We start from the raw sequence: 144179 nt of genomic DNA, 5'->3' as shown, positions 1-144179 counted from the left end.
GGAAATTAATCACCAGGAAAGTCGGTGAATACTTTGCACCAATAACATTGCAAAAGAGTACTTACTAGTAACTTGCATGTCTAGGTTTCAAACATTGAGATTTGAGAGCTAATATAATCTACTATTTTACTAGTTTGTCTGATAAATAAAAATAGTTGAACTGATCGAATGAGTATTTGGTAACATTTTTTGGTGGTGTATATATATAGGATGCGGCGAATAAGCTGGCAGTGGACAGGGCGGTGACGAAAGAAGACGCAGAAGCTGTGTATGATGCAGAGGTGCATAAGGATTCATCAACAAAACAAGTGATGAATATTGCTGAACCTGGTGGAATAGCTGCATCCATGGCTACAGCAGCTAAACTCAACCAAGAAACATGAAGAACAGAGTCATGTAAATTACTACCCTAGTTTTCTTTTCTTTTTTTGGTTTAAATAAATTTAACTTGACATTATGCAAACAGAGTCATGTAAATTACTACCCTAGTTTTGAATTGCTGTTTTAATTAGTAGTTACCAGTGAACTTATTTACATCTAATTAGTTGTAGGCTACAACTTGTAGCCACTGAGTGATTTTACATGTGAAATTTGAGAGTAGTTTGGGAACTTATTTTTCACTTGGGATTTTGATGTAGCAATGCCACAACCATCTTCATGCCCAATATATAGAATCAATGTGACTTGCAATTTGCAACAGAGTATATTCGAAAGTTTCATATAAAATAATAAACAAAAGCAGCATAAGAATAACAATTCGGACGCTTACAATAAGTCAATGTAACACAAATTTAGTGAAAGAGACCACACTCTTGCAACGTAGCCAAATCAGCCAAATCAAAGATAGAATTCCGGTTGATGGAGCTAACCATGTTTAGCGTCCGATACGTTTCAAATATGATTACTTTTCCTGAAAGGAATCTATAGTCAAATCAAAGATAGACTTTCTTTTGAGAGAGCCTCTGATGCGTTTCTACGATTACTTTTGCTGTTTCAAATATGATAACTTTTGCTTAAAGGAATCTAGTCAAATCAGAGATTGAATTTTGATCGAGAGGTAACATTGTTTAGTGTCCGACACGCTTCAAATATGATTAAAAAATATCATAACTTAAAACATAGTCATGCTGTTTAACAAAATATTCAATATGACTAAAAAGACTTATTTCTATAATAATGGCTTGATAAAAGGGACCAAAATGCAACTAATCTATGAATACAAGTATACAACATATTCTTTTTTTTTTTTTTTTTGAAATTCAAACAACTTCATTAGATGGCAGAAGTGAAGTTGAGTAATACATATGAAGTAGATATTTCATCAATCATTGAAGGTTAAATATGCTGAAGAGCATAGTTCCAATTGAGATTTAACAATGGTTCAAAATCGGATTAGTATTGCGTATCTCTTATTGATTAGTAATGCATACCAATTATTTTGCATTTCATAATTAATTTGGCAAAAGACAATGATGTATAAAGTTTTTTAAATATCTTCTAAGAGAATGTATAAAAATTTATTTCTTTATGTGATCCACAAATATTTTCAAATAAAGCCATTCTTCAACTCAGCTACACCAAATTTAAGCATCATAAAAGGAACTGGTATGCGATTGAAGTTATTAAAATCCAAATTTTCATTATAACAATCTAAGAGATCCTTAATATTGTCAAGTTTTAATCTATGATACTTTTAATTTTCATGCAATGATTATAAAAAAAAAAAACTCGACTCAAACTAATACTTACTTTCACAATTCTAAAACCATGTTAAATTATTAATCAATAATGAGAAGATAGTGAAACTCAATTTTTGTATACTTTATTAACTAGCTTTTGCTGCCATTTTCAGAATCCATGCAATTCAATTCAAACACTTCCACATTCTCACATCGCAACGAGTTATCCATTTCTGTGTATGATTCTCAATTTTCTGATAATTTTTCACTTGCATGTGATTTTTTATTGTACTCTTTTTGCATGATGCATGTTGTTAACTCTCAGAAGTTATGCTCAATTTAACTAACTGATATTTACGTTTTTGATATCAACAGTCACACATGTATGACAACAACCTTGGTTTCCTTCTGCTCTTGGCATTCATGTTCCTCAACAGATTAGGCTAGCACAGTGGATCACATACCCGGATACCGTGGCTAAGGATTTATTCAGTGTCACATTGTGGTTGATAAGGGTTGGACCCAATTGATTTTTAACAAAACACCTTTCTGTTGTGTCCATCACTATGGAGGAATCCAGATTTTCTGCAGAGTTTTTTAACGCTAATCCCTCGAAGCTGAAGCCAATCATAGTTTCAGAGCCAAAAATCTGGGAGCAGCCGAACATTGGCACGACAAAGATCAAAGTAGATGCAGGATGTTTTCAAAATGGCACAACTGGTTGGGTTGCTTAGCACGGGATCACACTGGTTTGGTGTAATGCTGCAGTAAAGAATCATTTCACGTTAGTTTCAGACAATGTATGTTTGTGCGATTGTTGCTGTTATGCGGTTTCACTCATTTAAATTTCGATTTTAAATTGTATTAGCCTCTAGGAATTTAAACATTGCTTGTTGTTCAAGATAAAGACAAAACTTCAGTCCATTTTGTTCTGTGAATCAAACATTATGTTTCCATATTTTCTAATCAATGCAGCGCTTAGTTTACTTTACATTACCACATAAATATTTCTTTATATGGTAATCATTTGTCATTTGTAAACCTTTGCTGCACTGACCTATATACATTGTGAGTGAGTTCAATTATAAAGTTTCAGTTAATAGTTTGACATATCATTTACAAAGATACCAGAGACACGTGGAAAGAGTTTTTGGGTCAATATGTATAAAAATTAAATAAACTAATATGGTATCATAACCTATTCAATTAGACCACCGATCAAATTATTCACGCACCAAACCCAATAGTGCTTAGCCGACAATCAAATTATGAAGAAATCTAACACCAAGTCCATGTTTCGAGCCAAGCATGGTGGAAAAGCACTGTCCATTCATTTTTCTGATAATTTCAACAAAACTGAAAATTGATGAATGTAATTAGTTGAGTTGTCATCAAGAAACAAGGTCATGTATGGATTCCTATATCCAATGGTGGTTGCTTGAGAGTGATTCCCCGTCTCTACTACGAGATGAATCGATTGGTTGGGATCATACACTGATGTATCTTTCTAAAATGCTTATGAACAGCACTTGTCTTCAACACTTGGAACTCTGGAATATTCCATCTGTCACTACATTCCCAATGGATGGTCTACCCCCTTCAATGCAAGTACTTGAGATTGTTGATTGTGAGAATATATCGTTTCTTCCTCTTGATACATGGAGCAATTACACGCCTCTTGTGTTTTTGAACTTACAACATAGCTGTCGTGGGCTTACTTCCTTCCCATTGGATGGTTTCCCTAAGCTCCAAAGGCTTGAAATTAATAGTTGTAGGATTCTAGAATCCATTATATTTCAGAAAGTTCTTACCATTGCTTGTTAGCCCTCGAATCATTTTCAGTCATGTCCTGTAAGGCACTTAGGTCACTGCCTAAACGGTTAGACGCCCTCACCTCTCTTCAAAAGTGGACTCTTTTCAATCTTCCATAACTAGAGTTTTCTCACCATCACTATTCTCTTTAAACAGAAATTCTTAGAAGGAAATATTCCTCAACACCTTTCCTCTCTTGAAAAACTTGAATAGTATGGTCGAAGACTTGAGTCATTGCCGGAAGACACTTTTCCTTCCTCTCTTGAGGTACTGAGCATTAAGGAATGCCCTGCGTTAGAAGAGAGGTGTAAAAAGCAGGAACATTGGTCCAAAATAGCTCACATCCCTGTCAAAATAATAAATGACCAAATCACAATATGAGCCGCGCGAAGAGAAAGATGAATAGCACCCCTATTTCAGGTACGTCCTTTTATGTTATATCGTATTAAAAGTAGCTTAGTCTTTTTTCATTTAGTATTATGTTAAAGTCTATATTCATCAGCACTTCATTAGTTAGCTTGCGCTGCGAATTAACCTGTTACTCATCCTTATTACTATGGAACTGCACCTAGAGTAGCAAAAGCTCTTGTAATCATTGTTAGTTAGTTAGAAGCTAGATGAGTTAGTTAGAGTTTTTTGCTTCTATATAACTTCCATGTAACTAACTTGATTCATTGATTCCATAAGAAAATTACTTTCTCTTTCTTTCTTCTTCTCCAAGCTTCCATTTTCTCTGATTTCACCATGTTTATGGTGAACTTTATGATATTATACATTTCCATCGCTTTGTATTACAAACAGTTTTCTATTTCATTGAAACCCTAAGGCTACATCTGGTTTTTAGTAAACAATAGGAAGCTCCATTAGTAATCTCTTAACTTGACATTATCACAATTAGTCAAAAAGCTTAATACATCATACTCATACATACTTTAATCATTGAACATGAAGTGGCAACAACTTATTTTAATATACTACATCATATACTGAAGTTGCATTCTATTTCATTATTACATTAATGGATAATATTTAGTGACATTTAGGCCCAGGTTCAAAATCCTTCGTAAATTCCTCATTTTTCTCCATATGCTGAAATATTCGGCCTTGGTTCAAAATCTTTGGCAGCTTTCTCCTTTTCCTTGGTGTCAATGTCATTGTTGCCATAAGCTGAAATATTTGGTCTTGGTTCAAAATCTGAAATGACATTATTCTTTTTTCTGTCATCAATGTCATTGTCTCCGTAAGTTGAAATGTTGGGTCTTGGTTCAAAATCTTCGACTGGTTTCTTTGTTTCATCATCATTAATGACATTTTCTCCATATGTTGAAATGTTGGGTCTTGGTTCAAAATCTTTGATGGCTCCCTTCTTTTCATCAACATCAATGTCATTGTCTCCATAAGCTGAAATGTTTGGTCTTGGTTCAAAATCCTTAGTGGCTCCGCTCTTTTCCTTAGCATCAATGGCATCATCTCCATAAGCCGAAATGTTGGGCCGTGGTTCAAAATCCTCAGTGGCTGCCTTCTTTTCATTAACATCGATGTCATTCTCTCCATAAGCTGAAATGTTGGGTCTTGGTTCGAAATCATTAGTGGTTTGCTTCTTTTCTTTGACATCATTGTCATTTTCTCCATAAGCTGAAATATTGGGTCTTGGTTCAAAATCTTTAGTGACTCCCTTCTTTTTCCTTAAATCAACGACATTGTCTCCGTAAGCTGAAATATTAGGTCTTGGTTCAAAATCTTTGACAACTTTCTTCTTTTCCTCAACATCTATGGCATTGTCTCCATAAGCCGAAATGTTGGGTCGTGGTTCAAAATCTTTAACACCTTTCTTTTCCTTAACATCAATGTCGTTGTCCCCATAAGTTGAAATGTTGGGTCTTGGTTCAAAATCTTTGACATCTTTCCTATTTTCCTTGGTGTTAGTGCCATCATTTTCATATACTATATTAGGTCTTAATTCAATATCCTCTCTAAACGCCTTCTCTTGTGTATTGAGATTACTTTTGGTGTTGGCGTTAAGGAGTCCCTGAATTTCTCCAGGCATGTCTTGGTCTTTCATGACTAGTTTCCAATATTCTCGCAGATCATTTCTTGATTCCACAATTGCTACAAACTTTATTGCAAAAAATAATAATAAGCCAAAAGAAAAAACAATGGTCGAAATGCTTAGTAAATGTAGTGTTGATATCTTTTAAAATAGTTTTGTTAAGTGTTTCCCTCAAAAAGATTATGATATCTCTGTTTTTATTTTATATTCAACAGAACAAGAAAAGATTATTTAAAAAAAAAAAAAAAACAGAACAAGGAAAGAATATGGAATATGATAAAGAGTTGGGAAACATGAATCATTTGAATATTAATATTTGTTTAGAAAATGTATTAGAATGAAAAGTTATTTTAAGTAGTAGTTTATGTTGAACCTATACTTCTATAATATATAAATTCGAAAAATTAAAGATGATTCATTAATTTGGATTGAATTTTTCCCTTTCATTTTTACTTTTCATTTTAACTATTTTATTTACTACTTTGTCATTTTTATAATAGTATTTGAATAATTAATTTAAGTAATATTTAAATCTAGGGACGAAACCAAGTTGAAAGTATGATTTAGTGAAGAAAAAAAAATGTTTTAAGTGCACAACATATAAAAGATATTTGAAAAAATAAAGATATATTCATAATAATAAAAAAAAATTCAAGGATATAAGAAAGATGAGAGCGCCTTGGGGCATCCGTGCGAATTACGAGATTAAAACGATTTTTTAATACATAGTGAAGAAAGTAAAAACTCCCTCCGTCCCTATATGTAAGCACCCTTTTATTGGATGCAAAAGGTGCTTACATATAGGGACGGAGGGAGTATGAAACAACGATAATGCAAGTGTAGGAGGATGAAATGACCAATGAATCGTTGGTAGTGCACATAGAAAATTGTAGACAATGATTCGATATTTCTAAACGAAAGTGCAATAAAGAATCATATATTGAAAGATAGAATTATTACAAGTTAAAGAAAGATAGTAACAATTTTACCAAATTAACCTTATTAGTCATTGATTAATTCTCATTATCTAAAGTAAAAATTGAAAATTAAGTAACATGTAAGTGATAGACATAGTATTGATTAGTGGGTACAATTAAATAGAATATTGAAATTAAATTTGAAAACTAGAAGTGACTTTGTTTTTACGATAAATTTTATTTTTGAAAACTAGAAGTGACTTTGTTTTTACGACAAATTTTATTTACAAAGCTGACAATTATTATGGGATAATGAAATAATAAATAAATCGTGCAAATACTCCATTTGTTACTTTATAGTTGTCATTTTTAACTTAATACACTTGTGAAGAAATGTAAATTTTTTGTTATTTTTATTAAACTATTTATTTATTTCGTTAATATATTTAAATAATTATTCTCATTCCACCTGTGTTTCAATTGCATCAAATACTTAAATGTATTATTGATAAAATAATCATTAATTTTTGTTAATTGAACTTAAAAAATAATAAATAAATAAATAAAAAGAAACTACAAATAGTGACAATTAAAAAGTAACATATGGAGTATATATTAGAGAGGGAAGAAAAGTGTAACTTACCAAGAAAAGCAAGAGAGGCAATAAAGCAAGAGCAGTTCTCATCTTAAGAATCGAATCAAATCAAATCAAATCAAATCCTGAATGTCTATGAGTTTAGTGTTGGATGAATGATCCTATAAGTAGTTAATCACTTATTTATAGCTAGATACTCAACAACCATAAGAAATAACTCGTTTATTATGCATACCACTTGGAAAATGATTGAAGCTATATTTTACACGTTAAACAAATTTCACACGTTCTAATAATAATAATAATAATAATAATAATAATAATAATAATAAGAACAACAATAATAATATCAGAGTTTAATTGTGGTGGGTTGACGGTCTAAAACAGTTTTTCACACACAACCAATCAAAACATTTAGAATCGCCACATCAATTAATGATTTTAATTTATATTTAACAAACACGATAATTCATAATGTTTTGGTTGGTTATGTGTGCAAAACTGTTTTGGACTGTCAACCCACCACCATTATACTCTAATATCAATGTCTCAAATTATATGTCATTTTAACAATCTCACATAAATTAAAAAACCCAATTAATATTGTTTAAACGAGAGTAATTATGAGTTATTTTCCAAAAATATCTTTCATTAATTATATGAAAAATATAAATTAAAAGAATTGAAAAAGAAACATTTATATTATAAAATGACATCTAATTTAAGACATACAAATTTTACTAAAATGATATATAATTTGAGATTGATGGAGTAACTAGCTGTGTGTGAGACATTGTTTAACCAATTTTACAACCAGTCAATGTTTGTCAAACTTGCGAACATCAAGATCATGTTTCTATTTTATACTTTTCTTTTTAAAAAATTGTTCCTGTTTTATTGGAATAAATAATTATTTTGATGATTCAATGTGCGAAAAGTTGTTATTATTGTTCTTTTATTTTGTTAAAGTTATTATTGTTCTTGAATGTGTCAATATTGCATATACGTTTTTAGTATTTCTTTTGTTTGTAATTTTACGTGTATTGGACTGGAAGCAAAAATGAACATAACATGCATTCTTCCTTGCAGTGAAGATGAAGAGAGAACGAAGAATTGAACTGGAAGAAGAAGTCAAATTGACGGTGTAGAGACTAGAGAGAAAAGAAATAGTTAAAAATAGTAACTGAAGTAGCTGTAACTAAGTTAAAGGGACTAAATAAAGTGACAAAGAAAGAAGTGACAGAAGATGGGAAAGGACTAAACAAGTGGCTGCTACTATGTTACATGCATTTTAATAGTAAATATTAATACTATTGGTGGATGTCGGCTGGGTAAAAAAATATGATAAATGTTATTTGAACAACCATCTGGTTGACAATGTATGAGACAACTATAAATTTATAAAGAAAAAATAAGTATTTACACGAAAACTAAAGTAATAGAGAGATAATGTAAATAATAATGTGAGTATGAGAGAGAAAGTTGTCACAAAAGTTATAATAAAATGGATATTCAAATATCATTTCTAAAAAAATATTAATCTGAAATCGATTGTATGAAGTCATCTTAATCCGGGTTTGTTAAACCGTTGAACCTGGTTCATCCGTTTGAACCGACCCGCACACCAACAGGCCTGTCAGACCGAATGGTTTGGGCCGAACATCTTTTTTTTTTTTGTCCACCCCGGCTAACAAGTGTTAAGGGTATTGTTTAAGGAATACTTAAAAAATTTAAAAATATAAGTCAAATACATGTCAGAGTCATAGTTACATCAATTTTTTATGTAAAAGTTGATTATTTTGAATCCTTAAACAATGTTCTTAGAGCCATTTATTAGCATTTTTCATTTTATTATAGATAACTTTACATTATCATTCAATAATGTCATTTTAAAAAGAGAAATGTTATTTGTACAACTTTCTCCCTCATGCTCATATTATGTTTTTACTTTCTCTCTATTATTTAGGTTTTTGTATCAATACCTCTTTTCCTTTATAAAATTATGGTTGTTCCAAAAATTGTCTATAAAATAGTTGTTCAAATAACACAACTCCTCTAATAAAATATTGAAGCAATTTTTGCGTGTTAAACTAATTTCACACGTTTTAATAGTACATCTCATCTCAATAATTTTAAAGAGCAGCGCGTGAGACGTTGATTAGAGATATTTTTTATTTTTTCACTGATCAGACATTTTTACAAACCACTCAATGTGTACCTTCTACAATATCATGTCACAATTGCGAACATCAAGATCAAGTTTCTGTTTTTTATCCCTAGTATAAGTTCCCGTTTTTGTTAAAAATGTTTTTTTTTTTTAAGAAAAAAAGTTCTTGTTATAAAGAAATGATATTTAAATAATAAGACAACTCTTTTTTCATACTTATGTTATGTATTTTTTTCATGTTTTTGACCAATAAAAAAAAGTAAACATTGTCTCAAAATTTATCATCAAATAATTGTTCAAATATCATTATTATATTGTTATTCCTTCGAAAAAAATTCTTGTTTTTTAAAGATGTTCCTTTTTTTTTCGTTATTTCAATGTGTGAGACATTGTTTCTATTGTCTTTTACACTGTGTTTGGTTGAGGTGAAATAGAGAAGAGAGAAAGAGTAGAGAGAAGTTCAAAACTTCTCCTGTTTGGTTGCAAAGAGAAGGAGGGAAGAGAGATAAAAACACGTGGGACCTACGGCTGTTCTTAGTCTCTCCAAAATAGAGAAGAAAGAGAGCAGAAGTCCACTTTTTTATTTTAATTCTGTTAAGAGTCCCGCCTTGGTTAGGAGTTGGCCTGACAATTTGTTTATAAGTGGGGGCAATCCTCACCTCACAAACCGGTTTTGTGAGGTTGTGTTAGGCCCAACCACGATTTCTAAGAAATTCCACTAACACCTTTATGAAATTGTTACAAGTTTGCAACATGTTAACACAACTACACAAGTATTGGCTGATGATAAAGCGTTACTTTCCTAATAACATATGCCGAGTAGTACAAAACTGCCGAGTAGTACAAAACTACAAATAGTAAGTAAAGTTTTTAAATTTTCTTCATAATCGATTAAATTACATAAAAAAATTATAATTAATTTAACTTAATTCAATTAAACTAATTAATTTTCAATTAAACTAATTAATTTAATTTAGCACAAAAAAACTAATTAATTTAATTTAGCACAAAAAAACTAACTAATTGATTGAATTTCCTCTCTCTTGTTACTTTCATCACCAAAAACATAATTTTTAATTGGTTATTCGAAAAGCAATTATAGTGACTCATATCTTAAATTGAATTATATACATATCCATTGAATTTTCACAACAGTCTCATTTTTTTACCCTTCATTCTTTTTTCTCTAGGATACGTCTCTAGGAAGTATCTTATAAGTATCTGTGTGTATCTGTCGAGTATCTTATAAGTATCCGATAAAATATATATTTAAATTAAAATAAATAATTCCGATACTCCGTGGATACGGTATCCTGAGTATCCGCGGAGTATCGGTATCCGATACGTATCCGACACGGGTACGACACCATTTTGGAATATCCGGGCTTCATAGTTTCTCACAAATTTCTCTCTTCTCACTCTCTCTCTCACCTATTTCTCTCTTCACAATTTCTCTTAGCCAAACACACCCTTAATGTAATTTTAGTGTTTCTTTTATTTGGTATATAAATTTCTAGTGTTTCTTTTATTTGTAATTTTATGTCACTAAATAAGCTAGCGTGTGGTACGGGTTTTGCATATGCAATAAATGATTAAAAATTGCTTTTCTCACATTAAAAGTTTCCTAAACATACATTGAGATGACGCAAATATCTTTGGTGGTAGTTAATTACCGCTGAGCAAACCGACAGCAGTTAACTACCGTTTGATCAACTACATTTAATTATCAGGAAGTGAAACGCTTAAAAGGCAAAGAGATAGGGAAGTGAAGCACTTAATATATCGTTTAAAATTAGTGAATATGCTTTAAGGTAGCAATCTCATGAATAACAAGTGGAATTTTAAAAGATGGTCTCTCAATTCGTGTGTGAGATAATTAATTGTGTTATGGATTTTATGAATTATATTATACATGATATTGTATGTGGTATAAAGAATAGAGAAAGTGTGTGAATTCATAATCTCAATGGTGATCATTTAAACGATCAATTATTTTTTTTAATCTATCCAAATGATGTTGTTGTCTCGATATCATGTTTTTCTAGTAGTTGATCTTAGAAGGATTGAATAGTATAAATTGGATCACAAATAAAGATGAGGTAGGTTTCTTTGTGAAGTGCTTATTTATCTCATGATGATGTGATATCTCTTGGAAATAAATAAGCAAACTATGCATATTCAAATTTACTAATGGAATCAAAATTCTCAGCTCTTGAATTTGTAGGTCAAGAAGCATAGTAGTTGAAAGACTTGGTGTGAATGAGATACCTTTGTTGAGTAGATCTGCACCTTCTCTTTTGTGATTTTTGAATGATGAAATTTGTGCTCCCAATTCAAGTGAATTTATGGGTATTATAAACTTCATGAAATTGTTGCGTCATGTGCTTGAACTTCATAAATGTTTATTTATGTTTGTGTGTTGATGGGGTTTGAATTGGTGTGGTTGTTTGTGAAGTTTGAATGAAAATTGAGAAAATTGTGGGTTTTGGTGGAAAATGAACTAGGTGATGAATTTGAGGTGAATTGGTGTTATGATTCCAAGTTTATTGTTGTTTTGAATGTCTTTTTATGTTTATAATCTAATGTACTTGTTTTGGGGACAAATTTGGGTCAAAAGAGATCAAAATGGGGGGGGGGGGGGGGGGGGGGGGGGGGGGGGGGGGGGGGAAAACATAATTGGTGATGATTATTATGTTGATGTATATATGTCGGTGAGTATGCATTGTCGAGTCCTTACTTGAAGTCCATACATTCATAGTCATTTTGAGGCGAATTGAAGAATGTAATTGGTGATGTTTGTTAAATAGCTTATGCAGAACATAATTGGTGATGTTTATTATGTTGGTGGATTCATTAACGGTAAAATTATCTCCGGAATCCTATGGTACCACATGCATCTAGATGAGTCTAGAACATTGCATGCATTTAATAATTGGTGAGTCGAGTCATACTTGAATATGTAAAACGGTGTATATGTGCATTGGTTAACTTTTGGTGATTGTTGTGAATACTTGAAAAAGATGAATTGCATATCTTGCTTGATTGTGCTTGTTGATGACACCTTGTCATTACGTAATTTTATATGTATTTTCATCACAAAAAGGAGTTCACAGAAGACTTATGCAGCAAAAAGAGCAGAAAAACTGAAGGAAACGCAAAGAAATAAAACGTGTCAAAATTTGGTACAAAGGTGACACGATTTGGGAAGCACAAGAAGCCTTGTTTCGACATTATGAAAATGTGTCACGATTGGTAAAACGTGACACGATTTGGTGTAACCCTAATTCAGTTTCTTGCTCCAGAAGGTAAAAACGTGCCACGATTCACTTAAAACGTGGCACGATTTGGGCGATATTCTGTGCCTATTTAAGTTGAAGTCTATTCCAAAAACAAGGGTTACGAATTCTGGAGAGAGAAAGTGCGATTTGCAGACCTGGAGACTGAAGAACGGGGCAATTTCCTCCATTCTTTACCAGTTTATGTATGTTTTAATTCTTTCATTGATTATGCTATTTGTAAACTCAATTATGAGTAGCTAAATCTCTTAGAGATTAGGTCTGAGATGATTCTTTGTAACCCTAATTGATACATGATGCTGTGAAACTCTATTTATTGTGAATGATTATTTAGTCTTTATTCAATTCAATTCAATTGTTCTTAATGCTTTTTATATCCTGATCAAATATAAACATGATTTTGTGAGAACGAATGACTACTGACCATAGCTTTCAACTTAGACCAAATTGAATTGTTCTAATAAACATGGTTAGTCTAGGAATAGATAATCGTTTGTTAGTGATATTAGGTTAACGTGCTTAAACCTTCAAATATTATTAGACCACCTAAGGGATTAGGGGCTGTAGTGTGAGAAGAGGGTCCTAACTCAAGGGATTGATTAGGACTATTTTGTTAACTATCGTGGGACTAGGAAATCAGTCATAAGAATAGGTGCAGTATACCAATTAGGGGAACATAGATGATTCGAAAGACCTGATCTCATCTCTCTATTATTTTCTAACCAAATCTTTATTTTATGTTATTTAATTTTATGCAATCAAATCTACTGCCTAGTGGCAAACCAAAAATAACTTTTACGCATCCTAAATATTTTACCTTATTGCTGAATTGAGATTAACACAGTCCTCGTGGGATCGATATTTTTACTACTTCGATAGTATTTGGTGCACTTGCCAAACGTCTATCAAGTTTTTGGCGCCGTTGCTGGGGACTGTTGATTTATTTCAACAAGGCAACTACGTTATAATTTAGGATTTCTGCAATTTAATTTTCTGTTTTTAATTTTTATTTTTCTGTTTCAGTATTCATTTGATTACTCTTTATCGTGCAGCGCTACTAAGGTATTTTGCTGTTTATGCGAGGTAAACAGAGCTCTGACGACTTAGAGTACGATCCGGAAATTAAAAGAACTGCTAGAGCACTTCGAAAAGCTGTCCGGTCGCAAAGGTTAGCTCAGTCCGTTCCACCGGGTGTTCGTGAACAAATACCGGAGCCACTCTCAATTGAATCTGAAACAGCTGCTTCTCCTAAATCTGCAACTATGGAAGGCGAAGGAGTTGTACCACCGAGACCTAAGCTAGGAGACTACGGGTTAGCAACTCATCGCGGTCAACTGACCCATACTTTTCAACCAGCTAACCCCATTGCTTTCGACATCAGGACAACTGTCCTCAACGGTTTGAGGGACAAGCAATTCGATGGCACCGAAGCCATGAGCCCACATGAACACTTAAGCCGCTTTGCTGAAACATGTGAGTTTTGTGTACAACCAGCCACTGTGACCGATGCACAGAAGAAACTAAGGCTGTTTCCTTTCACCTTGACGAGAAGAGCGAATGATTGGTTGTTAACAATACCCAATGGGACTGTTTAAACTTGGGAGGAGCTAGAGCTTAAGTTCCTCGAGAAATATTTCCCTATGTCTAAGTATTGGGAAAAGAAGATGGAGATCTCTAACTTCAAGCAAGGGGAGAATGAGTCGCTATATGATGCTTGGGAGCGATTCAACTTGCTTCTTAAAAGATGTCCAAACCACGAGTTCACCGAGAAACAATACCTCCAAATCTTCACTGAGGGGGTGACACCAAACACTAGAATGTTCTTAGATGCTTCCGCGGGAGGTAGTCTCAAGAGCAAAACTGATCATGAAGTCCAGGCTTTGATAGAAAACATGGCTGGAAATGAGTATCGTGCTGAAGCTAAGAAGAAAGAAAGAGGAGTGTTTGGGGTGAGTGAACAAACTGCTATCTTGGCCAACCAAGCAGCTATGAACAAACAAATAGAGGCTCTAACTAAGGAGTTTCAAGGGTTCACTTTGGCTCATAAGCAACAACAAGTGGCTGCAATCAAGTGTGACTTATGTGGTGAAGAACATCCAAATGGTGAATGTGTTCCCGAAGGATCTAGTGAGGAAGCAAACTACATGGGGGGCTACCAAAGACAAAATCAGTACTATAATTCAGGTATCAACAAGCATCCCAACTTGAGCTACTCAAATAACAATGCTTTGAACTCTCAATTGCTTGCTCCTCCACAACAACAAAGAAAGCCTTCAGCTCTTGAGGAAACTATGATAAACTTTATGAAGATGACTCAAGGCAACTTTGAGGAGATGAAGAAGAGTCAAGAAGCTGAAAGAAAGAGCAATGAAGCCTCCAGGAAGATGCTAGAAACTCAACTTGGGCAATTAACGAAGCAACTGGCTGAACAAAACAAAGGCGGATTCTCAGGTAATACTAAAGAAAATCCTAAGAACGAGTCTTGTAATGCTATAGAATTGAGGAGCAAAAAAGGTTTTGACACCTTTAGTCTCAAAAGCTCCAAAGAAAGTTGATGAAGTAGTAGTGGAGGTGGAAAAAGATGGCGAAGTTGAAAAAGAAATTGAAAATGGTGTAGTAGAAAAGGAGAATGATCAAGGAGTAGTTGAAAATGAAAAGAAGAAAAAGATAGATCGAGAAAAAAGTGAGAAATTGATAGATGAAGATTCAATCTTGAGGAAGTCAAAGAGTCAAATCTTGAAAGATGGAGACAAGCCACAAATTATTCCATCATATGTGAAGCTTCCTTACCCTCATCTAGAGAAGAAGAAAAAGAAGGAGGAAGGACAATTCAAGAAGTTCATGCAACTTATTTCACAACTTCAGGTGAATATTCCTTTCGGTGAAGCTCTTGATCAAATGCCTTTGTATGCCAAATTCATGAAAGATTTGCTAACGGGAAGAAGAAAGCCTAAAGATGATGAAAACATTTCTCTTTCCGAGAATTGTAGCGCCATTCTTCAAAAGAAGCTACCACCTAAGCTGAAAGATCCTAGTGCCTTTACCATCCCTTGTTCTATTGGACCGGTAAACGTTGGAAGAGCTCTATGTGATTTAGGGGCAAGTATCAACTTGATGCCCCTTTCAATGATGAAGAAGCTTGGATGTGATGAGCCAAAACCAACACGAATGACCATTACTTTAGCTGATCGGTCAATCTCTTATCCTTTTGGTGTGCTTGAAGATGTGTTAGTAAAGGTGAATGATCTTGTATTTCCAGCAGACTTTGTGATCTTAGACATGGCTGAAGATGAAGATATGCCACTCATCTTAGGAAGACCTTTCCTTGCAACTGGTCGTGCTTTGATTGATGTTGAGATGGGAGAGCTAATGCTGAGGTTCCATAATGAGCAAGTGGTGTTCAATATCTTTGAAGCAATGAAGCACCGAGAGGAAAACCCCAAGTGTTACCGGATTGATGTTGTTGAAGAAATAGTAGAAGACAACTCTCGTGAACCTCAACCACCACAACCTCTTGAAAGAGCAATTGTAAATTCTGTAGAGAGTTGTGAGCCTGATGAAGATCTCGAGGTGAGTGATTGTGTCAAGCAACTTGAGGCAAGCAAGCAAGAGTTAGGCCCGGTAAAAATTGAAAAGTTAATTGGTAAAGACTACACCGTGGCATCTACTTTGAGTAGAGAAGGAGAGAAAAACCCAGAATTAAAAGAACTACCTTCTCACTTGAAGTATGTTTTTCTCACGAAAGATGCCTCTAAGCCAGCAATCATCAGCAACACTTTGACACCTTTAGAAGAAGAAAAATTGATGAGGGTGTTGAGGAACAATCAAGGAGCTTTGGGGTGGAATATTTCTGATTTGAAGGGTATTAGTCCAGCTTATTGCATGCACAAAATACACATGGAGGCTGAATACAAACCCGTTGTTCAACCTCAAAGAAGGCTCAACCCAACAATGAAGGAAGTGGTGAAGAAAGAGGTGCTAAAGTTACTGGAAGCAAGTATGATCTACCCTATCTCTGATAGCTCATGGGTAAGTCTGGTCCACGTGACCAAAGAAAGGTGGAATGACGGTGGTGGCTAATGAAAAAAATGAATTAATACCCACCCGTACCGTTACTGGTTGGAGATTGTGTATAGACTACCGGAGGTTGAACACCGCAACAAGGAATGATCATTTCCCGTTACCATTCATGGACCAAATGATTGAGAGGTTGGCTGGCCAAGCCTTTTATTGCTTTTTGGATGGGTATTCGGGGTACAATCAGATTGCGGTAGCTCCAGAAGATCAAGAGAAGACAACCTTCACTTGTCCATTTGGTATATTTGCTTATAGGAGGATGCCCTTTGGGCTGTGTAATGCGCCGGCGACCTTTCAAAGGTGTATGCTCTCCATCTTCTCTGACATGATAGAGAAGAATATTGAGGTATTTATGGACGACTTTTCTGTGTTTGGTAAGTCTTTTGATCAATGCTTGTTTCACCTAAATGCTGTCCTTAAACGATGCACCGAAACTAACCTTGTTTTAAACTGGGAAAAATGTCACTTTATGGTGACCGAAGGTATAGTTTTGGGCCATAAAATAAGTGCGAAGGGCATAGAGGTGGACCAAGCCAAAATAGAGGTTATAGAGTAACTCCCTCCACCTGTTAATGTTAAGGGAGTAAGAAGTTTCTTGGGGCATGCTGGTTTCTATCGACGTTTCATAAAAGATTTTTCAAAAATTTCCAAGCCCCTCTCTAACCTCTTGGTCAAAGAAACTGAATTTAATTTTGATGATGAATGTTTGAATGCTTTTTCTTTGATTAAAAACAAGTTGGTAACTGCACCAATAATCATTGCACCCGATTGGGATTTACCATTTGAACTTATGTGTGATGCAAGTGATTATGCTGTTGGTGCAGTCCTAGGCCAGCGCAAGAACAAATTTTTCCATGCAATTTACTATGCAAGCAAGGTTTTAAATGAGAATCAAATTAACTATTCCACAACTGAAAAAGAGTTGCTTGCGGTAATTTTTGCATTGGAGAAGTTTCGTTCTTATCTAATAGGCTCCAAAGTCATTGTTTTTACAGATCATGCAGCTCTTAAATATCTCTTGACCAAAGGGGATTCGAAGCCTCGGCTGTTGAGGTGGATCCTTTTGTTGCAAGAATTTGATCTTGAGATTCGTGACAAAAAGGGAGTAGAGAACGTAGTAGCTGATCACCTCTCAAGGCTGGAGAATGACGAGGTGACAAAGAAAGAGAAGGCCATTGAGGCCGAGTTTCCAGATGAACAACTGCTTGCTATTGGAGAAAGGCCTTGGTTTGCTGACATTGCGAACTTTAAGGCCGGTAACATAGTTCCTGATGATATGACCTATCCTCAGAGGAAAAAGTTCTTTAAAGATGCAAACCACTACGTGTGGGATGATCCTTATCTGTTTAAATTAGGCATTGACGGTTTGATGAGACGTTGTGTTGCAGGTGAGGAAACTCTTAGTATCATGTGGCACTGTCACAGCTCAGCTTATGGGGGCCACCATAGTGGAGAAAGAACTGCGGCGAAAATTTTGCAAAATGGATTCTGGTGGCCCACCCTTTTCAAAGATTGCCACGACTTTGTTGCACGTTGTGACAAATGCCAAAGGACAGGTAACATCTCTAAGAGGAATGAGATTCCCCTATCAGGAATCATCGAAGTTGAACCATTTGATTGTTGGGGCATCGATTTTATGGGACCTTTCCCTTCCTCTTACTCTTTTCTTCATATTCTTGTCTGTGTTGATTATGTCACAAAATGGGTTGAAGCGATACCATGTGTTGCTAATGATGCTAAGACAGTTGTTAACTTCCTGCATAAAAACATTTTCACTAGGTTTGGAACACCTAGAGTCTTGATCAGTGATGGGGGAAGCACTTTTGCAATAATTTTCTTGAAAATGTGCTCAAAAAGTATAACATAAGGCACAAAGTTGCAACTCCCTATCACCCACAAACAAGTGGTCAAGCAGAGGTTTCAAACCGTCAGCTGAAACAAATCTTAGAGAAAACAGTTGCGTCAAATAGGAAGGATTGGTCTAAAAAATTAGACGACGCACTGTGGGAATATAGGACTGCCTTTAAGACTCATCTATGGCTCTCACCCTATCAGTTAGTCTATGGAAAGACATGTCATCTTCCAGTTGAGCTAGAACATAAGGCATACTGGGCCATTAAGGCCTTAAACTTTGATCAAGAAGCCGCTGGTAAGAAAAGACTCTTGAAACTTAATGAACTGGAGGAGATGAGGCTTAAAGCATATGAAAATGCGCTCATTTATAAAGCCAGGACTAAAAGGTATCATGACAAAAACTTAGTGTCTAGGGATATTAACTGTGGGCAACTAGTTTTGTTGTATAATTCCAGATTGAAGTTGTTTCCTGGGAAGCTCAAGTCAAAGTGGTCTGGACCGTTCTTGGTAAAAAGTGTGTCACCTCATGGAGCTGTTGAGTTGATGAAACCTGAAGGTGACCGAAGTTTCAAGGTGAATGGGCAAAGAGTTAAGCCATATCTGAGTGGCGACCTACCGAAAGCAAGGGTAAGACTTATTTTGAATGATCCTTAGGGGTCATCAGAAGTCAAGCTAGTGACGGTAAAGAAGCGCTTGGTGGGAGGCAACCCACATTTAAATTTCAGGTAGTATTTCTTATTTCTTTTTTTTATTGCTTTCAAATATTCAAAAACACAAAAAGATTTTAGCTGAAACAGACAGAGGAAAGAAAATTTTCATGACCAGTACTGTGCAAATCGTGACACATTTTGGGCAAAACGTGACACGATTTGCCCCTCTCTGAAGCTCCTCTCAGAAATTTTTCTAAGTTAAAAAGGTGCCCATTCGACATTTTCAAAAACGTGTCACGATGCTGAAATTGTGACACGATTTTTGGCACCTAAAATTTTTTCTAAGTCTCAAACTGGTGCATTTCGACATTGAGAAATCGTGACACGTTGGCCAAAACGTGACACGATTTCTGGGCAAGAAATTTTTCAAAAATGAGCAATCGTGACACGTTTTGCCCAAACGTGACACGATTTTTGGCAGTTTCAAAAATTAAACCGTTACAAAACCAAATCGTGACACGTTTTTGGCCAAACGTGACACGATTTTCCCAGCCTATAAATATACCCAACACGATTTTCATTCCATTCACTTCCAAAAGTAGCCAAACTCTACCAAAATTTTCCCAGAACCCTAACCTACGATTTTCTAACCCTTTTCTACCACAAATCTTCATCTTTTCATCTTCCAATCATCAAACCATCACCATAAACCTTCATCTTCGCCCACAAACAAACCAAATCCAACATCTCCATCATCTCCACTCCAACCCTAACCCTAACATCCATTTTTTTCTCCAAACCTTAACCCTAACCGTGGTGGAAACAAGGAACAAAGGCAAGTCCCAAGCCACATCCCAACCATCCAAAAAGGCCAAAATAGCCCCCAAACGTAAACAGCCCGTTAAACCTAGCCCTAACACCGCACCACCACCGTCCATAAACCACCGGTTTTACAATAATGCTGCCCGTGACCGTTTTAAGGACATCTGAGGCTATAGGGTGATCCCGGAGAGAGGATTTGATTTCACCAAACTCATCTCCAACCCCGAGTTCCATCAGGTGATCACTGAGAGAGGGTGGGAGTCCCTTGTTAGTATGATTTTCGAGCAGGCCAACAAAACTATTGGGATAGAATTCTATTCCAATGCTAGGTATATGGGGAGGAAGTATGTATCCTATGTGAGGGGGAAGGAGATAGACTATAGCCCGGAGAGGATTAATCAGTTGCTGGAGATTGTGCCTCCGGAGACTTGTGATGTGAAGAGGAGGATGGAGGAGTGCAAGAATTGGAATGATGATAGGTGGGAGGAGTTGCTATTGTAGATTTGTGTTGAAGGTGCTAAGTGGCATGGAGGGTCACATATGCTGTTGAGGGCTGAATTCAAGCCCCATGCAAAGGCGTGGGCATCTTTTGTGGTGCAAACTATTGAGGGCACCTCTTGTACTTCAGAGATTCCGCTGCCCCGCTTGTTGACGCTGTCTGCTATTCTTGATGGTGCACCCATCAATGTTGGTGAGTTAATTGCCGACAATATTTATATGTTTGCTTCAGGTACCAAGAAGGCACTCCCTCAGTTGAGCCTTATCAATTGGCTGGAGGAGTGCGATTTGTTTGCTAATGATTTGAGTGCAACAATGATGAAGCCCATCACCGACACTTACATGGATGGCTTTGTCAAGGATTATCATGGCCGTATGCAGGCTATCATGGTTGCCGAGGCAGCAGCAGCAGGACAGCCGGCACCACCACATCAGCCACAGCCACCATCTCAGAGTCAGACTTTTGCTGGAGAGGGGAGTAGTCAGCAGGGTGCCTATGCACCTATTCATCCTATGATGCTGGACTACATGTTCGGCCATGCCAACTGGATGAATGAGGTGTCAGATCAGGAGTATTGGAACCGTCCGAGGTTTGGTCAGGAGTTCACTGAGGTGGTCTGCCTCAACAGGAGGAAGATGACTGGGTCTTTCGAGTGCTTTGATGGGTCCGAGGAGGCTATGGACCATTACTTTGATGTCACCAGAGGTCGAGCTCAGGATAGAGAGCAGGAGATCAGAGCTGACTTTGCTGCTGGTGGAGCTCAGTCTAGGCAGCACCTTGGGGAGGATACCTATGCAGAGGAGGACCCCAACACTTGGATTCCGGAGGACCAGATGCATGATTAAGAGGGCTACTGATGGCCCATTCTTTTATTATTTTTCTGTTTTTGTTTCAGCACTTTGGTTATGTAATTTAATTTTATGTTCGAACAATTTTAATTGCTTTTAATTAAGTTTAACTCGGTTTTACCCCCCGTTTATGTAATTATTCCTGCACTTGTTTATTATTGATGAATTTGTTTGTTTAGTTGACTTTTTACAGTTTGATAACAAATAGCTGTTCAAGTGGTATTCCAAAAGTTCAAAAGGAGGAGTGACTTGATTCAAAGGCGAAGTGTACGGCAGTAAAGATAGGTAGTCACAACTCCCAGAAATCTCAGCCATAAGGTTCATTGCCAAATGTTGTTTTTCAATTTACATATATTAGAATTTTCCATGCAACTACATTTCTAGAAATTGCATTGTTTCTCTATTATTGATTGGTCTTTGTTAATTACACACTGAGGCAAAAGTGCTTGGTCCTGTGAGCCTTTTGAAGCCTACCCTGATTGTTTATTAAATTTATCCTTTTTGAAAGCCAATTTGAGCCGGTAGGATTAGAACTTTTTATTCGGTGACAAACTACATTACAAACTTAGAGACTTTTAGGACTTGTCCCTTATTGTTTTTTTGAGTTAGGCATTGTAGAATGTTGCTAATAATTAAGTTTGGGGTTGCTATTGGAATTTGCAACCAATTAAGTTTGGGGTGGGGGTACTAGAGAATAAGAGAACAAAAAGAAAAAGAATTGTCATGCAAAATGCAAAAATACACTCAAAAAAAATGGTGCATGAAAAAAAAATGAAAATGAATGATGAAAAAGGGACCAAACTTTGAACATCCGAGTAACTTCAAACTCGATTGTCCCTAATGTTATAAATATTCTCTAGTACCTTTGCAATTGTTGTTCTATTAGGTGAATGAATGTGTTGGATTTAATTTGTGCTTTAACTTCCGTAGGAATGCCTAACTCAAATTTTGTGTAGCCTACTTATCCAAATATATCCCACCTTTCACCTAAGCCCCGTTATAACCCTAAAGACCTCAAAAGTGTGTAATGATATTGACTTTGATTGATGTTTAGAAACTTTTCAAGTGTATGGTAATATGTAGACTTGCATGTCGACTGGTAGAACCCTATTTCAATTATTTGCGTGGAGTTGTGAATTGGTGGATGCATACAAGTCAAACTAGCTCATCTTTAGCTAGTAAGGTGTTGAACTTTTGGGCACTACTGCTTGAATAGGTAATTGTTATTTTACTGTCGATTGTCAGCTTTGCAAGTAAATTCCTTGAGGACAAGGAATGGTTTAAGTTTGGGGTTGTGATGACACCTTGTCATTACATAATTTTATATGTATTTTCATCACAAAAAGGAGTTCACAGAAGACTTATGCAGCAAAAAGAGCAGAAAAACTGAAGGAAACGCAAAGAAATAAAACGTGTCACGATTTGGTACAAACGTGACACGATTTGGGAAGCACAAGAAGCCTTGTTTCGACATTATGAAAATGTGTCACGATTGGTAAAACGTGACACGATTTGGTGTAACCCTAATTCAGTTTCTTGCTCCAGAAGGTAAAAACGTGCCACGATTCACTTAAAACGTGGCACGATTTGGGCGATATTCTGTGCCTATTTAAGTTGAAGTCTATTCCAAAAACAAGGGTTACGAATTCTGGAGAGAGAAAGTGCGATTTGCAGACCTGGAGACTGAAGAACGGGGCAATTTCCTCCATTCTTTACCAGTTTATGTATGTTTTAATTCTTTCATTGATTATGCTATTTGTAAACTCAATTATGAGTAGCTAAATCTCTTAGAGATTAGGTCTGAGATGATTCTTTGTAACCCTAATTGATACATGATGCTGTGAAACTCTATTTATTGTGAATGATTATTTAGTCTTTATTCAATTCAATTCAATTGTTCTTAATGCTTTTTATATCCTGATCAAATATAAACATGATTTTGTGAGAACGAATGACTACTGACCATAGCTTTCAACTTAGACCAAATTGAATTGTTCTAATAAACATGGTTAGTCTAGGAATAGATAATCGTTTGTTAGTGATATTAGGTTAACGTGCTTAAACCTTCAAATATTATTAGACCACCTAAGGGATTAGGGGCTGTAGTGTGAGAAGAGGGTCCTAACTCAAGGGATTGATTAGGACTATTTTGTTAACTATCGTGGGACTAGGAAATCAGTCATAAGAATAGGTGCAGTATACCAATTAGGGGAACATAGATGATTCGAAAGACCTGATCTCATCTCTCTATTATTTTCTAACCAAATCTTTATTTTATGTTATTTAATTTTATGCAATCAAATCTACTGCCTAGTGGCAAACCAAAAATAACTTTTACGCATCCTAAATATTTTACCTTATTGCTGAATTGAGATTAACACAGTCCTCGTGGGATCGATATTTTTACTACTTCGATAGTATTTGGTGCACTTGCCAAACGTCTATCACTTGTATACTCAATAATTTATGATGATGTTGAGGTTTTTTTGTTAAGAAGCTAAATTAACCCACACAAATTGACACCAAGGAGGATTGAACATGAGACCTCAAGGAGGAGCATACTCCCAGGTCCCAAGCCAATACAAAATGGACAAAAAATTAGAAATTATCAGAGCCTGGTTATTAAACATGTGACTTTAAATTATGCTATTTACTTTCATTTGATTATGTTTAATTAAGAATTGTGGACTAACCCTTAGTGGTCACCCATTTATTTTTTGCGGATGACCGTTTTTTATTTTTTAAAGCCACTGAGAACTAGGTGCAGGACATGCAGTCTATACTTGCCACTTATGAAGCAGCTTCTGGTCAGTCTATTAGTTTACCAAAATTCGAGATTTTCTATAGTCGAAGAGTTTCTGAAAACTTGAAGCACTTTATAACTAACATAATGGACGTTCAGATTGTTTTAGGTACGGGTAAGTATCTGGGTTTATCTTCGATGATTGGTAGGAATCGCACAGCTGTTTTCTCTTACGTTAAAGATCGTGTGTGGCAGAAAATTAATACTTGGAGCAGTAAATGTCTTTCTAAAGCGGGTCATGAGGTTATGATTAAATCCGTTCTACAAGCCATCCTGTCTTATATCATGAGTATTTTTATACTGTCATCGCATATTATTTCTACCATTGAGAAAATGATGAACGCTTTTTTGTGGGGTCACAGTGGTTCTAATAATCGAGGTATCCACTGGTTATCATGGGAGAAGCTCTCGATGCACAAGACCAATGGAGGTATGGGTTTCAAAGACCTTGCTGCTTTCAACCTAGCTATGCTTGCTAAACAGGCAAGGAAGTTTATGACTGAACCTCATACTTTGGTCTCCCGTATTTTTAAGGCGCGCTATTTTCCTAATAATAATTTTCTGTCAGCATCTTTGGGCCATAATCCAAGCTACGTATGGTGGAGTATTTTGAAAGCTCGTTTCATTGTTAGAGGATGATCTCGGTGGTGCATTAGGTCAGGTAGCTCCATCTCTATCATTGATGAACCATGGTTAGGTAATGGAACTAAACTTGACACTAATATTGCCAATGCGCATCTGTTGAGGAACTTTGGGGTAGACAGTTTAATTCACACTCATTCTAAGACGTGGAACGTGGAGGTCATTCACCAAGCGTTCAATGATACCTTAACTGCATCCATTTTACAAACTTCCTTGATTGAGCAAGTGACTGAGGATGCTTTGATTTGGAAGGCGAAGAGGAATGGACTATATTGTGTGGAAGATTTGATTGATATTTCTCTTCTACGGAGAGCCGGAAATTGGTCTGGGATTTGGAGGTTAAGAGTTCCTCCGAAGATTAAAAATCTAATCTGGTGTATGTGTGGAGGGTGTCTCCCCACCCGTGTTCGTTTTCAGGATAAAGGAGTTCAATGTCCTCTAAGTTGTGTTGTTTGCGATGGACCATCTGAAGATCTTCATCATGTTTTCTTTGATTGCTCTTTTGCGGTGCAAGTGTGGTTTAGAACCGTTATTCGGGAGAAAGTGCAACATGCTTGTGTTAATTCTAAGTGTGTTGCCGACTTGATTTTTCTTTTGGTGCAGGATCTTTCACGCGATGAGAGCCAACGTTTTGCTGCCCTTTTGTGGAGCATGTGGAAACATAGAAACTTATAGCTCTGGAAAGGCGCGTGTCGGAAACAGTTGCGCAGGTTGTGGACAGTGCTATTCACCTTGTTGAGGACTGGAGCATGGCTAATACACCTTCTGCTGCAGTGCACAGCATCAACAACCTTTCTGCAGAAGCAAACAGCAGCTGCGCTCTAGCTGTAGCAGCGAATAACAACAATTCTGAGATGAACAGCTCTCGTGTGCAGCCATATGCAGCAGTTGCGTGTGTCACATCTGTTGCACTTTCTTCGTCATGGCAGAGGCCTCACCAAGGTAGAGTCAAGTGTAGCATCGATGCTGCATTTTTGAATGAGTTGAATATCACAGATTTGGGCATGCGTATCCACGCTGAAGGGGGACTTTTTGTGCTTGCTAAGGCTATTCCGTTGCCGATTATGCATGCTGTTCATGTAGGGGAAGCTATGGTCCTTTACTATGCTTTGGAGTGGCTAAGTGACATGAGATTCGATAATGTAGACTTTGCCTTGGACTCAAAAGACTACAGTGGATGCTTTTAATAATTCTCGCTTAGATGTCTCTGAATTTGGGCTCATTATCTCCGCTTGTAGAAGTCTCTTCAACTTGAAACTCACCAACTCAAAGGTCGAGTTCAACCGGAGACAAGCGAATGAGGTAGCTCACACGCTAGCTGGGGTTGCCACATTATTAGCTAGTCACACTACTTATTCTTATGTAGCCCGTTGTATTGAACACCTGATTATTAATGAAATGCTATAAGCATCTTTTATTAATAAAAAAAAATGGTTTCGCTTCTTTGAATTTATTCTTTTGCCACTCTTAAATCTTAATGTTTAAATAACTTTTTCAAAGTAAAATTTGAATTGCAATGCAATATTATGGTTTGACTATGTCCCAACTAAAGTATTTCAAACTAACTGATTTCTGAGGTTCACAATTGGGATGTCATCAAGCAATGGATTTTTCTTTTAACGTGTAATTTCAACTAACTGATTTCTGAGGTTCACAATCTTTGTTTTTTATTTTAGCTGTAATATCTATTATTGAATTTACATTTGTACCTAATATTCCTAAGTGTTTTTGAATTCACGATTGATTTATTTCTTTTCACAGACTGAAAGTCTTCATTTATTTAAGGAAGCTTTGTTATATATCTTTGAAAGCTCATGATGACAATGAAAATTTCATGTGCAAGTGTTGAAGTCCAAAATTCTTATACCAAATAAAACAACATGATGTCAATTGTGTGCTCAATACTTATTCTAAGAACAATTTCTCTTCTATTAATTTTGCAGCAGATTTATTGGTTTGATGTTCAATTTTTTTGTTGACTTATGACCTAAATCATTAGGTACAGTTTAAGTTTGTTTGGTTTCCACTTGCAGCTGTTATTATTGATTGAAGAAATATTTGCTCTACATCACGATAACTTTGCGATTGTTGAATCTTTTTTATTATTTGAGATTTTTCTCCAACGGATTGATGATTCACAAATGTAATGATGATTCGGAATCAATTAAGAACAGTACTATATCCAGCAAATGATCATCAGCATAGCAAATGTCTCGAAGTAACATGTTTTATGTTTTATTTGTGGTTTAAATGTGTGTTTAGTCTCTGCACTTTCATTCAATTTTTTATTAGTGGAAACATGGGAGGAAAATGGGGAAGCTGAGCAGCTAATGCACCTTTGCTAATTTTCACCAAAAATTCTATTTGCTATGTACAACATTACACTTATTTTAAATACAAAAACAAGATTCGTAAACTTGCGATCAAATTTGTTTGCGAGATATAGCATCACTCATTTTATAAATATTTTATGTAGTATTTGTTGAAAATTGTATATTTTTTAAATAAACAAAAACGAGATATATTAAATGCATTGGACTTAACTAACAGGATGTTATCATTTTTTTAAGGGCAGTAAATTTGAGAAAATTTATTGAGAAGGTATGGTGGCAAATATTTTTTTTTTTTGACGAAAATAAGCTTATAGCTTTTCATTATTAATCAGAGAATCAATACAAAATGGTATGTTATGATGAATATGGAGACTAGCATGAGATGGGGCTGCCTTTGCTAAACTATGGGCAACACCATTGGCTTGTCTCCGAATGAACTTAACATCAGAGTTCGCTAAATCGGTCATTAGGAGGTATCTGCAATCTTTTATTATAGCTATGAAATCAGAGACACCATCAGTATTGTTGTAAATACTATCCGCCACCACTTTGGAATCTGTTTCAAAATCCATGTTTACCAAGTTGAGCTCTCTTGCCCATTGCATGGCAGATAGAAGTCCCAAAGCTTCTCCCAAATCCACATCCAAAATAGGCTTCATCCATTCAGTTCTGGCCATGACAAAATTACCTGCTGCATCCCTAATACATGCTCCAAAACTAACTATATTAAGGGAATTGGAAAAAGAGGCATCTGTATTACACTTTAATCTTCCTGCACTTGGCTTAATCCATTTCACCAACTCATTTTGAACGGAACTGCTAGCACCTTGACGTCGCATCTCTTGTGCATTCCACCAACTGCTTAAGAAAGCTTCAGCACGGCCACAAATCTGTTGAGCCGTTTCAGCACCATTCTCCCATATTTTAATATTTCTACTCTTCCATATAATCCACAATGTTACCCCAAATCGCTGTTTTTGATGATTATCAAGTTTGTGGAGAATTGCAAAAATATTGGTGGAACATGAGGACAAGTTCTGCCAAACCTGTTGAATGGCCTGCCATAATCCCATCTGCTGCCAGCATCTAATACTTTTAGGACACCCAAAGAACAGATGTGCGCTATCTTCGTTGTGCTCATCACAAATTGCACACATCGATGGACATGGAACTCCTCGGCCTTGCAACCTCAACCGAGTTGGTAAACAATCCCGACACACCCGCCATAAGAAGTTCTTAACTTTCGGAGGGAGTTTAATTTTCCAAAGCATACTCCAACATCCAGGGATTCTATGCTGCACAACATGGTCATCATTATTCATGATATTTCTATATGCACTCCGAACCGAGTAATGACCATTCTTTTCAAACTTCCATGTGGCAGTATCGACACGAATTGAAGCTAGAAGTGGCGTGTTCAGAATCTGGTCCGCTGTTTCAGTATCAAAAACATAGGTAATGAAATTCTCATTCCACTGTTTTGTGTTTGGTTTAAACAGATGAGCTACCGTCAGTCTGTCCCACATGTGTTGCAACTCATTTATGGGTGTTAACCGCGTTGAATGAAGGTATGGTGGCAATTGTGTCGCTAGATGTGATAGGATTATATTTTTTTAATTGATTGATTTATTTATTTATTTATTAGCCAACATCAGCATATAATATAAAAGCTTTAATACAAAGATTTGGCTTCTCGTAGTAGTTGGTGAATAATTGTACGAAATACTATATTTTTCATTGCCGGCCTAACTCGGATTGGTGAACCAACATCTTTATTTCTCAAATAGTTAATTATTAGACAGTGACACAGTCTCGTTTACTCCTTTATATCATGTTCATCATTTTGTTTGTTCCCCAGCACATTTACTATCCTATTATAATTAGGGTAGTGCTAACTTGTGCCTTTAGACACATGTTAAGAAACTCAAAAAAAATACTCCTTCCGTCTCACAATAATTGTCTCTTTAGCATTTTTTCTTTTTCTCAAAATAATTGTCACTTTAGAATATCAATGCAGCATTTATTACTTTTTTCTATTATTATAGCCTTATTTATTGAATTTCATTCAACTTAACTACTCCACTAACTACATTTAATAAGGGTATTTTAGTAAATGATATTAATTTTACCATTGAAATCAACACAATTAATCATTTCCTTAATAATCGTGCACAAACCTTAAACGACTATAATTTAGAGACGGAGGGAGTATTTTCTATAATTTTGTGCATTCAATTCATTAAAAAGTTAAATATTAAATGCAATGCACACATTTCAATAAATTATTTATATATTTGAATCATTAACACGTGCCTTAAGGACACAAGTTAGTAGTATTTCCCTTATAATTACAATGATTGTGCTTAATGTAATAACTTATTCTAACTCTCTATAATTTGTGCTCCTTAGTTGTATCAACGAAGTTTCCCTGCATAAAGGTACCTTACCAAACTTGTTTTCCACTTTTCTTTGATAGATCTTCCAGCTACCTTACCTTTATTCAACATTCAGTAAAACAATTTCACTTGGGAAAGATGGCTGCAACTTTGGTTGGTGGTGCATTTCTCTCTGCTTCTGTCCAAACCATGATTGACAAATTAACTTCAGAAGAGTTTCGTGATTTCATCAACAACAAGAAGCTTAATGTTTCACTCTTGAAGCAGTTACAAACAACGCTGCTGGTTCTTCAAGCTGTGCTGGATGATGCTGAGGAGAAGCAGATCAACAATCGTGCTGTCAAACAATGGCTTGATGATTTGAAAGATGCTATCTTTGATGCTGAGGATTTGCTCAACCAAATCAGCTATGATTCATTGCGATGCAAGGTGGAGAATACACAAGCTGCAAACAAAACTAATCAGGTGTGGAACTTCCTTTCTTCTCCTTTTAACACCATCTACAGAGAGATCAATTCCCAAATGAAGATCATGTGTGATAGCTTGCAACTTTTTGCACAACATAAAGATATCCTTGGTTTGCAAAGTAAAATTGGTAAAGTTTCTCGTAGAACCCCTTCAAGTTCAGTAGTTAATGAATCTGTCATGGTTGGTAGAAATGATGATAAAGAGACAATAATGAACATGTTGCTATCAGAGAGTAACACTGGCAATAACAATATAGGCATTGTTGCAATTTTAGGTATGGGAGGTGTCGGTAAAACGACACTTGCACAACTTGTTTTCAATGATGAAAAAGTTCAAGAGCACTTTGATCTCAAAGCAAGGGCTTGTGTATCAGAGGATTTTGATATTTTAAGAGTAACTAAAACTCTCCTTGAATCTGTCACTTCAAGGAGTTGGGAAAACAATAATCTTGATTTTCTTCGAGTTGAACTAAAGAAAACTTTGAGAGACAAAAGATTTTTGTTTGTGTTGGATGACCTTTGGAATGACAATTATAATGATTGGGATGAACTTGTAACTCCTTTGATTAATGGAAACAGTGGAAGCAGGGTCGTCATCACAACACGCCAGCAAAAAGTTGCAGAGGTTGCACACACGTATCCTATTCATAAATTAGAAGTTTTATCTAATGAAGATACATGGTCTTTACTCTCAAAGCATGCATTTGGAAGTGAAAACCTTTGTGACAATAAATGCTCAAACCTAGAAGCAATTGGTAGAAAGATTGCAAGAAAGTGTGCTGGGTTGCCCATAGCTGCAAAAACACTTGGAGGAGCATTGCGTTCGAAAAGAGAGGCTAAAGAGTGGACTGCAGTTTTGAACAACAAAATATGGAACCTACCAAATGACAATGTTTTACCTGCATTGCGTCTGAGTTATCAATATCTTCCCTCCCAATTGAAAAGATGTTTTTCATATTGTTCCATTTTTCCAAAGGACTATACACTTGATAGAAAGCAACTGGTTTTGTTGTGGATGGCAGAAGGCTTCCTTGATTATTCTCAAGACCAAAAAACCATGGAAGAAGTAGGTGATGATTGTTTTGTTGAACTGTTATCCAGATCATTAATTCAGCAATTACATGTTGATACTAGAAGAGAAAAGTTTGTCATGCATGATCTTGTTAATGATTTAGCTACAGTCGTATCTGGAAAAACTTCAGGGTTGAATTTGGTGGTGACACCTCCAAGAATGTTCGTCATTGCTCATATAATCAAGAAATGTATGACGTTGCCAAGAAGTTTAAGATTTGCTACAAATTCAAATGCTTGAGAACCTTCCTACCATTTTTCCCAATGTGGGATTTTAATTACTTATCTAAAAGGGTGGTTGATGATTTGCTACCCACATTTGGAAGGTTGCATGTGTTATCATTATCAAAATATAGAAACATCACCGTGCTTCCAGATTCAATTGGCAGTTTGGTACAGTTGCGCTATCTAGATCTCTCTTACACTCAAATCAATAGCATGCCTGATACAATATGCAACCTCTACTATTTGCAAACCTTGATTTTATCATATTGCTCAAACCTCACTGAATTGCCAGAACATGTCGGAAAGTTGATTAATTTACGTTACCTTGATATCCATTTCACAGGTATAACCGAGATGCCAAAGCAAATTGTTGAGCTAGAAAATCTTCAAACTTTAACTGTTTTCATAGTAGGCAAAAAAAATGTTGGTTTAAGTGTTAGAGAGCTTGCAAGGTTTCCAAAGTTACAGGGGAAGTTATTTATCAAGAACCTGCAGAACGTCGTTGATGTTGTGGAGGCATATGATGCTGACTTAAAGAGCAAAGAACATATTGAGGAATTAACGCTACAGTGGGGCGATGAAACTGATGACTCGCTTAAAGGGAAAGATGTGCTTGATATGTTGAAACCCCCGGTAAACCTAAACAGATTGAACATTGACTTGTATGGTGGGACAAGCTTTCCAAGTTGGTTGGGAGATTCTTCATTTTCTAACATGGTGTCACTTTGCATAAGGAATTGTGGATATTGCGTGACATTTCCACCACTAGAAAAACTATCTTCTCTCAAGGACCTAAGTATAACAGGTATGTCAATATTGGAGACAATTGGTCCAGAGTTCTATGGCATAGTTGGAGGAGGTTCCAATTCTTCATTTCAACCTTTTCCATCCCTTGAGAAGTTGCAATTTGAGAACATGTCAAATTGGAAGGAATGGCTTCCCGTACAAGATGGCATGTTTCCTTTTCCTCGTCTTAAAGCTCTGAAGTTATACAAGTGTCATGAACTGAGGGGACATTTGCCTAGCCATCTTTCTTCCATAGAAACATTTGTAAATGAACGTTGTCCTCATCTGTTGGAATCACCACCTACTCTTGAATGGCTCTCCTCAATAAAAAGAATAGATATTTTGGGAGATTTACATTCTACAGAGACTCAATGGCCGTTTGTTGAGAGTGATTCGCCATGTCTACTGCAATTGGTAACACTATGTTTATTTGATACAATGTTCTCTCTTCCCAAAATGATTTTGAGCAGCACTTGTCTTCAACACTTGAGACTCCATGGTCTTCCGTCTCTCACTGCATTTCCAGTGGAAGGTCTACCCACTTCTTTGAAGTCACTTAGTATTCATGATTGCAAGAAGTTATCATTCTTGCCTCCTGAAACATGGAGCAATTACACATCCCTTTTGGAGTTGACTTTAAGCAATAGCTGTAACTCACTTTCCACTTTTCCATTGGATGGTTTTCCTAAGCTTTTCATCAATGGATGTACTGGTCTGGAATCCATTTTTATTTCAGAAAGTTCTTCCTATCACCCCTCATCCCTCCAAAGACTTGGTGTATCTTCCTGTGAGTCCCTAATATCACTACCTCAACGGATGGACATCCTCATCGCTCTTGAAATTTTGTATCTCCACCATCTTCCAAAACTAGAGTTTGCACTATGCGAAGGAGTTTTCTTACCTCCCAAATTACAAACAATTTCTGTTTCATCTGTGAGAATAACAAAGATGCCGCCATTAATTGAATGGGGTTTCCAAAGCCATACTTCTCTTACAAATTTGTACATTGAAGATAATGATGATATTATTCACACCTTGTTGAAGGAGCAATTGCTTCCCATTTCCATGGTGTCTCTGTCAATAAGTAATCTCTCTGAAATGAAATGCTTAGGTGGAAATGGGCTTCGACACCTCTCCTCCCTTGAAACACTTAATTTTAATAACTGTCAAAAACTTGAGTCCTTGGCAGAAGTCATGTTACCTTCCTCTCTCAAAACACTTTATCTTTATGACTGTCAAAGGCTTGAGTCATTTCCAGAACACAGTCTCCCTTCCTCTCTAAAGTTACTGAGGATTTCTAAATGCCCTGTTTTAGAAGAAAGGTATGAAAGTGAGATAGGGGAGAATTGGTCCAAAATTGCTCACATTCCTGTGATAGAAATAAATGACAAAATGACAATATGAACAATGGGGACGGAAGGAGGCGTGCCACCTTGTTTCAGGTATGAATTTCTTTCACGTTACTAGTCGAGAATAATTTCATCATTTCATGATTTTGATTGTCTTTATAAGCTACTCGAGTATTAATAAATGAAAACCAACAGGTCCAATGCTTTGTTGGTTTTTGCAACATGAAGTATAAATAAATGGACCTAGAACTAGTAGATTAACAAGATTCCATGTTTATGATCTTGTTTCTTAATTTCGTGTACAATGTCATTTATATGATGTCAATTACATTCATGTGGATTGACCAACATGGTCCTCTCATTAGAGACCGGAGAAGTCAATTTTTATTGAAGAAAATTGATTTGTCTCAATTTTTTATTTAATATTAGGGGTGTTCAAAACCGAACCAACCCAATAGAAAAACCGCAAACCAAACCAATCCAAACCGAAACCGCAAAAAACCGCACTTGGTTCGGATGAATTCGGATGACTTTTGCACCGAACCGCGCAGTTTGGTTCGGTTTGTGGTTTGCATCTCAACAACCGAACCAGACCAAACCAAACCGCAGAAATAATGAATATTACTTAAATTCCTTTCCAATTACATAGCTCAAGAATAATCTCTTTTGATTCGATTTTTTCATTGTTGCACCATCAGGTTCGATTCTAATTCCTTTCCATCTCTTTCAATTCATTTCCAATGATGAATTTGTTTCCTTTATTTCCCAATAATTTGTTTCATGCTTATGTTTCTTCTTAATTTTACCTATTTTGATATAAGTTTTACCTAGTATTTTATCATATAAACATCAAAATAAAATGTCCTATGTTTATTTTGTAACAAGTTGGCAATATTAGAGTTAATGTAATATTTTTTTTATCTCGCGATAAACCGCATAAACCGAACCAATCCAAACCGCATTGGTTTGGTTTGGTTTGGTTTGGATGACTTTTTAAAAATCAACCGAACCAAACCAAACCGCATGCTTTTTTATCTCGCGGTTTGGATGATTTTTATGCTCGAAACCGAACCAAACCGCACCGCGAACACCCCTATTTAATATAATCATATAAATTTGAAATACACAAATTTCTTTGGAAAATTAGATAAAAAAGGTAGATGTCTTTTTGTTCCTGTAACTGATTTGCTTTATTCTTATTCCAATATTGATCTTCCGGCATCTCTTATCTTGAAATTAACTATGTCACTAGTAACTTGGTCTTTCTACCTATATCATGTTACAGATTGAAGATCTCAAGTGACTATTTTCGCTATCAGAACATGTGATCACATCATATCTTCGGAACACAACATTGAGGCAGAGGTACTGTGTTTTTTCCGATTTTCAAAGTTTTAAATAAATTGCTTAAGATCTTGATGCTCTATTTCAGCTGTATGATACTGAAATCTTAATAGTACTTTTCTTGATTTTGTTTGACAATCTCAAGTTAGATTTCATAGGTATTGTAACATTCATTTTATTACATATTTGGTATAAATAATTCTATTATATGGTTGTATATCTTTTGCTTCCTCATAAAATTATTCCAGCTCCGCCGCTGCTCTTTTGCTTTTCCTGGACTCATACTTGCTTCTTGTTGTGTAGGTTGCTTGCTGATGTTCATCACAAGAGTTTTGGCATATTGAACTGTGAAAGATCTAAATTGTGAGCTTTGTTTTTCGTTTTATCGAATTACTACCCACACTTGGTGTAATCGGCCCCTTTTATTTATAAACTTTGTATAAATATGTAATAATTGAGGTTTTGTGTAGGACATATCAGCTTATAATATAGTTATGTCATTATAAGATTGATTCACAATTGGAAGAAAAAAAAATAGGTCTTCTGATCATGATTTGAATCTTGATTTGATAGTCGTGTTATTGAATGTGTCTTTTTAAACACTCTGCAGTGTGCAAGTAAATCATCGAGTGTTACATTTGACTAGAAAATTATATACAATTTAAGAATCAAGCAATGGATTATTTTTTCTAGTTATTGAGTCGAAAGCTGTAACATCCCGCATGTCAGTATCAGAACTGTATCAGTCGATCGTCCCGGAGAACTTATTTTGGAAGAAAGTTTAATGGAGAATATTCATTACGTAATATCAGCTTATTACGGGTTAAGTATCAGAGGCGTATATAACACGCTTAAGTCAAGGGCAGTTTGGTAATTGCACGAGAGGAAGATATTTATTGGGTGGAGGACCAAAAATATCTCATTTCCTCTTCTCCATTCTCTCTCCTAAGATGTTGGCAAGGCTTTTCTCTTCCTTCCCTCTTCTCCATCGGTTCCCTCTCTTCTCTCCCTACCACACCATGTTATCAAATCTTATCCCCCATGGATCAAACATCATAGTTTCCTTCTCCTCCTCTCTCAAGAACAACAAGAAGCTTTGGATTGATATCTCTATTTCCTCACATAGAGATTCCTTTGAGACTAGGGTTTTGGTTAGAAAGCTTTGGGTTGGAGTAAAGGTGATCAAGCAAAGATCAATATGCTATGGATTGTAAGAAAATAACAAGATTGGTTTGGTTTGAACAAAGAAAGCAAAAAGGGGCAAAAAGCTAGGGTTTGGTCATGTGAAGTGAAGATGATGCTTGAAGCTTGGGAATCATGTTAGGTGAGTTCCTTAGATAGCTTTCCCACCTTGAGTTTATGTTATTGACTTGTAAGATAAGAAATGAAGTTTTTAGGGTTTGCATATAGTATGTAAGCACCCCTTTTCATGTTATGCTTGCTATACTTGCCAATGCTTGCCATTTAAATGTTTTATAAGTTTCCTATGACCTCTAGAATCATACTATGCATAAAGATAATTGGTTTTGAGGCTTTTGGGTCAAGAACACCTATTATGCAGGGCTGGACTGTCACAACTCGCCTCGCGAGCAAGTGAGCTCGCCATGGCGAGCAAGACAGCCGAACCAGGGGTACTGCTCGCCCCTAGCTCGCCTCGTGAGCAATGCAACTTGCCACGGCGAGTAATGCTGCTCGCCTCGCGAGCAAGACAGTGCTTACGGCATTGTTTGCTCGTCTCAGGTCTTGTTGACGTCCTATAAGCCGGTGTTACCCGAGCAGTCTTTTATGAAATGAACCCCTCAAACCAAGATTCTATTGGCTAATTTTAAGTAAAGTTTTCTTGAGAAGAAGCAAGTATTTGGCATAGTTAGCAAAGCATGGCAAAGAAAGAATAGTAAGATAAGAACGGGTAGCAAGTCAACCATTAATAAAAGGGAAGAACTAGAGCCTCGGTATAGTTATCGAGAACTAGTATAGTTAGAAAGAATAGAATGCTATGCATTAGTAATATGCTTGATAAGACGCGAGGTAATGTGAGTATTATCTTTGCATAGAAGCATGTGCCATACGAGTATGGCAAGACGTGAATCGATTTCATATCCATTCACAAGTTAAGTAAAGAAAGCATATAAGTTTACCTCTAGTGGGATCGTTTAAGGATCCGAGGTATAAGAGATAGTATGTATAGATTTTCATACATGCATAAGACTAAGACTTTTAAGAAAGAAAGAGTGTTATGTCTCTTGTTATCCAAATTGGATTCAAGGGGTTCCCCAAGGGGAATGGTTAAGCCGCAAGGGAGCCGCATTTCACTAAGTTAAGGTGTCGTGTCTTTTGTATTCCATCCAAGGTTGGGTACAAAAGGTTCTTCAAGGGGAACGGGGTAAGCCGTAAGGGACCCGCACGTTCACTAAGGGAGTCCGGTGCGCTCTTGCTAAGCATTTCACCGGTAGTAAGGGATTATCTTCCGGGGTTACTCCACTCGGGACTAATCCATAAAATGAATTCAAGATAATTGTTTGTTACACGCTAACATAATCAATGAAGTTGACTATGCATAATCATCATACATTTATGTGTGTTGTGTCATAGAGCCTTGACATAGACTGTCAAGAACTAGAAAGAATAAGTAAGTATAAAGTCAAGAGCTAGCAAGCTAGAAAGAGTCACTTTGGTGGCAAGATTAAGAATGTTTTTAGATACAACTTATTCAAGTAAGCAAGTTAAGAGAGTTATACCGACGACGATCCTAGGTTTCCCCTAATCGTCCGGTTTAGAGTCGTGTCATGACTTTAGCAAGTGAAGGCCATGATGCGTAGATCGTATCTTGGCATTGCGGTTTTAGTTTCCCCTTAACCGCCATGACACATATAAGAAGAGAAGCCTATAACAAGTAAGATAGGACTAAGACGGGTCTAGCATGCACTACCGTCTAGGGAAGCAAGACTCCACACACGTATAATCAACCGTCAGGTTGTATTGTAGACACGTGGCGACTATAGGTTTTTCCCAGAGGTTGCCTATAGCCTAGGGTTAGGTGGAACTCACTGAGACATTATGTCTCATCCCAATCCTTATTTGTTTCAGATATCAGGATGGTTTGCAAGCTAGTAGCCGAATGGATGCTGCGACAAGTGTTGGTTCGTACCCGATGCCGGATGATGTTGACCTTCAAGGATGTATACATTATGTATTAGGAAAGTTTAAGATGTAATCTCTTGTACGAACGCATGTTGATGCATAAACATTCATTTGAAGTTTTATTGTTGTAAAATTTAATGTATCCAGTACTAAAGATAACGCACGTGCTAGACTTTCTAGATACGTCTAGTATGGGTGTTACATTTGGTATCAGAGCAGGTCGATTCAGATCGTGCCTTGGGTCATTAAGTTACAACAAAGGTAGTGGGACCATTGGGTTCCGGGTAAATGTTCTAGTGGTTGATGTTAGTTGAGCCTGATCAACTCAATTTAACATTCGACGATTAGGACGGATGCCTGAGAGCTGAATAGGACCCAGGAGGAACGAAGCATAAGATGAAGAAGTTGGATATAGCTAAGCATGACTTGAAGCTTCGGCAGAAGTCGTAGGTAGAAAGGAATTGATCCTGAAACGTAAGCGCAAGGCTTTAAGATAAGGAGAAGTCGACGTATGTTGACGGAATTAGTGAGCTCCCAAGAAGTGGTTAAGTGATGGAAATTAAGAGCTTGTGTGCTCAGAGTGGACAAGGTTCTAGTGTTCGGAGGAAGTTAAGAATTTAAGCTAGAGTTTTATGTCATCAGGACTAAGACATTGAATTCCAACGTGCCGAATATTGTATCGAATTAGGTTGATGCTTGCCATGCTTAGATGTTAAAATAATTTTTTTATGAGGTTAGGAGTGATTTATGTGCATTGAATTACGTGAGAAATGATAATTGTATATCAAGTATATTTCCAGATAATTGAACTTGAGAAACTCACCAATAGCAGACCTGGAATGAGATTTTCTATTTCAAAAAAAAAAAACTGTTATTCCATCGCCAGGGTTTCTTTGACTATTGGAGGGTTGTTTTCATAATCCTTTTGTATCACGAAAATCTTTTTATGACATCAAGTAATAAATGCATATCACACCCTAAGATTCCCAAGGGAAAAGGGCATGGGCAATCATTAACGGAGTTGATTCGACTTGAGGTAACCTTGGAAGATAATGTATCAGGAGTTAAGAATGAGTTTAGACCAAGAATTTAGAAGTTCTGATAATTTGAAATGGACGTCACGGATGTGAAAACATGATGCAAGAAGTTAAGTGGCGAAGAGTTACGTGAAAGCACAAGGTTCTCAGTTTCTGTGGAACTAAGAATATTCCCCGAGTCTACGTTTTGTTTAATTGACTTGCTAAGGCTTGTTAGGATGTTAAAGCGTAAAGTTTATATAATTTTAGAAATATATATGTATATGGGTGGTAAGAAGTTGACATTTTCAAAATTTAAAATTTAATTTTTGTAGGTACCGATTTGTTACAACTCGCGTAGAGTGGACTAAACTCACTAGAACCAAGATTTGATGACACATGAGTGTTAACAACTTGTTCTGTGATTTTAGAGTAACAAATGGGGCCTAGGTTTAGTATATGTTTTAATAGTAAGGAATCGTCAACGTCCATGACCCATGTGCTAGTTTATAAAGTTTTTTTTCTAAAAGAAGAACTAACGAGCAAGCATAGGAATGATTAAACAAAATGTAGAATATGAATATGCAAGGTTGGATGTTTGAGGAGGATATGCCCGAGAGCAAAAAGGAGTCTACCATGGGAATCGTGAGGACGACTCATGAGGATAGCAAGTATGTAGTAGCAAGGAGGTACACCAAGAATCAAGATATGCTCTCTAAGTTAAGATCGCTCGGAAACAAGTTTCGGAATGACGAGTATATTAGAAGGTAAAACCAACCAGTAAGAACGTAAGGTCTATTCCTAAGTAAAATGTTGAGAGTACAAGATAAGTTCATCGTGAGTTTTGATCTTACAAAGCAGTAGTAAAGATTAGAGAAAGGTTACATCATGGGAGATTTTGAAATAGTTCAAGAAGATAGAAATCATGAGGTAAACAGGATTGTGGTGTTTTACTCGTCACAACAGAATAGAGTATTGGTTTAAGCCAATCGGTGGAAATCAGAGTAGCGCAACGAAAATCAATTGGTAGTCATGGAATGCGGATTTGATAAGAAGAATCTTTGTGAAGAATGTTTGAGATAGTAATGCAAATTCAGTGAGAAGTATCTAGTAATGAGCAAGGAGTTTTCAATATGATAAGGAAGAGTAGAGATATCACTAGCGAAGTAATCGGTTTGTCCACTTGGTAAGGTTGAATGTGTTCAGGAAAGGTATGTACTATGTTAAGAGAAATATGTCTCACTAAGGAATCAGGTTCCGTGTACTCGGAGCAAAGAAATGAATTATGGTCAAGGATCTTATGTGATTTATGTATTTATAGAAGTGTACCTGAGATATACAAGTAAGAAAAGAAGGGTTTGGGGAAGCATTTGCTTCTGAAGCTCAAGAGTTTTATTCCGTAAGGATACGGTTCATGAGTTAAGCATGAGGAAGTATATATCCTCTTGTACCATACTTGTTGAAAGATAACGATGCTGGCTAGAAAAATTTTAAGACATGATTTTATAGCTTTAAAAGCTGAAAGGGGTATTAAGGAACTTGGAACGATGTTTATTCCAGAAATTAAAATATTTCTCATTGTTGAGACCGATGAGATACGTTTTAAGTGAACAAGCTCACCTAAGACGTACAGACTTCAGGACCGACTTGCTATAGTCAAGTTTGGGGCGAGTTGTAAAACCTTTTTAATAAAAAATTTAGAGACTCGTCCTGTGGTTCTGAGGTACCATTACAAACTTGGTTTCAAAATGAGATTTTCTTTCAATCAAGTAATTGTTCGTTCCAAGAACCTATGTACCAAAGTTTAGAAATACTAGAAGCAAAATACTAGAACAAGTATCGTTATTACTTAACAAGGAGTGGTATTAGAAGGCATGCAGATGCTATAGAGATGAGATTTCATGAAGAGACGACGACGTTCGTTGATGACATTAGTATTTGGGATGCATGTAATTTTCGCCAAGAGTGTTCAAGTACCTGTGCAAATGGACTTGGCAAGAATTTAAGAGCAAGTGAACCACCAGACTGGTTAGTAGTTTGTCCGAGGAATCGGTGTAATTGTTTACATTTCTCCAAGACAAGTTATTGAGTTACCCAAGAGTTCGGGTGCAATGAGATTGCAAGTTTTCTTTAAGACTCTGAGAAAAGACAAGAGATTTGTAGCATCATTAAGATAAGTAACGTAAGTAAGAGGCTTGAGACTCGAAGTACAGTGAGAGAGGTTATGTGTGCATGATAAGATGTTTATGATGCAAAGGAGCACTGCGGGGCAATTCCTGAGTGTTTTAGGTAATGAAGGTTATTCAAATTAATGGTATATGCCAAGTAACCAAGTTGTGGATACAAGATGACCAAGTTGCATGCAGTAAAGATGTGGTTCAAACGCGATGTTTTGAGATAGCTCAGTGATTTAAGAAGAAAAAAAAATAAGATTGAGAGATTTTATTCGTTTTAATGCGGATAAAGAAAGAAGTTAAGTACGTGTTTTAATGAAGAAAGTATGCTACGAGATCTTTCGAGTGGGCTTGGACAAAATTTGATATGAGGATTAGTAGGTGATCTCTAAATTTCGAGGACGAAATTTCTTTAAGGGGGGTAGAATGTAACATCCCGCATGTCAGTATCAGAACTGTATCAGTCGATCGTCCCGGAGAACTTATTTTGGAAGAAAGTTTAATGGAGAATATTCATTACGTAATATCAGCTTATTACGGGTTAAGTATCAGAGGCGTATATAACACGCTTAAGTCAAGGGCAGTTTGGTAATTGCACGAGAGGAAGATATTTATTGGGTGGAGGACCAAAAATATCTCATTTCCTCTTCTCCATTCTCTCTCCTAAGATGTTGGCAAGGCTTTTCTCTTCCTTCCCTCTTCTCCATCGGTTCCCTCTCTTCTCTCCCTACCACACCATGTTATCAAATCTTATCCCCCATGGATCAAACATCATAGTTTCCTTCTCCTCCTCTCTCAAGAACAACAAGAAGCTTTGGATTGATATCTCTATTTCCTCACATAGAGATTCCTTTGAGACTAGGGTTTTGGTTAGAAAGCTTTGGGTTGGAGTAAAGGTGATCAAGCAAAGATCAATATGCTATGGATTGTAAGAAAATAACAAGATTGGTTTGGTTTGAACAAAGAAAGCAAAAAGGGGCAAAAAGCTAGGGTTTGGTCATGTGAAGTGAAGATGATGCTTGAAGCTTGGGAATCATGTTAGGTGAGTTCCTTAGATAGCTTTCCCACCTTGAGTTTATGTTATTGACTTGTAAGATAAGAAATGAAGTTTTTAGGGTTTGCATATAGTATGTAAGCACCCCTTTTCATGTTATGCTTGCTATACTTGCCAATGCTTGCCATTTAAATGTTTTATAAGTTTCCTATGACCTCTAGAATCATACTATGCATAAAGATAATTGGTTTTGAGGCTTTTGGGTCAAGAACACCTATTATGCAGGGCTGGACTGTCACAACTCGCCTCGCGAGCAAGTGAGCTCGCCATGGCGAGCAAGACAGCCGAACCAGGGGTACTGCTCGCCCCTAGCTCGCCTCGCGAGCAATGCAACTTGCCACGGCGAGTAATGCTGCTCGCCTCGCGAGCAAGACAGTGCTTACGGCATTGTTTGCTCGTCTCAGGTCTTGTTGACGTCCTATAAGCCGGTGTTACCCGAGCAGTCTTTTATGAAATGAACCCCTCAAACCAAGATTCTATTGGCTAATTTTAAGTAAAGTTTTCTTGAGAAGAAGCAAGTATTTGGCATAGTTAGCAAAGCATGGCAAAGAAAGAATAGTAAGATAAGAACGGGTAGCAAGTCAACCATTAAGAAAAGGGAAGAACTAGAGCCTCGGTATAGTTATCGAGAACTAGTATAGTTAGAAAGAATAGAATGCTATGCATTAGTAATATGCTTGATAAGACGCGAGGTAATGTGAGTATTATCTTTGCATAGAAGCATGTGCCATACGAGTATGGCAAGACGTGAATCGATTTCATATCCATTCACAAGTTAAGTAAAGAAAGCATATAAGTTTACCTCTAGTGGGATCGTTTAAGGATCCGAGGTATAAGAGATAGTATGTATAGATTTTCATACATGCATAAGACTAAGACTTTTAAGAAAGAAAGAGTGTTATGTCTCTTGTTATCCAAATTGGATTCAAGGGGTTCCCCAAGGGGAATGGTTAAGCCGCAAGGGAGCCGCATTTCACTAAGTTAAGGTGTCGTGTCTTTTGTATTCCATCCAAGGTTGGGTACAAAAGGTTCTTCAAGGGGAACGGGGTAAGCCGTAAGGGACCCGCACGTTCACTAAGGGAGTCCGGTGCGCTCTTGCTAAGCATTTCACCGGTAGTAAGGGATTATCTTCCGGGGTTACTCCACTAGGGACTAATCCATAAAATGAATTCAAGATAATTGTTTGTTACACGCTAACATAATCAATGAAGTTGACTATGCATAATCATCATACATTTATGTGTGTTGTGTCATAGAGCCTTGACATAGACTGTCAAGAACTAGAAAGAATAAGTAAGTATAAAGTCAAGAGCTAGCAAGCTAGAAAGAGTCACTTTGGTGGCAAGATTAAGAATGTTTTTAGATACAACTTATTCAAGTAAGCAAGTTAAGAGAGTTATACCGACGACGATCCTAGGTTTCCCCTAATCGTCCGGTTTAGAGTCGTGTCATGACTTTAGCAAGTGAAGGCCATGATGCGTAGATCGTATCTTGGCATTGCGGTTTTAGTTTCCCCTTAACCGCCATGACACATATAAGAAGAGAAGCCTATAACAAGTAAGATAGGACTAAGACGGGTCTAGCATGCACTACCGTCTAGGGAAGCAAGACTCCACACACGTATAATCAACCGTCAGGTTGTATTGTAGACACGTGGCGACTATAGGTTTTTCCCAGAGGTTGCCTATAGCCTAGGGTTAGGTGGAACTCACTGAGACATTATGTCTCATCCCAATCCTTATTTGTTTCAGATATCAGGATGGTTTGCAAGCTAGTAGCCGAATGGATGCTGCGACAAGTGTTGGTTCGTACCCGATGCCGGATGATGTTGACCTTCAAGGATGTATACATTATGTATTAGGAAAGTTTAAGATGTAATCTCTTGTACGAACGCATGTTGATGCATAAACATTCATTTGAAGTTTTATTGTTGTAAAATTTAATGTATCCAGTACTAAAGATAACGCACGTGCTAGACTTTCTAGATACGTCTAGTATGGGTGTTACAAAAGCCATAAACTGATTCAGCTCTCTGAGTCATCACATAGTCAAATAGTCATCCACCTATGTGCTTATATCATGGATCATCAAATACGTATCTTCCCTACCAGCACCAAGTCGAGCAACAAAATTGTTTATCTCTTTGATCTCACTAAAGCAAGGCATTTTCTTTACTAGCTTTTCGCTGATTTTAGGATCAAGCGTGGAAACTATAGAATTTTCAAACCCACCAGCAATTTTTCTTAGCTCCATGTATATCTTGCAATCACCATATAAGCAAGACAAGAAAACTCCACATACCCTAACTTCAATACTCTTACCAGAAATAATCTTTGTTTTACCATAATGTGTGTGAAAAGATTTACCAAAGTTGGTGCTAAAACACCCTGCTGGTTGAATCGCTTTCAAATGATTTTTAGCCAAAGAAAGTGATTTCTTATTCTCCACCATGAGCCAAAGAAAGCCTTGCATGGCCAAGATGAGAAAGAGAAGAAGAAATGGAATTCAGAATCTCCAACAAACCCATGGTATAGTTGAGATAAACTATACCAAAATCCAATGCTAATTGGTCAATGTGTTTGGAAACATGGGAGTGAAAGTCATGTAATGATGAATATGATAATACTTCATTGGGTTGAGCAAATTAACATTTTGAGCCACAAAATCATTTATTTTAATTCACAAAATTTAATTTCATATGTGATTCATAAATTAAAAAGTATAATTTTCGCAAAATACACTAAACTCATGTATAATTTTAAAAGGAAAATATTAATTTGGTCATTAGATCAAGATCCGAGAATTCAAATATGTTTTAAATCATGACCATCGGATCAAGACCGGATGGTAAGATTTAATAAACAAGGGAAAATCGCTTTCACGGTTAGTAAATAAATAAGCAGATGGCACATTGGCTTGGCTTGACCTAGTTGTGTGGTTTGAGGTTGACGGCACAGAAAGCAAAAACAATGTAGGAGTAATTCTCTTTACTAATGATTTTCCTTTTACATTTTGTTTTTCACTGAAAACAACAACAACCTTTCTTTTCTGTGACCACCAATTTGAGGGTTTTTGTAACAGGGCACCTCGTCGTAGCGGTGATTCTTTAGGCAGTCAAGTTCGTTCCACAATTCCTGATCTACCATTTGACAGACCCCATTTTTTCGATGCTGAATGGAATATCAACGCAGTGCTGGATAAGAAATCGCTCAAGTTTAAGACCGTCAGCACGCTTATCTTAATCTCGTTTTCTAATTTGTCTACTTAGAACTATTTTTAAATATGGTTTTGGTTTAATTAGGTAATTACCGCACCTAACAAGGTGAAGTACACCACCAAAACAAGTAAGCTTAAGGAGGCATCCTATTATGCTTTCAATCGGAACCCGGAGGGTGGTGAGGTGGGTTCTTATTTGTTATTAGATTTTATTAGATTATTAGATTATATGCTATGAAGCACGGACACTTTTCGGATTAAACGTGTCCCGGTGTCCGACATGTGTCGTGTTCGATACAGATGCGACACCGACACTTGTAATTACACTACGTTAATTATGTAATTTTCTCAAATTATGTTGTGGGTCGGTGTCCGTTTCCGTATACATGGTATTTATTTATTTATTTATTTAATTTTTTTTTTTCACTAGTCCCAAATCTGGAAAATCGATGAGGTTCTGAAGAAGATAACCGAGGCTTTAAAGGTTGCTGAGAATGAATTTGGTGATTCTAAAATTGTGCTGGAGATGAAACGAGCTCTGAAACTGCTATCTTCTCGTCAAGAGAAACTCAATTCACTACATATCGAACTCAAAGACTTGAATGTCAAGATTTATGAAGAAAAAAAGAAGAAGGACACGTGTGGTGATTCTTCTTCTTGAATAAGAGTCTTTGCAAATTTGTCAACTACCATTGATAATTTAAAGTTAGAACAAAAAAATGATATAAACTTTGTTTGCTCCTAACTCCCTTTGGTTGAAAACTAAAATTCAAAATGTGGTATTGGTTTGTTTGGCTAAGCTATATATCAAGCAAGTTTGTATAGATTAAGGTTGTGTGTGGATTAATTGATTTTGAGAGGCATAAGAGATGAGTTTATGGCTTATATAGGCATGTTCATGTATAGAAACTTTCAAAGGTCGTAGAAAATTGTCACGTTGAAAACATGATAGAAACAAGTGGGATGGTCAAATGTACTTATCCGTTTGTGTTGAGTAACTCGGTTTTGTGTTCAAATTTAGAAAAAAAATCCATAAATTGAAAAGCCTTGTTAGACTTCCTATAAAGCCTCATATTTCTTGACCCCTTTTGTGTGAATTTAAACAAGGCTCTTGTGTCCTCGCGAGTTTAGCTAATTTGGTAGAGACAATATATGATATAAGTAAGGTCTGGGGTTCAAATCCGACCACCACCATCAAAAAAATAAGGCTCCAGTCGCTCTTCCGACCACCACCATCAAAAAAATAAGGCTCCAGTCGCTCTTTTGTTGTTTTTACTATATGAGAAATCTTTGAATTAGGATCATGTTGCTGTGTTTTTTTTTTTTTTTTTTTTCAATTTCATATATGGCAAAAGTTATGGTGCATAAGGAGATCCTTATGCACCGTGCATAATTGCTTTCTACACCCAACATAATTGCTTTCTACACCCCAAGTGAAAAGATTTATTTGAGTCCACTATAAAATCTATTTGTTTGTGGGCCTAATAAAGCCCCATATTATAATTTTTTTTTAACAATTTATTTATGCAAAATAGCTTATTCGAAATAGTTTATTTATGCAAAACAACTTATTAGAGTGATTTTTTAAAAACCGCTTATTCAAAACAACTTATTTATGCAAAACAGCTTATTCCGATTAATTTTAAAAACCAACTTATTCAAAATAGCTTATTTATGCAAAACAGCTTATTCGAAACAACTTATTAGGATCACTTTTTTTAAAACAACTTATTTATGCAAAACAGCTTATTTGTTCAAAACAGCTTATTCAAAACAGCTTATTTATACAAAACAGCTTATTCCGATTTCATTTTAAAAAACAACTTATTCAAAACAACTTATTTATGCAAAACAACATATTCATGCAAAACAACTTATTCAAAACAGCTTATTTATGCAAAACAGCTTATTCGAAACAACTTATTTATACAAAATAGCTTATTTGTGCAAAACAACTTATTCAAAACAACTTATTTATACAAAACAGCTTATTTGTGAAAAACAGCTTATTCAAAACAGCTTATTTATACAAAACAACTTATTCCGATTTCATTTTAAAAAACAACTTATTCAAAACAACTTATTTATGCAAAACAACATATTTATGCAAAACAACTTATTCAAAACAGCTTATTTATGCAAAACAGCTTATTCGAAACAACTTATTTATACAAAAGAGCTTATTTGTGCAAAACAGCTTATTCAAAACAACTTATTTATACAAAACAGCTTATTCAAAACAGCTTATTTATACAAAACAGCTTATTCCGATTAATTTTAAAAACCAACTTATTCAAAACAGCTTATTTATGCAAAACAGCTTATTTGTTCAAAACAGCTTATTTATACAAAACAGCTTATTCCGATTTTATTTTAAAAAACAACTTATTCAAAACAACATATCTATGCAAAACAACTTATTTATGCAAAACAACTTATTCAAAACAGCTAATTTATGCAAAACAGCTTATTCGAAACAACTTATTTATACAAAATAGCTTATTTGTGCAAAACAACTTATTCAAAACAACTTATTTATACAAAACAGCTTATTTGTGCAAAACAGCTTATTCAAAACAGCTTATTTATACAAAACAACGCATTCCGATTTCATTTTAAAAAACAACTTATTCAAAACAACTTATTTATGCAAAACAACATATTTATGCAAAACAACTTATTCAAAACAGCTTATTTATGCAAAACAGCTTATTCGAAACAACTTATTTATACAAAAGAGCTTATTTGTGCAAAACAGCTTATTCAAAACAACTTATTTATACAAAACAGCTTATTTGTGCAAAATAGCTTATTCAAAACAACTTATTTATACAAAACAGCTTATTGCGATTTCATTTTCAAAAGAACTTATTCAAAACAACATATTTATGCAAAACAACTTATTCAAAACAGTTTATTTATGCAAAACAGCTTATTCGAAACAACTTATTTATACAAAACAGCGTATTTGTGCAAAACAGCTTATTCAAAACAGCTTATTTATGCAAAACTGCTTATTTGAAACAACTTATTTATACAAAATAGCTTATTTGTGCAAAACAGCTTATTCAAAACAACTTATTTATACAAAACAGCTTATTTGTGCAAAACAGCTTATTCAAAACAGCTTATTTATACAAAACAACTTATTCCGATTTCATTTTAAAAAACAACTTATTCAAAACAACTTATTTATGCAAAACAGCATATTTATGCAAAAACAACTTATTCAAAACAGCTTATTTATGCAAAACAGCTTATTCGAAACAACTTATTTATACAAAATAGCTTATTTGTGCAAAACAGCTTATTCAAAACAACTTATTTATACAAGGCTCTTGTGTCCTCGCGAGTTTAGCTAATTTGGTAGAGACAATATATGATATATGTAAAGTTTGGGGTTCAAATCCGACCACCACCATGAAAAAAATAAGGCTCCAGTCGCTCATTTGTTGTTTTTACTATATGAGAAATCTTTGAATTAGGATCATGTTGCTGTGTTTTTTTTTTTTTTTTTTTTCAATTTCTGCCTCCTTCACATTAATTGCTCATATATCAAAAAGGAAAAAAAAAAATTGATACAAGCTCATATATGGCAAAAGTTATGGTGCATAAGGAGATCCTTATGCACCGTGCGTAATTGCTTTCTACACCCAACATAATTGCTTTCTACAGCCCAAGTGAAAAGATTTATTTGAGTCCACTATAAAATCTATTTGTTTGTAGGCCTAATAAAGCCCCATATTATAATTTTTTTTTAACAATTTATTTATGCAAAATAGCTTATTCGAAATAGTTTATTTATGCAAAACAACTTATTAGAGTGATTTTTTAAAAACCGCTTATTTAAAACAACTTATTTATGCAAAACAGCTTATTCCGATTAATTTTAAAAACCAACTTATTCAAAATAGCTTATTTATGCAAAACAGCTTATTCGAAACAACTTATTAGGATCACTTTTTTTAAAACAACTTATTTATGCAAAACAGCTTATTTGTTCAAAACAGCTTATTCAAAACAGCTTATTTATACAAAACAGCTTATTCCGATTTCATTTTAAAAAAACAACTTATTCAAAACAACTTATTTATGCAAAACAACATATTCATGCAAAACAACTTATTCAAAACAGCTTATTTATGCAAAACAGCTTATTCGAAACAACTTATTTATACAAAATAGCTTATTTGTGCAAAACAACTTATTCAAAACAACTTATTTATACAAAACAGCTTATTTGTGCAAAACAGCTTATTCAAAACAGCTTATTTATACAAAACAACTTATTCCGATTTCATTTTAAAAAACAACTTATTCAAAACAACTTATTTATGCAAAACAACATATTTATGCAAAACAACTTATTCAAAACAGCTTATTTATGCAAAATAGCTTATTCGAAACAACTTATTTATACAAAAGAGCTTATTTGTGCAAAACAGCTTATTCAAAACAACTTATTTATACAAAACAGCTTATTCAAAAGAACTTATTTATACAAAACAGCTTATTCCGATTAATTTTAAAAACCAACTTATTCAAAACAGCTTATTTATGCAAAACAGCTTATTTGTTCAAAACAGCTTATTCAAAACAGCTTATTTATACAAAACAGCTTATTCCGATTTTATTTTAAAAAACAACTTATTCAAAGCAACTTATTTATGCAAAACAACTTATTTATGCAAAACAACTTATTCAAAACAGCTAATTTATGCAAAACAGCTTATTCGAAACAACTTATTTATACAAAATAGCTTATTTGTGCAAAACAACTTATTCAAAACAACTTATTTATACAAAACAGCTTATTTGTGCAAAACAGCTTATTCAAAACAGCTTATTTATACAAAACAACGCATTCCGATTTCATTTTAAAAAAACAACTTATTCAAAACAACTTATTTATGCAAAACAACATATTTATGCAAAACAACTTATTCAAAACAGCTTATTTATGCAAAACAGCTTATTCGAAACAACTTATTTATACAAAAGAGCTTATTTGTGCAAAACAGCTTATTCAAAACAACTTATTTATACAAAACAGCTTATTTGTGCAAAACAGCTTATTCAAAACAACTTATTTATACAAAACAGCTTATTGCGATTTCATTTTCAAAACAACTTATTCAAAACAACTTATTTATGCAAAACAACATATTTATGCAAAACAACTTATTCAAAACAGTTTATTTATGCAAAACAGCTTATTCGAAACAACTTATTTATACAAAACAGCGTATTTGTGCAAAACAGCTTATTCAAAACAGCTTATTTATGCAAAACTACTTATTTGAAACAACTTATTTATACAAAATAGCTTATTTGTGCAAAACAGCTTATTCAAAACAACTTATTTATACAAAACAGCTTATTTGTGCAAAACAGCTTATTCAAAACAGCTTATTTATACAAAACAACTTATTCCGATTTCATTTTAAAAAACAACTTATTCAAAACAACTTATTTATGCAAAACAACATATTTATGCAAAAACAACTTATTCAAAACAGCTTATTTATGCAAAACAGCTTATTCGAAACAACTTATTTATACAAAATAGCTTATTTGTGCAAAACAGCTTATTCAAAACAACTTATTTATACAAAACAACTTATTTGTGCAAAACAACTTATTTATACAAAACAGCTTATTCCGATTTCATTTTAAAAAACAACTTATTCAAACAACTTATATATGCAAAACAACATATTTATGCAAAACAACTTATTCAAAACAGCTTATTTATGCAAAACAGCTTATTCGAAACAACTTATTTATATAAAATAGCTTATTTGTGCAAAACAGCTTATTCAAAACAACTTATTTATACAAAACAGCTTATTTGTGCAAAACAGCTATTTTGCACAAAATAAGCTGTTTTGAATAAGCTTTTTATGAGTTAGAGAGAGAAATGAGTATGGATTATGAGTTTCTTTACTGGAACGTTGTTTAACATGTTATACACTGCAATTATTACAGAAACCATAATTATGGTTTAATTGTTTTGATAATCATGTATGTGAAACCAAGATAAATGTGTAATGATTTTTAATGAAATTATTATTGTTAGATGGTTTTGAATAATGATTAAGATGTTATACACTGAAATTATTACTGAAACCATAATTATGGTTTAATGGTTTTGATAATCTTCTATGAGAAACCAAAATAATTGTCTAATGGTTGCTGAGGCTTTCATTTACGGTTATGCACGGACTGGACTCTCTTTCTACCACTGTATCATAGGAGTTTCAACTAACAAGAAAGGAGTGTTAAGAAAAGTGTTAGAATGAGAGTGTTTCTAACATTTCTTTTCACAATAATGTCTTGAATTATTTCTAAAAACAGTTTCTAAAAACAGTTTGGATGTTGTTGCTATATGAATCTGGAAAATTATTTGCGTGATGAGTGTTATTGTGAATGGATTCGTGTTAGGTTTTGAGTTTATCTGGAAAATTATTTGCGTGATGAGTAATATTTTCAAAGAAAACCATTAAGTACATCTAATGGTTTTGGAGTACAACTCACATAAACCATTTTCACAGCAAAATGGTTTTGGAGTACAACTCACAGAACTGAATGATGGCAATGGTTTTGGAGTACAACTCACAGAACAGAACTGAAAATTCAAAACCATTTTCACAGAAAATTCAAAACCATTAAGTACACATAATGGTTTTGGAGTACAACTCACAGAAACCATTTCGACAGCAAAATGGTTTTGGAGACCAACTCACGGAAACCATTTTCACTGCAAAATGGTTTTGGAGTACAACTCACAGAAACCATTTCCACAGCAAAATGGTTTTGAAACCAACTCACAGAAACCATAGCCATAACAAAACCATTAGACAATTATTTTGGTTTCTCATAGAAGACTATCAAAACCATTAAACCATAATTATGGTTTCAGTAATAATTTCAGTGTATAACATCTTAATCATTATTCAAAACCATCTAACAATAATAATTTCATTAAAAACCATTACACAATTATCTTGGTTTCACATACATGATTATCAAAACCATTAAACCATTATTATGGTTTCAGTAATAATTTCAGTGCTAAACAACGTTCCAGTAAAGAAACTCATAATCCATACTCATTTCTCTCTCTAACTCATAAAAAGCTTATTCAAAACAGCTTATTTTGTGCAAAATAGTTGTTTTGCACAAATAAGCTATTTTGTATAAATAAGTTGTTTTGAATAAGCTGTTTTGCACAAATAAGCTATTTTGTATGAATAAGTTGTTTCGAATAAGCTGTTTTGTATAAATAAGCTGTTTTGAATAAGCTGTTTTGCACAAATAAGCTGTTTTGTATAAATGAGTTGTTTTGAATAAGCTGTTTTGCACAAATAAGCTATTTTGTATAAATAAGTTGTTTCGAATAAGCTGTTTTGCATAAATAAGCTGTTTTGAATAAGTTGTTTCGTATAAATATGTTGTTTTGCATAAATAAGTTGTTTTGAATAAGTTGTTTTTTAAAATGAAATCGGAATAAGCTGTTTTGTATAAATAAGTTGTTTTGAATAAGCTGTTTTGCACAAATAAGCTGTTTTGTATAAATAAGTTGTTTCGAATAAGCTGTTTTGCATAAATAAGCTGTTTTGAATAAGTTGTTTTGCATAAATATGTTGTTTTGCATAAATAAGTTGTTTTGAATAAGTTGTTTTTTAAAATGAAATCGGAATAAGTTGTTTTGTATAAATAAGCTGTTTTGAATAAGCTGTTTTGCACAAATAAGCTGTTTTGTATAAATGAGTTGTTTTGAATAAGCTGTTTTGCACAAATAAGCTATTTTGTATAAATAAGTTGTTTCGAATAAGCTGTTTTGCATAAATAAGCTGTTTTGAATAAGTTGTTTTTTAAAATGAAATCGGAATAAGTTGTTTTGTATAAATAAGCTGTTTTGAATAAGCTGTTTTGCACATATAAGCTGTTTTGTATAAATGAGTTGTTTTGAATAAGCTGTTTTGCACAAATAAGCTATTTTGTATAAATAAGTTGTTTCGAATAAGCTGTTTTGCATAAATAAGCTGTTTTGAATAAGTTGTTTTGCATAAATATATTGTTTTGCATATATAAGTTGTTTTGAATAAGTTGTTTTTTAAAATGAAATCGGAATAAGCTGTTTTGTATAAATAAACTGTTTTGAATAAGCTATTTTGAACAAATAAGCTATTTTGCATAAATAAGTTGTTTTGAATAAGCGGTTTTAAAAAAGTGATCCTAATAAGTTGGGTTGGAAGCAGTTTTAAAAAATTATAATATGGGACTTTATTAGGCCCACAAATAATTAGATTTTATAGTGGGCTTACTTGGGGTGTAGAAAGCAATTATGTTGGGTGTAAAAAGCAATTATGCACGGTGCATAAGGATCTCCTTATGCACCATAACCATTCCCCTCATATATCAACTTTATTTCTCGTGAAAAAATTATTATGTTGTGATTTTTTGCAATTTCAACCTCCACATGTAGGCCCGTCTTTGCGGGTCCAACTTTTGGAAAAATCTCTTCTCCCAATAAATTTTGCTCACTCCCAACCAAACTTTCAAAAATACCTCGAGCGTAAGTTAAGTCGCGCTGAAAGGTAAGCGTGAGTTAACTCACGATGCGTGTCTTTTTAAAAGTCAGACAGAAACTTATTTTCTAATTTACTCTTTCACATCTAAAATCTCCAAAATCTTTCTCAAATCACCCAGATCCAAAATTTATTCAAGTTTAAATTAAACAACACTCCAGCAACAAGTAAGTTTTCATAATCAAACATCATCAACATTTTTATGTTTATATGTTAGATGAGACAGGATCCGTTGACACTACGTGTCAACGGATCAACGGATTCGTTGACACCAAATCTCAACCGTACATTATATTTAATCAAAGACTCACAATAGTTTCTAAATTAACTCAATGTGTGCACCCTTTCTCTCAATCTCACACTATTATTGTTTTCAACCATTCAAAAACTCAGATTGCATACATGATGCATCATGATTTATTCTTGTTCACATCTCCATCTATTCTCTCTTGGTTAATTCCTCAAATTGAACTGTTGTCAATTCCTAGTGTACAAACAAAAAATCAAGAGTTATCTATCCCATCCCATATGGATTGCAATTTTCATGGGATTGACCCCAATTTGAGGAAGCTAGTGAAACTAGGGCAATGTAGATGAGTTTTTTTACTACCGAAGGGATTTTTGGTGTCGAAATTGAAACAAGTGAGAAAAAACATCATTTCAAGGAATCTGATTTTGAATTTTAGCATATGATTTGTTTCAATTGATAACATAGAAAACCCTTTAAATTAAATTAAGTAGAAACGTGATTTCATGGAACTTTGGTGCGTGTTGATGGCAGATGGAGTATAAAAACAAGTTGCAATCAGATGAGTTGCGGGGAAAAGATCACACAAATTAATTTAGCAAATAATTACTAACCATTAGATTAAATAAAATAAACGGCTCAAATTTGGTGTCAACGAATCCATTGACACCTGGTGTCAATGGATCCCGACTCATGTTAGATTTTTCATCTTTTATTAGAGTTTTTTAGTTTTTGGGTTTGTTTAAATATTGATTTTTTTTGGCAAGAAATCATACAATGTTACATGTAGATGAGTTATATTGTTTAATTGTTAGATGTTTGCATGTTTATGTTGTAGTTATGAGTTATCGGGTTTATGTATAATTTTCAATCCAAGTGTTTGATGAAATATTTGAATGAGTTTTTCATTGATTGTTTAATTTTTTATGGTGTAGATTTGAAATAATGGCCGATTTGTTCTATGTTCCCATACGCTTCAACGGTGAAAATCCTCAGTTTTTCAAGGTTCTGTACATTAATGTCACATTGAAAGGTCTCAAGGATCAACTGAATGAAATCAACCAAGGACTCAACCGGGAGACACAAGGAGGGTGGAATACGTTTGGTTTGAACGTCCAACGTTCGACGAGGGGAGAATAACGTTCAGTCGGCTAGAATTAACGAACGACGACGTGAGGATCGATTTTTTTGTCAGCACATCATGTTCCAGTGGATCGATATGTTTGTTACATTGCTGAGATCGCCTGAAGATATTCTCAAGAGTTTGATTCCGCAAGAAGATTATGTTTAGGTAGCATCATTATTATGTAATGTCTTTATTTTGTTGGAATTTAAGTTTAATTCTTGTTTGTTTGCTGAATATGTCAGTGTTGAAGTGTCTTATACTTAGTGTAGAGACTTGAAATATCCTTTGAAAAGTCAAAGAATGAAGAGAACACAACATGTATTTTACATAATCAATTACATATGTTTTCCCATTGAATTCCTTCGTATAGGAGGACTGTCATGCATGGGAATGCACTTCTAAGATGTTGTTTTGTACTTGATCGTGCTTCTCTGTCAATCGAAATTTGTCAGTTGGCAGGACAGTAAGATTAAGTTCAAAGCAACCTCTTGGAATACAATATTCCTTTGTATGACTATTCATCCTATATGAAAGGATTGGATGTGAAAACATATATAGTTGATTATGTAGAATATATGTGTTGTATTCTCTTAATTCTTTTGAATTTTCAAAGGATGATTCATAGCTCTACCCGAGGTATAACACATTTCAATGCCGACATTTTCAGCAAACTTTCAAGAATATAATTAAACCCAACATCATGATGATACCACATATATTTAGGGAAAATGTAATGTAATGTAATTTAGATGAAATAAAATTGTGTATTTTTTGATTTGATTTTTTGTATTTGTGCAACTTTATTCAAATTTATTCAATACGTAGCTTTATTCAAATTCATGTTGGGTTTAGTTAGTCTTTGAAGACATTATATTTTTTAGATGAGGAAATCATAAAATAACTGCAAATATAAAATAATAAAATAACAAAATTGATACACATAAAATCTCATTTTATTATTGTGACGATACATTTACAATAAGGTATGTTTCTTGTTTAGGAAAGGGGGATTAGGGTAAAACTAAATCTGCTCCAGAAGAATATGGAGGTGATGGGGGGTAAAGCTAAACCGATGGTGCAAAGTGATAGGGCGGAAAGGGAAGGGGATGGAGAAATAGATGGTGGGGGAGATGGGGACCGTGGTAAGATATGTTTTTTGTCTAAGGCGAAAGAGACTTTGATGGTCAACATGACACCCTGACAAACCGCGCTTCTTTGCAGAGAGTGAGGAGGAGAGAGTGTGAGATGAACGTGTGAGAAATAGTGAAGGTTGGAAGGGTATTATAGGGGGAATGACTTACATAGGTTATAACTACACTAAATGCAGTAAAAAAACATGTAAAAACGTGTAAAATCAAGTTTGAATAACTGACCACCGTCCAAAAAACGAGTTTTATGTTCTCAGACCGTCGGCTAAAGCAGCGTGAGTTCAGTCACGCCACCGGCCAAACCAGCGTGAGTTAAGTCACGATGACTTATAACAAGCATGAGTTAACTCACGCTGAAAGTACCTAGCGTAACTTAGGTCGTGCGAGGGTACTTTCGTCCATTCAATTGGACACGAGCGTTTTTTTGTTGGGAGAAGTACATTTTTCCAACTTTTGGCTGACTTCTCTCCTTTGTATTGTTGGATTACCCCACATGAGTATTATTGGAAGACTATTACTTTTCTTACCTTGTCATCTTCTCGCGCGTCCTATGTTTTTTATTTTAAAATACCCTTTGTTCGTATTTATAAATCGGAAGGTATTTCGGATTATAGAATCTGAAAATAGTAAAAATTGAAGTCCAACATGGAACCAGACTCATACTTGAACAGAGTTGTTAAAAAAACTTTTGGATCATATAAACTGAAAGTTTTTTTACACAATCCGGAATATAGAATCTGAAATATGATCTGAAAAGTTACCTTTTAAAATGAGTAAAAAGTTTTGGATTATATAATCTGAAACCTTTCAATATCTAAGGTTTGTCTAGAAGCTAACAGAAATTCACTGCCTTTAGCAGAAGTCCTAAAAAAGCACACCATTTTAAACAAAAACATGATTTGGATCGGCAGCAATCTGGTCATCAAGGAGCGTTAACAACATCATTTTGGTCAGAATGAAAAGATAATGTTCGACGGTAGTGTTTTGATAGTCTACCTTTGATCTTATTTTGATAGAATACAAAAATCGGTGAACTTGTAAAATCTTGAAGACATCTAGTAGGACAGTTCAGCAATAGTATGTACTGTGATCAACACTTCTCGAATTGATTTCTTTTATCATTAAATTTTGTTTACTGCCTTGCATGTGATTCTTGAGTCATCCAAGGAGTTCAGTCAACAAAAATGAGCTTCACAATATTATTATAATCAGTAATTGTAATTAATGTAATAAGTTATTGGGTATTACTGCAACTTGTTTTCATGCTTTTAGAATAAAGCACTTATTCCAACTATCTCACATGTGCTTCATTGTCTCATCTAAGTCTCCCTTACTATAGTTACCACTTACCAAACCCTCATTTGTTTTCCACCTTTTTTTTCTGATACATCTCAAAGCTACATCAACATTCAGCAAACAGATCCACTGAAAAAGATGGCTGCAACTTTGGTTGGAGGTGCATTTCTATCTGCTTCTGTCCAAACCATGCTTGACCAACTAACTTCAACCGAGTTTCGTGATTTCATCAACAACAAGAAGCTTAATGTTTCACTCTTGAAGCAGTTACAAACAACGCTGCTGGTTCTTCAAGCTGTGCTGGATGATGCTGAGGAGAAGCAGATCAACAATCGTGCTGTCAAACAATGGCTTGATGACTTGAAAGATGCTGTCTTAGATGCTGAGGATTTACTGAACCAGATTAGTTATGAATCACTGCGATGCAAGGTGGAGAATACACAATCCACAAACAAAACTAATCAGGTGTGGAACTTCCTTTCTTCTCCTTTTAACACCTTCTACAGAGAGATCAATTCCCAAATGAAGATCATGTGTGATAGCTTGCAACTTTTCGCACAACATAAAGATATCCTTGGTTTGCAAAGTAAAATTGGTAAAGTTTCTCGTAGAACCCCTTCAAGTTCAGTAGTTAATGAATCTGTCATGATTGGTAGAAATGATGATAAAGAGACAATAATGAACATGTTGCTATCAGAGAGTAACACTGGCAATAACAATATAGGCGTTGTTGCAATTTTAGGTATGGGAGGTGTCGGTAAAACGACACTTGCACAAGTTGTTTACAATGATGAAAAAGTTATAGAACACTTCGATCTCAGAGCCTGGAGTTGTGTATCAGATGATTTTGATATTTTGAGAGTAACCAAAACTCTTCTTGAATCTGTCACTTCAAAATTATGGGAAAGCAATAATCTTGATTTTCTTCGAGTTGAATTAATGAAAAATTTGAGGGACAAAAGATTTTTGATTGTTTTGGATGACTTGTGGAATGACAATTATAATGATTGGGATGAACTTATAACTCCCATGATTAAAGGAAACAGTGGAAGCAGGGTCATCATCACAACACGCCAACAAAAAGTTGCTGAGGTTGCACACACTTTTCCTATTCATAAACTAGAAGTTCTATCTGATGAAGACAGTTGGTCTCTACTCTCAAAGAATGCATTTGGAAGTGAAAACTTATGTGACAATAAATGCCCAAACCTAGAGGCAATTGGTAGAAAGATTGCAAGAAAGTGTGGTGGACTGCCCATAGCTGCAAAAACACTTGGGGGACTTCTGCGTTCAAAGGTAGAAGCAAAGGAGTGGTCTGCAATTCTGAAAAGCGAATTATGGAAATTAGAGAATGATAATATTCTTCCTGCTTTGCTTTTGAGTTACCAATATCTCCCCTCTCATTTGAAAAGATGTTTTTCCTATTGTTCTATATTTCCAAAAGACTACCCACTTGATAGGAAGCGGTTGATTTTGTTGTGGATGGCTGAAGGCTTTCTTGAACATTCTCAAGGCGAAATATCAATGGAGGAGGTAGGTGATGACTACTTTGCTGAACTGTTATCGAGATCATTAATTCAACAACTGAATGGTGATTCCGGAGGACCAAAGTTTGTCATGCATGACCTTGTCAATGATTTAGCTACAGTCGTATCTGGAAAGAGTTGTTACAGGCTTGAATGTGGTGGTGATGTCTCTGAAAAGGTTCGTCATTTTTCATATAATCAAGAAATGTACGACATTTTCAAGAAGTTTAAGATTTTCGACAAATTCAAATCCTTGAGAAGCTTCCTACCCATTGAATACTATTGGAAACAAAATTTCTTATCTATAACGGTGGTTGATGATTTAATACCCACACTTGGAAGGTTGTGTGTGTTATCATTATCCAACTATAGCAATATCACCATTCTACCGGATTCAGTTGGCAATTTGGTTCAGTTGCGCTATCTAGATCTCTCACAGACTAAAATCAAAACTTTGCCTGACACAACATGCAACCTCTACTACTTGCAAACCTTGATTTTAGCATGGTGCTCAAATCTCACCGAATTGCCAGAACATATTGGAAAGTTAATTAATTTACGTCACCTTGATATCGATCAGACAAGTATAACAGCGTTGCCAAAGCAAATTGTTGAACTTGAAAATCTTCAAACTTTAACTGTTTTTATAGTAGGCAAGCAAAATGTTGGTTTAAGTGTGAAGGAGCTTGCAAGGTTTCCTAAGCTACAGGGGAAGTTATTCATCAAGAACCTGCAGAACGTCATTGACGTTGTGGAGGCACATGATTCCAACTTGAAGAGAAAAAAAAATATTGAGGAATTAACGCTACAATGGGGCGATGAAAGTGATGACTCGCTTAAAGGGAAGGATGTGCTTGATATGTTGCAACCCCCAACAGACCTAAAGAGATTGAACATTGACTTGTACGGTGGGACAAGCTTTCCCAGTTGGTTGGGAGATTCTTCATTTTCTAAATTGTTGTCCCTTTGCATCGAAAATTGTGCGTACTGTGTGACAGTTCCACCACTTGGACAGCTACCTTATCTCAAGGACCTACGTATAACAGGTATGTCGATATTGGAGACAATTGGTCCAGAGTTCTATGGCATAGTTGGAGGAGGTTCCAATTCTTCCTTTCAACCTTTTCCATCCCTTGAGATGTTGCAATTTGAGAACATGTCAAATTGGAAGGAATGGCTTCCCTTACAAGATGGCTTGTTTCCTTTTCCTTGCCTTAAAGCTCTGAAGTTATACAAGTGTCCTGAACTGAGGGGACATTTGCCTAGCCATCTTTCTTCCATAGAAGAAATTGACTTAAGTTGGTGTGACCGTCTCTTGGCAACACCACCTGCTCTGCATTGGCTCTCCTCAATAAAAAATATAGATATCTCTGGAGATTTACATTCTACTGAAAAGTTCCAATGGTCGTGGCTTGAGAGTGATTCACCGTCTCTACTGAAGGATATAACAATACGTTTCTTTGATAATATCTTCTCTCTTCCCAAAATGATTTTGAGCAGCAGTTGTCTTGACCTTTAGAGACTCCACGGTCTTCCATCTCTCACTGCATTTCCAGTGGAAGGTCTACCCACTTCTTTGAAGTCACTTCATATTTATGATTGCAAGGAGTTATCATTCTTGCCTCCTGAAACGTGGAGCAATTACACATCGCTTTTGGAGTTGAATTTAGACGGTAGCTGTGGTTCACTTTCCTCCTTCCCACTGGATGGTTTTCCTAAGCTCCAAGATCTTGTCATTAATGGTTGTATTGGTCTGGAATCCATTTTTGTTTCAGAAAGTTCATCCTATAACCCCTCAACCCTCCAAAAACTTTGTGTATTTTCATGTAAAGCCCTTATATCACTACCTCAACGGATGGACACCCTCACCAATCTTGAAAGTTTGTATCTCCACCATCTTCCAAAACTAGAGTTTGCACTATGTGAAGGAGTTTTCTTACCTCCCAAATTACAAACAATTTCTATTACATCTGTGAGAATAACAAAGATGCCGCCATTAATTGAATGGGGTTTCCAAAGCCTTACTTATCTTTCAAAATTGTATATTAAAGATAATGATGATATTGTTAACACCTTGTTGAAGGAGCAGTTGCTGCCAATTTCCTTGGTGTTTCTGTCAATAAGTAATCTCTCTGAAATGAAATGCTTAGATGGAAATGGGCTTCGACACCTCTCCTCTCTTGAAACACTTAATTTTATTAATTGTCAACAACTTGAGTCCTTGTCAGAGGTCATGTTACCGTCCTCTCTCAAAACACTTTATTTTTATAACTGTCAAAGACTTGAGTCTTTTCCAGAACACAATCTCCCTTCCTCTCTAAAGTTACTGGGCATTTCTAAATGCCCTGTTTTAGAAGAAAGGTATGAAAATGAGAGAGGGGAGAATTGGTCCAAAATTGCTCACATTCCTGTGATAGAAATAAATGACAAAATCACAATATGAACAATGGGAACGGAAGGAGGCGTGCCACCTTGTTTCAGGTATGAATTTCTTTTATGTTACTAGTTGTGAATAATTTCTGAATTTCATGAATGTGAATGTGTTTATAAGCTACTAGAACAAGTAGAAAATGGGGAGATCATGGGTTAAAAAATTTCCTATAATTTGTTCCCAGGTATATTTTTCTTTTACCTTCTACCAAACATGGGAAAGTGCATTCCCATCCTCATATTCCCAGGAATAAATTTTATAACCCGGAAACAAACGCCCCTAAGAATTTCATGTGCATTGACTAACAGTGGTACTTGCATTAGAGGCTGATGAACTCGATACTTATTGCTTTAAAGTTTATTGAAGAAAATTGATGTGTCTAAATTTTTTTATATAATATAATTCTATAAATTTGAAACACACTTATTTCTTTGGAAAATTACGTGAAAAGGGTAGATGTCTTTTTGATCCAGTAACTTATTCGGTTTATTCTTATTGCAATGTTGATCTTCCAGCATCTCTTAACTTGGTCTTTCTACATATCGTGTTACAGATCGAGGAGCTTAAATGTCTGTTTTCGCTATCAGAACATGTGATCCCATCTTATATATCTTCAGTTTCACCATATGGAAAGAGAAAATACTTTTGCAAACATTATAAATAAGAAAGCATGTGCGGAACACAACATTGAGGTACTGTGTTTTTTTATATTTAATTTCAAGCTTCCAAATAAATTGCTTAAGATCTTGATGGTCTATACCTGCTGTGTGAAACTGAAAACTTAATATTACTTTTCTTGATTTTGTTGGACAATCTCAAGTTAGATTTCATAGGTGTTGTAACATTCATTTTATTACATATTCGGTATAAATAATTTTAATACACGGTTGTATGTCTTTTGCTTCCTCCTAATATTATTCAAGCTCCGCCACTCCTCTTCTGTTTTTCCTCGACTCATACTTGCTTCTTGTTGTGTAGGTTGCCTGCTGATGTTCATCACAAGAGTTTTGACCTATTGAACTTTGAAAGCTCTAAATTGTGTGATTTGTTTTTCGTTCTAATGAATCATTACTTGAACCTAGTGTAATCGGCCCTTTTTTTTTGTCAACGTTGTATAAATCTGTAATCATTTTGAGTTTTATATATGACATATCAGCTTATAATTTGTAATGTCATTTTATTTTACTTCAAAATTTCATGTTTTTATTTGTAATGTACAATACATTAACTATAAGATTTGATTCACAATTCAGAAAAAATAGGCCTTACGATTCACGATTTGAATCTTGATTTGATAATCATGTTATTGAATGTATCTTTTAAACACCCTACAGTGTGCAAATCAATTAGAGAATTATATACAATTCTAGAAAAAAGAAGTTACAAATTACTGATATTTACATAAAGAATCAAACAAAGGATTATTGTTGTTGTTTCTTAAGTTGAAAGCCACCAACTAATTTGGTTCTCCGAGTCATCACATAATCAAATAGATGATCCACCTCCGTGCTTATATCATCAAATATCTTCCCTACCTCGCACAGATTTCTCTGAAATTTCTTGGTAGTATCATCTCTTACTTCATCACCATCAACAAGATGAGCAACAAAATTGTTCATCTCTTTGATCTCACTAAAGCATTGCATTTTCTTCGTTAGTTTTTCACTGAATTTGAGATCAAGCGTGGAAACTATAGAATTTTCACACCCAACAGCAATTTTTCCTAACTCCATGTATGGCTTAGCATCACCATATAAACAAGACAAGACCACATACCCAAAATTCAATACTCTTCATTTCCTTTACACCTTCCCGAACAATCAACTCTTTACCAGAAACAATCTTTGCTTGATTATCTTGTATGTGAAAAGATTTACCAAAGTAAGTTAATTGTGTATTTCGTTTACCAAATTGATTTTAGCAACTGCACTGAAACTAGTATAATAAATAGCCTTTGTAATTTTCAAATCATTGAGACAAAAATACAAAATTAGACTAAATGTTCTCTCACTCTCTGCAACTTTTCTCTCAAAAATACAAAATTACACCAAGTAGCATATTTGCATGCATACAAAGCAAATAAACGATTTATTTTAACAAAACATCTCAGTTAAGAAAATGCTTATAAACAGAAAAGCTCCACTTATAAACTATTGTTATTTGACATTAATGAAGTTCAGATGAAGATATGTTGCTCACTGGATTATAAATCTTCCCAAATATAAGCTTTTTCTACATAAAATCGGAGGTGATAAGTATAGACAAAAGATCATTCTAACAATTGAAATTGAAACATATAACCATATAAGTTTTCAGATAGAGTGACTGAGAGTAAACCTTCAAAATAAAATTGATAAAGCAAAATTCTTAATATCAAAGATATGGGCATTTGACAAGCCACCATGTTGTGTACTGGGCAAAATCCTAATAGACATAATCATATATATTGTGGGTGAAAACAAGAAGAAAAGTTTGTATATATTCCTCCAATTGGAAGAAGGCTTTCTTTGTGGAATAATATCTCGCAACAGAATCTTTCTGTTGTGACACCAATCTCATCGATCATCCCGGTACTTAAATCAAACCAAGCTAGTTCACCGTCTTTTTTTCTGAAGAGTATATTGCCCTTCTTCCCAGCTCCAATAAGATGATCGAGGCAAGGTAAGGGACCAACAACGAAGTGCTTAGTCCATGATTCCTTTACACCGAGTTCACCCAAAACTGAAATGTAAATTGTTGATGTCTCTGTATAATGTAACATAAAAGCAACAGATCCGTTTAATAACATCAAGTCTCTCTGGACCAAGTTAAAATCCAAACTGTCATCTACATAAGAGGGTATGGGTGTTGTAATAAAAGATTCCTTGCAGAAGTCAAACGACACCAAATACGTATTTGTTTCTGTTTTATCCCACCAATGAGACACTCCATTCAAGTACACTCGATTACGAATAGAAAAAGAAGGAGTCATGTCGACATTAATTTTCTTCCAAGAGTTACTGCGTAGGCTATAGATCTCCCAAAATTGATCAGATGGCACACGATTAGGGTTAAATTTTGGAGAATAATATGTGCAGCGAATCATCTTATAATCATCTTTAACATGATCATAACCGATTTGATAATGATCGGCCGAAACATACCAAGAAGGATTATTCTCAGGCAAAGGAATGAGTTTGAATTCGTTGGTAGTTGGATTCCACAATACAACTCTCGTTTCGCCGTAGAATCCAGCTTTTAGACAAAGAATACCATTAAAACTAAGGGGATGTGAAATTTCAAAACCATCATCATCCTCTTGAAATGGTCCGTCGTCATCATCATCCTCCTCATCTGGATGAACATGTGGAACAAACCATCCTGGTACCAGTGGTCTTCTCAAAACTATAGGACGAACACACTGTTCCTTTTGAAGTCGATAGACATCCTCGGTCAAAGCCTTTGGCCAATCTAATTTGACTCTATTCTCAAACCTCTCACCAGAAAGAGAATACAAATAATAATAAATTTGGCGTCTCTCTTGTGGGTCATCATCTTCTCTAAGATGTAGGAGAAGAGATGTATCATCATAATAAGAACATGGTCTTGTTAAAAGATAGTTGCGGTACACAAGGGTTGTCAAATAAGAGGGACCAAGGTTTACGTACACATTCAAAACGCTTCAAAGATTTAAAAGGAAGTTTAGAGAGAATAGAGAAGACAATATCATCTGGTATATGATTGCTGCTAACCTGAACAACATTTGACGATGCGGATGACATCTCCATCTGAAACAAAAGAAAGAAGAGAAAAGGGTTTGAGAAAGCGATGACACTTGCTACCACGTATGTTTCCTTATATATAATAATAATTTTTTTTTGTTACAATATATATAATAATAATAATAATAATATAATTCGACTGATTTTATTTATATATACACCCAATACTATATTATTTATATAAATAAAAATCATATTATCTTTTGTCAAAATAAAATAAAATCATATCATGTGACTGTATATTTGAGCTAATATTATTATACCAATATTTTTTTTTTGGAAGGAAATAATATAATAACATCAATAAATTATTTATTTTTTGAAATAATCAATAAATATTAAATACACTGCTCATCTTTTTTTTTTAGGGATACTCATCTTTTTTTTTTTTACCAAAGCAAAGTTAACTATTATCTTTAATCAACAAATGTTCAATACAAGAAGGATAATAATAAAAAAAAATACGGCGATTAGCCCAATAACAGGCCGCCTTAGTTAAAGTATGAGCAACCATGTTCGTTTGTCTCCTGACAAACTTCACCTCGAAGTTTGAATACTTGATAAATAATACTAGAAACAATAGCATAAATTCTAAATCACCATGGCCTGGAGACGATAGAGCTTGCGCTAGAGTAGCTGAGTCGGACTCGAAGACAACCCGGTCCCATTTGTTAACATCAGCAAAGTGAATGGAATCGAGTAAGGTTACTGCCTCCTCCTCCAAAACTGTCATATTTGCAGAGGGATACTCATCTTATTTATAGAATTTTAACTCTTCATGAAATCATTATCATATTACCTCAACAAAAAAAAAATTAAATCATCATTATATGTAACAAAATTTTATTTAAATTTGAAGATAAGAAACAAACTTTGTTTTTTTTTTTTTTATAAAAAACAAAACAGACTTTGTTTAAACAAAAAGAAACTTTAGTTTTCTAAATATGCAGCATTAATTAGTTTGATTGAAAAAGATAAGAGTAATTAACAAAGGGTATGATTGACAAAAGGAATGGAGAGAGTATTAAACTCTACCCGTCAGTTTCTAGTTACATATAATTTCATCCAACTCTTCATCAAACACATAACAAAAATACAAACTAGCTAGCCCTTCTCACATAATCTCCCAGTGACCAAACTATAATTCACTTGTGCAGTATATAGCTAGCATAGAAAGGACAAACTATTTGTCAATCATCATTTAATGTGTAAATCTAAATACATTATTACTATTGTATATTCTATTGTTAAATCTGAAATCCTGCAGAAATTTTAACTCCTTTGCTAACTTTGCAATGCTTGAATATTGAATGCATGAGTTTTACTGATGCCTTCGAAAGTTATGTACATGACAATTTATCACTATTTTTTCTTATATACATGACAACATGGAAAGAGATAAAATAATGGTACTGAGAGTTGAATGGATTAAAAAGTAAAGAGGGTCTCAACTTTGTGTTATGTGCATGATGATGTGATGACTTTTAAGAAATAAAAAGGATATCAACTGTGTTACATGCATGATGACGAAAGGATAGGCTAATGCAAAGTTTAGAATTTTGGTGATTCTAAACTTGTGCTGGAGATGAAACGAGCTCTGAAACTGCTATCTTCTCGTCAAGAAACTCAATTCACTACATATCGAACTCGAATGTCAAGATTTATGAAGAAAAAAAGAAGAAGGACACTTGTAGTGATTCTTCTTCTTGAATAAGAGTTTTGCAAATTTGTCTACTACCATTGATAATTTAAATTTAGAACAAAAAAAATGATACTATAAACTTTGTTTGCTCCTAACTCCATTTGGTTGACAATGTGGTATTGGTTTGTTTGGCTAAGCTACCTAGCTAGAGTTTGTTTAGATTAAGGTTGTGTGTCGATTACTTTATTTTAAGAGGTATAAGAGATGAGTTCATGGCTTATATAGTTATATAGGCATGTCATGTATAGAATCTTTAAAAACACGTAGAATTGGGTCCACTTGGGACATGCCTTGAAGTGCAAGATAGATCAATGAAACTTGTATTGAAAACTTAGTAATACTTTTCTTGTGTGATCCCTGCTGATTAAATAGTACTTGCTGATATTCATGACAAGAATAAAGCACCCAAGAAAGAAACCTTTAACCAAGTTTTGGCCTATTGAACTGTGAAAACTCTAAATTGTGAGCTTTTTTTTACTGTTGTACCATGTAAATATTACTTTTTTATTTTTCCTTTCTATCTTAATTATGTACTGATATGTCTGGTAATGAACGGATAAAGGCAACGTTGGTGTGCGGTGCTCCAGCACGGTGGCTGTGCAGTCTTCACAGTTGAACGACGCGGAATAACCCTTATGTAGGAGAAGGAGGCGCTAATGGCTTCCATGGAATGCAGAGCCTTAGCATGGAGCCGTTGGACGCCACATGTACGGTGCAAGAAGCGCGGAGGAGTGCTTCAGTGTGGTGGTGTGCACCGGAACTAGCGTGCTCAGTCAAGCCGTAACGTCTTGTTTCGACGGTTTTGGGTCCACATGTCTTCATGGGATTGGCGCTCTAGCCGGTCCAAAACATGTGCAATCAGTTACCTTGTTGCACTTGTCTGTATTCATAACGATGCTTGCAATTTTAGATTTCGCCAAGCACATGTTTTGGGTTAATCAAGAACAAGGCATCAATACTAAGAAAGAACCAAGACATCAATACTTATTAAACGCATCTTTGTAGCAAATTGAGCAAATAAAATCATTGAGTATTACTATTAACATGACTTGAAATTTATACATTTATGGTGTAGCCTAGTGTTATGGGTTGGAACGTTGTAGGAGTTTTAAAAAGAATGTCTAGGGTTCCATCCCTGCCCTGTTGCTAACAAACTCCTCCTCCCCCTAACAAACTAAATATAATCAACATCATTTTCCTATGCAAAACATATAAAAAGGAACATTACAAACTATTGATATTTACATAAAAAATTAAACAATGAATTATTGTTGCTATTTCTGGTGTTGAAATCCATCAATTAGTTCAGTTCTCTGAGTCATTACATCATCAAATAGATGATCCACCTCCGCGCTTATATCATCAAATATCTTCCCTACCTCGCACAGATTTCTCTGAAATTCGTTGGTTGCATCATCTTTTACTTCGTCACCAGCAACAAGGAGGGCAACAAAATTGTTTATCTCTTTTATCTCCCTAACGCATGGGATTTTCTTCACTGACTTTTCGCTGATTTTGAGATCAAGTGTGGAAACTATAGAAGTTTCAAACCCACCAGCAATTTTTCTTAGCTCCATGTATGGCTTAGCATCACCATATAAACAAGACAAGAAAATTCCACATACCCAAAATTCGATACTCTTCATTTCCTTTACACCTTCACGAACAATAAAATCCTTACCAGAAACAATCTTTGCTTTATCATCTTGTGTTTGAAAAGATTTACCAAAGCTGGTACTAAAACAACCTGCTGGTTGAATTGCTTTCAAATGATTTCTAGCCAAAGAAAGTGATTTCTTCTTCTCCACCAAAGTCATACCATGAGCCAAAGAAAGCCTTGTATGGCCAAGATGAGAAAGACAAGAAGAAATAGAATTTAGAACCTCCAACAAACTCATGGTATAGTTGAGATAAACTTCAATGGAATCAACATTCCATTTACTCATCGGATAATTAATGTCCACAACAAGTTTTGCAAAAACCTTGTTGATGATAGACAAAAGGCCAAAACATCCTTGAAACCATGATAACGATAAGATTTCCGACTCGGGCTTCAATTCCAATGCTAATTGGTCAATGTGTTTGGAAATATGAGAGTGAAAATCATGTAATGATGAAGATGGCAGCTCTTCATTAGGTTGAGGGTGACACTTGTGGCGATTCTTCTTCTTGAAGTAAAGTTTTGCAAATTTGTTAACTACCATTGATAGTTGGAAGTTAGAACACAGATATGATATAAACTTTGTTTGCTCCTAACTCTCTTTGGTTGACAACTAAAATTCAAAGAGTGAGGTTCGTTTGTTTGGCTAAGCTAACAAGCAAGTTTGTAAAGATTAAGGTTTTGTGTGGATTAATTGATTTTAAGAGGCATAGGAGATGAGGTCTTGCCTTATATAGGCATGTTCATGTATAAAAACTTTGAAAAAACATAGAAAATTGGTTGAAAACATGATAGAAACAAGTGGGACATTAACTTAGTGGTGGTCAAATGTGCTTATACGTTTGTGTTGAGTGACTCAAGTTTACACTAAAAACACGTACAATTGGGTCCACTTGGGACATGCTTGAAGTGCAAGATAGATCTATGAAACTTCTCATGCTCGTTCATGTTACCCTACAAAATAAAGCTCAAGCGTGTGTATTATAATCATTTTGCATTAAAATAAGCATGGACGCTCTAAAAAAATTAAGCATATGGACGATTTTGAATAAACTAGTTAATTAGCTATGTTGAAACTAAAAACACGGTATTGCATCAAGAGTTGTAAAAAATCACTAACCTGAAAGGTGACATTTACCATGGGAAGGGCTAATCATTTCCCACCATGAGAAAGGTGTTTTTTGACCATAGATATAATAATAAAAAAAATTAAATGGTTGTGATCTTTTACTTGCTACCCTTTTTCAACTTTTTGGTTTTTTACTTGAAACAAAAATTGGGACCCCACAATATATAGATAGAGTAATGTTAAGTGAGTGGGCCTTTTTTATGGGCTTGTAGTAATCCGAAAATAAACTCACAAAACCTGAACCAACACTCTATCAAAACCCCCACTTACAAATTTCAATCTCATCATATAATCAAAACATTACATAATATTAAGATAAATAAGGTTTTAGTCCTTAAAGCATGTTTAAGAATAAACTATAGTGTTTTTGTATTGGGCCACAACCAGTAAATATTGTTTGATCGCTAAATGATATATTTTAAACAACCAGTAAATGATATATCTTATTTTTTTTTTGTTGTGGCCAAGGTTCGAACCATGGACCTTGAATATATTATGCATTGTTTAATCCAACTGAGTTATGCTCACGCGGACTAGTAAATGATATATATCTCATTGTGCATGAGATATTATGTTCTCTAATTCTTTTAAAAAAAATATATGTTCTCTAATTAAATTTGTATAAAAAATAATTAAATAAACAGCCAGGAAATGATATATATCTCATTGTGCATGAGATATTATGTTCTATAATTCTTTTAAAAAAATTATGTTCTCTAGTTAAATTTGTATAAAAAATAATTAATTCAAAAACGTTCAATGCCGTTGCAAAAATATAAATTAGTACTCACAAAACGTCGAGATAATATAACCACCGTCAAGATAATATAACCACAAAACGATGGCATATCTCTACAACTATCGTCGAGATAATATACGTCGTGGCATATTGATCGCCTTAATCACCTTTTCTTTCAAAGCCTCCACCCTTCGAGCATCAACCTCACACCTACTCTCTACAACTACCGACGGCACATCATTTAAATGAGTATCATGGCCCTCCACTACCTGAACTACCTTCGGTTGAGAACATATCTTTTGCGCTAATAACATTGTGCCATCTGCCTTACCTGACGACTGCACCCCACTAGCAGGCCTTGCCGATGATGCCGCAGTTTCAGAAGCTTGAATAGCTTAGTCCACAGATCCCTCAAAGATTGAAACCATAGCCTTCTCCATCGCTAACTCGTTGGAGACGATTTGGTCCCATCATCTTCCTCAAAAAGACAAGCATCCTCCCAAATATTGAACCCCCATTCCTCAACGGTCTTAACCTCCACGAGATCCTCGTCTATTAAGAACTTGTCGACGGAATTAACAATCTCCAAAGAAGACTTTGCAACCAACACTCGTGCACAGTCAAATCTTTCTCTATCCAACGAGCAACTATCTGTACGGAGATACCGACCACAGTCAAGTACACACAACTTAAAGAATTTTTCATTCCACGCATGAAGAGGAATACCGTATAACCTCAGCCAGGCTCCCCTCAGGAAAGGCGCAACCTTCTTATCCCATCTCACAATATTAGAAAACAAATAATCAAAAGCAACTTGATAATAGGGGTTGTACTAGTAAACTTGATAATACTATTAAATATTAACTTTTTTAATTAATGAAAAGACAAACAAAATAAAAGCAACTTGTTTGAGTGCCACATGGAGGTAAAAAGTAACCTTTCCCATGGTGGGAAGGATTAAACCTTCCCATGGTAAATGCCACCAAATTGAAAAGCCTCCTTTTTTAAGCTTTCTATAAAGCCTCTTATTTTTTACTATTACTTTTTCCACTGTATGTGTTTCTCACGCGCCCTATTAAATATTAACTTTTTTAATTAATGAAAAAACAAACAAAATAAAAGCAACTTGTTTGAGTGCCACATGAAGGTAAAAAGTAACCTTTCCCATGGTGGAAAAGGATTAAACCTTCCCATGGTAAATGCCACCAAATTGAAAAGCCTCCTTTTTTAATCTTTCTATAAAGCCTCTTATTTTTTACTATTACTTTTTCCACTGTATGCGTTTCTCACTTAAACTATTTCGTTTTACTAAAAAAGAACACTAGCCACCAGTCACACCTAACCCATCATTCCTCATCGTTGCTGGGATCGTCTATCTTGTTAGTTTTTTCATATTAGTTATACAAAGTAGTTTGAAAAACAGAGAACATGAGAAACAAAGTTTTATGAAATATTTGTGTATGTTTTATGCATGAAATTCAAATTTGTGAAAATATGAATTTTTTTTAATTGTATTTTCAAACAAACCGATCAACCGAATCAATCCAAGTTTGGTTCGGTTTCTTTTTTAAAAAATTGTGAAAACCGAATTAAACCAAACCGATGAAGATTTCATTGGTTCGGACATTTTTTTTGAACAAAAACTGATCCAATAAAATAAAGAATTAACTACTAAAATTCGAAATTTGAAAAATAGTATGCACATGTGCTTGAGTTAGAAAGAAAAAAGGAAGACAAACTTACGAGTTGCAATCGGTGCTAGGATCAAATGGAATTGAATAAATAGGCAATTGCTTTGATTAACGTTAAAAATATGTGTAAGTTTCCATAAACTTACCAACCAAAACCTTGGATCTGTAATTACGTGAAAGGAATTTGTTAGGATGAGTGAAAAAAATGAATAAATAGGTGCCAACCCATCATTAACCGGTTTGATTTTGGTTTCGTCCATAAAATGAAGAAAATAGTTGTGTACAGCAGGCTTAACTTCGAGGTTGTTAACCATAACTCGAAAGTTGTACATGAGATACACGTTATCTTCTTTGAGAACATTTTTGAACTTGTCAATTAATTCTTTTCCAACATTAGCACAGATCTTATGCCCCTGCAATGTAATAACAAATCAAATTGTGTACATAGAAGTACAACGTATTTTTAAAATTGCTCGGAAAAAGAAATTACATAAATAATTAAAAACTCACATACGAATCCATCAAAACCATGTCAATGGACATAGTATTAGCAGAATCTTCATAATCTACTGAGCGCCACAATCCTATTACCCTTGCTATAAAACATCATTGATCCTTTTGATTGGTGATGTCAATGATTGAATCAAATGCAGGGGCCATTTTTAGTTGAAAAGTAAAAACCTTTTAAAAAAAACAGTATCCTTTTTAAGAAAAAATATTGTTAGTAACAATTGCGATTGCTTAGCTAAAATGCAGAGATATTTATATAGAGAAGAAATTAATCATCATTAAAGTATAACTTTATGATTTGATTGCATAACTGTTATATGACTCAATAGTTGACTAATCAGAAATGAAGTCAATAATTATGATTACATTGGTACTGAATTGATTCTAGCTTATTCTCTGTATTGATTATAATCGAATGTCAATGCAAAAGTTTTTTTTTTGTTTTTTTCACAGCCTAAAAGGACACTTATTTTGTAATAACATGAAGGTTCATATTTTTGTATATTAACTAGCAGTCAACCCATGCTTCGCACGGGGTGGATTGCTTTTTTTCGGATAATTTTGTTGGCAATCGCATTTGTTAACGGGTAAAAGTGAACTGATTCTAAGGAGTATTGTTGAAATCATAGAACACTGTTGTCCTTCTCAAATATGGAAATGAACTAACATAGCAACCATTGTTATTACACATATAGTGTACTGCAGTCAAAATATAGATGTTGCGATATAGTCAAAAACCTATTTAAGTTTGATTACCAAAAAAATGTTTGATTAAGACATTAGTGACATGAAGACTGAACATGTTCCTTGCATGTTGTACATTCACACATGGTATATGGCAGTTGTGGAAGTTGAATAGAAACAATCGAGATAGAATATAATAAAACAAACTTTATTTAAATAATAATATATTTATATTACAGACATTATATCATAGAGATTGAATAGAGCAGTAACTGTCATACCCCAAATTTTGACCACTTTTCTTGGTTTTTTTAATTTTTTATTCGTATCTTTTGCACAATTAAAACCGTTTTATTCGCATTTAATTAGTTAGAATTTTTATTCGTATTTTTTAAGCAGTTAAGAAACTTTTCATTCGTATTTTAATTAGTTAGAATTTCTATTTATATTTTTAATTAGTTAAAATCTTTTATTTGTTCGTCCCCTTTTTATTAATTTCTTTTTATTTCATTTCTTTTTAATTTTCGCTTTTATTGTAGTAATTAATCACATTTCTGTTTTATTAGTCTTAAGTATTTTATTATTAGTCTTTGGTCTTCAGTCCATGTGTCAAGTTATAATTGGTCCAAGAAGCATCTATTTCTTTCCTTTATCTCCAAGTTTCTTCAAGGGCTTTTTTGTCATCTGTCCATTTATCCCTCTTAACCTAATGTGTCACTATAAATAACTCCCAATCATTGGAGAGAAGGGGGGCTGCATGAATTTCCACACAAACACCATTCAATTACGGTTGCCTCAAAAATAAAGATCAAACATCTTTTCTTCTCAATTTCTATCAAGAACATGATGAACATTTTTCCAGTACACTGAATTCATCATTAGTTCATGATAGCAGTGTCATGACTTTCATTTCCTTTTACAAATTTTCACACAAACCACACTGTTAAACCACAAATCATTTTTTCAAATCAAACTTAAACCGAATCCATTAACAACATTCTATCAACCAATTTCGGCCTCCACCCTACCACAACACAACAATCCGAAACCATCACTCTGCTGTCTAAACCGTCCAGATTCGTAAGCAAGGCAAAAGGACCAACACGTGAAGCAAAACCGAAGCAGAATTAGAAGGAAGAAGAGGATACTCGGATCGTTTCAAACAACAAGTGAACAAGGCGGTATCAAGCTACAAACATCAACCGCGAGTCATTAGAAGAAGAAGCCACTGAAGCATAACACGTGGCTGGAAGCTGAAACCGAATCGTTCACCAGAGGTAATTTTCGTTCTTCATTTTGCATGACTTTTAAAAGCTAGATCTGTAGTTGTTGGTTGCGTCTTGTGTGGATCCGAGTTTAAATTTGAGTAGAGGAGTGAGAGATGTTTTAAAAACCGTAAAAAAATTTGGATTCGACGGAGTTTGGGAACTCCGGCACGGTGGCGCCGCCGGCCGACCACCGTGCCGGAAAATGCAAGCTCGTCGGAGAATAAGCAATATGGGGGCGGCTGTTTTGTTTTCCAGAAAGAGGAATTGCAGAGGAGGGAGCGTGTTACTTATATCAGAGAAAGAGAAAATGAGTTTAAACAATGATAAATCCTGTGCGTTTTTAATTTATACTCCCTGTTTCCTTTTTATTATCCCATACATGTGTGCCTTCCCTTTATCATGCACCTTAGCTTTCTCTTACTCTCTGATTTCAATCCATTGGTTGCTGATGATTTTTTTTCAATCCTATGCGCGCCTAGCTTGCGGTATTACGGTGTTCACTTTGTTTTCAAACCTTAGGATCTAGAATCTTGTGGCTATGATACAACTTCCCTATGATCAGATCTGAGCCATCTGATTCATCTGATGGTTCATATATGATCTGGATTTGAGCCAAATCTGCTGTTTCGTTTAACTTCTCTACAACTTTACTGTTTGTTTACGTACCAAAATTGGTATACATGGTTCCTTGCAATTCTTTATAACATGATGAATGTTTAGTCATCCCACGTGTTCTTTTAAAATCATGTTTATTCATATCATGCATTTTTTTTCATTCAATAATTTAATTTACACTTCATGCATTTTAAATGTTTTACTCCATAATATTCTTTGTTAATTCTTGCTTTAATGTTTCAATATTTACTTTATACACTTCCTTGATATTTCAACATCATGCATTATTGTTAATTTATATGTTGGCTTTAAAACCATTTTATGCATCTTTTGGTTGTGGTTTCATCAAACATTCTTACAACCTAGCTTTAAAATTCAACTCTAGTTTCATGCATTTCAAATTTTTCACTCCATGATATCTCTTGTCAATTAGGCTTTAAAATCTTTCAATTTCTAGTTTGAGTATTGATTTAAAATTTTGCCATCATTCATTCTAAATCTCATTTTATCTTGTTATATTTTGTTTGCTTTAATTTTAGTATAATCTCATGCATTTCCTTTATTCTCGCAAGTTACTTTAATCCCATGATTTTAATGTGTATAAATAGGCAATGGATGTATATTTTTACTATTGGTTTGTAGCTTGGCAAAGAGGCCATAGAATGTATCTAAGATTTTTTTGTAATAATGTAGGTAACACAAGCACCGACACTTGCACCGACACTTTATTTATCGCTTTATCTCGCTTTATTTTTCACGTCATCACGCTAGCTTACCGTTAGTTTAGAAAAAGCTTTTTATCTCAAAAAATCAAATAAGCAAAAGTCAAATTATTTTTCTTAATAAACCTTGGATCCAAATCCAAGAGATTTTTCCTTTATTTTCTTAATCAAATTCCTAAATGAATCTTAATTAAACTTAGACCAAATTTCTCAAATAAAATGAAACAACCTCACTTCTATTTTCTTTCTAGAGCCTTGAGGCCCCTCAATCCCATTCTTAAAAACCATTTTCAAAAATAATTAAAATCAACCTAACCCACAAAAATATTTTTTAAGAGCGAACTACGACGGTTTTGATCCCTTTAAGGGTACGTAGGCAGAGGCTTTAATCCTTTCAAATCGATCAAATAAAAATAACCAAAACTCCTACTTCTTCTCCCTCCATTCTTTCACTCATACTTTAATCAATATTTTTTCAAATAAAAATAAAGTTAGAAAGAGGTTCTCACGGAGTACCGTGAACGATGCGGGTGCCTAACACCTTCCCGAATCGTAACCGACCCCCGGATCCAAAAAAAGGGTTTTTCAATCTCATTTTTCCCTTCCCAAGAATAAAATCGAGCAAGTCCGGTAGATTGAAGGTTCAAGTCCAATCAATGGCTTGACACCCGAAAATCTTGGTCTACAAAAATGGCGACTCCACTGGGGATCCTACGCGGGTTAAGCCCACCTTTCTTTCTTTCTTTCATGCTTTATTATTTATATACTTTGTAAATATTGATACGTGAGGGGTGAGGAAAATAAAAGTCCTACTCCCGGACTTGAGTGAAACATAAGATAGGACGGAGTACGATCATAGTGCCATACCAGGAGCGGTCCTGCCTATGTGTGCATGTGATATAACTCCACTCAACGTGGGTTCAAGAGTAAATATACGTCACCATGAGCAGTCATGATTGGCGATATTATTTTTGAAACTCATCAAGCGTTGAGGACCTTTAGATCACCTTTAACCCATCTTGGCCTTTCTAGGACGTAGTGCGGTGGCTAAACCAAGAGCGGTCTTGACTTTAGCTGTCACGCGATACTACACTCAAACTAGACTTCCTTGTGAATACTGTTGGTCTAGGAGCAGTCCTACGCACCGATAAGTTCATGAGGGTAGTTGTAATTTGGGAACTTGGTAGAACCTTTGTTACAAGTGCAAGTTAAACCATAGTCCTTACCAAATGGCGTTACCTCTCACCTCCAACATTTTGAATCTAACCCCTCATGTATTCTATGTATTCTAGCATAACCATGCATACATGCATTCATCCATAAACCTTTTTTTTCCATCCATAAAAAAAAAATGTTGAAGGACTTAGCCAAGTTTTTTGTAAACATCAAAGGTATGGACCTTGTAAGAATGAACACCAAGCAATACAATTTCAAAAAAAATCTTAACTAAGCTTTTGCTTTTGTTAAAGAACTTTGTCCTTGGTTTCGTTCTTACGTTTTGAAAAAGGAAACCGATTGTAATATCTTTACAATTTTCAAATGAAACTGTGTTCCTCTACAATGTTTACAAATTAGCTTTGATAAGTCCTTCAAAAAAAAAAAAAATTTGCATAAGCATATCATCCATCATTTTGCATTCATAGTTTCTAGTCCGTGTCTCATATCTTGTTTCTGTCTGCAAAAGGTCAATCCACCAATCTTCTCACATCTACAACACTCGAGCAAATCAGAATGGATCATCTTGAACAAGAGAACCATAAGCTTCGTGAAGAGGTGACAACCCTCCGGGCCGAAAATGAGATTTTGAGGAACTTGGTATCTGTGATGACGGTTGCACAGAGTCAGCCATTATCTCTTCCAGTTGGCAGCGCTCAAGCTCAGACGGTTGCTTCCACTACTCCGATTTCAACAGTGTTTGCTAGTACTCCTCAACATGCTATGCTGGAAGGTTATCTCTGGAGTACACCTTTAAGTTCTGCTGAAGTATTTCGTCCTGGTGTCTCTAAGGTTCAGGCTCCTTTTGTGCAACAAACAACGCCTATCCCTCAATCGGGCCCTTTGATCCCTCAAGCTTCTATGATTCATACTACTCATCAGGGCCATGGGCCAATCTATCACTCTGAAAATGTGGTTGCATACGACCGGATAGCTGAACTGGAAGAAAAGTTTGACAGAATACAGTTGGAATTGAAAGCTCTTCGTGGGAAAGAACTGTTTGGGAAAAATGCTTATGATCTTTGCTTGGTTCCCAATGTCGTGATACCACCCAAATTTAAGGTCCCCGATTTTAATAAGTACAAAGGGAACACTTGCCCTGAGCTTCATTTGATAATGTACGTGAGAAAGATGTCTGCTCAAGTAGGTAATGATGACCTCCTTATCCACTGCTTCCAAGATAGTTTGACTGGTGCTGCACTGATATGGTACATGGGTCTGAGCAAGGATGATATCAAAACTTTCAAGGATTTGTGCGAGGCTTTCGTCCAGCGATATAACTACAACTTGCATTTGGCCCCAGACAGAAAGGAACTGCAGGCCATGACCCAGAATGATAATGAATCCTTCAAAGCTTATGCCCAACGATGGAGAGATGTCGCCGAACAAGTCCGTCCACGTCTAGAAGAGAAAGAGTTGACCGAGATTTTCCTGGAAACTCTGGATCCGTTCTATTTTGAGCATATGCTTGCAAGTGCATCTGGCGATTTCGCGGATATGATGACCGCGGGCATGCGTATTGAAGATTGGGTTCGAAAAGGACATTTGATCAAAGAAGTTGTTCCCATTAATGGTTCAGAAGAAGAAGACCAGGAAATGAGTGTGGCAGAAAGTCAGCCTCAACAACAGTATCTGGCTTATCACCATGTTGCCGCTGTTATGCCTGTCACAAATGCTCTGCAAAATTCGGGTTATCAACCCCAGTTTCAGCAAAATCAACAACAGCCTCGACAACGGATTTCAAGGAAACAGATTGATCCTATTCCCATGACATATGCAGAGCTGCTTCCAAAGTTGCTTGAAAGGAATTTGGGTCTATCCCAAGGCACCTCTGCCAATGCCAGCAAAATTGTCAGCACGGTATAGGCCCGACCTCTTTTGTGCTTTCCATCAAGGGGCACTAGGTCATGATATTGAGCACTGTTGTGCATTGCAGAAGATAGTTCAGAAGTTGATCCAGAAAAATCTCATACCTTTTGAAGAGTTTTGAATTTGAAGGTGCAAGCTAATCCGTTATCGGATCTTGACGTCTAATGTTGTTACATGGAATGTTTAGCTGCAACTGGGTCTTCGTTGATGTTTATTTCTACTACTCATCTGTTTAATTAATATGTTTGTTTGTTGCTTTATGTTTTTCAAAAAAAAAAAATCCTTTCGTCCCACCCGAGACGGAAGTGAACTTGTTTAGGGCTTTTTGCTTTATGTATTTTCATCATTAATTAAAAGGTCGTCTCGATCTCGACTTTGTTTTATTTTGTGCTTTTTCTGGAAAAATGGTAATACAAAAAACCAAAAAAAATTCTCTTTCTTTAAATCATTTTCACATACCTGCATAATCATAATGTTTATATCAATAATCAAATCATGCATTAATAAACCCGTTGAACACTTTAACCCTATGCTCTCTCTCGACTTTGAGTTCTCTGTGTTCGAAACTGAAGAAAAGGAGGATGAAAGTTTCCTAAATGTGATATATTGCCTACTGGGGCATTTGGGCCGTCGAAGCTGCAAGTATCAAGAAAGATTGTCCAGAAGAGGACTTTCATGTACAAAGACTGGCACGAGATGCTTCCATTTGCCTGCAGGGATATTGTACTTCAAGTGCACACTTTAACAGGGGCAACCCCCCCCACCATCCCTCAATATACAATATAAAAGCAGTGCCCCACATGGAGGTCAAAGTTCTGTCAAAAGGATAAAGCAAGTATTTGACAAAGAAGGCTCGTCCCCGTGAATGTCAAGAAAGTGGCTTTGTGCTCAAAAATACGTCACCTGATGCCATGGGCAAATGAATGCCAAATTACAAAGAATGGTGGTAAACTTGTATGTCCTGTTAATACAGATGCAGTCAAGAAATACTTTGTAAAAACACAAAAAAAAAAAGCAAAAGCTCGATAAGTCGCACACCTTAAAAGGCGGCTTAGGCAAAAAAGAGCGTCTCGATGGACTGAAAACCCGAAAGGGCGGTCCATGCAAAAGTTAGAGACATGTATAAAAAAAAATGATGAAAAAAATGAAAAAGCTCGATAAGTCGTAAACTTGAAAAAGCGGCTTAGGCAAAAAAAGAGCGTCTCGATGGACTGAAAACCCGAAAGGGCGGTCCATGCAAAAGTTAGAGACATACAAAAAAAAAAAGAAGAATGTTTATCCTGATAGATTGAAACCCGCAAGGGCGATCTATGCAAAAGTTAAGGATCATGACAAAGTAACTGCATCTGGTCGGACATGACTCACTTGGGGCACTTCAGCCAACAAAAGATTTCCGACTTATGGCAAGGTAACTGCATCAATTCAGATATGATTCATCTGGGGCATTTTCAACTGTCAAAAGACCTTCGACATGAAGCATCTGCAAATCAAAGCCTCGGAACAGTGGAATTCAAAGTTGTTAGAGAGCATAGCGGTTATTGTGTTCAATGTACCTTTTCCATATAATTACCATTTTCCAAACTCTTTTTAATCCGTGGGGCCACGCCTTTGGCATGCCACCACTCCATTTACATCTAATTTGAGCTTGTGCCCATTTATTTGAAATTCTCAGTTATTCTGTTTGCATAATTTTCTTCTATTTTTGATGTGAATACTTAAAGCAAAAATTTTTAAAACTTTTTTTAATGTCTTTTGAAAAGTATAAACAACAGGTACATCTTCTTTGAACTTATGAGTAGTAGAAACATACATCAACATTCGTCCCAAGGACAGTTAAACTCTGCAAGATAGTTATGGACAAGTGTTGTGCGATGACCTCTGTCAAAAAAAAAAAAGAAAAAATACAAAAAAAAAGAAGAGCTCGCTAAGTCGAAAACCCGAAAGGGCGGCTTAAGCCAAAAATGAGCGTCCTGGTGGACTGAAAACCCGAAAAGGGCGGTCCAGGCAAAAATTAGGGGCATACAAAAAGAATATATTCCCGGTGGATTGAAAACCCGAAAGGGCGATCCAGGCAAAAATTAGGGATTCAAGAAAAAAAAACAATACAAAAAAAAATGAATGAAAAATAAAGACAGAGGCATCACAGTTCAAGTGGGCCAAATGGAAAGAATGCACTTTGTGCTGGCTTACGAGTGACGACTTTTGCTAGAATGGTTGATTGATGGGTTTTATCCCGAGAAATGGCGACTTTTGCCGGTGATTTGATGAATGGTGACTCCTGCCTATGGTTTAATTGACGGTGTCTCCCATCTGTGGCTTGATTGATGTATTTTATCCCTTAGAGTTGCCGACTTCTGCCAAATTGTTGATTGATGAGCTGTTTCCCCAAGAGGATTGATTATGGGGCATTCTGTCTCCAAGCGGTTTGATTATGGGGCATTCTCCCTTCGGTGGTGTGGTTGTGGGTTGTTCGCCCACCAGTGGTCCGAGTTTGAGCTTTACCCTGACAGTGTTTAACTCATCTCCAGTAATGTTATCCCCAATGAAGATTACCGAGTGTTTGTACTGCGGTGTCAGTCCATCTCTCATCTTACCTATCCTCTTTTGTTTCATCAAGTTCACCTGTCATATACAGTCATATATTCTTACATACATTCACTCATACATATAATCATGCATATAAACATTCATGCACATATTGCTTGCATACAAATATCATTTATACATGATTGCATTTACCACCTCGTGTCTTATTTCAACTGTATCTCATAAAAGCGTCTACCCCAGTGTGTCTGGTCCAGAGATGTCATTCACTGTAAGCCGAGTGGATTCTCGCAAACTTCATCAAGAGCCGAGTGTATTCTCGCAAACCTTTCATCAAAAGCCGAGTGTATGCTCGCAAACCGTTCATCAAAAGCCGAGTGTATCCTCGCAAACCTTTCATCAAAAGCCGAGTCTATCCTCGCAAACCGTTCATCAAAAGCCGAGTGGATTCTCGCAAACATTTCATCAAAAGCCGAGTGGATTCTCGCAAACCTTTCATCAAAAGCCGAGTGGATTCTCGCAAACCTTTCATCAAAAGCCGAGTGGATTCTCGCAAACCTTTCATCAAAAGCCGAGTGGATTCTCGCAAACCTTTCATCAAAAGTTGAGTGGATTCTCGCAAACATTTCGTCAAAAGCCGAGTGGATTCTCGCAAACGTTTATTTTGCTTCAAATGGTCAGTCCCAAACCACAGACAGCTTGTGTTTACCTATCATTCCCTTAATATGTCGTCCCCAGCTTGTGTTCAAGAGGCGTCACTAATCCAATACATAAAAAGGTCATCCTCAAGGTGTTTAATTCATAAATGTCACCAATCAATTTGTGTTCAAGTGGTAGATCCCATCCAGTAATCACTTTATCAATACTAACCAATATAGACAAGCTTTATCTTCTGTACTTTCGTCCTTACCACGGGCTGTCGGTAATGGACAAGCTTTACTTTCCGTCTTGAGCTTTATCTTCCGTCCCAAGCTTTATCTTCCGTCTGAGCTTTATGTTCCGTTCAAGCTTTATCTTCTGTATGTTCGTCTTTACCATGAAAGTCGGTAATAGACAGTCTTTTCTCCCCAGTGAAACTTATCAGTTCGTTCCCCCAGTCAGTTTATTTTTGTCGTCTTTGCATTCATACTTGCATCACTTGCATTCATATCATTATATTCATTGCATTCTCAGCTTTTCAACTGGTCAAAATTCGGTGTACTTAGTATTTAAGTCTCTTCGACCCATCGATTTAAAAGTTTTCTTTCAAATCTTCGTGACGAAGAAACTTAAATAGGGGCATCTGTCATACCCCCAATTTTGACCACTTTTCTTGGTTTTTTTAATTTTTTATTCGTATCTTTTGCACAATTAAAACCGTTTTATTCGCATTTAATTAGTTAGAATTTTTATTCGTATTTTTAAGCAGTTAAGAAACTTTTCATTCGTATTTTAATTAGTTAGAATTTCTATTTATATTTTTAATTAGTTAAAATCTTTTATTTGTTCGTCCCCTTTTTATTAATTTCTTTTTATTTCATTTCTTTTTAATTTTCGCTTTTATTGTAGTAATTAATCACATTTCTGTTTTATTAGTCTTAAGTATTTTATTATTAGTCTTTGGTCTTCAGTCCATGTGTCAAGTTATAATTGGTCCAAGAAGCATCTATTTCTTTCCTTTATCTCCAAGTTTCTTCAAGGGCTTTTTTGTCATCTGTCCATTTATCCCTCTTAACCTAATGTGTCACTATAAATAACTCCCAATCATTGGAGAGAAGGGGGGCTGCATGAATTTCCACACAAACACCATTCAATTACGGTTGCCTCAAAAATAAAGATCAAACATCTTTTCTTCTCAATTTCTATCAAGAACATGATGAACATTTTTCCAGTACACTGAATTCATCATTAGTTCATGATAGCAGTGTCATGACTTTCATTTCCTTTTACAAATTTTCACACAAACCACACTGTTAAACCACAAATCATTTTTTCAAATCAAACTTAAACCGAATCCATTAACAACATTCTATCAACCAATTTCGGCCTCCACCCTACCACAACACAACAATCCGAAACCATCACTCTGCTGTCTAAACCGTCCAGATTCGTAAGCAAGGCAAAAGGACCAACACGTGAAGCAAAACCGAAGCAGAATTAGAAGGAAGAAGAGGATACTCGGATCGTTTCAAACAACAAGTGAACAAGGCGGTATCAAGCTACAAACATCAACCGCGAGTCATTAGAAGAAGAAGCCACTGAAGCATAACACGTGGCTGGAAGCTGAAACCGAATCGTTCACCAGAGGTAATTTTCGTTCTTCATTTTGCATGACTTTTAAAAGCTAGATCTGTAGTTGTTGGTTGCGTCTTGTGTGGATCCGAGTTTAAATTTGAGTAGAGGAGTGAGAGATGTTTTAAAAACCGTAAAAAAATTTGGATTCGACGGAGTTTGGGAACTCCGGCACGGTGGCGCCGCCGGCCGACCACCGTGCCGGAAAATGCAAGCTCGTCGGAGAATAAGCAATATGGGGGCGGCTGTTTTGTTTTCCAGAAAGAGGAATTGCAGAGGAGGGAGCGTGTTACTTATATCAGAGAAAGAGAAAATGAGTTTAAACAATGATAAATCCTGTGCGTTTTTAATTTATACTCCCTGTTTCCTTTTTATTATCCCATACATGTGTGCCTTCCCTTTATCATGCACCTTAGCTTTCTCTTACTCTCTGATTTCAATCCATTGGTTGCTGATGATTTTTTTTCAATCCTATGCGCGCCTAGCTTGCGGTATTACGGTGTTCACTTTGTTTTCAAACCTTAGGATCTAGAATCTTGTGGCTATGATACAACTTCCCTATGATCAGATCTGAGCCATCTGATTCATCTGATGGTTCATATATGATCTGGATTTGAGCCAAATCTGCTGTTTCGTTTAACTTCTCTACAACTTTACTGTTTGTTTACGTACCAAAATTGGTATACATGGTTCCTTGCAATTCTTTATAACATGATGAATGTTTAGTCATCCCACGTGTTCTTTTAAAATCATGTTTATTCATATCATGCATTTTTTTTCATTCAATAATTTAATTTACACTTCATGCATTTTAAATGTTTTACTCCATAATATTCTTTGTTAATTCTTGCTTTAATGTTTCAATATTTACTTTATACACTTCCTTGATATTTCAACATCATGCATTATTGTTAATTTATATGTTGGCTTTAAAACCATTTTATGCATCTTTTGGTTGTGGTTTCATCAAACATTCTTACAACCTAGCTTTAAAATTCAACTCTAGTTTCATGCATTTCAAATTTTTCACTCCATGATATCTCTTGTCAATTAGGCTTTAAAATCTTTCAATTTCTAGTTTGAGTATTGATTTAAAATTTTGCCATCATTCATTCTAAATCTCATTTTATCTTGTTATATTTTGTTTGCTTTAATTTTAGTATAATCTCATGCATTTCCTTTATTCTCGCAAGTTACTTTAATCCCATGATTTTAATGTGTATAAATAGGCAATGGATGTATATTTTTACTATTGGTTTGTAGCTTGGCAAAGAGGCCATAGAATGTATCTAGGATTTTTTTGTAATAATGTAGGTAACACAAGCACCGACACTTGCACCGACACTTTATTTATCGCTTTATCTCGCTTTATTTTTCACGTCATCACGCTAGCTTACCGTTAGTTTAGAAAAAGCTTTTTATCTCAAAAAATCAAATAAGCAAAAGTCAAATTATTTTTCTTAATAAACCTTGGATCCAAATCCAAGAGATTTTTCCTTTATTTTCTTAATCAAATTCCTAAATGAATCTTAATTAAACTTAGACCAAATTTCTCAAATAAAATGAAACAACCTCACTTCTATTTTCTTTCTAGAGCCTTGAGACCCCTCAATCCCATTCTTAAAAACCATTTTCAAAAATAATTAAAATCAACCTAACCCACAAAAATATTTTTTAAGAGCGAACTACGACGGTTTTGATCCCTTTAAGGGTACGTAGGCAGAGGCTTTAATCCTTTCAAATCGATCAAATAAAAATAACCAAAACTCCTACTTCTTCTCCCTCCATTCTTTCACTCATACTTTAATCAATATTTTTTCAAATAAAAATAAAGTTAGAAAGAGGTTCTCACGGAGTACCGTGAACGACGCGGGTGCCTAACACCTTCCCGAATCGTAACCGACCCCCGGATCCAAAAAAAGGGTTTTTCAATCTCATTTTTCCCTTCCCAAGAATAAAATCGAGCAAGTCCGGTAGATTGAAGGTTCAAGTCCAATCAATGGCTTGACACCCGAAAATCTTGGTCTACAGTAACGTATTTGACAAAATATTATATTGGAAGGATAAATTGTGAAATGACAGATAATTATAAACCATAATACAATATTTAGAGTACTCTTGCATTACGGATTACAAAATTAAATCTTCAAAAAGGTTTTAATTACCAAAAAACTTCAACTTTTAAACATCCATACATATTCCACTCAAAATTTCATAAATCATACATAATTCATAGAAAATTCATGATTCTTATATAATCTATATGTTTTATGATGTGAATGAAGTGGAAACGGTGAACTTAATAAGATGAATTAAAAAAATTTAAAATAAAAATAGGTTATTATTGAGGATTTTTAGGTGGGCGGTAAAATTTTCTTCAATAAGGTACCAACTTTAAGTAATAAGATATGATATATAAAGATATATTAGTAATTTACTTAATTTATTATCGGGTATGGGTACCCGTAGGTATGGATACAATCCAATCCGTGTCTGTGTCCATATAATAATGGGTAGTCAAATACCCGTTTATTATACTCGTGGATACCCGTTTAGCTACCCGCTCCATACCCGTGACGGATTTTACCCACGGGTACCCATGGGTATTTTTGCCACCCCTAGCATAGGCAGATATTAACTGCAATTTAGTACCACGTATATAGATCCTTTCACATGATCTAGAGATTGAATAGAGCAGTAACGTATTTGACAAAATATTATATTGGAAGGTTTGATCACGAGTAACAAATGAAATATTTAGAGTACTCTTGCATTACGGATTACAAAATTAAATCTTGCATTACAGATTAAATATTTAGAGCAGTAACGTACATGACAGATAATTATAAACCATAATACAATATTTAGAGTACTCTTGCATTACGGATTACAAAATTAAATCTTCAAAAAGGTTTGATCACGAGTAACAAATGAAAACATATTTTGTCAGCGGTAGAAACACTTTTCCAGTAATAATTGATATCTATCTATAAACCAATGAAAACCCTATTACCAAAGCTACCTGATTTATATCATTTTGACTTTCAGCTTCAACATATATAAATCATTTCACATGATCTACAGCAAAGACAGATATTAACTGCAATTTAGTATCCAGTCCTTTCAGGTGAACAAACTTCTGAATCAGACAGATAGTTGAATGTCTCTCTACTTGATTTATATCATTTTGCCTTTCAGTTTCAACGTATATAAATCATTTCACATGATCTACAACAAAGGTAGATATTAACTGCAATTTAGTATCAAGTCCTTTCATGTGAATTATACGCACTTTTAAAAACTTGTTTTAAAGGAGAGATGTTCAAATTACGGAATATTACCATTCTTCGTAAATTTGAGAATGAAGGTCGCAAAATCCAAATATTTGTGATGCATGGTCTAAGGCATGGGGTTCAGTAACGTATTTTGTAAAAAAATTGTTCCGAAGGAAAAATGAACAAATTAATGAATATTGCACAAAAATTATAAATCTTTATCAAAATATTTATGAAAGCTTTATCAAGAGCATGAAAACATCATAAATTACATATTAGTTAAAATTATAAAAGTGAGCGCTACTGTCATAGAGTTACCAAAAAGGGATTAACACCAATATTTACATGACACAAAATGAACGAAAGAAACATATTAAACTCTTTAGCATCTTGTGTAGGAACTTGGTTATTAATAATTTGACTGTTAAAAAATAAAAAACTCTCTTTGACGTCAAAAAAGTAATATCAGCTGAGCAATATTCAGTCTCTTCACATATGCTTAGTAATATTCAGTCTGGAAGATTACATTGAAAGGATAGATGGTAAAATGACGGATAATTGTGAATCATTGTAATATGTGAAAATATAAACCTTAAAAACCGTGAACCATCAACTTAGTTTTAAATAGTTAAAAATAAATAATTGTAAAATAGTTAAAAGTTTTTAAAAATATAAAAATTGGAAAATAATTAAAAAAAATTGGTGAGGTAGCACTCAACCAAGCACCACTAAAAAAATTATATGCATTAGCGTAACAAAAAAACAGACAGACGGAGATAAAATATTACTCTAGACGTTAATGTGTGTATATATTCGCGAGGTTGAAGAAAGGAGATAAAAATATTTGGGATCATTAAATGACAGCGTGAATAAAAATATTTGTGAGATTGTGATGATTAAACGATATTGAAATTAAATATATAAGTGATAAAAAGATAATAAAATTCCTTTGAAAAAAAGGTAATAAAATTAAATGGAATCTCCTTAAAAAATTAATGGAACGGTTAAAAAAAATTAAATGGAAGAAAAAAAATATTGAAATATAATATTAAAAAATAAAGAAAAAGTTCCCAGCGTGAGTTGAAAAGAGGTGCTTGTGAAATAAATTGTCGAGAAGTAGTTTTTTTAAAGTAACATTCAACAGCTTCTGGTCAAAGCTCATTCCATTCAATTTTATGCGTTCAAAAAAAGTACTTTTTTTAGTAAGTACTTAATTGATATTGTATTGGGCCTAACTTCTCCTTAAAAATGTAGAGAGGTTTGAAAAAAGTCGGGTCAAACGATACCTTAATCTCCCACAACGACAATGTAGAAGCAATTGAATTTGGGAGGAAAAATTGAAAAATAGTTAAAAATATAAAAATTGGAAAATAATTAAAAGTTATTAAAAATATAAAAATAAGAAAATAATTAAAAAAAATTGGTTAGGGGCAAAAATGGAAATTCAAAGGCCAAACCTCCAAAAAAAACCACCTCCAATAATTGAATTACCAAAATGCCCCTCCTAGGGGCAAATTGGTAAATTCATGAGCCATTCCTTTTATATATAGTATATAGTATATATAGATTATGTAAAGGTTCTTATTTTTGTGTTATGAACAAAAGGGAATTGAATAATTAACTATTCTTGTAGTTTTGACTATATTAATTCTTCAATTTTTCGTACCTTCTAAATATATGGCATCAATTTGATTTGCAAATAAAACTTGTTTAGTATTTCTTTTGATAATTGAGCTATTTTTTTTTTATAATATACTTGTAATTAATTTCAGTGATAATATTTTTCAGGTGACATAATCACGTGGACATGTTATATATAATAATGGAATTAATCCTTCTATTTTTGAAGAGTTTTAAACGATGGACATAAAAGTCTTCATTGGGGTAAGTAATATGCCTCAATGTAAAGATGCCAAGAGATTTTAAATTTGGTTTATGATATAAGCTTTAAGTATGTTCTTAACAACGTTTGATGAATAGTTTTGATTATATTAAGTCTTCAACTGTTCGTACTGCTAAATATATGGCTAATTTAGTTATTTCATCTATAACTGTTAATATTATCAGGTGACATAGTCACATGGTTCGATGAGGAATAAAGGATTTAATCCTTTTGTTTTTGAAGATTTTGGAGATAAAAGTCTTAATTGGGGTAAGTAATATGCTTCAATGTAAAGATAGCAAGAGATTTGAAATTACATAGTTGATATATGATATAATTAATTTTATAATAGTGATTTTTAAACCATTGTTTTTTAAATAATTTAATTAATTTTATCATAGTGATTTTTAAACCCTTGTTTTTAAAAATACATAGCATCAATATGATTTTCAAATAAAATTTGTTTATTGTATCTTATGTTAATTGAGCTATTTCGTTTATAATTTATATGTAATTCAGTTGATTGTAAATATTTCAGGGGACATAATCATGTGGATCAATTGCAGCATATGGCTTGTGGTCCTTCTTGTTAGGAAGATTTTTAAAGGGAGGACATAAAAGTTTGCGTTGGGGTAAGTAATATGATTCAATGTATATACATCTGAAATATGATTGTTGATACATGCCTTGCTTATTTCCTTAATAGCGAATGTAACAATTTCAATCATTATTCTTAATAGTGGGTTTAGAATAACATGGAACCTAAGGATTCATAATCTGCTAACACTGTTTGTGTTAAATATTCAATTGTTATGGTCAATTGTCATTCAGACCTCAAAATGTGGTAATCCTGAACATTTGGACTTTATTTTTAAATTATGAATTAACTAAAAAATCATACAATAAAAAACTTTGACTAAGTAATTAAGTGGATTAATGAAAAGAGGATATGTAAAAAGCAAAATAGAAGATTGAGAATTTATTCAAAAACCAAACTAAAAGGAAAAAGTTCAAACCAATTAAGCAAGACAGTCGCCAAATGTCACACAATTATTCAAAATGAAAATACTTAAAACATTAAAGTAAATTGCTGAAAACGAAAGGGAAATGACAGGGGAAACAGTTCAACAGTTGATAACGTCAAACAGAATATCAATCCCTTTCAACTTTGATATTCTTCAAGATCTTTGGCAGAATCGGATTGCTTGAATTGCCGCTGTCAAACGAAAATGACCTCTTTAGCGATGTTTCTACAACTGAATCAGCAGTTAAATCAATTGCTCCACCATCATGAGATTTGGTATTAGGTGATGCGGTGTCACTGAACTTAGTCAGTAGGTCCTGAAAATGATTAAATAAAAGTGAAAGATGTGATCATCATTTCAAACTTGATCAAAAATTAATAGTTAAAGTAGATTTGAATACAACCAATATCTAAAATAGCACGACACAACAAATCGTAACGGTTTTACCTGAGCGACATCAACTTCTGCATTATCACCCTTATCCACATCAGTGTTTGATACAGACGATCCATCGATAGGTGCATTAACCTGTAGCATAAACCAGCAAATATAATTAGTAACTATATGCAAAGGATTGTATGTTCTGGTGATAATATAGAAAAATATTCACCAATAGTGTATTTTGTTACATAAGCTACATTGGATGTTGCTAAATTAAACTTTTCAATCAATGCTTCATTGTTTGTCAGCTTCCTCACCCTGTAAGATTTTTCAAACCTTGTATCATTTTTTGTTACTTGACTTGACCTTAAACAAAAATGTCGAATCAACCAAGCTTGATATTTCTTTTCGATCATCTTCAGACGATATATCCTATATTGTTGTATACATAAACAAAACGTGCCAATTTTTGATCCATGTTTAATGAATTAAATAAAAGCTTAGAATAATCCGGCATTGTACCCCAGCTGACTCAATCATTTCAATAACTGTGTTATTTGAATAATTTTGCTGCATCACGGTAAAAAAAAAATTGGACTATAAAATTAAAGTAGATATGAATATTTGTTGAGATGTTTGTACCAGATAGAAAAATAAGTTTTCTAAAAATAAAACATAAATGTTAATATGGGAGTGAACATGTGGATAAACAATTGTCATTTTTCAATGGAATACCTATAAAATAAAAATTCATAGGGAGGTAGTTCTATTGCATCAAATAGACCCATTGTGAGATAAAAATACACGAACATCATAAAATTATTTTTAGTAAATGTAAATTAAATATATATGACTCATTTTTTATAGCTTAGAAAAATGATTTTGACATTCTATAATTTAGAGATTATTTTTTTGAGATTTATTAAAAAGTATAATCAATTTTGTGTTTTTTATCAGAATAACTATCACTTATTTGAAAAAAAAACAATTAATTTGATTTGATACAACTATATAAAATAGATTTTTTGTTACAAAATTACTTTCATCTTTTGACACTTATTTTCTCCCCCTCCGAGAAAAACATAATCTTATTATCTTTTAATTTGAAATTGTTTTTAGAATTTTATTTGTAGATCCTGGTTTTGAAAAAAACAATAACAAAGAGAAATAATGCTCTTTAAAGTAATTCTTTTTTTTTTAAATTATAACGAACAACGCCATAGACCCTGTTTGTTACAAACTTGAATAAAAATGATTTTAACATTCAATAATTTAGAGATTTTTTATACTATTAATTAACATTAAAAAAAATAAAAGAGCATGCTTGACATTCAAAAATCATACCGTTAACTTTCATAATTAGTTTTTGCTGGTTTGTATATTTTAGTGGATATGATGAAAATTCAAAGAAAAAAATTCAGTTTTAAAAATAATAACAAATTTTCCTTAATTTTTTTTAACAAATTTGTAAATTCGAAAACAAATAAAAAACTACATTTATTGAAACAAATGCTGAAATTGAAGTAGTCATTAATTCATTAAACCAAAAATTATTTAACAAATGAAGTAAAATATTTAATGGATATGATTGAAAGTATTATAGACATAGTTTGTTGAGATATTTACGCTGTATAAAATATTAGGAATTCAATAAAAAATTAAATAAAATATTTAGTGGATAAGATCAAAAGTTTGTTGAGATATTTATGCGAAATAAAATATTAATTTTAAAAAATAAAAAATAATAAAAATATTGAGAATAAACGTGGAAGTGACACGTGGCATAAAAAATCTTACTTTATATATATACTATTGATTTGTTAAATTAATGTTGATGTCGAAAAAGATAAACATGATTTTTTGGGTTTGTTACAATTTGAAAGCCACAAATATTTGTTCTTATAATTTCATTCAAAATAAAAAATTCATATAAAGTATCGTTCATAATTTACACTCGTTAGTGCAATAAAAATAGCGGAAAGACGGCTGTATTTTCACTAGTATTGTATAATATTTGTTAATAATGTATAATATTGGTTTTTGGAATTGTATTTGCTAATTTGTGATTGTTGTGAAAGATTTAATAGTGAACATCTTGTTCAAAATTAATTCTAGTTGTTTTCAACATTGTTAGTGTTGGATTTACTTCGTTTAATCATCGGAAATTCAATATCATCATAAAAGTTTTAAAATGATTTTGTTAAAACAACGTTTCTGCATGACTTTTTTTTGGATCTATTAAGCCCCTCTTTCTTGATTCCTAGTTTTACCGTCATACAAACCAGCAAGTGGGATCATGAGTCCGGTCTTTTTTATGGTGGTTTAACCACCAAAGAATATGACAAGTAAGGATACTAAAGGAGCGTACAATTAGGGATGTAAGTGGTTCGGACAAAACCAACAAATTCGAAAGTCCAAACCGAACCAAACCGAAAAAATATCCGACCTTGTTTGGTTCGGTTTAAAACCGATCTGAACCAATCGAAATCGATCTAGTTTGGTTTGGTTCATGGTTTTTCATTTCGAGATTGTGAAACCGATGAACGAATCCGATGATAACCACACTACTTATTTTACTAATATTATCCTACCACACACAAACTTATGGTTAGGCCCAAAATTAAAGTCCAACATAAAATACTTTTTAATCTAGTCAAATTTGAAATAAACTCAATCTTTCACGTGGATGGCGAATTGGAATTTGACGATTCATGTTGGAATTTGATTGATTTAGTTTGGATGTTTTTATTTAATTTCATGGCGACCATAATTTCATGATGTTTAAATTTCAGGATGTTTTAATTTCAGTTTGCATGGATTTGTTATTTTGACTATGTTTTAATTTTAGGATGTTCTTTTTGGAATTTTTGTGTTTGTGAATGATGCATGTATGAATCATGGATGATTGAAATATTTGAGTTTGATGAAGTTGTTTTTGAAGAATGATGGATGAATGAATCTTGGATCATATGTATGAAATGTTGAGTAAGGTTTGTTATAAAAAGTTGTTTGAAAAATAGAGAACATGAAAAAACAAAACATGAAATACAATTATAAAAATTTCTATGAAATATTTTGTGAGAATATGAATTTTTTTTAATTGTATTTTTAAACAAACCGATCAACCGAACCAATCCAAACCAAACCAAACCGATTAATTTAGTTCGGTTTCTTTTTTGAAAAACAGTGAAAACCGAACTCATCCAAACCGATGAAGGTTTCATCGGTTCGGACATTTTTTTAACTGAAAACCAATCCAAAGCCCGTTACACCCCTACTTACAATAGATCTTGGGTTTTTATTGGGGAAAATTCTTTTTTTTTTTGGTGGATAGACGAAATGGTAAAGCCATTAGAAACTCACACAGACAAGTGGAGGTGCCGGGGTTCCAACCCCGGTCATAGCGTCTGGTCTAACAATTTCGGCATTTTTTCAGTTGAGTTAGGACTTGTAGACTTATTATAGAAAATTCTAATTGTTGAAAAAAGTGCATGAGTGAACCGTTGTATCCATTTTGACACTAGTGGTTTGTTATAAATCAAGAAATTTTTGAAATTTTCTCACTTTTAGATGATCAAATTAGTTAATTACTCCCTCCGTTCTTATATATTCACATTTTTTTTGCATTTTTTCACATTTTTAAAAAAAATTAGTGCAATTAATATTTATTTTAAATTGTTTTTTGTCGGTATGTTTATTAAACTTGACTTTTCATATCTTAAAACAAATTACTTAAAACAAAATTATTTAATGAGAATTCATAAAAAAAAAATCAATGGGAAAAAACTCTTCAATACGATGTCGTTTTCTTTAAAAAAAAAAGTCGTTATCGAGAATAATAAAAAAAACGAAAAAGAATAAAAGAAAACCTTGAGGAAGAGAGTACTCAGCTCGCCACTGCTTCGCCTTCACTTTCAAATCTGCTGCTAAAGAAATATGCAAATATTCTATTGAACCGTTATGATGAGATAAAGTGTAATCCAAAACAGGTAAAATTTATAATTTTAATTTTATAATTTCTTTCCTTTTTTCTTATCTCGTGTTCATTGTTAATTTTAATACTACCTGTTTTCAACTTCCTTGATAATTATTAGCTTAATTAATGACCCTAAATTCAATTATGGAGCTTGCATTTCATGATCTGAAATGTAAATTTCACTTTGAGTCTCATTGTAAATTTCTTTTTTCATTCATATGGATGCATCCTATGTGTTGAAATTTAAAATATGAAATTGGTTAAGGCCCTGTTTGGATTCACTTATTTAAGCTTATCAAATGGCATAAACATTTGTGAAGACTGTTTGAGAGAGATTGTAAAAATAACATATGACGTGTTTATAAGTTGTTTTGAACTTATTTTCATAAGCTCTTGGGTACTCCGAAGCACCGACACTTTTGATTAAAGGCATGTTTGGTGTCCGATATGTGTAGTGATTGACATTGACAGAACACCAACACATGTGATTACTTTGAATTATGTCATTTTTTCGAAATATTATCGGTGTCAATGTGTGAGTGTCCGTGTCGTGTTTGGTGTCAATGTCTGTGTCAGTGCTTCATTGCTCTTGGATAGCTTATGAAAACAACATATTGTTTATGTGAAAGTTTTTTCGATTTTATTTTATCTTTTGTTATAGAAATAGGCAAATAGCTTATACATAATCACTTATGCTATAAGTGCTTATGTTATAGAAATTCACCGGTCTTAATAATGACGATTGTTATTGAAGCTGGCCGAGATGTCCAACATTGTTAACGAGATAGGTGTGGAAATATTTTTTTTTTGAGATCAGTTGTGGAAATATTTGTCTGCTGAGGCAGTAGTGGTAGTTGTATATGTATAATGATTAAGTTTTTGGATATGATCTTATGTTTCTATGATAGATTTATATGGTGTTAGGGTTAGGAGCGACTCTTAGCTCAGATTCCTTTTCAGATCTGAATACAAATTGTAAGATGTATAGGGGGGTTAAACCAGTGGCGCAAGCTGATGGGGAGGAAGCTAAACCAATGACCCAATGTTTCCAATCATTATTAACAGAAGCCTCTGACGACGCTTCATCGGAACCCCCTTGAGAAACAACCTCCACTGCCCGTTTAACACGATATGATCCTTGCCGTTTACAAACCCTTTTTTTCAAACACTTATCTTAATGTTGTATTGTAGGTGACATTAAAAAAGATAAGAATTTATATTATATTTGCTAAATTAAAGTTGATATTGAAAAAGATAAATATGATTTTTTGGGTTTATTATAATTTGAAAGTCACAAATATTTGTACTTGTAATTTCATTCAAAATCAATAATTCATATAAAATATCGTTCATAATTTACACTCGTTAGCGCAATAAAAATAGTGGAAAGACGGCCGTATTTTCACTAGTATTGTATAATATTTGTTAATAGGGTCCTGCTAACCGGTGCCCCCGAGCCACTGGTTAAGCATACCATAAAAGAGAATTATTACCATAAAAGGAAACTGTTTTTGACTTTATTATAAATTAATTACACAATTTCAATGCATTAATTATTATATAATTTCTTTTTTCATATCCTTAACCAGTGCCCGGGGGCACCGGTTAGCATTCCCCTTGTTAATACTCCCTCTGTTTCAAAATACATGTCCATTTTAGAAAAATTGTAGGAACCAAGAAACCAAATAAATTTTGTTATTTTTGATGAAATTATGTGTGTGTTTTCTATAATACCCTTAACCATTTATTATTTCTCTCTCTACAATAAATATGTAAGGGTATTATTGACATAACAATAATTAATTTTGCATTGAAACTTGAAAGTGACAAGTATTGTGGAACAAAATTATTCTCCAAAATTGACAAGGAAACGGAGGGAGTATTGTATAAAATTGGTTTTTGCAATTGTATTTGCTAATGTGTGATTGTTGTGAAAGATTTAATAGTGAACATCTTGTTCAAAATTAATTCTAGTTGTTTTCAACATTGTCAGGGTTGGATTTACTTCGTTTAATCATCGGAAATTCAATATCATAAAATTTTAAAATGATTTTGTTAAAACAACGTCTCTGCATGACTTTTTTTTTTTTTTTGGATCTATTAAGTCCTCTTTCTAGATCCCTAGTTTTACCGTCATACAAACTAGCAAGTGGAATCATGAGTCCGGTCTTTTTTATCGCGGTTTAACCACCAAACAATATGACAAGTAAGGATGCGAAAGGAGTGTACAATAGAGCTTGAGTTTTTATCGGAGAAAATTCTAATTGTTGGAAAAAGTGTATGAGTGAACCGTTGTACCCATTTTGACACTAGTAGATTATTATAAGTCAAGAAATTTTTAAAATTTTCTCACTTTTAGATGATCAAATGAGTTAATTACTCCCTCCGTTCTTATATATTCACGATCTTTACATTTTTCATATTAATGTATATATTTTGTGTGTAAATATTATTAAATTATCTTTTGTTTGTATGTTTATTAAATTTGACTTATATTTCAAAATAAATTAATAGTCAATTTTTTGTCAAGTAGTTTAGTAGTTAGAATTCACCTTTTGCAAGGTGAATAAATAAGGTGTCTGGGGTTTGAACCTCAACCCTGCATATAACAATGTATGTGTCAACAGAGCTATGCTCACGAGAACAAATTAATACTCCCTCCGTTCCTTTTTAAGTGTCTTTTTTGGGTGAATTTTTTTGTTTCTATTTAACTGTCTTTTTGGTATTTTAAGGGTATGATTTGTCAATTATACCCTTTGTCAATTACTTTTATCTTTTTCAATAAAACTAATTAATGCAATCTATTTGGAAAATTAAAGTTTGTTTTTTTTAAACAAAGTTTGTTTGTTTTTTAAACAAAATTTGTTTGTTTCTTGTTATCTTCAAATTTAAACAAAATTTTGTTCCAAACAATGGTTTCAAGAAGAGTTAAAATTCTATAAATAAGATGAGTAACAATTGTTAAAAATTTCAAGTGTGACTCTAGCATTAGTTGAAGCCTTAACTTTGATTAAAGTAGTTGGAAGAAAGTTAATTTTCCTTAACTTATGATAAATGTGAGAAGTTCAAATAATTTTTATATTGACTTACAATAATTAAAAAGATGTGCACAATATTTAGAAAATTGACAATTGCTTGTTATGAGAGAGAGTGCGCAAAAAAAAAAATTTGTTGGAGAAAAATATAATACTTGTTTGTTACGGGTGAACACTACATATTAAATTTTTATTGGAAAGATAAAGTATGTAAAATAGGAATTTATTGGTGGATTAAAATGAGGGCATAATAGGAAGAAAATGTGCAAAAATACAAATCGCTATTTTGGTGTTAATTTTCTAAAAAGACACTTAAAAAGAAACAGAGTGAGTAGTATTTATTAGAGATAGGTTTAGGATAATTAATCTTTTTATATATAAAAGTTAACCAGATGATTATTTTAGCCCTAATTTTAACCTAAAACCTAAGCTAACAATTACTGTATTATCCCTGACCTATTTAATTAAGAGATAAACATAGCAAGAAGTATTGGAATTCTACAACTTTGAGACCGATCATTCTAAACATTTCATGTTACATCTGAGAACACCTCTGAGATAGTCCTTAAAAAGTAATTTACTATTGTTAGAGACTTAGAGTTAATGGCAAAATAGGACAGTTCCTTTCAATAAGTAATTTTATTCTCACTGTTTAAAAAGTATAACTTTATAGGATTTGTAAATTTGATATCAAGTGACATTAAAATACCTAAAATCATATCATAATCATAATATTATAATTGCTGTGGTTTTTTAAAGACAACTTGCTTCCTATCGTCATCTAACCTTTGTAACATGATATTAATCTTGGTGTTTCGAAAGGCAATGGAAATATTATAGATAATATTTGGATTATATTTTCAATATTTTTGGAATTTATAGTCGTGTAATCTATAGCCAACATGGTGCAGCTGAAGCCAACATGATTGCTCTTTAACCAGTGATTTTTTCATGAAAAAGGGTTTTGCGGTTGGGCGCTAGAATTAGCATTGGGAGTGAATCAATAAAAGACATATCATCCGGAGATCTTAAAAGATCAAACTTCTTCACACTTAACTTCTTCGTTAGTTGGTTTATTATTAGTGCACCAATTGATTTAGAGGAACTATCAAGTTGACTGAAAAATAAAAAATAAAAAATCTAACAAATATTTCACCTGTTCGACAACATGGGTCGACGATCTAGGAAAAAGCTTATTTAAAAAATAAATTACGGACAAGGAAAAACTTATTTAAAAAAACACATTAAGATAGAAACATACTCATGAGTTCTTTGACACGGTGTTTCTAATATTTCGCATCTAATATTATAATGAATTGCAAGTAATATACACCCTCTGGTCACTATAAGCAAAAATTCACTTTTCAGATACATTCAATTAATGATGTATGTGATATATAATAAAGACTACATACATCATTAATTGAATGTATCTAAAAAGTTAATTTTTGTTTATATTAGTGACCGGATGATGTACTAAACTATATATGACCTGTGCGGCAGCACGGGTCCTTGGTCTAGTTAATTATAACTAAAGATAACAAGTCAATTATTTCAAGGGGAAACACTCTTCAATACGACGTCGTTTTACTTTTTTAAAAAAAAAGAATGTCGTTTTCGAGAATAACTAGAAAGGAAAAAAAAAAACGAAAAAGAAGAAACCCGAGGAAGAGAGTACTCAGCTCGCCACACGCCACTGCTTCGCCTTCATTTTCAAATCTGTTGCTAAAGAAATATGCAAATACTCTATTGAACCGTTATGATGATATAAAGTGCTATAATTAATCAAAACACAGGTAAAATTTATAATTTAATTTTATAATTTCTTTCGTTTTTTCTGTCTCGCGTTTATTGTTAATTTTAATACTACCTGTTTTCAACTTCCTTGATAATTATTAGCTTAATTAATGACCCTAAATTCAATTATGGAGCTTGCATTTCATGATCTGAAATGTAAATTTCACTTTGAGTCTCATTGTAAATTTCTTTTTTCATTCATATGGATGCATCCTATGTGTTGTTTGATTAAAGGCATGTTTGGTGTCCGATATGTGTAGTGATTGACATTGACAGAACACCAACACATGTGATTACTTTGAATTATGTCATTTTTTCAAAATATTATCGGTGTCAATGTGTGAGTGTCCGTGTCGTGTTTGGTGTCAATGTCTGTGTCAGTGCTTCATTGCTCTTGGATAGCTTATGAAAACAACTTATTGTTTATGTGAAAGTTTTTTCGATTTTATTTTATCTTTTGTTATAGAAATAGGCAAATAGCTTATACATAATCACTTATGCTATAAGTGCTTATGTTATAGAAATTCACCGGTCTTAATAATGACGATTGTTATTGAAGCTGGCCAAGATGTCCAACATTGTTAACGAGATAGGTGTGGAAATATTTTTTTTTTGAGATCAGTTGTGGAAATATTTGTCTGCTGAGGCAGTAGTGGTAGTTGTATATGTATAATGATTAAGTTTTTGGATATGATCTTATGTTTCTATGATAGATTTATATGGTGTTAGGGTTAGGAGCGACTCTTAGCTCAGATTCCTTTTCAGATCTGAATACAAATTGTAAGATGTATAGGGGGGTTATTGCAAATAGCTTATTGAATTTCTTCTTTAATACATAGTTATCATATAATGACTTATGTATAAGCTGCTTCTACAATTAAATAGCTTATTGAAATTTCTTCAGTGAAACATTGTCCTAGTTCCAGTTTTTTGGCTGGGCCAAAACAACTTGCTATATCTTTTGTGAGTTTAATTTTCATGCACTTTAAGTGTAAATTTTTTACACTGTCACCGTATTAGAATCAATCATCTGTGGTTATAATAAAACTCAAATGTTTCTAATGATCTGCTGCATGATCAAGTGACAATGTAAAAACTCTTTACACTGACAGTAGATATGAATTAAATCGTATCTCTTACTGTATATGTTTGTCAAATTTTGTATATAGATTTGCTTATAAGAAATCTTTAGTTGTGTTTAAACAGTTCCTCTTATTTCTGTTCATTGGTAGAATACTGAAATAACGAGCAACTTCAAAAATTTAATAGTAAGTGGCAGAGTGGTTTCTTTTCCATCCATTTCTTGAAGAAAAACTGTGCCAAATGTCACGAATCATGGATTCCCAGGGATAAAGGTCATAGTGATCAGCAAGGAAGAGAGCGTAACGATATTCATGAGGAAGGTAACCATAGAGACTCATAGGAGAATCAATAGAATTGATAAAAGATGATCGAAATGATACATGAGTGTTCCTATATATAGAGTTTAGTTATGTAACTAACTCTAACTAACTCTTAACCAAGCTACTAACTCTAGTTTACCTATCAACTAACCATAGTTGATTATTCATATTCTAATAGTCCCCCTCAAACTCAAAGTGGGAAAACTCACCAATTTGAGTTTGAAATACAATGAAAATTACAATTTATTTACTATACTGTGTTCCTTGCTTTCTGAAATCTTGAGCTTGTGCGCGCAATGTCTCAGTCTTGTCTGAAAGAACAGTTAAATTTTCTCCTCTAGCAATAGCCTTGTCTATATTTTCTAACATGATGCTTTTAACTTCTGAAACTTGAGCCTTCACTTTTAATAGCTTTTCAATCTCTTCGGCATGATCAATGATATACTTCATGTGCTCTTTCATAATCGGTCCAAATTCCTTGTTCAGACTTTTGGCAATAGCTGTATCTGCTTTTCCACCACCATATCTTTTCTTAAAGTCGGCTTTGACACGTTCAAGGAAAGCAATGGAGATCTGCTTGCTAATAGATTCTTTGGCAACAACACAATAGGCATAACCATCTTCAACAAGAAAATTGAAAGTGTGATGGTCACAGCTGTAGGTGAACTTGTTATTGGAAGAAGGTAGTTTCTGAAGACACTGATGCCAAAGGTGCTTCTGAATGAACAACTAGCTTCTGAAAAAGGTCTGAGTACAGCTTCTGAGTACAGCCAGCGTCTGAACAGCTTCTGCTTCTGAATGAAAAACAGCTTCTGAGAAAAGTCTGAGTACAGCTTCTGCTTCTGAACCAAAGTAGCTTCTGACCAAAACAGCTTCTGAACCAAAGTCCCAAACCCGCTTCTGAGACATAAGCAGCTTCTGGTCTTCAAATCTTCTTGTAGCTTCTGGACCAAAACCGCAAACCCGCTTCTGAGATATAAGCAGCTTCTGAACTGAAAACAACTTATGCAAAACGAAGTTCTGAAAGAATCCGATTGCAATCTGCAACGTATGCTATGGTGATCGAAAATGAAATTGAAACACAACTCTGAAAGTAATTCCAAGAACACACTTTTCTTACTAAGATTCAACAGAATTTCATGGATCCTGGAAATTTGGGAAATCAAGAGAATGAAAGGAAGAGATTTAACCGGAATCCACATATGCCTCCCTCGATCCCAAGGTATCCACCACAAGCGGAATCGAATTTGTTGGAGAGTTTCTTGATGATAGTGAGAAACATATCCTTGATGGGTTCTCCATTTGCAAACCAGATTTTTATTGATACTTTTAGTATTTGTTGAGGAAATAAAAAAACCAATGATGAGATTGTTTTGGATTTGCTTTGTATTGGTTCTTGAATTGGGTAGTGCTTGCTAGCATAGTGGGGAGATGTATTGAAAGGTATTATACACAATGATGAGAGGTCATTCTTTAGCACCCGGTATTTTAGACTGCTTAATGCCTGATAATTGCCTGTTAAGATATTTTTGCTTAGAACCGACTTGGGTTTGACCTATTGATGTTAGCTTGGGACCTTGGAGTGTGCTCCTCTCAAGGTCCCAGGTTCGATTCTCCTTGGTGCTAATTTCGGTGGATTAGTTTGTTTCATAAAAAAAGAAGAAATTTTTGCTTAGTACTTAGATTTTTACTGTTCATGCTCTGAAGATCTATATGCTAATGGTTGTTTCATAAAACAAGCCTGCTATCTTGTTGGATTTGACCAATGCTACTATCACAATTGCATAGTGTAAGAGCTCATATGTTTTATAAACATCACATATTACTAGTGGTCACTGTCTATGTAGCAACCAGTACTTCTGATTGAAGATGTGTCCGGTGTCCGACGCCAACACGACACTAACACATAACTATGTTCAATTAATGTAGTTTTTTAAACTATTATCGGTGTCTACGTGTCAATGTTAGTGTTGTGTCTGGTGTTTGTGTCGGTCTTTCATAGGTCTTCTAATGTTGTACAAAACTTGGGAGGAGGGGCATTTTTTTTTTTTTTTATCATGTAATCTGATTTAATTGTTGTACTTTCTCCTCTCCTTCCATAAACTGATAAGTTGTTTCTCATATTTTAAATTGTGATTGCTTAAATTTAGATGATTAAAAGGAAGGAAAACATGGAATTTACCGCATAATGTTGGTCTCTAATACCTATCTCCAAAATAAGGAGATTCACACATCTAATTTATCAGAAGATTATATTAAATTAGGGTTGATTTGTGAGCTTGTAATTATAAAAGGGCTTTTATCTTTTTGAAACAACTGCAGCTTGGACCATAAAACAACACTTGGTTGATTGTCACCCTGGCTTGCATAGTTCCTTGTGAATTGATCAATTATATGCTCCAACCATGGATGATATAAAGAGAGATGAAGGCCAAGATCAGAAGCGTGATGAACTTGCTGAATCACTAAATGACCTCTTCAGTAGTGTTGCCACCATGATCAAATCAGAGCTTCAGGTAAAACTCCCCATTCTTTCTCCAATCCTCTCTAATATATTACGTCTCACTAATTCCACGGACACTTGACGATTATAAATGTACAATTGTTGGAAAATCATTTGTGACGTTGTGTGTGTCAGGGGACTAATAATCATCTAGAGCTATTGGAGAAAATGAATCTGAGGGTAGCAGAAGAGTACAATGGGTTTGGTGATTTGGCTTCAGGGCTAAGGGTATTTGTGGAGCAATTGAAATGCAAGAGTGGTAGCTTTAACGAATATGTTGAGCAGATTGATGCAATTGAGAAGCAGGTGACTGAATTTGAAGCTGTGGTCTCTATGCTTGATAAATATGTGGCTTTGTTAGAATCTAGAGTCCAATCTCAGTACCAAACCAAAAATCCATCTTCCTGATTAACAATCAATGTGCAAATTGAGGAAATGGATAGGGAAGATGAGAATAGCCCCCTGCACCTACTAATTTACTTATTTTTCTTTCATTTTGTATCATTTGGGTCCGGTTTATACCGTTTATTTGGGTCCTCAAACTCCCCTCTGTCGTGGTTTTAAATAATGGTCCACGACCACGATCTGGTCGCAACAAAATGGTTTTTTGATGTTGCTGAAACTGCAACACGACCGTAATTGAGGCTGCATCGGCTGTAATTGAGGTTGTATCTGCTGCAATTGACCACAATTCTGTGCAATATCAACAAGAATCATGACGTGACCACATTTGTTACCGTCTGCTGTTTAAAACTTTACTCTCTTCACTCCCTGCAGCATCTTTAATCTACCTTGTGCTTATTTTTGCTGTTGTAGAGTTTATCTTTGTTTGGGTAGTAGAGTTATCTTGTTGATCCCAACCCATCATCACATCACCCCTATGTAAAACTCTGTTTTCAGTATTTGGAGAACCACTATATTAAGGTGTTTTAACAATGGATAAAGATGCAAGTGTGATATAGCATCATAAGTACTTATTGTAGAATGTATCAAATAAAAGCATGTGTTATAATAAGGGTCCGTTTGATGGTTAGGATAGAGAGACAGGATATGATTAATACATCCTATCCTATTTCACCATTCTGTTTGATGTGTTAATGAGATAGGATAAATTATTTCTTTTACTTATCATATCCTTTCAATCCTTTGTAATTTCTATCCTAAATTTAGGCTAGGTTAAAATTAACCTTTCCTATTTAATTACGCTGCATCTTCTCATCTTCCTCTCGTTCATCTTTTCTCTTTTTCCCTAGAATCCCTCTTTTTTTTCTTCTTCTTCCTAGAATCCAACTCTCATATATTCTTCTTCTCTTCTCTTTTATTGATTTCTGATTGTCATCTTTCTTTATAGATTTCTCTTCCTTTTTGATTCATCTTTTTATTTTGATCGATTTCATTTTTTTTTTCGTTTTTCTTATCAATTTCAATTCTAATTCTTTTTGATTGATTTCTATTTTTTGATAGTCCTCTTCTTTTGTTGTTTATCGATTTCAATTTTCTTCTTTTTTGTGATGTTGCTGTAATATGAATAATATGAAAATTTATCCTATCAAATCATTATCTTATTTGTTATCATGTGCACATCAAACACATGATAGGATAAGTGTTTATCCGGTTCATATCATATCCTATCTCTATCTAACTTCATATCATATCCTATCTTGATCATCAAACGGATCCTAAGAGTCTAGAAACTGTTATAGTTCTTTCTCTTTAAATAATTAGAAGCATGTTAATTAGAAGCATGGTTCGTTATTTTGCGAATATAAAAACATTTTTGTATAGTTGAATCCTAACATTGTTCTGTAATATTTTCCTCTTGCAGCTGATACAACTTCAATTAAGGACCCCAACTCTGTTCTTTACTCCAAGGGACTGTATACAAAAAAGCTTTTATATGAAATGATATTTTCCCAATAGATTTTTTTTTTTTCTTTCTGTTTTTTGTGAAGAAGTTTCCTAATAGAAAATTAATTCTGCCTTATCATTTAAATCTGAAAAGTTTAATTATCCTCTTGCATGTGTTTTAAGGAACCATGAATCTCTAAACTCTACTCACATGGCAGAACATGATTGGAGGTCAAGAAATTAAAATATTATTATTCAATTTGTCCACTTCTTATCACATTGTTATTTTGGTCACCCAATCATGCCCCTTAATCAATGTTCAAAACTGAACCGGATGGTTCAACTAGTTGAATCGAGAATCGGTTTGTTTGATGGTTGGTTTGATCCTTGTTGTATTGCAGTTTGGTTGAATCAAATTGAACAAAGGTGAATCGATTGAATTGTAGTTGGTTCAACCATTTTTTATTTTTATCATTTTCTTTTAAACTTTTTATTACTCTTTATTTATTTTTTCTAATAATTAAGTCGTAATTGAACCAATTGAGTCAAGATCTGAATGTCTCACCGATTCAATCTCTGGTCCGGTTTTATTTTTTAAAACATTACTTAATTGTGGTCGCAACTTAGTAATCTATATAATAGCTAGCTAGATTTTTGATGCATATATATAAGCTCCAACACCTTAATTTCATTTCTCACATTCCCACACCTTCCACACTTTTCACCCTCTTTCTTTTGAGTCCTTCATAACAAATTAACACAATGAGCAAACCAACTTCTTCATTGGTTCATCTATCCATTCTCATTATAACTCTCTTTGTGGCTGAAATCCATGGAAGCAAACAAAGTAGAGCTCTTACCAAACTACAAAAGTCCAAGTACAATATAAATTCAAAAATTGATACAAGTCACTTTAAGATACATGAGAATATTGTCCTTGATGCAATGGTTCATTCTCAAGATGGTATGAAAGAGAAAGACAAGATTGAGAAGCTACCAGGGCAACCAAATGTGAAATTCTCTCAATATGGAGGGTATGTTACAGTGGACAAAATAGCAGGACGTGCTTTTTACTATTACTTTGTGGAAGCTTATCATTCTAAAGAAACATTGCCTCTTCTTCTTTGGCTCAATGGAGGTATAAACTTAACATCTATTATTAGATTCAATATTTCAAATTATAGTATATAGAATTTGTTACAAGTGTGACAAGTTTTTGAGACCTTACATAAACTATCCTAAATTTTAGTGGCTCAATGGACTACAATCATGATTATCCTAAATTTTAGTAATATCAAGGAGCGCAACATAAACTATCACTACCACAAAAAGTTTAATCATTGTATAACAAAGTTACAACAAAAATTTCATCTCTAGTTTTAGACCTCCTAACAATTAATTAGAGACATTTATTTTTATTGTTCCCCCATTTATCTTAATATTTAACTTGGAGAATAATATTATGATGCACCGTCAATGTAAAACGTTTTACACTATCAACCAATCACAAACCATCTTTTGTATATAATAAATTACTAACCAAAAGTTGTTAATGATATAATGTTTATGATTGGTTGATAATGAAAAAATCTATACATTGTAGACACATATAAATTAAATTATTGATAGATGTCTAATATTTGTTTCTTTTCATGAGTCTAATCTTTGCTTCATATGAAAAGAAAATGCAAATTTCATGATAATGCATTTTAAGTGATGCACACTCAAAAACGTTGAAATTAATTCTTTTTTAATTCCTTTCAATCAGTTAGTTTCAACACAATTGCATCTATGCACATGCAAATGTACAAAGTGTTTCTTTGCCTTGTTGCGAACTCGCATTCTTTTTGGGTTTTCACATCACGAGCCAGAAACAACTTGAGAAAACGAATCTATTTTTAATGATCCCATATAAATAATTTGTCACAAACTTTAGTTTCATTTTTTTGTTTAGAGGAAGTCCTAAAATTCTAGTTATGTGTACATTCTATGGGATTTTATCTGTTTTGAATTATATGGTTTTCTAGTCAACAAAATACTGCTCATCTCACTTATTCTACCAGAGTTAGTAATACTACTTTTGAAGTTTTTTTTTTTTTTTTGAAAGTTATTATTATATATTATACAAACTTACCCCAAAATAAAATAATTTTTTAAATACTACAAATTTATTAAAAAAAAAAAGTAAAAACAGAAAATTGTGGGACATAAATTGGAACTACCCCAAATTATATACAAGTCTTTACTTTTATTTTTAATTTATGTAGTTTTTATATAATGTCTTTATAGGTAAGAGTTGATCAACCAACATATTATTATCCTCCATCTTCTAGTGGTTGTCTTTTATAATCACTTTGCATGGCTTATATCATTTAGTTTACTATGTTGGGATTAAGTGTTACATGCACATATATGGACATGTAACTACATAGGGCTTAGAAAAATATATATTATTTGTAGAGGAATGATAATGAACTTGAACTTTACTAGAAATTCTCAAATACATATTCCAATATCTTAAAAGAGAGATTGAAGACATTTTAATATTATAGATATTAACTAATAAACTATGCACCAATAGTATACAAAATTATATTTTACCCTAGCATATGTTTTGTTATAATTCTATATTTACTAAATTATCCACAAAATTATCTACAAGTTTCTTTGATTATAGTTAGTGTAAAATAGTTTTACTTCGTCAGTATCACAGACTTATTCACTCGATTATAGTCGGTATGACTAAAGTAAAATATGGAAGGGTTGCATATTTTGTTAATTTGTCACATCATAGTCTCTAATGATCGAAGAATCATTAACTATTTCCATTGATGTTTATAATTTTGAACATCAATTTGTCTATTCACTCTAATTATATTCTTATAGTGTAGTCTTCGAAAGAGTGGTTCAGTTGTATGGGTTTGGGGCACTCATTCAACGAGGAGGAAATCTTGCTTGATTACAAACATTTGAACACACTAAAAATACATATAAATAATTATTTTAAAAATATTTATTATTTAATTCATTTTCCTTTCAACCTTTTCTTAAGTGTTTGTGTTCAAGTAGTGTATTCAAATGCATGTGACCAATCAAGTATTTTCCTTCGATTATAGTGTAAGGGAATAATATTTTAAAATAATGATATTTGAACAATAAAAATTTGACAACTTTTAGGAAACTCTATCTCTCATACTTTTGTTGTATTATTACTCTTGCTTTCCACACCTCTCGATTCCTTATGCCCCTAAAAGAAAAAGAAAAAAAAAGAGTGTTGTCCGAAAGTTATCGTTGTTCAAATATCATTACTCGTATTTTATACCATGAGAAGCACAATAATGTGAAGAATGGCAGGTGTTAAAATCCCATAATTCACGCTTCTTGAGGATTTCCCGGCGTGCATGTTGTATACAAGAACAAACGTACAACAAAAGAAATAAAATAAGTCACCGGTATAAGTATTTATTGGGATTATATTATGTCTATTAGTATGTTATTAGATGTTTAATTAATGTGTCTTTTATAGGCAAGTAGAGATTTGACCCTTTATTTTTAATTTATAGTCATTTTCTGATGATGGTGACATGCAAGATCACATAGCCTCAACCCTATGTTAATTAAGCTGGTAGAAGTTTGACTATACTTGTATCTAAATGCATAAATAAATATAATATAGAGTTTAATGAATGCTATTTTTTCATAGAGTTCCCTCCACTTGATGTAATTTTATTCGAAATATATGAACACTTTTTCAACCGAAATATGAATATAAGATATATATACATTGTGAAAGTCTAACCCATTTTTGATAGCATAAAAAAGTTTTACATGGTGATTTTTATAATATAAATATTTTATAAAGTAATACAGAAAAGTGTATATGTTATTGTAGTAAAGGATTGAATGATCATATAAACTTTTTTGTACATTCTTTGCATTAAACTCTAACATGAATTATGAAGATGAAATTATTTAGTTTTTTAGGAAATGATTACATATTATTGTCTCCTTCATCATATTATTTAACTACTAATTAATTTATTAATTTTTCATTTCTCTTTCAAAGGTCCTGGATGCTCATCTCTTGCCTATGGAGCAATGCAAGAAGTTGGACCCTTCCGTGTGAAGAGTAATGGGAAAACCCTTCACAAAAATAACTATTCATGGAACTATGGTATTAATTATCACCTCAAATTGATATTTTCATTAGAACAGATGCGAAAAAAGTTACTTTTAGATATTAAAAACTAAAACGATGAAAAAGAGTATTTTTTTCTTGTAGATGGATAAAATGACAATAGTTATTAAAAACCCACAAAAAAAATTAGTAATCAATTTTATGTTTTTTCTTATTTAATTTTGGTCGCTATTTAATTTTCTTTAATTTTAAATATTTCTCATTTTTTTATTTAATTTTCAACTTTGAAGCTGCAAATTTATTGTTCCTTGAGTCCCCAGCTGGGGTAGGATATTCATACTCAAATAAATCATCTGATTATGACACCAATGGGGATAGAAGAACAGCTGCAGATAACTATGTTTTTTTAGTGAATTGGTTAGAAAGATTTCCTGAATATAAGAATAGAGATTTCTACATTGCTGGAGAAAGTTATGCTGGTCATTATGTTCCTCAACTTGCACACAATATTCTCTACCATAATAAAAAGGCTAATAGGACAATTATCAACCTCAAAGGAATTATGGTATGTGTTTTTCACTTTTTCAATCCCTTTTATTTGCTATCAAATTGGCAAAAGAGCATGAAGTTATCATTATTATTCCATGTGTTGATTATGCCCTTAAACATAAATCATGGACATTGTCTTATGAAAATTACAGCTAATCTAATATGTTTTTTCAAATTTCTCAATTACATCATGATGGTGAAAAGTAAAATTAGGAAAGTTAATGAGAATTGAGTTTAATCATAATTGATAGTGTTAAAAAATTTACACATTTGTCTAAGACCATTTCCGACGGTTATTTTTAGAAGCTCATTTTAGATTTCACATACTACTAATATATGGTCTCGTAAGGTCACATCATATTTATGCAACTCATAAATATTTTATTTCAATAGTAAAAAAATATATGCAACCCACATTTATATTTTTTATTTCCACTTAATGTTGTCTCAAATTCAAATATGAATTGATTTATATAAATTAACAATATATTTGATCAATGAGACATTTTTTTTTTAACAAAAATGGATAATTTTTCTTTTGTTATAAGATTGGGTTTCCAAATTTATCTGGGCCAGGATTGGTCCACCACTCATATGGATGAAACCAAGTTTGTTACGTGATTCATGACGGGAGGAGATCCTCTCCAGTGCAGTTTTTGTCCTGTGAAATCTCAACCCCATGTTTTCCTTATAATCAATGTAGTTTTAATCATTAAAAAAAAATTAATGGTGTGGATGTGCACTGGACCTGCTCCAGTGAAAACTTCACAGGAGAGAATCCATGCCCATTCATGACATATGTATGATTGATTTATTATTTTTTAATTGGGTTTATTAAATCTTGAATCATGGTCATGGAAATCTGTTCCTTTGTCTGTGATATCATTGGCTATTTTTTGTTTTAGGTGCTAGTATATCATGGAGATTTTTTAAATCATGTAACAACTAACATTGAATGGTCTCTATATGGTCCATAGGTGGGACCATAGTTAGTATGAATTGTTCCTGGTTAGCCATTATAGATAGATATGTCAAGGAAACAACTGGAACAATTCCACACATTACTTGTAGCATAGTAAATAGTTGTTGATGTTTTGTTTTGGTGAGGAGTTGTTGATGTTTTTTCTTTTTGGGTACTACTTAATGATTTCTTATTTATTTTTTAATTGGGCTCAAAAAGTGTGTTTTGGTACTACAATGACAACATTAGATTTTGAATAATTTATAAAATTAATTTTAATTATAATGGAATTGAACAAATAATTTATAAAATTAATTTTAGTTATAATGGAATTGCACATAAACCAATTTTTGTGTTTAGATACATTGATCCAATAGTTAGTTGAATAATAATCATAATAAGGCAGCAGATTGGTTACCGAAGCACATAATTACATTATATTTTTCTCATAGATTTCAGATTTTTAGTTTCACTGAAATTCAATTTTTTACTGAATAAAGTGTAGTGACTCAAATAAAATGTATGAATGGAACATAACAATGATAAAAAAATATGTGAATGGAACAATCTAATGTAACAAAGATGAATATGTTTACATTTTGTTATATTATATGCATAGATTGGGAATGCAGTGATCAATGACGACACAGATGAACAAGGAATGTACGATTTTCTTGCAAGTCATGCAATCATATCAGATCAAACAGCATATAATATCAACAAATTTTGTAATTTTTCATCAACTTCCAATCAAACTACTGAGTGCAGTGAAGCAGCAAGCGAAGTTGATAAGAACACGTTGTTCCTTGATATATACAACATTTATGCCCCAGTCTGCACTAATCACAACCTCACTAACCGTCCCAAGAAGGTCTCGGTAAGATTCAAATTTTCTTTCAAGTGGCATGAAATATGATTTTTCTTAAAGCAATTAGGGTCGGTCCAAGGGTCAAGCTAGCGAGGCCCCTAGTTTTATATATTGTAAGGGGAATATGATGAATATATCGTCATGTCAAGACGCGTCCTGAATGCGTTAAGTGTTTTTTTTATTGGTCTGGAAAACTTTGACCCGTCTTGATTTCCTTGAGATACGAAACTTCAACTGTTACTTTTCTTTACAAATAAAACACATCATCATCATAAAAACTCACAAAACAAACCCTAATGGTGTATAGGATTGCTTATATTGTAATTAAGCTCTTTCAACTTAAATCTTTCGCATTGTTAAAGTCAGATCAAGACGTTACAATCACACACGTCTTTTACTATGGCCTTAACTTATAGGTTGGATCGTCCTGAACAAAGATCTTAATTAGTTCAAACCAAATAAATGGAAAAATTAAACATTTGGAGAATCTTACCCCGTTAAATGGGTGTTACACCCGACTCTACTCAGATTAGTAAGAATTCAATCATTATTGTACGCAGGATGTTCTTGATCCATGCAGTGACGATTATGTACAAGCATATTTCAACCGGGGTGATGTTCAGGAGGCCCTTCATGCCAATGTCACGAAGCTCAAGTATGACTGGGAAGCCTGCAGTACTATCATTCCAAACTGGGGGGATAGTCCTACAACAATCATTCCCCTTTTACATGAGCTCCTAAATAATGGATTAAGGGTGTGGGTTTTTAGGTAAGACATCTTCTCTTTACTTATGACTGTAGGGACTAGTAATTATCATATTCTCTTTGTCTTTTGATAATATTTGTTCTTACTTTATTGTAAAGTTGTATGGTCCCTTGTTATTCTGTCAATCTTAGTGTAAAAAAAAAATAATTTGACTCATCATTCTTTGTAATTTAGAGTGAAAGATGTTTATGAAGTTTGTTTTGATGATTTTTTGTTTATCTATTGTATGATACAGTGGTGATATAGATGGAAGGGTGCCCGTTACTGCAACAAAATATTCCCTTAGAAAGATGAAGCTTCCCATTGAGACAACTTGGTATCCTTGGTTCTTTAAGGGAGAGGTACTTGTAATAATAATATGTCAAATGTTTGTTTTCTTTGTTTCCATAAGTATTATATTATATAAAACAAAAGTTTCACTTCCCACCCCAACAAAATGTTAATTATACGAATATTTGTCATTTTAAAAAATCAATCCTTGACAATTCTAATACTTACTAGAAAAATTTACATTAGCGAAGAAAATGAAATTTCTCTCTAATTTTGTCACTAGACATAGTGATGAAGGAATTAAAGAGTATTTTCAGTCTATAATTTTGATTTTGATTTCTATTATTTTCTGTCATAGTATTAAAGTTAATATTATTATTATGATTTCCTAGTGTTGATTTGATTTATTTAATCATGTTTTATGAAAGAGTAAAATTTATTTTCCTGTCAACTTAAAAGTTTTTTTTTATGGTACTCATGTTAATAGTGTTAATCCCTAAAAAAAATGTTAATATTGTTAAGTATATTCATCAACTTTGTCGATGATTAATCTTGGCACAGAATCTAGCTTACCACCTTTAGTGGGGTTTCTCTTTTCAACTACACGTTTTTCATCTATAAAGCTCGAACTCTAAACTTAAAGGGATCCGAGTCCAGTTTCACTCAGACAAATATAATGTTGATAATCAAATTAAAGTTTAATATGAACATTTTGTGATGGAATTTCATGTGAAACAGGTTGCTGGCTATGCTGAAATATACAAGGGAGGTTTAACTTTTGCCACAGTGAGAGAAGCAGGACATCAAGTGCCAAGTTATCAACCAGCAAGAGCTCTTTCTCTAATCATGCATTTCTTAAATGGCACTCCACTTCCTATTACTCAAAGAATATCTGACTAATTTACTATAATCATGTTAGAATAATTATTCTATTGGATTAGTTGTCGAATCATATATATTGTCAAAGAAAGAAAATCCATTTATTGTTTTATTTTGATTTGAACTATTGATTGATGAAAATTGAAAAAGAAAATCTCAATACTTTGTTTCTCTCTAGCTTGATTATCAGTTACTCTCTAGCTTGATTATCAGTTACTTGTACTCATACTATACAAGAAGTAGTTTATTGCTTCGCAGCATTGAGGAAATTTGTGTTTACATTCAAGTATGATTAATATGGCCTTAAACGAATCAAACAAGAGAAACCAGAAGATTGTAGAAACACAACAAAACGAAAACAAAATCAGAAAACTCGGTTAAAACAGTAAATAAATAATTAAAACAAATATAAGAGAATAAAACCAATACCAAGAATTTACATGGTTCATCCTAAAAATACTTCACGAAAGAGTAACAAAGGATTCACTATGGAAAGAAACAAGACCAAAGCTAAATACTGTTGAGCAAAATTAGCATCAACAAATCCAAAGTGTCCAAACAAGTACAAACAGTACAGCAAGATAAAGGAGAATAAGGAAAAACATGATGATATTTGTTCACCGGTTCAGTGCAAATTGACTACGTCTGAAGGAGAGAGATCTCTCCAATTCACTATCAATGTTTTGTTTACAAAGAGTAACCAAAAAGTTACAAGAAATTAACTAACAATCATAAACCCTTTTACCATTGATTTCGCACTCAAATCTTTGAATGGTGTTTCAAAACCCTAGAATCTACCCCCAAAATCCCTCAACATTTAACCTATTGATTCCCTAAAGGTACCCTCTTTTACTATTTTCCTATTTCTACACTTAAAATCGTGCTGCATTTATTATAGATCATGCCGCAAAATAAAATCCCTGAGACATGCATTCTGCAGGTCTCTTGGACCTAGGCGCAAAATGGCAAAATTTTACAAAAAAAAAAATAAAATAAAATTTTTTTAAGGCACTTTCAATAACACTCTACCTTGGCTTCAAATTGATTGTGATGTCGGTTTAACCATCGAGATTTCATCCAACTACAATGCTAACATAGAATGGGTTTATGATCTCTCTCATAGGAGTATATCTGACTAGAATATTTACCTAAAAACCACTTCCAATAGGTAAAATTAACCATATCCACCAACTTGAAAACAAAAATCTCTTGCACCAAAAAGATGCAAACATTATGGGATATCCACAAGGACCGCACAACATTTGTCTGTACTAGAAAGAAACCCAACCTCTCTTTTTCTTCCCCAGCTAAAATTAACATAATACAAAGAAGACTTGCTAAATCTGACATACAATATGGGCTTCTGAATATAGTGAATATATATATTTGTTTGTATTTGTTCTTTATAAATTTAAATTGCTAATGATACATATTCTTTTTAAAAGCATGGCAGCCTTTAGCAAAATCGAGCAATTGATTCTATATAGCTAAAGCCATAAAATCGCACATTTGGTATAGGAATTCTGAATAAGTTCTAGGAATCAATGCAAGTTGATTCAATACATTTGAATTTTTATCAGTAGAACAAACTCCCACTTAACCACCTAAGCACATAATACTACCTGACCTAAAGATGACACCAAACAAAAAGGTGGCAAGTCAGCTCTATAGGCTCATCACAAAAAACACAAGAAACACCCCTAGGGTTAACAATAATCCTACTAAAAAAGAGATTATGCGAGTTAGAATTCTATCCTGATGCAACTCCCAAGAGAAAACCTACTCCTTGAGAGGAGACCAAGAATCCCACACCCTTAAAATAAGTTGAGAAATCTCTCCTAATCTTCCATCCGCCTCAGTAGCTCTCATATGAAGGAACCTAGAGGAAGACCTCGTTGAATAGGTACTAGATGAATCATTACACCAGACCTAATAATCAACACCTTCAAACAAGATCATAGTCTCTAAAGCCCGAAACAATATCATCCAAAAGCTCAATCATTGAGGATTAATATTAATATGATATTATGACTTCAAATTTATACAATTTAAGGTGTAGCCTAGTGTTATGGGTTGTAATGTTCCTTTTTATATGTTTTTGCATAGGAAAGTGATATTGGTTATATTTAGTTTGTTAGGGGGAGGAGGAGTTTGTTAGCAACTGGGATGGAACCCTAGAAATTCTTCTTAGAACTCCTACAGCGTTCCAACCCATAACACTAGGCTACATCTTAAATTGTATAAATTTGAAGTCATAATGTCATATTAATATTAATCCTCAATGATTTAATTGCTCAATGTGCTATGGCTACAACTGCAACAAGGCAACTGATTGTACATAATTAAGATCGAAAGGAAAAATAAAAAGTAATATTTACATGGTACAACAGTAAAATAAACCAAACAAAGGTCACAATTTAGAGTTTTCATAGTTTAATAGGCCAAAATTTGGTTGAAGGTTTCTTTCTTGGGTGCCTTACTCTTGTGATATTTCAGCAGGCAGGAAACCTACATAACAAGCAGAAAGTACTATTAATAAATATGTAATGAAATGAATGTTTAGCCTATTTGTTTTAAGATCACACACAGCGCACGTTACAATACCGATTTAGTCTTACACTCACCAATACGAAGGGTCTTCAATGAAGTGGGTAGACCATAGGTCAAAAAGGCAGTGAGAGACGGAATACCATAGAGGTCCAGGTATTGGAGACAATTGCCAATTTTAGGTAGAGACAATTGAGTATCAAATCTCGAAATCGGTAATACTTGTAGCGAACACAGAGAATCAGTCTCAAGCAATGACCGTTGCGTCATTTCAGTAGAATGTAAAATTCCACTAACGGATACATCTTTTATTGAAGAGGGTTGTGTTGCCATGAGATTGCCACAACACTCTATCTCAATTATTTCTATGGAAGAAAGATGGTTAGGAAAATGTCCCTTCAATTCAGGACAATCAGATACCCTCAGACATTTAAGACGAGGAAATGGAAATATGCCATCTTCTAAGGGAAGCCAATCCTTCCAATTAGACATGTTCTCAATTACCAGATACTTAAGAGATGAAAATGGTTGGAACGAAGAATTGGAACCTTCTCTTGCCATGCCATAGAACTCTGGGCCAATTGTCTCCAATATCAACATACCTTCTATAGTTAGGCCCTTGAGTGAAGGTAGCGGCCCTAGTGGTGGTGGTGTTACACAATATGCACAATTACTGATGCGAAGGGACACCATGTTTGAAAATGAAGAATCTCCCAACCAATCTGGAAAAGTTGTCCCACCATACAGGTCAATGCGCAATTTCTTCAGATTTGTTGATGGTTGTAACATATCAAGCACATCTTTCCCTTTAAGTGACTCATCGGTTTCTTCGCTCCATTGTAGCGTTAATTTCTCAATAAGTTCTTTACTCTTCAAGTTGGAATCATAGGGGTGTTCGCGGTCCGGTTTGTATCGGTTTTGAGGAAAAAGCTCATCTGATCCAAAGATAAAATTATATGCAGTTCGGTTCGGTTTTGGATGATTAGTTTTAAAAAACCGATCCGATCTGATCCGATCTAAATTAATGTGGTTTAATTTAGATCGGTTTTTGGTTGTCCAAATTACAAAATGTAACTTTTTTATTAATAATAATCTTATAAAAATATGATAAAATAATAGGTTCGATACAAAATATAAAATATAATTTATGAAAAATTAATAGTGCGGAATAATAATGATTAAAAAATAGAAAAAAATTGATTAAATTAAACTCATACGTAGTATTAAAAGAATTAAAAAGAAAAAAAATAATAGCTTAATATAATAATTATACTTATAAAAATGGAAATATATATTAAAATATTTCTATGCGGTTCGGTTCGGTTCGGTTTGGTTTTGAATAATCAATCCAAAATCCAATCCAATCCAAGCGGTTTTCACAAAATGTCATCCAAAGACATCCAATAATATTCGGTTTTGTGCGGTTTTCGGTTTTTTTGGATCGGTTTGCGGTTTTAATTTGCATCGGTTTGGATTTGAACACTCCTAGAATCATGTGCCTCCACACCATCAATGACATTATGCAAGTTCTTGATGATTAGTTTTCCACGTAGCTTAGGAAGCCTCTTAAGCTCTTTGACACCTAAACCAACATTTTGCTTGCCTACTAAAAAAACAGTTAAAGTTTGAAGGTTTTCGAGTTCAACAATTTGCTTTGGCATCTCTGTTATGCTCGTCAATTTGATATCAAGGTGACGTAAATTTATTAACTTTCCAACATGTTCAGGCAATTCAATCAGATTTGGACAATGTGATAGAATCAAGGTTTGTAAGTAGTAGAGGTTGCATAGTGTGTCTGGTAAGCTTTTGATATTAGTGGAAGAGAGATCAAGATAACGCAACTGCTCCAAATTGCCAATTGAATCTGGTAGCATGGTGATGTTACTATATTTGGATAATGATAACACATGCAACCTTCCAAGTGTGGGTAGCAATTCATCAACAACCTTTATAGATAAGTAACGTTGAAGCCACGAGGGGCAAATTGGTAGGAAGGTTCTCAAGCCTTTGAATTTGTAGAAAATATTAAACTTCTTGACAATGTCATAGGATTATCGATTATATGACAAATGGCGAACATTTTCAGAGATGTTACCACCACATTCAAGCATGTGACAACTTTTTCCAGATACGGCAATAGCTAAATCATTAACAAGGTCATGCATGAAAAACGTTTGACTTCTAAAACCAGCATTCGAGTGTTGAATTAATGACAATTTAGAAAAGTAGTCATTACCTACATTTTCCGCTGTTTCTTCATCTTGAGAAAGTTCGATAAATCCTTCAGCCATCCGAAACAAAACCAACTGCTTCCTATCAATTGCACAGTCCCTCATAAAAATTGAACAATAGGCAAAACGCATTTTCAAATGAGAGGGAAGATATTGGTAACTCAAAAGTAAAGGAGGCAAAATATTATCATTCTCTAGTTTCCATATGTCACTTTTCAGAATTGCAGTCCACTCCTTTGCATCTACTCTTGAGCGCAAAATCCCCCCAAGTGTTTTTGCAGCTATTGGAAACCCACCACACTTTTTTGCAATCTTTCTACTAATTGCTTCTAGGTTTGGATATTTGGGGGCCCAAAATTTTTCGCCTCCAAATGCATTATTGGAGAGTAAAGACCAATTGTCTTCGTCTGATAGAGGTTCTAATTTATGAATAGGAAATGTACGCGCAACAGCTGCAACTTTTTCTTGGCGTGTTGTGATGATCACTCTGCTTCCACTTTTTCCATTAATCAATGGAGTTACAAGTTCATCCCAATCGTTATAATTATCATTCCATAAGTCATCCAACACTACAAAAAATATTTTGTCTCTCAGAATTTTCTTTATCTCGACTCAAAGAAAATCAAGATTGTTACTTTCATATGCTCTTGAAATGACAGATTCAAGGAGAGTTTTTGTTACTCTCAAAATATCGAAATCCTCTGATACACAGGCCCATGCTTTGAGATTAAAGTTCTCTTGAACTTCTTCATCATTGTAAACAAGTTGTGCAAGTGTCGTTTTACCGACACCTCCCATGCCTAAAATTGCGACAACACCTATATTTTTATTGTTGGTGTTGCTTTCTGATATAAACATGTTCATTATTGTCTCTTTATCATCCTTCCTACCAACCATGACAGATTTGTTGATCAAAGAACTTGAAGGTGTTCTTAGAGAAACTCTAGCACTTTTAGTTTGCAAACCAAGGATATCTTTATGTTGTGCAAAAAGTTGTAGGCTGTCACACAGTCTTTATTTGGGAATTGATCTCTCCATAGTAGTTTGTGTAAATTGTTTTTTGAAGTTTCTATACATGATCGTCGCTTATGCCTCTTTAAATCAATTAATCGCCACACAACCTTAATCTAAACAAACTCTAGGTAGCTTAGCTAAACAAACCAATACCACTCTTTGAATTTTAGTTGTCAACCAAAGGGAGGTAGGAGCAAACAAAGTTTATATCATTTTTTTGTTCCAACTTTAAATTATCAATGGTAGTAGACAAATCTGCAAAACTCTTATTCAAGAAGAAGAATCACCACAAGCAGCGTCCTAATCTGAGAAACGTGTGTGCTTCATACCATATAATCTAATAATCTAATCAAAACTAATAACAAAGACGAACCCACCTCACCACCCTCCGGGTTCCGATTGAAAGCATTATAGGATGCCTCCTTAAGCTTACTTGTTTTGGTGGTGTACTGCACCTTGTTAGGTGCGGTAATTACCTAATTAAACCAAAACCATATTTAAAAATAGTTCTAAGCAGAAAAATTAGAAGAAATGAAAAAGAGATTAAGATAAGCCGGCTAACAGTCTTAACCTTGTGTGATTTGTTATCCAACACAATGTCGAAAAAATGGGGTCTGTCAAACTGTAGATCAGGAATTGCGGAACGAACTTGACTGCCTGAAGAATCACCGCTACGACGAGGTGCCCTGTTACAAAAACCTCCAAATTGGTGGTCACAGAAAAGAAGGTTGTTGTTGTTTTCAGTGAAAAACAAAATGTAAAAGGAAAATCATTAGTAAAGAAAATTGCTCCTACATTGTTATTGCTTTCTGTGCCGTCAACCTCAAACTACACAACGAGGTCAAGCCAAGCCAATGTGCCATCTGCTTATTTATTTACTAACAGAGAAAGCGATTTTCCCTTGTTTATTAGATCTGACCATCCGGTCTTGATCCGATGGTCCTGATTTAAAACATATCTGAATTCTCGGATCTTGATCTAACGACCAAATTAATAGTTTCCTTTTAAAATTAGACATGAGTTTAGTGTATTTTACGAAAATTATACTTTTTAATTTATGAATCACATATGAAATCAAATTTTGTGAATTAAAATAAATGATATTGTGGTTCAAAATATTAATTTGCTGAACCTAATGAAGTATTATCATCTTCATCATTGACCAATTAGCATTGTAATTGAAACCCGGGTCGGAAATCTTGTTGTTATCATGCTTTCAAAAATGTTTTGGCCTTTTGTCTACCATCAACAAGGTCTTTGCGAAGCTTCTTGTGGACATTGATTATCCAATGAGTAAATGGAATGTTGTTCCATTTCTTCTTGTCTTTCTCATCTTGGCCATGCAAGGTTTTCTTTGGCTCATGGTTTGACTTTGGTGGAACATAGGAAATCACTTTCTTTGGATAGAAAGTATTTGAAAGCAATTCAACCATCAGGAAATGAAGGTGTAAAGGAAAGATAAAGCAAAGATTGTTTCTGGTAAGGAGTTTATTGTTCGTGAAGGTGTAAAGGAAATGAAGAGTATTGAATTTTTTATATGTGGAGTACTCTTGTCTTGTTTATATGGTGATGCTAAGCCATACATCAAGCTAAGAAAAATTGCTGGTGGGTTTGAAAATTCTATAGTTTCCACGGTTGATCTTAAAATCAGCGAAAAGCTAGTGAACAAAATGCCATGCTTTAGTGAGATCAAAGAGATGAACAATTTTGTTGCTCGCCATGTTGCTGGTGATGAAGTAAAAGATGATGCAACCAAGGAATTTCAGAGAAATATGTGCGAGGTAGGGAAGATATTTGATGATATAAGCAAGGAGGTGGATCATCTATTTGATTATGTGATGACTCAGAGAACTGAATTAGCTGATTGCTTTCGACTCAAGAAATAGCAAAAATAATCCATTGCTTGATTCTTTTATGTAAATATCACGTTTGTAATAATTCTTTTGATTTGTTTCTTAAATTGTATAAAATTTTCTAGTCAAGTGTAATACTCGATGATTTACTTGCACGCTGCAGAGTGTTTAAAAAGGTACATTCAATAACACGACTATCAAATCAAGATTCAAATCATGATTGGAAGACGCTTTTCTTCCAACTGTGAATCAAATCTTATAATGACATAACTATATTATAAGCTGATATGTCTTAGATAAAACCTCAATTATTACAGATTTATACAAAGTTTATAAATAAAAGGGGCGGATTACACTAAGTGTAGGTAGTAATTCATTAGAACAAAAAACAAAGCTCACAAATTAGATCTTTCACAGTTCAATATGCCAAAACTCTTGAGATGAACATCAGCAAGCAACCTACACGACAAGAAGCAAGTATGAGGCCAGGAAAAGTGAAAGAGCAGTGGCGGAACTTGAATAATTTTACGAGGAAGTGAAAGATATACAACCGCATAATAAAATTATTTATATACCGAATATGTAATCAAATGAATGTTACAACACCTATGAACTCTAACTTGAGATTGTCCAACAAAATCAAGAAAAGTACTATTAAGTTTTCAGTATCACACAGCAAGTATAGACCATCAAGATATTAAGCAATTTATTTAGAACTTTGAAAATTGAAATAAAAACACAGTACCTCTAACTCAATGTTGTGTTCCGAACTTCCTTTCTCATTTATATTTATGTTTGCGAGAGTGTTATTTCTTTCTTTCTTTCTTTCTTTCCATACGGTGAAACTGAAGATATGATGGGATCAAATGTTCTGATAGCGAAAATAGTCACTTGAGCTCTTCAATCTGTAACATGATATAGGTAGAAAGACCAAGTTACTAGTGACATATTTCATTTAAAGATAAGAGATGCTGGAAGATCAAAATTGCAACAAGAATAAACCAAACGAGTTACTGGAACAAAATGACATCTACCATTTTCACCTAATTTTCCAAAGAAATTAGTGTATTTCAGATTTATATAATTATATTAAATAAAAAAAATTAATACATACATATCAATTTTCTTCAATCAACTACAAAGCAATAAAAATTAAGTTCTCCGGCCTCTAATGAGAGGACCATGTTGGTCAGTGCACATGAATGTAATTGAATTCATATAAATTAAATGACATTGTACATGAAATGAGATTATCTTAGTAAGAAACAAGATCATTAACATGGAATCTTACAAAGCATTGGACCTGTTGGTTTTCATTTATTAATACTCGAGTAGCTTATAAAGACAATCAAAATCATGAAATGATGAAATTATTCTCGACTAGTAACGTGAAAGAAATTCATACCTGAAACAAGGTGGCACGCCTCCTTCCGTCCCCATTGTTCATATTGTCATTTTGTCATTTATTTCTATCACAGGAATGTGAGCAATTTTGGACCAATTCTCCCCTCTCTCACTTTCATACCTTTCTTCTAAAACAGGGCATTTAGAAATCCTCAGTAACTTTAGAGAGGAAGGGAGACTGTGTTCTGGAAATGACTCAAGTCTTTGACAGTCATAAAAATAAAGTGTTTCGAGAGAGGAAGGTAACATGACCTCTGCCAAGGACTCAAGTTGTTGACACTTAATAAAATTAAGTGTTTCAAGAGAGGAGAGGTGTCGAAGCCCATTTCCACCTAAGCATTTCATTTCAGAGAGATTTCTTATTGTCAGAAACACCAAGGAAATGGGCAGCAATTGCTCCTTCAACAAGGTGTTAACAATATCATCATTATCTTTAATATACAAATTTGAAAGAGAAGTAAGGGTTTGGAAACCCCATTCAGTTAATGGCGGCATCTTTGCTATTCTCACAGATGTAATATAAATTGTTTGTAATTTGGGAGGTAAGAAAACTCCTTCACATAGTGCAAACTCTAGTTTTGGAAGATGGCCGAGATACAAACTTTCAAGAGTGGTGAGGGTGTCCATCCGTTGAGGTAGTGATATAAGGGCCTTACAGGAATATACACGAAGTTTTTGGAGGGTTGAGGGGTGATAGGAAGAACTTTCTGAAATAAAAATGGATTCCAGACCAGTACAACCATCAATCCAAAGCTCTTGGAGCTTAGGAAAACCATCCAGTGGGAAGGAGGAAAGTGAGCCACAGCTACTGTCTAAAGCCAACTCCAAAAGCGACGTGTAATTGCTCCACGTTTCCAGAGGTATGAATGATAACTTCTCGCAAGTATGAATACGAAGTTCCTTCAAAGAAGTGGGTAGACCTTCAACTGGAAATGCAGTGAGAGACGGAAGACCATGAAGTCTCAAGGATTGAAGACAACTGCTGCTCAAAATCATTTTGGGAAGAGAGAATATTGTATCAAAGAAACTTAGTGTTGCCCACTGCAGTAAAAATGGCGAATCGCTTTCAACAAACGGCCATTGAGTTTTTGTAGAATGTAAATCTCCCGAAATATGTATTTCTTTTATTGAGGAGAGCCATTCAAGAGTAGGTGGTGATTCCAACAGATGAGGACAACATTCAATTACAAATGCTTTAATGGAAGAAAGATGGTTAGGCAAATTTCCTCTCAGTTCTGGACAATGATATAACATCAGAGTTTTAAGACAAGGAAAGGGAAATATGCCATCTTGAAAGGGAAGCCATTTCTTCCAATTTGGCATGTTCATAAAATGCAAATTCTCAAGGGATGGAAAAGGTTGAAATGAAGAATTGGAACCTCCTTCAACCATGCCATAGAACTCTGGACCAATTGTCTCCAATATTGACATACCTATTATACTTAGGTCCTTGAGAGAAGATAGTTGTCCTAGTGGTGGAAGTGTCACACAATATCTACAATTTTCTATGCGAAGTGACACCATGTTAGAAAATGAAGAATCTCCCAACCAACTTGGAAAGCTTGTCCCACCATACAAGTCAATGTTCAATCTGTTTAGGTTTACCGGGGGTTTCAACATATCAAGCACATCTTTCCCTTTAAGTGAGTCATCAGTTTCATTGCCCCACCGTAGTGTTAATTCCTCAATATGTTCTTTGCTCTTTAAGTCAGCATCATATGCCTCCACAACATCAATGACGTTCTGCAGGTTCTTGATAAATAACTTCCCCTGTAGCTTTGGAAACCTTGCAAGCTCTCTAACACTTAAACCAACATTTTTCTTGCCTACTATGAAAACAGTTAAAGTTTGAAGATTTTCTAGCTCAACAATTTGCTTTGGCATCTCTGTTATGCCTGTGAAATCGATATCAAGGTGACGTAAATTAATCAATTTTCCGACATGTTCTGGCAATTCAATGAGATTTAAGCAAAATGATAAAATCAAGGTTTGCAAATAGTAGAGGTTGCATATTGTGTCAGGCATGCTTTTGATTTGAGTGTGAGAGAGATCTAGATAGCGCAACTGTACCAAATTTCCAATTGAATCTGGTAGCATGGTGATGCTTCTATATTTTGATAGAGATAACACATGCAACCTTCCAAATGTCGGTAGCAAATCATCAACAACCTTTCTAGATAAGCAATTATCAGTACAGAAAGATTCAATAGGTAGGAAGGTTCTCAAGAGTTTGAATTTGTAGAAAATCTTAAACTTCTTGACAATGTCATACTTTTCTTGATTATATGAGCAATGACGAACATTTTTGGAGGCATCACCACCAAATTCAACCCTGTAACAATTTTTTCCAGATACAAGTGTAGCTAAATCATTAACAAGATCATGCATGACAAACTTTTCTCTTCTAGTATCAACATGTAGTTGCTGAATTAATGATCTTGATAACAGTTCAGCAAAACAATCATCACCTACTTCTTCCATGGTTTTTTCGTCTTGAGAATGATCAAGGAAGCCTTCTGCCATCCACAACAAAACCAATTGCTTCCTATCAAGTGTATAGTCCTTTGGAAAAATGGAACAATATGAAAAACATCTTTTCAATTGGGAAGGAAGATATTGATAACTCAGAAGCAATGCTGGCAAAACATTATCATTTGGTAAGTTCCATATGTTGTTGTTCAAAACTGCATTCCACTCTTTAGCATCTACTTTTGAATGTAATAGTCCTCCAAGTGTTTTAGCAGCTATGGGCAATCCACCACACTTTCTTGCAATCTTTCGACCAATTGCTTCTAGGTTTGAGCATTTATTATCACAAAAGTTTTCACTTCCAAATGCATGCTTTGAGAGTAAAGACCATGTATCTTCATTAGATAAAACTTCTAATTTGTGAATAGGATACGTGTGTGCAACCTCTGCAACTTTTTGCTGGCGTGTTGTGATGACGACCCTGCTTCCACTGTTTCCATTAATCAAAGGAGTTACAAGTTCATCCCAATCATTATAATTGTCATTCCATAGGTCATCCAACACAAACAAAAATCTTTTGTCTCTCAAAGTTTTCTTTAGTTCAACTCGAAGAAAATCAAGATTATTGTTTTCCCATGCCCTTGAAGTGACAGATTCAAGGAGAGTTTTAGTTACTCTTAAAATATCAAATTCCTCTGATACACAAGCCCATGCTTTGAGATCAAAGTGCTCTTGAACTTTTTCATCATTGTAAACAAGTTGTGCAAGTGTCGTTTTACCGACACCTCCCATACCTAAAATTGCAACAACGCCTATATTGTTATTGCCAATGTTACTCTCTGATAGCAACATGTTCATTATTGTCTCTTTATCATCATTTCTACCAACCATGACAGATTCATTAACTACTGAACTTGAAGGGGTTCTACGAGAAACTTTACCAATTTTAGTTTGCAAACCAAGGATATCTTTATGTTGTGCGAAAAGTTGCAAGCTATCACACATGATCTTCATTTGGGAATTGATCTCTCTGTAGAAGGTGTTAAAAGGAGAAGAAAGGAAGCTCCACACCTGATTAGTTTTGCCTGAAGTTTGTTTACTCTCCACCTTGCTTCGCAATGATTCATAACTAATTTGGTTCAGCAAATCCTCCGCATCAAAGACAGCATCTTTCAAGTCATCAAGCCATTGTTTGACAGCACGATTGTTGATCTGCTTCTCCTCTGCATCATCCAGAACAGCTTGAAGAACCAGCAGCGTTGTTTGTAACTGCTTCAAGAGTGAGAGATTCAGCTTTTTGTTTTCGATGAAATCACGAAACTCTGTGGAAGTTAGTTTGTCAAGCAGTGTTTGGACAGAAGCAGAGAGAAATGCACCTCCAACCAAAGTTGCTGCCATCTTTTTCAAAGTTAGTTTGATGAATGTTGATTAACGAAGGCAAGGTAGCTTGAAAATCTATATGAATGGTGGAAAACAAGTTTGGTAAGGTATCTTTATGCAGGGAAACTTCGTTGAGATTACTAAGGAGCACAAATTATATAGAGTTGGAATAAGTTATTACATTAAGCACAATCATTATAATTATAAGGGAAATGCTGCACCCTCCGTTTCAAAATGAGTGTCGCTTTAGCCAATTGCACACAGAATAAGGAATGGAATAAAGTAGTCAAATGACATAGGAATTTTACCAAATTATCCTAATCAACTATTGATTTGTTTTTCATTAAAGAAAAAATAATACTTTTGAAGTAGTGTAACATAGTATTAATTGAAGGGTACAATTGAAAATAAAAAGTTATTATTGCATTTGAAACTGAAAGTGACATTCATTTTGAAACAATTTTTTTGGCACGACACTCATTTTGAAACGGATGGAGTAACTTGTGTCCTTAAGGCACGTGTTAATGATTCAAATATATAAATAATTTATTGAAATGTGTGCATTGCATTTAATATTTAACTTTTTAATAAATTGAATGCATAAAATTTTAGAAAATATTTCCCTTTTAAGAATCTTAATATTTGCTCTAAGGTACAGGTTAACACTAAACTAATTATAATAGGATAGTAAATGTGCTAGGGAACAAACAAAATGATGAACATAATAATATAAAGTAGTAAACGACACTGTGTCACTGTCTAATAATTAAATATTTGAGAAATAAAGATGTTGATTCATTCACCAATCCGAGTTAGGCCGGCAATGAAAAATATGATATTTCATACAATTATTCACCAACTACTACGAGAAGTCGAGAACCACCGAAGTCTTTGTATTAAAGCTTTTATATTATTACATGCTGATGTTGGTAGCCTGACTGTTTTGTACTTAATCTTTTAAGAGTGACCTCTAGCACGCCTTGTGCTTGAGGGGCCGTTAGTTATTCATTTAATATAATTTGTTTAGTTTATTCAAAAAAATAAATAAATAAAATAAATAAATAAATAAATCAATTAAAAAAATATAGTCCTCGAGACTTGTATTGAGAATACGAAATTGTAATGCATTTGATACCTTTCCATATCTGACCACATCTAGTGTGTACACAATTGCCACCATACCTTCTCGATAAATTTTCCCAAATTTACTGCCCTAAAAAAAATGTTAACATCTTGTTGTTACTTGTTCTGCTCTTCTATGCACACCTTGTGCTAGAGAGTAGAACCGTTTATTTGTGGTAATATATCTCATTTTTTTTGGTACAATATTGTTGGAACATGTGTGAAAATTGAGTAAAAAGACTAAACACAAATTCTCATGTTGGGTAAAACTAGTGTTGTGTGAATTGAAAAAAGTGAAAGTCCCACATCGGATGGAACACACACATTAGTTAGTAGTGTTTATATAGTGGGGGTGTACCTCTAATTAATGGGGGTACATAAGCACTAGAGAAAAAATATATATTGATATATATTTTATTATTTGAAAATGATAAATTAAATAATTAATTTAATCATTATTAGAAAGTGCTTTCTTAGTCCCCAAGTTTTGCTAAAATATTTTGGTCCATAATATAATATATTTTTGTACTAAATTTAATATATTTTAGTACTCAATTAAGATATTTTTGTACTAGATCTAATATGTGAATTACTTAATCGCAAAGTAATATGTTACTTGTTCCCAAAGTTTCTCATATTACTTGTTCCCAAAGTTTCTCACTTATTAGTTGTGAATTTTCTCTATCAATAGAGAGCTCACACAGTGCATTCCACACACCAAAGAGTTTCATTGAGTTGTCGGAACTCTTTCTCTCTTCTCCCTTTTTTGACTTGTGTTGACGAGTATTTCATCTCTTCTCCCTCCTTCGACTTGTTTAACAAGTCATTCTCCTTCTTCTACTTCTTTCTGTCCCTTCGGAATTAAGAGTGTTCTTAAGACCATAGTCCCTTTTCGGTTTAATGTCCCTTCGAAATTAAGAATGGTCTTAAGTTCATAGTCCCTTCGGTAATATATGTCCCTTCGGAATAAAGAGTACTTTTAAGATCATAATCCCTATTTGGAATAATAATGTCCCGTCGGAATCAAGAATGATCTTAACGGTATATAAATATTATAACAATATTTTTCTATTTGAGGAGAAATGGTGGTAACACCATATTTGAATGGTCATAGTACCATATTGATAGTTTGGAGAACTTAAGGGTTAGAATGGTGGAAACACCATATTTGAGTGGTCTTAGCACCATAATAGAATGGTAATAATACCATATTAAAGTGGTTTCAGTATTAAAGAGTGGTCTTAGTACCATATTTGAAGGTGTAATTCTCGAACGGATTTCTACAGTGCAGTAGTTAACAGCACAGTTGTAGCTGAGCTTGTTTTATCCTGGAGGCAGCGTGGTTGATAGTCTACCTTGCACAATTTTGGGTAGTGCCACGAAACGTCTTAAAGAGAGCGACCTGGTCGTGACTCAACCTAGTAACAACTTCGGTAGATAATAGAATTTGGAAATCCAAATACAACAGTTTGGAAATCCAAAAACAACAAATATATTTCATTTTTATTTGTTCAAAAAATATATAATTTTCAACAAATACTACATGAAATATTTATAAAATGAGTGATGCTACATCTCGCAAACAAATTTGATCGCAAGTTCATGAATCTTGTTTTTGTATTTAAAATAAGCGTAATGTTGTTCATAGCAAATAGAATTTTTGGTGAAAATTAGCAAAGGTGCATTAATTGATTCCGAATAGGGCTGACAATGAACCGAACCAACTCGAATATAGTTCGGAATTCGACTCGACAATTAACTCGTTGAACTTGGTTCATGAACCAAACGAGCTGAACTTGAGTTAAAAGTTAAGTTCGTTAAATAAATGAGCCGAACTTGAGCTATATGTAGTTCGACTCGATTGGTTCATGAGTTGGCTTGATTATATATATATATATATATATATATATATATATATATATATATATATATATATATAAGTGAAAGAGTATATTCTCAATTTAAATGGTTGAATTTTATTGGATTTTGTCTCTCTTATATGCACTAATTTGTTGGTTTGTGGTATGTTCTACTTACACACCAACATAAAAAAGAAATATGTCAAACAACTAACAATAATAAAAGAAATGATGAAAAAAGGCTCCACATTGAAAATTAACAACATATGCATTGTAGTAGTCTAAGATTTTACATAAGTTAAAATAGTCCCACATCGGTGGGTTTAAAACAATAGAGATAAGATAAGCTATATAAAAAGACGGAAGTGTGTGTGCTTCATTGTATTAACTACTCAACAGTAGCATTTGTTAAGCGCTATTTTATCTTTGAGTGGCAAGTTTATGATTTGTTGTTTTTATATTCAGCACAAATTTGTGCGTTATAGCTTTTAATTTATTTAAATATATACCCTTTAAAAAAATTGAAAGCTAAAAAAATTATTTGAAATGACGAACTGAACCCAACGAGCACCTAACGAGCCGAGCCGAACTGTTCTTTAATTTTAAACGAGCCGAACTCGAGCTTAAAAAAAGGTTCTTATCGAACTCGAGTCGAGTTTCAAGCCGAACTAATTCTTATCGAGTCGAATCGAGCTCAGACGAGTTCGACTCGACTCGACTCATTTCCAGCCCTAATTCCGAATCATCATTACATTTGAGAATCATCAATCCGTTGGAGAAAAATCTCAAATAAAAAAAAAAGGATTCAACAATGGCAAAGTTATCGTGATGTAGAGCAAATATTTTTTCAATCAATAATAACAGCTGCAAGTGGAAAGCAAACAAACTTCTGTACCTAATGATTTAGGTCATAAGTCAACTAAAAAATTGAACATCAAACCAATAAATTTGCTGCAAAATTAATAGAAGAGAAATTGTTCTTAGAATAAGTATTGAGCACACAATTTACATCATGTTGTTTTATTTGATATAAGAATTTTGGACTTCAACACTTGCACATGAAATTTTCATTGTCATCATGAGCTTTCAAAGGACTTTCAGTCTGTGAAAAGAAATAAATCAATCGTGAATTCATAAACACTTAGGAATATTAGGTACAAATGTAAATTCAATAATAGATATATATCACAACTGAAATAAAAAAAAAAATACGATTAACCTTTGATTGATCATGTTGAAAAATTCAGAAAAAATAGTATGAAAGAACTAATTTCAATAATAGATATCTTGAAAGATAGATATCACCTATTTGAAACATTCAGAAAAAATCACATAAGTTATAAAGACCAACAATAATCTATCTATCTATCTATCTATCTTTGTAAAGGAAACTTGAGTTGTTCTTTTGCAAGTATTGTGCTGATGTGGCATATCTAAGAAAGCTCCAACTTCCTAATCTCTATTGCATTGAAACATTACTATTATCCCTCTTAAAACCTTTCCACCTTTCCACCGTAATTATTTTTTAATAAGGTCTAATGGTACAAATCTTTAAAAAAAAAAAAAAAAACAAAAACAAAACGGTTCCTTAAATATGTCAAGGAAGCTTCAAGTTCTATGAACGTTTTTTCTTTTGTTATGAACATTGAAGAAGATATATTGAATAATAGATAGAAAAGTTCACTTTGTATTCCTAATCCATACCCTTCATTTGCACATAACTTTTTACTTAGTGCACCTTTTCAATTCACATATTGATTTTTTTTTTTTGGTTCCAATTCACATATTGATTTAACCAATTGAAAACTAAATATTGTTCCATTTATATATTGATCTTTTCACTCATCTCTTCTCATGTTGTAGTGGTAACACTTTGTATCAACCAAGAGCACAAATACATATATGAAATCCTTAGTATTGTACGATAGATTTATGTCTCAAGGGGTAACTTAAATGAATGGTATATGCCCATTTTACTGAAAATTAATAGAAAATATAATTAATAAAAAAAGTTAACTGAAGATTTTCTTCTTCACTGTAGGAATAAAAAATGGTATTCCGATAAATAAATAAATAAAGAAAAAAACTATCAAAATTGCAATGTCGATTGTGATTTATATTTGGAGATAATTGGTGTAGATAAACATACTCTTATTATATTCTTTGAATATAATTTCTTATGGCCTTTTAAATTTCTCATCCGTTGTTCCGATTATATGCTTACCTTATTTGATGTCTAGAATATATTTTTTAAACTTTGAAAGTTTCAATTTTTCTTAATCTTGAATCATGATGATGTGGCACTCTTTAGAGAAACTTCTCACTCTCTCATATACTATTTAATTTTAAGTTAGAATTGTGATTACGTGGAACTCTTCGAAAAACTTTTCAATCACGATTTTCTTCTTCACTGTAGGAATAAAAAATGGTATTCCGATAAATAAATAAATAAAGAAAAAAACTATCAAAATTGCAATGTCGATTGTGATTTATATTTGGAGATAATTGGTGTAGATAAACATACTCTTATTATATTCTTTGAATATAATTTCTTATGGCCTTTTAAATTTCTCATCCGTTGTTCCGATTATATGCTTACCTTATTTGATGTCTAGAATATATTTTTTAAACTTTGAAAGTTTCAATTTTTCTTAATCTTGAATCATGATGATGTGGCACTCTTTAGAGAAACTTCTCACTCTCTCATATACTTTTTAATTTTAAGTTAGAATTGTGATTACGTGGAACTCTTCGAAAAACTTTTCAATCACGATTTTCTTCTTCACTGTAGGAATAAAAAATGGTATTCCGATAAATAAATAAATAAAGAAAAAAACTATCAAAATTGCAATGTCGATTGTGATTTATATTTGGAGATAATTGGTGTAGATAAACATACTCTTATTATATTCTTTGAATATAATTTCTTATGGCCTTTTAAATTTCTCATCCGTTGTTCCGATTATATGCTTACCTTATTTGATGTCTAGAATATATTTTTTAAACTTTGAAAGTTTCAATTTTTCTTAATCTTGAATCATGATGATGTGGCACTCTTTAGAGAAACTTCTCACTCTCTCATATACTATTTAATTTTAAGTTAGAATTGTGATTACGTGGAACTCTTCGAAAAACTTTTCAATCACTCTTTTTCTATCTGATAATTTCTAATATTAATTTAACTAAGCTTGAGATACATAAAAATCTCACCCTTTTTTTATTCTATTAATGTTTATGTTTATATAAGATTGAATAGTACTAAAAGCAAACTTAATTTAAAATAATAGTGCTATATAGTAGCAAAACATTTACATAAAAATCACACTCTTTTTTCTTCTATTAATGTTTATATAAGATTGAATAGTACTAAAAGCAATTTTATTTTAAACTAATAGTGCTATGTAGGAAAACATGATGATAAAAGAAAAAAGACAAAAAAATATATATTGGAGAACATAGACGTCATCCGAAAAAAGAAAGAAAAATCCAAAAAATATATATATTAGAAGGTTAACCATACCGTTGACTAAAAAATCCTAACTAATAAAAGTCTGAGTAGAATTCTAAAAAGTGGAGGTTTGATATGAAACTTTAAAAGAAGCTAATTTATCAACATAAGAATTGTCTTTTTAATTAAACTGAATAGTACTAAAAGCAAACTTAATTTAAAATAATAGTGCTATATTCTCACTATAATATCAAAACATTTATATAAAAATCACTCTTTTTTCTTCTATATATTAATGTTTATATAAGATTGAATAGTACTAAAAGCAATTTTATCTTAAACTAATAATGCTATGTAGGAAAACATGATGATAAAAGAAAAAAGACAAAAAAAATATATATATTGGAGAACATAAACGTCATTCAAAAAAAGAAAAAAAAATTCAAAAAAAAATATATGTTAGAAGGTGAACCATACCGTTGACTAAAAAATCATAACTAATAAAAGTCTGAGTAGAATTCTACAAAGTGGAGGTTTGATATGAAACTTTAAAAGATAAGCAATATTTTTAATTAATATGAGAGACCTTAAATAAGATATAGGAAAGTAAAAGTAAGCAATCACGTTGCATAATTTCTAAAAGCACGATCAAAAGATGAAAAAGAAAAAATCACCCAAAATTAATCATATTTTAAACGAAGCTTATTTCAACCTTTCTTATAAGCAATATTTATAACAAGCATGACTGCACTATTGTGATCCCAAAAAACAAATGCTCTTACATGATTACACTATTAGGATAAACTACGATATGTCATTAAACTTATAAAATATTATAACATACATCAAAAACTATATTCATTGTCCTTAAAATATTTACATAAGCCTACCATATAAATCAATACAAATGCTTATATTTTTAAAACAACACTCATATTTTAATATAAATTAATATTAACCCTAATCATATCACTACATTTCAAAATATTATAGATCATTGAATTTTATATGATTATACTTATCATAATTTTTATTTTATCATTTGTAAAAATATTACAAGCACTATATTAATCAAACTCGTGCAACGCACAGGTTATAAACCTAGTATATCTTTGTAAAAGAAACTTGAGTTGTTCTCATGTAAGCTTTATGATGATGTCACACTTTAGAAAAACTTCCTATCATCTCTCAAATTTCTTAATTTAATCTCTAATTAAACACACCCACTATATTTTATGTTTTAGTAGTGTTTTATTGAACATCCCTTCATAGTCCAATCCAATGAATTAGGTAACAGCTTAAGAAATTTTGGCATAAACCAATTAAGTTACAGAAACTTAATTCATATAATAATTCATAGATTACTATATATATATATATATATATATATATATATATATATATATATATCTATTAATAAGTTTTTTTTTTGTTTACAAGGCTAAATTGAAGAAAGAAAAAAACAGAAAAAAGAAAGAAAAAGACTAAGATCTCATTATCAAAGTTTCAGAAGCGTCATTCTGTTATACCCTAATTTTGGACCTAAAAATACTTGCTCAAGATATTTTTCCATCTCTGATACGTGTCTATTACTCTTGAGAGATTGCCAATTTGATATTGTTTACCCTGATACTTTACCATGTTTTAGCTGCATGTTTTACTGTCTTTGTTTTGAAAAATTTTCAATTGAGCCTTTGTCTATGTTTTCTTGCATTTTAAACCATCCAAAGGGTCTTTCTTGCATTTCAAGTCATTTGAAATTGTCTCTGATCAATCGCATATTTCTCTGCATCTTATTTCAATGTTATTTGCAAAATTCATAAAAAGGGTATTTTAGTCATTTCCTGCATTCAAACTCATTCTAGTCCTTGAAAGTTGTCTCTGAGTTTTTCAATTTGTTTGTATAAACCCTTGTTTCAATTCCATGTTAAAATCCATTTCAAAGATTGCATCTGAGTCATTTTGGGCCAATTTAGTCCCTGAGGGCATTTTGGTCATTTCCTGTGTTAAAACTCTTTTTTTAATCCCTAAAAAACGTCTCTGAGTCTTTTCAATTTGCTTGTATAAACTCTTGCTTTAATTCCCTGTTAAAAAACCTTTTTAAAATTGCATTTGAGTCATTTTGAGTCATTTTAGTCCCTAGGGGCATTTTGGTCATTTCACACAAATTTTTGACAGAGAGAGGTTACTTTGAAGTACCTCATTTGTGTAGTTGGTTCATTTTAGTCCTTTTGTTGATTTTATTTCTGGTTTCACTTTACGTTATTTTCAAAATTACATTTTTTTAACCAATTTTATTAATTTTTCATTTTTAGTCCTTTTTGGTTAATTGCAGTTTAGTCCTTGTTTTTTTTTGTTAATTGCAAATCTGTCCAGAAGTTAGTTACAGATCCAGGTCTACATGGCGCAAGCTCATTGGTCCAGAGGGCACACTTGGCACCTATAAAACAGTGCCAACTCAAGTCAAAGTCAGGGGATCACCATCCATTCATCGCCACATCACACAAACACGTTTACCCATCTCTCTCCAGAATCAAAGGAATCAAACTCAGGAAATTCAAAAGAACACGATGAAGGTTTGAAGAAATCTTCATACCCTAACCGTTTTTCCAGAACCATAATTCATCCAAAACCTCTCGGATCCGTACCAATTCTCATCAATTCCATCACAAACGAACTCGATTCAGTAATTATTCCATCGAATCGGTTTCGAATTCATCATTTTCTAAAAAAATTCAAAATCACAGATCTCGACTCGAGTTCGTTACTGTCCGTAACAAACTCAAATCAAATCGAAAGTTCACAGAAGCAAGAGAAGGAAGAGAAGAGGTTCAAGAACCGATTTATTTTCGGTTTTCGAAGCTTACCAGAAGAGGAACAACCGAAAAGTTTTCTTCTTCTTTCGTTCGCCTCATCTCCGATCTAAACACAGGTATCAAACTTCTCTGCCTTTCCTTTCACTGTTCCTTCACAAATCCAAGTTTCTTGCTTCATATATGTGTTTGTTGTTACGGATCGACGTAGATCGGAGTTTTTAGAATCATTTCTTTTCAAAAATTTGTTAAAAAAAATTAATTAAAAAAAATCATCAAAATTGTGAAGAACTTTCTGATCTATGCCGATTTACTCGTTTTCTTTGATTTCTGGGTTTAAATTCGAGTTTAGGACGAAGAAAGGAGGTGTTTAGGACCTCCGGCGCGGCGGCGGCGCCCTGTTGGGCCGGCAGCCACCACGCCGGCGTTCTCAAGCTCGTCGGAGAATATGAGGGTGTGTTTCAGACTCTCTCTCTCTTCTTTTCACTTTAGAGAGAGAAACGATATAGGAAAATGAAGTTCTCTTCATGTGATGTGCTTTTATACTCCCTGTGATCGTCTATGTGCGCGTCCATGCTTCACGCCATGTTCCCTTGCCTTCTTGACCGTTTGATATGCTATATGATGATCTGTACGCTCATGATTTGATCTTGCTGTGTGCCTTATTGCCTTGTTATGTTCTGCATGATATGAGCCATTGGATCTAGGTTTGCAAGGATCCGGATCAATCCAACGCCTCTGAGGCACATGGATGATCCAGATCCATGTTAGCCTTGGGTTTGGGCCTAATTTTGCTGTTAAAACTCGTTTTGCTCTATATTCTTGCTATTTTGACACTGCTTCTTGATATTTACACCACTGTTTACCAAAAATTTTGATGAAAAATTCCTAAAAAATTTCCTAATGTTTTTCTTGATATTTTTGTTGATTCCTGGTGATTTTTACCTGTTAATATTGGCTAGAAAAATATAGGTGAAAATGTTGATTTCTTGATTAGTTTAGTACTTTTAACTTTGTTAAAATCTTATTAAAACTTCTAAAAATTTTGTGAACTTCCTCGCAACTATTTTTGACACTTGGAACTTGTTTCTCATGATATTTTGGTATGTTGAAAATTGATAAAAATATATGTGGAGTGTTCTTGTGATTTTGTGTTGTTTTTTTTGTCAAATTTTGTGGAGCTTCTTGCATGTTTTGATTCCAATTCTTTTGCTCATAATAATTGTTGCTTGTTGAGTAATTTTGAGGTTTTGTTTGTTGTTCAATTTGGGAATATTTGGTGTTGTTTGTGATATATGATAATTGGTTTCTTATATGGCAAGTTACTTGAATTTTAATATGTGAATTAGTGCAAAATAGACTTAAGAATATACCATGACTCTTTGGCTTGTGATTTTCTTGTAACTCTCATATTAGGGCTGAACCTAAAACTCTTTGAAAAAATGTCATAATGTGAGGGTTATGAGTCTTTTGTTTGCTTGGGATTTTGGTATTTTGTTAAGTGTATTTTGTCACTTTTTCTTGCCATTTTACCATGTTGTTATGCCTTTTTCCTTGCCTATTTTTCTATCATTCTATGCCTATTATTACTAACCACTTTATTCATTGTTTCATAAGCATCCCTCATCATCTTCATCTCACTTTCCATTTCTCTTCTATTGCACTTTATTTTTGGCTTTAATTCATTTTATGTGAGATTAAGTTCTCACAAGGGAAGTAGTTTGTATTTAGGCAAATGATGTAAAGGACAATGGACCCTAATGATGTACACCGACACAAGCACCGACACATGCACACACATCACATGGATACTTTAGATGTATGTTTAGGGGATGTATGCTTTAGATGTATGCTTAGGAAATACGATACTTAGGAAAATTCTCTTTTCCAAAAAAAAATGAACAACTTCACTCAAATAATTTTCCAAAGAAATCTTGGGATCATAATCCCATTGAATTTTCCCTTTATTTTCTTAAACAAAAACCTTAATGAACTTTTAATCATACTTAGACTTCATTTTGCAAAATAACTAAGCCCACCTCACATTTTCCAAATCTTATGCCCTTGAGGTCTCCCTCTCTTATTCTTCAAAATTCCATTTTCAAAATTAAAATCAACCAACAAAAACAAAAACATTTTTTTGGAAGAGAACTACATGGAGTTTGATCCCTTAAAAGGGTATGTAGGCAAGAAGTCAAAACTTCTCCAAGTCCAATAAAACAAAAATTCAAACACCTTCTTCTCCCTCCAATTCTTAATCTAGCAAACCCTTAGGTGTAAATAATACTTTCAAATAGCATTTAAAAATAAAGCGCGCGCGTAGAAAGTAAAGACGGTTCCTATAGGATACTATAGTCGTTATGGGTGCCTAACACCTTCCCGTAGCGAAAACAACTCCCGGACCTCGATTCTCAAGGGTTTTTCTTATTTTTCCCTTCCCAAGAAAAAATGAGATATCAAAGGTTAAAAAGGTTCAAACTTAATCAATGTTTGACACCCGAAAAACCAAGATAAAACAGCTGGCGACTTCACTGGGGAGATTCGAGAGTTACGCCTAGTCTTTATTTTCACGCTTGCACTTTTGTTTTTACTTGTTTCCTTTACTTGTTTTCTTATGTGAATAAATGTTTAAATTCTTGCAAACGTGTGGGGGTGAGAATATTAAAGCCCTACACCCGGGCTGAGTGAACTTAGGATTTAGGGGGGATATAATCGACAATTCATTCTGAGGGTTGCCTCGTGTATTGGATTATGCGATCAATCCCACATAGCTGAGGCATTTTGGGGGTGATGTTGTCGGCGCGTGTTGTCGCGTTTAGGCACTTTGCTTCCAATTGTTCTATGACGCTATGAACCGTAGATAACCGAACCCATCCATGGCCAGTTTCTAGGATGTAGTGCGGAGGCTAAACCGAGTGTTGTCTCGAATTTTAGTCGTCACGCGATACTACACTCAAGTTAGACCTTCTTACGGATAATCATGGAGCGAGTGTTTGTCTCGTGACACCATGATATATGTAAGAGAGGTTGCGACTTGGGAACTTTTTTAGAACCCGGTTACTATTATCCAAAGCCCTAGATTCACCGGACAACGTGTCCACCCATGACTCCTTGACTTTGAATATCAACCCACCATGTTTTCTCCGTACTTGAATGTGATCATGCATACATGCATAAACTTTTTTCCATGCATTTATCGAAGGGCTTAGACAAATTGAATCTGTAAACATTGTAGGAATGGGGAAGACTAAGTCCTACAAGTTCAAGGAGGTGGATTTGGCTAGTTTGAGAGATTTGGCACTCAAGATCAAGGATCCAACTGGCTTCCGACGTCGTTACGGGGATTTACTTACTCTTCTCCGGACTAATGTGGATGAGAAGCTTGTACACACTCTAGTGCAGTTTTATGATCAGGACTATCGGTGTTTCACTTTTCCCGACTTTCAGTTGGTGCCCACACTCGAGGCTTATTCTTGCTTAATGGATCTATCTATTGCTTAGGGGGTACCTTTCACGGGACTTGAGAATCCTCCTACCCCTTTGGTTATTGCCCGTGATCTTCATCTCAAGACCTCCGATGTTTCCAAGAATCTTGTCACTAAGGCTCACATCTGAGGATTCACTTTGGAGTATTTACTTGAGAAAGCCAATCGCAAAACCACTTGTCAGGATACTCTTGAGGCTATTCTCGCACTACTCATCTATGGGCTTATCCTCTTTCCAAATCTTGATGACTTCGTGGATATGAATGCTATTATGATCTTCCGCTCCAAGAATCCGGTTCCTACTTTGCTAGCTGACACATATCATGCTATTCACGATCGATCTGGCAAGGGTCGTGGATACATTCTTTGCTGTGTACCTCTCCTCTATAGGTGGTTTATTTCGCACCTTCCGAAGTCTTTCCATGATAATCCAGAGAATTGGACTATTTCACAGAGGATCATGGCTCTCACCCCTAATGAAGTGGATTGGCTCACTCCCGCTGCTAGAGTCAAAGAAATCATCTTCGGTGGTGGAAAGTTTCTTAACGTACCTCTTCTTGGTACCCGGGGTGGAATCAACTATAACCCGGAGCTCGCCTTGCGACAATTTGGTTTCCCGATGAAAGAGAAGCCTATCTGTCTTGCTACATCTCTTTACTTCTTCCATTACTCTAATGCTCCCACAGGAATAAGAGAATATTTCATAGAGGCTTGGTCCAAGCTTCGGAAGAAAGAGGTGAAGCATATGGGTGTGAGGTCCGGTATTGCTCATGAGGCCTATACTCAATGGGTGATAAACCAGGCTGAGAAGATTGGCATGCCTTACCCCGCCATGAGATACGTGTCTGCATCTATTCCAACCATGCCTTTGCCTCTACTACCACCTACTCAGGAGATGTATCAGGAGCATCTAGCTATGGAGAGCCGAGAGAAGCATCAGTGGAAGACTAGATACTATGAGGCTGAGAATTTGATCATGACTTTGGATGGAAAAGATGAACAGAAGACTCATGAAGTTTTGACATTGAAGAAGGAGTTGGCTAAAGCTAGGAGAGAAATTGAAGAAAAGGATAAGTTACTTATGAGGGACTCCAAGAGGGCTAGGGGTGCCTGTGACTTCTATGCCCGATATTGCAGCTACGAGTCTGAATCTGAGTCTGACGATGACCCTTCCACTTCCTATGCTTGAGGATTTCTGTTTCCTGTTGTTATTTCCAGTTGTTATTGTTGTTTTACATTTCAAAGTATATCCCTTGGCTTAGTATTTCAAAGGGAGTTATCTTGTGATGTTTGAATGTTTCAGTTTGTTTAGTAATGTTTACAAATCTCTAATTTGTCTAAAACGCTTCGATAACACAAAAAAGAGTCTTTTTTTGCATATGCATTTACACATCTCATGCATCATATGCATTCATTGGTCACAAAAGACTTCCCTCGTGCTCATTGCCTCCTGGTTTTCCCGCCGCAGTCTAAAAAGTGGCTCGTGCACGCAAGATTCACCAACCAGATAGAGTTCATCAAACAAGATTATACAAGAGAAGAAACATGGCTAACTTTGAAGAAGAGAATGCTCAGCTCCGTGCCGAATTGGCTGCTATGAAAGAAGACTTGGCTAAGGCTCATGACGCTATGTCCGCTCTGATGGCTGCACAAGAACAACCAGCCACATCTGTCCCAGCTTCTACTGAGATGATTCCATCTATCCCACTGTCTACTATGGCTTCTGATGCTCGTTTTGTCATGCCCAATGGGCGTCCTTATGGACTCTCAGCTTTCTATGCTCCTAACACTGCGGCCGGTATTTCTGGCATTGCCCATCAAGGACATATTCCTACAACAACTTTTGCTTCTACATCTACCTTTATGCCTCAAGTGACTACTATTGTTACCGATCCTGTCGTACACACTGTGCAACAGGTAATCGACGTTGACACTCCGCGTGGACAGGACCCCATAATGGAGGCTATGAGAAAACAGCTAAGAGAGTTAGCTGGAGAGCTCCGCGAGGTCAAAGCTAGCCGTGGGAACAGTGTTTCTGCTGAGGCTCGTGATCTATGCTTGGTATCCCGATTTGAGGTTCCTAAGAAGTTCAAAGTGCCAGACTTTGACAAATACAATGGAACTTCTTGTCCACAGAGCCATGTCACTCGGTACGTCCGAAAGATGGCCAACTACGCAGATAATGATGCGCTAATGATCCACTGCTTCCAGGATAGCTTGATGGAAGATGCAGCAGACTAGTACACTGGTTTGAGCAATGACAATATCCATACTTTTGAGGAACTCGCTGCTGCTTTTGAAAATCATTATGAGTTTAACACCCGCTTGAAGCCGAATAGGGATTCTCTTAAGTCTTTGTCTCAGAAGTCAGATGAAACCTTCCGTGAATATGCTCAGAGATGGAGAGGGGCAGCTGCCCGTGTTTCTCCTCGGCTTGATGAGGAAGAACTGACACAGACATTCCTGAAAACTTTGAAGAAGGAATATGTTGAAAGGATGATAGTCTCTGCACCAAATAATTTCTCCGACATGGTTACTATGGGAACTCGTCTAGAGGAGGCTGTTAGAGAAGGTATCATTGTTCTTGAAAAATGTGAGTCCTCAGCTAGCGCGCCAAAGAAGTATGGTAATGGCCACCATAAGAAGAAAGAATCTGAAGTAGGGATGGTATATGGTAACCAGTCTACAGCTGCTGCTCAGTTACCTCTGCCCTACCAATATATGCAGTACTCTCAACATCCTTTCTTCCCACCATTCTACCAGCAATATCCTCTGCCACCGGGTCAACCACCAGTGCCCGTTAATGCCATTGCTCAGCAGGTACAACAGCAGCCTCCTACTCAACAGCAACAGCAGCAACAACAGGGTCCTCGGCCCAAGCCTTATTTTCCACCGATACCAATGCGGTATGCTGATCTGCTCCCAACTCTACTCGCTAAAGGCCACTGCGTCACCAGACCCGGCAAGCCTCCGCCTACGCCATTGCCTCCCAGGTTCCGACAGGATCTCACATGTGAATTCCATCAGGGCGCTCAAGGCCACGATGTGGAAGGTTGCTATGCTCTGAAGTACGTTGTAAAGGATCTGATAGACAGAGGACGGTTGACTTTTGAAAATAGTGTCCCTCATGTTCTTGACAATCCACTTCCAAACCATGCTGCCGTTAACATGATCGAAGCTTTCGAAGGAGTTCGTGTTCCTCGAGAGGCTCCCAGTTTAGATGTCCGTAATGTTGCTACTCCTTTGGTGCCGCTACATGTCAAATTTTGCCAAGCTTCTTTGTTTAATCACGATCATGCTTCTTGTTCAGAATGTCTTCAAAATCCTATGGGTTGTTGTGTGATGCAAGGTGATATATAAAGCCTAATGGATAGCAAACACTTGATTGTCAGTGATGTTTGTGTGATTGTGCCAGTGTTTCATGATTCTCCTGCTGGGGGTGTGCCACAGGCAAGGAATGTTGAACCCTTAGTAATCAGGTTACCTGGCCCGGTATCTTATGCCTCTACTAAGGCAATCCCTTACAAGTATGATGCAACTATGATTGAAAATGGGATAGAAGTGCCTCTGGTATCCCCAGCTACGGTTGGTAACATTGCTGAAGAAATTACAACTCTGAGAAGTGGAAGGGTCCGTCCACCCTTGTTCCAAAAGAAGGTGGTTACACCTGTTGCACAGTGACTCCAACGGTTGCTCCTCCTGTTGACAAGAACGCCGGCCCATCGGGCCAGTCTATTGAAGAGTCTAATCTGGATGAGATTCTGAGGCTCGTCAAAAAGAGCGATTATAAGATTGTAGACCAGCTGCTGCAAACTCCGTCAAAAATATCCATCTTGTCTCTGCTCCTGAGCTCAGAAGCTCACAGGAAAGTGTTAATGAAGGTGCTGGAACAGGCCTATGTTGATCATATGAAGTCTCCGTGGATCAGTTCGATGGAATAGTGGGTAACATTACTGCTTGCAATAACTTGGGGTTTGGTGACGATGAACTCCCCGAAGCAGGAAAACACCACAACTTAGCTTTGCATATCTCAGTGCACTGTAAGTCTGACATGATATCCAATGTGCTGGTGGACACTGGATCATCCTTGAATGTAATGCCTGAGTCTACACTGAGACAGTTGAGTCATCATGGAATTTCTCTAAGGGGAAGCAGCTATTTGGTTAAGGCTTTTGACGGATCTCGCAAAGATGTTCTTGGAGAAGTAGATCTGCCAATTACCATTGGTCCTGAGACGTTCCAGATCACTTTCCAGGCCATGGACATCAATGCTTCTTACAGTTGTCTCCTCGGAAGACCGTGGATTCACGACACTGGGGCAGTAACTTCTACTCTGCACCAGAAGCTCAAGTTTGTGAGGAATGGTAAGCTTGTCACTGTACATGGTGAAGAAGCGTATCTGGTTAGCCAAGTGTCATCTTTCTCTTGTGTTGAAGCAGGGTCCGCTGAAGGGACGTCATTTCAAGGCTTGACTGTTGAAGGTGCGGAGCCCCGGAGAGCTAGTGCTAGTATGGCTTCATTGAAAGACGCCCAGAAAGCTGTTCAAGAAGGGCAAGCTGCTGGCTGGGGCAAAGTGATACAGATTTTGGAGAACAAGCGTAAAGAGGGCCTTGGGTTCTCCCCGACCTCAGACATTTCAACAGGAACTTTCTGTAGTGTTGGGTTTATTAATGCTATTGCTGAAGATGCTACTGAAAGTAGTTATGTGCCTATGTTTGTTGTACCAGGAGGCACTATGAGAAATTGGGAGGCCATTGATGTTCCCTTAGTCATGCATGCTTCCGTGTAATGTGTCTTGTTGCTCATGCTTTTCTTTGTTTTCAAAATAACAATCATTTCGCTCTGCCCAAGGCGAAAGTGATGTCTTTGTAAGGGCGTGTTTGTTTCGGCATTGCCGTTATCAATAAAAGTTGTCGTCTTTCCCGCGACTCTTTGTTTTTGTACTTTTTAGTGCCTTTTTTTTGGAA

General features: G+C 34.2%; 7 protein-coding genes, 1 long non-coding RNA gene and 9 pseudogenes across 14 annotated transcripts in view; 10 read left to right on the top strand and 7 right to left on the bottom strand.

Moving 5' to 3' along the window:
• Positions 1 to 620, top strand: part of LOC146936973 (late embryogenesis abundant protein D-34-like) — a 2501-nt gene extending 1881 nt beyond the window's left edge. The window contains exon 2 of the mRNA XM_085751502.1: positions 210 to 620. Coding sequence (XP_085607628.1) covers positions 210 to 383 — 174 coding nt within the window. The 3' untranslated portion in view covers positions 384 to 620. The remainder of the gene's footprint in view (positions 1 to 209) is intronic.
• Positions 621 to 4354: 3734 nt separating this feature from the next.
• Positions 4355 to 7190, bottom strand: LOC146936972 (uncharacterized; annotated as a pseudogene). The gene is made up of 2 exons (XR_015030805.1): positions 7102 to 7190; positions 4355 to 5607 (listed from the first exon to the last, which is right to left on the bottom strand). The product of XR_015030805.1 is annotated as an uncharacterized LOC146936972 (transcript).
• Positions 7191 to 29578: 22388 nt separating this feature from the next.
• Positions 29579 to 31115, top strand: LOC146936971 (putative disease resistance RPP13-like protein 1 pseudogene; annotated as a pseudogene).
• Positions 30036 to 62926, top strand: LOC146936967 (putative disease resistance protein At3g14460). Of its 2 annotated transcripts, none has more exons than XM_085751500.1 (3): positions 30036 to 33431; positions 34624 to 34703; positions 34986 to 35374. In XM_085751500.1, the coding sequence occupies exon 1, from the start codon at positions 31168 to 31170 to the stop codon at positions 33391 to 33393; it is 2226 nt and encodes a 741-aa protein (XP_085607626.1). In that variant the 5' UTR covers positions 30036 to 31167; the 3' UTR covers positions 33394 to 33431; positions 34624 to 34703; positions 34986 to 35374. The 2 variants fall into 2 exon arrangements, with proteins under 2 accessions (XP_085607626.1, XP_085607625.1); XM_085751499.1 differs by lacking the exon at positions 34986 to 35374 and adding an exon at positions 62630 to 62926 and having other exon boundaries at positions 31166 to 33431.
• On the bottom strand, positions 44049 to 44711 carry LOC146936970 (uncharacterized; annotated as a pseudogene).
• LOC146936969 (uncharacterized) lies at positions 44890 to 46113 on the top strand. The gene is made up of 4 exons (XM_085749310.1): positions 44890 to 44914; positions 44998 to 45290; positions 45369 to 45467; positions 45714 to 46113. Exons 1-4 carry the CDS (start codon positions 44890 to 44892, stop codon positions 45942 to 45944), a joined length of 648 nt encoding a protein of 215 aa, XP_085605436.1. The 3' UTR covers positions 45945 to 46113.
• LOC146936968 (putative disease resistance RPP13-like protein 1 pseudogene) lies at positions 57701 to 62926 on the top strand (annotated as a pseudogene). The gene is made up of 3 exons (XR_015030804.1): positions 57701 to 61701; positions 62205 to 62343; positions 62630 to 62926. The product of XR_015030804.1 is annotated as a putative disease resistance RPP13-like protein 1 pseudogene (transcript).
• A 61-nt stretch (positions 62927 to 62987) lies between these two features.
• Positions 62988 to 63568, bottom strand: LOC146936966 (uncharacterized; annotated as a pseudogene).
• Positions 63569 to 63923: 355 nt separating this feature from the next.
• On the bottom strand, positions 63924 to 65436 carry LOC146936965 (putative F-box protein At3g17490). The gene has a single exon (XM_085751501.1). It carries the CDS (start codon positions 64734 to 64736, stop codon positions 64089 to 64091), a length of 648 nt encoding a protein of 215 aa, XP_085607627.1. The 5' UTR covers positions 64737 to 65436; the 3' UTR covers positions 63924 to 64088.
• A 2687-nt stretch (positions 65437 to 68123) lies between these two features.
• Positions 68124 to 69613, bottom strand: LOC146936964 (UPF0496 protein 4-like). The gene has a single exon (XM_085751498.1). It carries the CDS (start codon positions 69316 to 69318, stop codon positions 68389 to 68391), a length of 930 nt encoding a protein of 309 aa, XP_085607624.1. The 5' UTR covers positions 69319 to 69613; the 3' UTR covers positions 68124 to 68388.
• Positions 69614 to 74018: 4405 nt separating this feature from the next.
• On the top strand, positions 74019 to 79599 carry LOC146936963 (uncharacterized; annotated as a pseudogene). Its single transcript, XR_015030803.1, has one exon. The product of XR_015030803.1 is annotated as an uncharacterized LOC146936963 (transcript).
• Positions 79600 to 83260: 3661 nt separating this feature from the next.
• LOC146936957 (uncharacterized) lies at positions 83261 to 138166 on the top strand. Its single transcript, XR_015030802.1, has 2 exons — positions 83261 to 86061; positions 137938 to 138166. It is a non-coding gene; the product is annotated as an uncharacterized LOC146936957 (long non-coding RNA).
• BLOS2 (biogenesis of lysosome organelles complex 1 subunit-like protein) lies at positions 94387 to 104323 on the top strand. 2 transcript variants are annotated; one of them, XM_085751496.1, is made up of 3 exons: positions 94387 to 94583; positions 103128 to 103321; positions 103444 to 104323. In XM_085751496.1, exons 2-3 carry the CDS (start codon positions 103211 to 103213, stop codon positions 103714 to 103716), a joined length of 384 nt encoding a protein of 127 aa, XP_085607622.1. In that variant the 5' UTR covers positions 94387 to 94583; positions 103128 to 103210; the 3' UTR covers positions 103717 to 104323. The 2 variants fall into 2 exon arrangements, with proteins under 2 accessions (XP_085607622.1, XP_085607623.1); XM_085751497.1 differs by lacking the exon at positions 94387 to 94583 and adding an exon at positions 99235 to 99401.
• Positions 104518 to 113764, top strand: LOC146936961 (serine carboxypeptidase-like 40). Its single transcript, XM_085751495.1, has 7 exons — positions 104518 to 106294; positions 109223 to 109330; positions 109585 to 109859; positions 111424 to 111681; positions 112233 to 112441; positions 112674 to 112779; positions 113447 to 113764. The coding sequence occupies exons 1-7, from the start codon at positions 105919 to 105921 to the stop codon at positions 113606 to 113608; spliced, it is 1494 nt and encodes a 497-aa protein (XP_085607621.1). The 5' UTR covers positions 104518 to 105918; the 3' UTR covers positions 113609 to 113764.
• Positions 116064 to 120242, bottom strand: LOC146936960 (putative disease resistance RPP13-like protein 1; annotated as a pseudogene).
• On the top strand, positions 120673 to 121296 carry LOC146936959 (uncharacterized; annotated as a pseudogene).
• Positions 121398 to 126684, bottom strand: LOC146936958 (putative disease resistance RPP13-like protein 1 pseudogene; annotated as a pseudogene). Its single transcript, XR_015030801.1, has 3 exons — positions 122638 to 126684; positions 121978 to 122137; positions 121398 to 121691 (listed from the first exon to the last, which is right to left on the bottom strand). The product of XR_015030801.1 is annotated as a putative disease resistance RPP13-like protein 1 pseudogene (transcript).
• Positions 138167 to 144179: the final 6013 nt, after the last annotated feature.

Source organism: Medicago sativa, chromosome 3 (genome assembly GCF_051527215.1).
Source record: "Medicago sativa cultivar Bolivia chromosome 3, Bolivia_mono, whole genome shotgun sequence".
Classification (NCBI taxonomy): domain Eukaryota; kingdom Viridiplantae; phylum Streptophyta; class Magnoliopsida; order Fabales; family Fabaceae; genus Medicago; species Medicago sativa.
Note: the sequence above shows the minus strand (reverse complement) of the source record. Positions and strands in the feature narration are given on the sequence as shown.

Bases quoted from the DNA above. Each gene is read 5' to 3' on its own strand.
- LOC146936967 (XM_085751499.1), top strand. From the start codon at position 31,168: ATGTATGACGTTGCCAAGAAGTTTAAGATTTGCTACAAATTCAAATGC.
- LOC146936969 (XM_085749310.1), top strand. From the start codon at position 44,890: ATGACCATCGGATCAAGACCGGATG. The intron at 44,915-44,997 runs GTAAGATTTAAT...GGCTTGACCTAG, and splicing joins CATCGGATCAAGACCGGATG to TTGTGTGGTTTGAGGTTGAC. The intron at 45,468-45,713 runs GTGGGTTCTTAT...TTTTTTCACTAG, and splicing joins GGAACCCGGAGGGTGGTGAG to TCCCAAATCTGGAAAATCGA.
- LOC146936965 (XM_085751501.1), bottom strand. From the start codon at position 64,736: ATGATTCGCTGCACATATTATTCTCCAAAATTTAACCCTAATCGTGTG.
- LOC146936964 (XM_085751498.1), bottom strand. From the start codon at position 69,318: ATGGTAGTTAACAAATTTGCAAAACTTTACTTCAAGAAGAAGAATCGC.
- BLOS2 (XM_085751496.1), top strand. From the start codon at position 103,211: ATGGATGATATAAAGAGAGATGAAGGCCAAGATCAGAAGCGTGATGAA. The intron at 103,322-103,443 runs GTAAAACTCCCC...TGTGTGTGTCAG, and splicing joins TGATCAAATCAGAGCTTCAG to GGGACTAATAATCATCTAGA.
- LOC146936961 (XM_085751495.1), top strand. From the start codon at position 105,919: ATGAGCAAACCAACTTCTTCATTGGTTCATCTATCCATTCTCATTATA. The intron at 111,682-112,232 runs GTAAGATTCAAA...TATTGTACGCAG, and splicing joins ACCGTCCCAAGAAGGTCTCG to GATGTTCTTGATCCATGCAG. The intron at 112,780-113,446 runs GTACTTGTAATA...CATGTGAAACAG, and splicing joins CTTGGTTCTTTAAGGGAGAG to GTTGCTGGCTATGCTGAAAT.